Source organism: Rhipicephalus microplus, unplaced genomic scaffold (genome assembly GCF_043290135.1).
Source record: "Rhipicephalus microplus isolate Deutch F79 unplaced genomic scaffold, USDA_Rmic scaffold_48, whole genome shotgun sequence".
NCBI classification, from domain to species: Eukaryota; Metazoa; Arthropoda; class Arachnida; order Ixodida; family Ixodidae; genus Rhipicephalus; species Rhipicephalus microplus.
In genome coordinates, this window is record NW_027464621.1 from 2,241,632 (window position 1) to 2,382,500 (window position 140,869).

The following is a 140,869-nucleotide window of genomic DNA, read 5'->3' on the forward strand; positions in this document are numbered from 1 at the left end:
AACACCTGCCAGCGCGCGGCTGCTGCGGGATGGCTGACATAGCCCGACTAAGAAATGCATTCTAATTTAAAACCACTATTAACAGAGAGTAGCCCTATAAGGCATCAAAGGGACAATGCTGTGTCGTGATGGCGACTCTCTCGTTCTGATATTCTGGTTGTATAAGTTTTGTGTGCAGGCTGACATACTCCCATTGATAAGTCCATGCTGCGACAATACCACGCTGCCCACATCTGTAGTAAAAAAACAAAGTGGTAGCTGCATCAATTTTTTTTTGGCATCGTTTGTACGCCATGCCCGCAGTATGTATGCACTGGAACGTTGATCAAGCTAACCACCGTAACAGCATAGCACGTGTGGTATCCAGCTACTATGCTGTGGGCGCGAGATCGATTCCCGACCACGGCGGCCGCGTTTCGATGGGTGTGAAATACAAAGAGCACCCGTGAACAAAGATATGTGTGCGCATTGGAGAACCCCAAGCGGTCACAATTAATCTTGATACCCACACTACAGCGTGCCTAAAATGATATCTTGTTTGGAACATGATAGCCTAGCCATTATCGATGTTGAAAAGACACGTTTATTTTAAGACAACACAGGCAAGCGGAAAAACAAAGTTCGCATTACGCAAACTAAATGACGAGCAAAAATTGAAAAAATTTGATAATTCTCTAGCAAGGAATAAATTTCAACGTTACTTGGCCACTGCAGCCACTGTAAAAGAAGCTTACCGCATCGGCCGACTCCAGAAAGCCAAGCTTCGAGTAGTCCGCTGCTTTGTTCGTAACAAGAACCCTGTCTTCAGCACAAATTAAGTAAACAGAGGCATCTCAGCATCGGGCATTCACCGTGAGAGTATCTTTTATAACAACTGAAGGGCGTAAGCGAATGTGTCTCCACACAAATCTTGTGGACAACACAGCTGTCCTTTATACGCTCAACTATTTACAAATAATGTAGGCTACCAGCCTTTCGTATATATCCTTCATGAGGTGGCACCAGATGTAGCTCGGTGATGGTGGTCAGATTTGCGTATGTATGAGAAACTGTTGGTCCTAAGGTGCACGACTCAACACTCAGCGGGCCAGATTAAAAATAATTATGCCGTACGCTGCATAAGACGCTCATTTTATTTTCGGCAAAACGCCGTTTTAATTCGACTGTTGGACCTGGTTTCCACTGGTGGCCATCTTCGCTTTTGAATAAATATAGCAGACACACGCCATTCGGTGTAGAAACCAGCCCGACATCAATACAAACAGGAAAGCGAGAGCATACCTTGCCCGCCTGACCACTTGAATGCATCGCCGCGGCGATATCAATCATGATTGATATGATTAAAAAGAAAAAAAATGTAGATGGATATGTGTTCCCCCTTTCTACATGTTGTTGCACTTGAATATGCAGCAGTACTGCCAGTAGTGCCCTTTGGTTTTGTTACAGCGATGCACGCCCACACTGCCTCTACTAGCCGCCACTCTCATCTGCGGGAGCAGCTCAGATGTGGGCACTTTGACCGCCAGGGCTGCCGTGGAAACTCCAGCGCTGGTTACCTATGGGCAAATTCAGGAGATGAATTGAGGCTAGCCCATCGCCATTGCGCGGGCTGTGTCACCTATTTCTGCCATTCTCATGTCCTAACACGACTCTGCCCTTTTCCGCGGTCCGTTGGCTCCGGGGGAGCGGGAGTAACTTCAACCCCTCTCACCCGAATGTCGACTGTAGCGCTGCGCTTGAACCACTCAGGACGTTTTGCGCACATGCGTCGAGTCAGGCACACACCTCTCCAGGACATCAAAAAGTGAGCACACGTGTTCTTTCCGTCCGTCGGCTTCTTTTGTTTGGAGCTCGCTCGGACTTGTCAACAGCGCCTTGCGCCCACTTACCTTTCGTTGCCCCTTCTAAACGCTAGGCCGAATAGCGGTGTGGTGTCTTCGCGCGTGGTCCTACTACGCTGACCCGTACCTCTCGAAGCTAACGCAAGCGGATTTCGCTCTCGCTGGAGCGATCGGGCTCTGTTCTCCCTGATCATGAGAGCAACGCAGCATAGTCGCGGGGGCCCATTTCCCTCAGCGGCGTGTCACCGTGAATCCCTTTTGCCCACGGAGACGTGCTCGCGGCACCGTTTGTGTTGTACTTTCCACCCGTGGCGCGGATAAGCCTCGTTTGCTTTTCCACCGCCCCTTTTGCAACGGGCTCTGTACTGCGTTTTTGGTGTTGCCACAGGCAATAAAGTGTTGCAACTTGTTTGAGAGCAGTACTGTGTACTTGCCACGCTGCGCTAGGCGCCTTGGCTGTCCGAACGCAGCCCTGCGTCTCGCTAAGACCAAACCCACGCTAGTGGCCGTACTTCGAGATACGCTGTACAATACAACATGAAGGGGTTTTATACAACTATGGAAAAACGGCTTGAGATGTGTTTGAAAATGGCTGGGTCAGATAGAAACAATGCCTCGGCGGGAAGGTAATTTTATTCTTTTGATGTCTGGATGAAAAATTAGAAGGCATGACACAGAGATGGGAGACTTTTATTATTGAAAATAACTTAAGACACTTCAGACCTGACACAGTCAATTTGTCCAAAGCGAAAACAGTGCACCTTGCTGAAAATATTAGCAGTGTCCAACTTGCTGTTCAAAAAAATAAAACGAAATTCACACCATGGCAGGCAAGATACCATAGCCACAAAAACAGTCAACTGGTCAGTGCACATGTAAATTCACTGCACATCAAAGTTGAAGTTCATTAAGTCCCTTGAAACATCGAAGTTCGTTAAGTCCTTTGAAACATCGAACTTGAAGCTCCACTTGAGAACTTTAGGCTTTAGCTTGGTGCAGTTCAAAAAATACACTCCTTGACGAGAAAAGCGGTCCCAAACTATTTCATGTCCAGGCACAATAGCTTTTGCAGGACCAAATGTAATGGTGTTTGAGTCGTCCAGTACAAAGTCGGCCCACAGCGCAACTCCGTTGCATTCATCTTCATTGCTGTGAAAGTGATAAAACACTTCATCAAAAATTTTTTTTAAAGTTTAAAAGCTGTCGTAAGAGTAAACTACCACATTCTGCAGGCTTCAAAGTGAGATGGAGGTGTTTTTGAAAAGAAAGAATTTACAGCAGAGCCATTTTAGGCTTGGAGTAAGGCTGTGTAGTGTAAGAACTTGGTTGTGTAAGCACCACAGGAGTTAACCAAGCTTTACTACCGAGTGTAGCAGATGAGAGGAAAAGTGAATAGATCAGAGGGAGAAAGCAATGCGTAATGGAGTAATGGAGAGTGGTGAAAAAGGATGTCGAAGCCTGAGTGGGCATGAGGAGGAGGAGGTGTCTGATGTTGAAAGAAGACTACCAAGGGGGGAGAGGGCTAGCCTCTCCCCCTGGTAGTTTTTTCTCAACATCAGACACCTCCCCCTCATGCTCACTTCTCTTTCAGAATCGGTTGCTGCACTATACTATACAAGACTATGCTCTGATCTGCTAGTGTGCCTGGCTACGGGCCTGCAAGGAAATCTAGCAGTGGTGGTCCAGCAAATCTAAGATTTGGAGCAATTTTCAGAGCAAAAGGATTTTTTGAAGAAATTTAGGAGCAGCTACATAAGCATTTTATAGCAGTTCTGTAGCACAAAAATTTGTGTTTTCGATCAGTTGGAGCAGGCGAAAATCAAAACTCATTACACTTGGTGCAGCTTATTACTACTGCACAATTGTTCGGTACTTAATGGCAAATAGACACACGCAAGGCTAACGCAGCACTGCCATTTAGCTCGTGTACCCACAACAGGAAACCATGGCATGTTGCAAACAGATTTTATTTGCCTATGTAAACAATGCTCTTACACTACTGAGAACAGTTTTATGCAATAAAACATGATACAAAAGTGACTAGAAATAGAGAACAATTTTGTGCTGTCGGCAATTAGAAAATGAGTAGATATACGAAGATGTATCAAAAGTGTGAATAAATTTATTATTCAGACGTGCCCACATGCATCATCTGAGTTTGTCTTGCTTACAATGTAAAATGAGCTTTAAAACTATAAATAATATATATTTTTTGTAATTAACAAAGACAAGCACTTGCCCTCAATGTCTCTCTTAGTCCATTGTGAGTGATGTCGTATTGTATTCGATGATTGCTGAGTGTACACGTCTGTGTGTTGTTCGTTGTGCTTTATCCGAGAATATATTTTTGTTTTGCTATCAACTCCCGGCTCTGCCTCGTTCTTCGGACCACAGCTTGCGTTCGCTGGCACACCAAAAGGACCATCCCTAAATTGTCCGTGCTTTCATGGTGCGTTAGGGGTGGGTGGGGGCAATACTGCTTTAGGAATCAGCCCGCCCGGCGATTGCCTCCCTATCAATGGGACCAGTGACAAGTACCCTCAAACCTCTTAGTAACAAATTTTCATCTTACACGCAAATGAATGCTCGTTATATAAAAAAATTCGTCATAAAGTTATATTTTAACACCGCATTTATTGCAAGGTTTGAATGTATGTAAAATTTAAAATTAAATTTTATGCACTTTTGGTAGCTTTTTCTGGCGTCGGGAGTAATTTTCGCGTTTTTTCTTCCCTCGCTTGTTAGAAGAAGCACCAGGTGGCGCTGCAGGCATCGCGTTTGCCTGCCTGCCTACTGCGGAAAAACGTGAGCACGGCGGCCTGTGCCATTCAGAAGGAACAAGAAAATGTTTAAAACATCTAAACACAACTAGAAAACCGCATGGGCCTTTTCTTCTTTCAGGCTAACTAAACAAAATGTTTAAAGAATGCAGTAATACTTTATATGGCAGTTTATGAGCTGTAAACATAAAGGCTCATGCTGTAACACCGCAAGGGCCTTTTTTTCGTCGGGCTAACTTAACAAAATATTGAAAAAATGCAGTAATACTTTATATGGCAGTTTATGAGTTATAAACTAGTATTTTATCATTTTATTATTAAAACAAACGTAATTCAAGATGCAAAAACTGCATGTGGTTTTAGTTATTGACTTTCACCAGCCCAACCATTGTAATCACGTGCAGTACCCAGTGTTCACAGGCATCTTCACACTAATAGACAATGACAGAATGCAGATTGAAAAATTACTTTTGAAAATGTTTACTCGCTTTCCTGAAAAACCCCTGCAGGGTTGGACACTTCTGATATTATGCTTTCCATGTGAACACAAAACCGAAAAACAATAAGCCATGGTAGGCAGTCCGTTCAATAAAACGCCACAGCTGACACGAATAACTGTCGACTAGATATATACTAATTAATCCTAAATTCATTCTAAGCCCAAGGAGACTATAAAATTCAATTTAGGAAATTTATGCTCCCATCATTGAAGTGCTACAACTAATGAGACCAAGAGAAAAATTAAGATAAGTAGCACAATGCATAGCTAAACCCAACTATGCTTCAGAGACGCTTCTTAAATTTTCACATTGATCAAACAGAACTGTTGCTGACATCTACAAGTAGCACAAGTATACACTCTCAGTGGGTTTTTAATGTCACCATCATTTTCCCCACAAGTCCTAAGTGACCAAATTGCCCCATACATCGTATGTTCTATGCATGAATGGAAGTGCGCAAGTGCTGGGAACAAACACTGCTGAAGCAGAGATAAAAGAAGGCGGCTATCTCTGTAGCATGAACGGTGCATGCAATGACACTGCCTCACCCTGCAAGCGATGCCTGCCGTCAATGGCTCTTCGAGCAGAGAGGAAAAGCCTCGTCAGTCTTTCGTCGGAAAAAGGAGCATGAAGGAAGCCGGAGAAAAGGGAAGCATCGCTCAAGCAGCAGCAGTGAACACTGATAATAAGGGCATGGTTGCAAGCGCTAATGTGCGTGCCATCTTGACACACATCAGCAAACCGTCCACTTACTTCGCATGAAGATGACAGGCACCACGAAAATTGCGCTCCCAGGACCGGCCATATTTGCTTACATCAGCGTTTTAGAGAGTTATGCAAGATCGAACCCAAAAGTTACTGACTTTCCATACTTCATATAATATTATAATAGTTTGATATTGCACTCAATGTTTGTTTCACACTTACAGCTTAAGTCATTTAAAAGTTTTTTGCATTATTATCAATGTTACAGGAGGTGCGCCAGGCAATAAGAGCTCGCATTTGCACACCACGTTGCAGACAACAGCAGTACATGAAAGCTCCCAAGATGGCATGGAAGCAGATTAGCGCAATGTAGCACAAATGGTGCAGCATTTCCACCCTGTAAATACGAACACCCAGAGGTATAAAAACAGTTTTATGATTATGTATGCTGGCATCTTCTAAAACATAACACAAAAGCAGCCCTAATTATATCCTCGCAGTGAATGAATTATCTTTTGTTGAAAAACACAGCCATTTACACACTGAAATAGTAATAACTGTTTTAAGAAAAGCTAGATAAAGAAATGATACATACTTAAAACAGGATTCTGTGTTAGAGCCACAACGAATGTGCACAATTTTCTTAACATGAGGAGGTCAAAGAAAACTGGCCATCTTCACCAGTATTTTACTTTTAATTTCAATTAAAAAGATCCTTACCTTTCAAAAGGCACCTCTCCATCACATGATATAGTGCCCGTTGCTTCAGGGTCATTCCTCATGTCAATCTGGATGATTACAAACTCTTGTGTGACAGCTTTGCATGGATACTCCCACAGTGGCTGCGGCTCCACAGGATCATCGGTTATTGACTGAGCATTCTGAAATGGTTGAACTCGGTACTAAATACTTCAAAGGCTAGTGCTTATGCAGTTCCATGCACTGTAGTTTTGACATATATTTTTTTGTTGCAATCAATCGAATTAATAGAGGTGTCCACGTCAACTTACGAGCAGTACACCTAGACCCACCCCTACTGAATCTACGTGTGAAGTAGAGTTGAGATAGCACTGAAAATTGTTCACACTGTCAGTTTGTTGCAAAGCGAAGGCACGTTCAAAGCTTTTTTTTTTAGATAGCCTTGATTCCCTGGAGGATGTAGACACATGATCAGCTTTGCCATGAGCAGCACATCGGTGATTACTAGTCATGTATGCCAAGTGGCACAAACTGTGGAAGCATATTGGTTGCGAACATCATGGTGTGTCCTATAATGAATGAATAATTTTGGCTCATAAAACCTCAGAATTTTATTTTTTCACATCACACCCAGCTAAGATAGCAACATGGCAATTACTGTTTGGTATTGAGGCATCCAGTCAAGATCCGTGAATATTGTTTAATAAAAGTTTTCTTTTACTGCGACAAAACATGTAACAGGTAGCAAGGACTGTTTGATATTTACCGTATTTACTCGCATAATAGGCACACCCCGAACTTGGCTGTGATCAGTAGCTTTTTAATCGTGTTTGAACACTTGCACTTGGACACCCTCATACGTTAACTGAAGTGAGAAAAAAACTGCGCAGCGCTGTGCCAGCTGCAAGGGCTTGCCAAGTGAGGAAGAAGGGTGGTTGCTTGGTGTCGGAACAACCTATGCACCAGCACCCGCGTGGCTCCAGCTACTAGCCTGGCCGCATGCGTTCCGCATGAAACGTGTGATCACGTCCTTGCCAAATACGCGTTAAGCTTCTTGTCGGGAAAAGCGTCATTGTTATGGTGTTTGCTACTTCATCAGCAAATTTAAAAGCTTTTCGGCTTTCTGACGCGAGCTTTCGCCTTTGCTGCCATTGCGCAGACTTTCACAAGCTCGGCGGACTTTTGTCGCCGTTAATTCCCTGGCTGCAAACATGGAAGTTATATCACACGTGCTGCTCTTGGATCAGCGCTTAAGTGCAATCTTATCAACGCCGAATCTTCATGGTGTCTTGCAGAAACTTCCTGCGACATGCCGAATTGTAGGCTAGGCCTATTCACTGTTGGTGCTTTTTGGTGGTGGTCGCTGTCTATCAAAATTATGGTTTTGTGCGGCTTTACTTGAAGAAAAGGTGGCTTGGGTGGAGCTTGTGACACTCGAATGGTGTTTCGCTATTCAACTGCAATGTCTTGGATACCTGGTGCGAGGCTATGAAATGGAACTATGGGTACCGTTGAGCATACAAAAGTTCGGTTGTGAAAATGCGCATAATCTACGTGGCCTGAAACATAATCGGCGAACTTCCGCGATGGTGCTTTTTTTCCGTAGCTTTTTTTTCGTGTTTGTTTCGTTGGCAACATGGGTTTTTTATGTCAATTTTTAGAAATTTCAATGCATACCGAATCGCTTATGCCTCGATTCTCAAACTTGAGACTGTATGCTCAACTCGTTTTGTGCTAGTGTAGCCTGAACAAAGTTGTTTCGGCTTTAGTGCAGACATTCTTGACTTCTGCAAAGTACCTTGTCAATGGTCTATGCTGTAGTCAGAAATTTTACCTCGATTAATAGGCGCACCCAGAACTAAGAGCCGGGTTTTAAAATGTGGCCTATTATGCGAGTAAATACAGTAATCAGCACTGAAGTTGTTCTTTTGCTTCCAATTTCTTTCATACTGTGAAAGAGTTCAGGTTGCTTTTACATTATGGCATGAAATGTCGTTAAGTATCAGTTTGAAATGTTGTGTCAAAATATATCAGTTCTTGCATTCTAAAAGTGCTTTCAATAACAACTGTGCAAACACTTATAAACCTTACGGTCAGCTACGACAAAACAGAGGAAAGGCCCCACCCAGACAACTGAAGTGCGACCACCAATTGCCTCCGCAACTGAATAGTTTTGCTCATGAGTCCTGCACCTGATGCATATTGATATGTTTCTTTTGCAAAAAGAATTGCATATACATTTCACTTGCCCTTTCAATAGAAACACTTATGCCATTGTTGTTGCTTTTTTTACACGATAAAAAGTGGGCGAGTTTAATTTGGGCACACACTACACCTAGGACTAAATTTTTCATGGTGAACTTACAGCGCAACACCAGAAAAAATAGAGGACAGGGAAGGAGCAAAAGAGAAAGAAAAGACGGCGCTGGCTCACAACTGTTGCTTATTGGAAAAACACGGGGTGAAAAGTATATATATAGGTACTGGCAGCCGTCTTTTCTTCCTTTTTTGCTCCTTCCCTGTCCTGTATTTTTTCTGGTGTTGCGCTGTAAGTTCACGATGCATCCTAACTGGCCCAACTTACCGTCTTACTACTAAATTTTTCAACTTATTCAGTAGAGGGCTTTTAAGTTCTTGCCACTTGCTCGTGCTACAAGCTAGATAACTGAACCAATTACACTGCTGCCACTAGCGCCAAATTATTGAAAATTGATTGAGCAAGCACACTGCTGGCATCAACTTACCTGAATCAGCTTGTCAAATGAGCTCAAATCGAAGCCTTCAACTGCATGCACAGGAGCTTTTATTTTCCAAAGGTCTTTGAAGTTGACACCCACCGCCTTCAAGGAAAAGCCTTGAGGAATGGTTACGAGCTCACTTGGAGTGCACAAGAGGTGTTGCAGGGAATGTTTTCGGAACCAGAATTTCAAGTTGTCCCAAGGTAGAATGGTTGTACAAAAGTGGGGCTCACCAAGAAGCACAGATGCCTACAATAAAGGAAAAAAAATGGAAAATTTCATGCACTGAGATTTTAAACAAGGAATTAAATGCTATTTTTTTATGCTTATACCATATGCCAGATTTATTTATTACATTTTTACTTATACGTTACTCGAACTAATCCTGCTGTAACAATGAATCATTAAGATCTCAGGCTTACACTTACCTTTTTCTTGGGTTCCTTTTCAGAAAGGTACAGAGCATCTTTTTTTATTACAGTAATAGTGTTCACCCTATTTTGCCTAGTGTATTCCTCAAGCAAAACATAAGCATAGTTGTCCTCTATGACAACATAAACCTGCAGGGAAAAAAAATATGTGTGAATATTTATGTCTTGTGCTTAGTCCCGGACACATTACCAGTAAACAGGAACAGTGCTACAGTTACCGAGTTTCCAAAGGTAACTCGTCACAATTACAGTGAAAAAGTAACATAGTTGATTTTACTACACCGTACAAAATAAATAATGCATTACATGCCAAATGATACATTTAAATAAAAACGTACAAAGAGGTACGGAAAGTGCTTAACAAGGGAAGATGACATCCATTGACCATTGACATCGATTGATACCCTATGTTCTGTAGGGTGTACCAGAGCCTACTCAGAAAGCTTTGGGTACGCTGAGCATATAAACTGTTGGGACACGTGTTCGCGAAATTCAAAGACCGCAAACCTGTGGACAATCAGTGCGGGATCATCTACAGGTATGATGCAGGTATTGCGAAGCAACATAAATTACACTGGCGAAACAAGCAGCAAGAGACCAAGAAAGGAAAGTCAAACACGCAACACATTCTCAGATGGAGCTTGTTGAACTCTGCTGACCAAGTCATAGCTTTGACCTAAACAATGTGACGATGCTGCCTCATGAACAGAAGCAAAAGGGGGAGGGGAATTTCTGAAAACGTTTACAAGGACATGTGTGACTAATGGACTAATAGACGTCCTGTGTTTTTTTTTTTTTTTCTTTTTTTTGCCAGTGTGTGCTCAGGATGCCACTTGCACAGGAGGAGAAATGTTTGTAATTTTGTTACTACATGTGCTAAAGAGACACTAAAGAGAAACAATGACTCAGCTTAGATTGATAAGCTGCACACTAAGAACTCTAATGCCATAAGTTTCACTGTTATAAGTCCACTATTGGCGGAGAAAATCAAGGTTGAAGGTTCACTTTAAAATTTTGCACCGAAATATATGACATAAGAAATTTCAAGATGTAGTTTTCGCATTTTCACGACATTGTCTAGACGCGATTTTCTGAAACTTCGTATGCTAGGTCAATGGTACCCACAGATGACAATGTACTTTAATTTTATCGATTAGAAGCTATGTAGGACCCAGTAGACGTTTTCAAAAATTATGACATCAGGTGTTTTGTGCAGGAATCTCAAGGTGGTGTCCCCATTTGCATTTTATTTTCGCGCGTTTTCTCGTTTTCCAAGCATCGTCTCGCGGAAAGAGTGGTGTTTTGGGGTTTCTGAAAGTGTACTTCATTAATACGCGAAAAATGATTTTGCTTTTTAGTGTCCTTTGAACAGGCTATGACACCCAATTTTCGATTGTAATCAGCTGGCAAAATTTCAGCACATTTGGTCAAATATTTAACTTGTACAGTAAACCCTCGTTGACTCGAACTCGCATATGTTGAAATCTCAGTTAAGTTAAAACAATTTTTCGCCATGCATTAACCCATCATAGGTGCCATGTATTTGCCCCTTCTTGAAACGTTTTTCAGAGGGGACAGTGTATATCTCGAAATCTTGACCAGGAGGGAAGAAGGCAAAGTCCACTTCCAACAGGAAACGAGGACATTGTGCAAATGCTTAGCTCTTACTATACGTGGCAAACACGGCCGTGAAGGCTGAATTTGAAATTCCCAGGGTCGCAGCCGCTTGCTATCCACCTTGTCAGGCAGCTATGTGATACGCAATTGGTACTGATAACACCTCGACAGGAGCAACCACGTGTTATTACTACAGCCCACGTTGGCCAGTTCTATTTTTCTTTAAATCGTAGGTCATCACCATCAATGTAGAAACTCGAATCGCAATGCTGGTAATGAATTCGTGTCCACGCAAGCCAACCACCAAATGCACAGAGGCCGATTTTAGTGCAAATAAAGAATAAAAGAAAGAAAACAAAATCACACTGCGGAACAGCCGCCGACTGAAACACCAATCAAACATAAAGCTAAGTCTAAAAGCTCAGGTAGCCCAGAGCCGGCATGCAGCAACGCCTCGCAAAGGCTCGTTGCGAGCTTGGATTACAAAATGGAGCAGTGGCAAATCACCGTTCATGAAAACTGTGCCATGTGGTCACTGATGGGTCATGAGTCGCGGATAAAGCGACGAGGTTCCTGATAATATCGTTTAACATGGTTTGAACGAGCCTCACCGTGGTGGTCTAGTGGCTAAGGTACTCGGCTGCTGACCCGCAGGTCGCGGGATCCAATTCCAGCTACGCCGGCTGCATTTCCGATAGAGACGAAAATGCTGTAGGCCCGTGCGCTCAGATTTTAGTGCACGTTCAAGAACCCCAGGTGGTCGAAATTTCCGGAGCCCTCTACTACAGCATCTCTCATAATCATATAGTTGTTTTGGTACGTTAAATCTCACATATCAATCAATGATTTGAAAGCGCGTTCTGTCATGACGGCTTCACAAATAACCAAGCACGATCGCTGGGTAAAAAACAAAGTGTTTTTATCCGGTGGCCGTGAACCAAGTCTCTCTACCTGCGGACACAGATGTGCGGATTACGTGTGCGATGGCTTTTTTAAATTCAATGAGAACTCGCTAGTCTAAATAAATTAATAGGTAATGGGCATAAACCGGGAATGCATTAGATGCATTTTGTCACCCACAGCACCCATTTTGAAAATGTGCACGCGCCAGAACATCCAGGAGACGCGTCGCCTGCAGAGAAATACGACAGCAAGTTTGTCCCTGTCGCTAAGAAATCGCATGCATGCGATTAGGACTCGCGGCAAACGCGCACGCGTATAGTGACCGCATGGAGCGGTGTCGACATGAAAACTGTAGCGACCGGAGGAACGCGCTACGCACAACAAAGAACCTGAGAGTCAGTTCCGCTATGCTCGCCGCTTGACTCTGTAGTTTTCGCTAGGCAACAGTAGAGGCACCAAACACACAGCCTAGCTATTAGAAGCAGCACGCTTGATGAACGGCAGCACATTTTTGCGGGGTCATGCATATTTACAACACTTTATAAGAGATTATGGCAGCACCATGTATGGGAGCTTTCACACCAGAAAGGTGCAAAGTAAAAAAACACAATTGGGGGCGTCTTATTAGTCAACTCGGCCTCTTTTCCCCACTGAAGCTGAGGTTCGCATCAAAATTCAAGCTTTCGAGGCTGTTTTGGCGCAGTTCAGCACAATTTTCGATATTTTTATGCTTTTGCAGCAGCTTGGCACAAAAAAACGAAAATGTATCAAAAGTGCGCAATATGCGCAGCTGTCTCAGCCCTGGGTGCAGTCAATTTGATGGCCGAAGCCTGGCGCCAAATACGCCCGCTGGCGATTGCCAACTGCTTCGCTCATGCAAGGTTTGCTCGCGCCCCGGCATTGATTGAAGAAGACATTGGCGCGGAATTTAGCTGCTGTGATGAGCTGTGTAGTGAAGTGCGCAAGGCAACCAGCTGCGTGAGCGATATTGAGGACAGCAGACTGCCTTTGAGAAGTACGTGCTTTACGATGCGGACGTCCCTGTTAGCGGTATGCTGTCAGACGTGGATATCGTTGAGATGGCCGTGAACAACGCAGATGACCACGCAGAAGAGAAAGAGCCCCAAGAAGTGCCTACGATGACACAAACGCGTAACATGCCACGCTATCTCCGCAACAAGGTCGAATGCAGCGGTGGTGACCAAAGGCTCATGCGATGTGTTGAGCAACTGGAAAACGCCTTTCTCGGACCGAATGCGAAACAGGCGAGCATCATGCAGTTTTTTGGTCCTCGGTAATAAATTCTTTGTTCCTGCAAATTCTTGTGCCTTTACTACAGTAGCTCTAGTGCAATGGGCCTTTTCTACACAACAATGGCTTTTCTTTCGCAGTGACCTGGGCAAACATCTTCGGCGTATTGCTTTACTCGAAATACCGCTTATCTCAAAATTTTTGCCGGATTCGGTGGCTTTGAGTTAACGAGGAATTAACATGTAATTGAATACTTCTATAAACATGCGAGTGGCCCGAGAGCCTGGCAACACTGGTGCATTCTCAAGCTAGGGTATAACAAGCTGCCAGCCCTGCGAGCTTCTGCATTTCGGCAAACGATATTGTTGATCAGCTGCACGTAAAATTGAGATAATTTAACTTTATTCAATTTGGATCTGAAATTGAATGATTTGCAGCAGCTGAAACATTGGTAGAAAACAGCTCCGCTCCTTGTTGCAAGTGATGGCACATGCGCCATGGACACATGGCGATCGCCGGTGGTGGGTGGGGTTTATAGTCGGCAAATTCTAGGGCTTCTTTTGCACTGAAATGTTATTTCATGGCCCAGTTTTCACATCTGTATAGGCATAGCAGACCATCTACTCCAAGCTTTTGTAAAGGGGCCCTGCAACACTTTTGAGCATGGTTAGAAAACACTGCTGATCAGTAGTGGAGACTCCCAAGAATATGCGAGCCAAATCTTATAGCACAGCATGCGGCCTGGCATTCATAATAAATGATCAAAGTCAGCTAAAATTACTTTCTCTTCTTTCGACAAATCACGAAAGACTTTCAAAAATCACTCGTAGAAGGCCATCTATCAGCCTTTGGATGATTTAAATATGGTGCTCGGTCGTTACAGGGATCGCCGCAAAAGACTGCAACTTGTCCACGTGCGTGCGCGCACTATCACACTGGAAAAGCCACGTATTAGAAGAAAAAAAAAATGAAAAGAAGGAAAAGTGCTCAAGGTCATGAGGCACGCCTGACATATTTTCTTTGCCCTTGCCATCCCTCCCTGCTTAGCTTCCAGCACTTTCATCTGGATGAGAGAAAAGAGAATGAGTTTGCAGAGTGCGACTAATCTTTGAGACTCCACTCGTACTGAACGGACTCTTAAAATTTTTGCAGCGTTGAATTCGTTACGAAATGACGAGCTCTTTTAGCGAATCCATTCCATGGTTACTTCAAAAAGCGTTTCAGTGCTCCTTTAAGTCAAAGTCCAAGAGAATCAGTTAGGAAGAAAAAGTATTACAAAATGCTTCACTAGTTCACAGCCTTTTGTCTTTTAGCCATTACGCACTGCTGTTTTCTAGCCACCAGTGAAATAATACTAGCTAGGAGCACGGGACGAAGGAATGCTTTACCGGCACACCACGAACAGAGCTAGAACCTCAAGAAAAAATAAAACAAAAATGCCTGCTTGCCTGTTCTACTTCTTTATCTATATCCTTCTACTATTCTTTTAATCCCTCCTTCCCCCTCCCCTACAAGGCCCCTCCTCTACAAGGCACTTCGCCGTGTCGCCCAAGAGGTGAACAGAAACTAGGTGCCCTTTTTCTCTTCTCAAGAACCATTCATTCATAAGGCGGGAAGGTGACCTTGAAAACTAAAACATGCGGGAAGAAGGCACGTCGGATAGCTGCTTGCAGGGTCCACGAAACCCGCTACTCGTGCGTAGGAAAACTTGGGACAGCGGTCTCCTTGCGCAGAGGTCAAAGAATTGCATTGTGGCACCAGCGGACTTGCGCGAATCCGCAGACTTCAATAATGGGCATGCTGAGCCGAGTGTGAAGCGAGCGAGAACAGGTCCTAAACACGGAACGAATCGTGAATTATGAAAGTCGGTGGGGTAGTGCAAGTACGTGCACTGCAACGACACAGCAATTAGGTGGCTGACGATGTTAGCAAATGGTCCGGTCACTCCAGGCCGCCGATGCCAATAAAAAAAACTAGCCATCAAAACCCCAGGTTTGCAGACCTGTCTTCAAAATATCAGTGGCTGTGGGAAAAGCATGGGCCTTGTCTGCCGATGCGGGGCATTCAGTGTAGCGGGGGGAGGGGGGGGGGGGGTTAACAATAACAATCTATGGGCAGCTCGCTGGAGGCTTATCGATGGTCGAAAGTTTTTTTTTCCTGCAAGTTACCGGAGCGCAGACTCCGTTCGCTGTAACCGATCGGCAACGATCAGAGAGAATCACTGTAAGTGCGATTCTGTGCCGTTGAAATAACGTATATTTCCACGGTCACGCAGGTATAGTTCATTTTAAGTGGGGTCGTTATCTGAACTCTATATATATGTGTGTGTGTGTGTGTGTGTGTGTGTGTGTGTGTGTGTGTGTGTGTGTGTGTGTGTGTGTGTGTGTGTGTGTGTGTGTGTGTGTGTGTATATATATATATATCTGAACTCAATAGTATATGTGCCTTCCTATCTCCTCCCCCCCCCCCCCCTCGAAAAACGTGAACTTAAGAAGCTGTTTAGTTGCAACGTGATTAATTTACGACAAGCAGTTTACAAGGAAACTTCAAATACACTCTTCTGCATGAAAGCTCTTCCTCTTAAAGGGCCCAACAACTGCCCAGAACATGAAATGAGATGACTGCAAGAATGGAAAGATTGTCCTTCATAGTGACTCAAAGCAACCCTGTTTTTCTCGTGAGAAGTGGAGTTATATCTTTTTTTTTTTTTTTTCATTGAAAATCGCATGTAGGCCCGTGTGCTCAGATTTGGGTGCACGTTAAAGAACCCCAGGTGGACTAAATTTCCGGAGCCCTCCACTACGGCGTCTCTCATAATCATATAGTGGTTTTGGGACGTTAAACCCCACATATCAATCAATCAATCATTGAAAATCGCAAAAATAGCTTGTGGTGCCATCTGGTGGTGGAAACTTTATTATCTGAGCTGCCCCGTCACATGACCGTAAACTAGTGTACGTGGTCAACAATTTTCCTGTTAGTAATAAAATATAGTTTGCTTCTTCATAGTAAAAGGTATTACTTCATTAAAATGTACTTATAGGCCTGCATTAGTAGTGCGCAATAAAGTGATGACGGCTTCGCATGACATAATGATCCCGTGCTCATCAGAGCGTCTTGAGCAACTTCTCTACATGCTCATGAAACCGTGCGCGCAGTTTCCAAGTCGCTAAAATTTTGGAGTGACTTGTTTTACCTACACTTGGTCTCAGAAATGATGAGCAGTGACTTGACTAGGCTCGTGTGTCGAGGGAGTAACGACGACAAGACAAGCCATCCACGACACAGGTGCATCAACCTTGTTGGGTGCAGGCACGCAACGTGGTACAAATACAGGGAGGCTGTATAAAGCCACATCGTCTCATGTGTTCATGCACAAGTCGCTAGAAGGGCTACTGGCATCGCTATCAATTCTCAGTGTTGCCGCACAAAAACACATCGGCGTTCAGAGCCTTTCAAATCGAAAAATACTGCTTATAAAATAACAATGTGCTTTTGGGAGTAACTACTGCAGCTTCAAACACGGCGAAGGGTAAGCTTTTGGTCGCGCCGGAGAACACTGTGTCGAAAAAAATCAATTGTCAGTCCCTTTAATGACATATTCTCCTAAACTGCAAGGGGAGCCCTATAGTTAAAAGCTGAAAGGTGGAAAGGATATTGCAAAGAAAAAGTTCGAATAAGTTGAAAGCACTTAAAATTGGCCCTCTGACAAATATTCCTGTTGGATGGCTTTTTATAAAAACAAAAGAAACGGCACCATTTCTTTTCCGTTACAGTTACTGCATAAAAAAGTAACATTGTTAGAGTTACAAGTTTCTTAGATTTAAAAGTAACTAGTTACCGAAAAAAGTAACTAGTTACCAGTAGCACGCTACTAACTAGTTACTGCCCAATGCTGCTTGTGCTACATAATGATCATACAGAATGACAGAGGAACTATTGAAAGGGTTATTTTTATTCGTTAGACACAGCCTCGATAACCTTCAGCAGACAATGAAGCCATGGAAAGAAAAGCAGATGTTATTGCCCGTTGGCACCGCTCGTCGCCATGATTGTGAATGTGGAACACACCTCTTTTGCCTGCTAGCACCCAGAAGCACGTAATTACTTATAATAATAATTGTTCAGGCTTAACATCCTAGAACCACGATACAATTATGAGACGTGCTGCAGAGCAGGGTTCCAGAAATTTGGACCACCTGGGGCTTTTTAACGTGCACCTAAATATACGTACACGGGCCCCGAGCATTTTGGGCCCCATCGAAAATGCTGCCGCCGTGGCCATGAATCGATTTAGCAACCTGCATGTGATCCCTTTACGAGCTGGCCACTGACCAATAAATAATTCCTCACGTACTACCTGAAAGCGTCAAGTCTACCAGAACAAGACCCATAATTTATATAACCTTTTACATAACCAACATAAAACTTTCGGGCACTGCATGGCAATTGTGTATACCAAAATATGTAGCGCATCAAAAGCACAGAACGTGCTTTAACAACTGCAACAAGTTTAAATAATATCTCTGATGGGCTTCAATTAAATTACTTCAATGACGCTTGGCAATCGTTTACGGTATTAGTGTCTGACTATCATGCAGAAGGTATTTTTGATTTACTTTTTTAGAAGATTTACATCACGCACATTATTCCAGAACTAGCTATATAGGTGCTTTCTAAGCATGCTAAATGTGAAACGTTCTCGTAACAAGTTCTCTTACAACGCTGACACATAGGCAAAAGTAAAGCACTTTGCAATAAACCCCTTTTAAGCAAGAAGTTGCAAGATGACACACGGCACTGCATTAAGTTCCTTAGGTGGCTCATGGCATTCATGATTAGCTTCACTTCCTCAGATGAACACCGGGAAAAAAAGGGCACTGCTTGTTAAATCAGCACGACAGAAAACACTTTTTTCTAAACAATTACCTAAGACAACACCAAAGTGATAGCAAACTTCTTTTTCTACACAGTAGATGTAATGATCCTACCCTACTACCCACCGAAATCTTTTCGCACCTAACATCATTTTGTGCTGCTTCCAGGATAGGAGGTGCTGCAAGCTTTCTGCACCTCCCCAGGTCTTGCATTGCCTCCGTGATATGTGGGCCGATCACAGAGGCTGCGGAAAGCACCGATGTCATGTGATGATGTTATCTGATAATGTAATGTAATCTGATGTCGAAATGGCATCATTGTCACATCACAAATATAGCTAGCTAATCAAAGACATCCTGGTGACATCATCACATGAGCTTTTGCTTCGTTCATGGCATCGATGCCTTGATACACCAGTCAACTCAGAAATATCTGTGGTTTTACATGCCAAAACCATGCTATGATTATGAGGAATATCTGTAGTGGAGGGCTCTGGAAATTACGACTATCTGGTGCTCTTAAATGTGCACTGACATCACACAATATACGGATCTCTACCATTTCACCTCCATTGAAGTGCGATCGCCGTGGCCAGGATCGAACATGCAACCTTCGGGTTGTGTGTTCGATCCTGGCCGCGGCGGTTGCACGGCCAATCTGCCGCTTCTAGATGGGCAGTCACACATTCACACATGTTAATGCACGACTGCTCATTTAGAAGCAGGAAAAAAATCGAACAAAAAAAAAACTCGCGTGCATGCATGCACACACTTTGCCCGCTCTTTTTTTTACTGTTTACGCTAAATAAACATAGAGTGATGAGTGATGATCAAACAATATAGCTTGTGAGTTGTTAACTAAATCAAGTCATTATTCATTGGCCATGTTAGACTAAGGTTCTAGTCAAGCAAAGTAATTTCACTTTACACATGCCCATACCCCATGTCTTTTGATCCAGTTGTAATGGCTTAATGTCATACTAGAATTGTGCAATACACAATAAATCGGCAAAGTTGATCCAAAAATTACATCACTTGTGCAAGAAGCTATGGTTGGCCCTATCACGTGCTAGTGACAAGCAATGCTATGTCGCCAGCTGGTTACCTGTTTATGCTGGGAATGAGAATTTTGCATGCAGAAGAAGCAAGTCTGAACCTAAAGCCACCTTGGCACTTTTACATTTTCAAACAAAGGTTATTTTAGAAGACTGATCAGTTCATACCAGCACGACTGTTTTTTTTTTTTTTTTGTCCATTATAATTTAGTGAGAAAATAAACATAAGTTCAAGTTTGGCTTTTCAAAATGTCTTTGGCATCAGAATTCTCCTCGCACACATGAGCATAATTAAAACAAGAACACAGAAGTATGTTATTTCGGGGCGACTTCCTTTCACAAGTCGCAACCACTAACGATTGAGCTCACTGTTTCTTGCGTGATCTCAGCATGCAGCCTCATTAAAGTAAAACCAGTGGTGTACTATGGCAGCGAGATGTTTCCAACGTGATAGCTCTAGGGTGCACTCGAAGAAAAACTCCCTGTGAGTCAAAATTAGAAAAATAGCACCACTTTTTTTGCTAATTTGTTTCAGAAGAAACTTAAATCAAGCTTGGTGCCAAGTTAGTTTCATTTCAGGATGATAGCAACATTGAACCCTGTGCGTACCTGCAAGGAAACTGAAAGTTCTTCCTTAGATAATAAACATCAGAAAATTTGGTTTCGTTTCAGTTGATTGAGCTTTAACAGTATAAACAATGGGCTCTATTTCGTGAGTATTATTTGTCTCTGATTCCATTCCTTTGTGCCTCCTTCTGCTGAATGACCAGTAGATAGCTTTCTGTTAAGGCTCTACGCACAACAAACATTACACAGAGCACGTACACTGCATGTACATGTAGCAAGCGGAATGCCCGTCACACTTGAATGCAATATAGTAGTCATGACAAAAAAAGAAAAAGAGTCTCACAAACTTTTATTTAATGTTACTGTTTGCTTATATCTGTTCAATACAGTTAAGGTATTATGTGTTAAGAACTGCAGGCTTCAACTGTTTTGAAACCATGAGACAAAGATAGCTGAAGTTGACGGAGATTGCAGGTGAACACCGGAAGCAACAAAAAGAACCAAATTATGAACTTACGAATTGATTACAGAACCCATATAATTAAAGAAAAAAATTCATAGTTTAATAATATCAAGACAAACAATAAAACCTTCCTTTCATGCACAACTAATATGAGTACTGCATGTTTATTGTATGTTACATAAATACTTTTACATACTTGTGCTCCAAGCTTGGAAGCCATGAGCGGAAGCAAACACCGGAAGCAACAAAAATAACCAAATCATCAACTTACGAATTGATTACAGAACCTATATAATTAAAGAAAAAATTCACAGTTTAATGTTATCAAGAAATAAAGGATTAAACCTTCCTTCCATGCAGCCCTAATATGAGTACTGCATGTTTATTGTATGCTACATAAATACTTTTACATACTTGTGCTCCAAGCTTGGAAGCCATGAGTGGAAGCATTATGTCACTTCCAATGCACAAGCATACAGTCTCTTCTTTGATAACCTGAAAAGAAAGCAGATTTTCCAATATTAGGCAAACAAAGATAATTGTTGAGTAAACTAATAAGCACTGCTCATGTACCTTTCCGAGTGCGGCAGCAAACTTCTCATGACGAGATCGATCTGAAAGAGCGCCGATTCTGGAATGGCTGGCATTCATATGTAGACCGCATTTGCAAGCAGGTACTTCAGGTATCTTTGGATTCTTGCTGCAAATATGGTGTTCATGGTATTAAAACAAACTACTAGGTGTGTTCTGATAACAGCAGTCAAAAGAGATGGAGGAGGGGGGTCCAGATTTTTTCAAAGATTTTAAACACTTTTTATGACACTAAAATCCCCCAGCGTAAAAGAACCCAATATCGCTTCTCCAGCATGCCCTTTTCTTTTAGCATGAAAACAAACTAAGACAAGGCGAAAAATGTGGCTTGTGCAGGTGCATATTGCCGCATTGGATATGCAGCACCAAGAGAGAAAGACGAGATTCTCATTCGATCAGTTTACCAGTGTTCTGGCACAATTAAAGTGAGTCGCCCTGTATTCAACTGATGCTGTTTCTGCATTGTGACACTAGTGGAGGTGCTGGGTACATGTTCGGGACACATGACAACAGCCCCGCAGCTAGCATAGAAATACTTCCGCACATCGACACCCCCGTTCACCGCAGCAACCAGCGCCTGTTAGGCCTCAGCCTAGAGTTCGGTACATTGCCGGAAAGCGTGACCTTGCCAGAAAGCATGACGGCGCCTGGAAGCACTGGCCCCAACATGCCAGCCCAAGCACGACACAGGTAACTGTTCTGAACCATCGACTTTCGGCTGACTTCCACGGAAACACATATGAGGACGCACATGACTGGCTCGAGGAATTCGAGCACACAGAGAATGCTAAGGGGTGGAACACCACACAGAAATTGGGCTACGTGTATTTTCCGCTTCAAGACTGAGCCCGAACATGCTTTACGAATCGCGTGTGGGCATCTTGGGATGAGTTCTGGCAGAAGTTCCTCGATACGTTAGCGAGCACCGAAAGACGAGTCACAGATTCAAAAACCAAATGAATCCGTTACGATGTTTGTTGAGAACATGACACGGCTGTTTCGTTGAGCAGATCCCAATATGCCCTAAGCCAAAAAGGTTAGCCACCTCATGCGGGGCGATAAGGAGCAGCTGTTCGCTGGTCCGGTGCGAAACCCGCCTACAAGTGTTGATGAATTCTCCAAGTAGGCGACATCCATCTAACACGCACTGCATCTACGCTACTGGCAGTATGACCGTCCAACCTACAGTTCACCGATCAGCGCGGCAACCATGACCACAGCAACGACACTTGACGAAGGTTCTTTGCGCCAACTGGTACGAGGAATCGTACAGAAGAGGTCAAGAAGCTCGTCGCCAAACCGAATGACTGCGCAATTGCCTCAGTAACAGAAGTTATGCGTCAGGAGACCAGGCAAGCGCTCTTGCTTCCTGAGCCGAACACGAGCACCCCCAAGGCAAGCTATGCACGCATAGTCCACCAACAGCCAGCAAACGTACCGACACCGCATCATTACCACCAGCAAAATCCACCGACAGCGCCTTGGTACTACAGAGTACAGAGAAACTTCGATGCCATGGCGGCCACCACTTTGCCAAGGCGCCATTGGTGGCCTTGGCACCACTTTGCCAAGGCGCCATTTCAACCAAACGCCTGACGTCGACACGAATGTCCTGACCCCGCGTAATGTTCCTCTTGGGTTTCGGTCGCGCCCACCCTCGCCTGGGCGTTATTCTCCATCTTCTAGACGAAGCACCACTGACATGCCGAGAGAGAGATCTCCTAGTCCATGCCAAGGAAACTAAAAGCAGCAATCTCAGGGGGAAGGTTGCGAATCGTCGAAGTGCTGAAAATGCCCCAATACTGCTGAGCAAAGAGACACAAATTTTCAATGATACGACGAAAGATGGGGTTGTTACTGCCCAAATTGTAATTATGATTGACAGACATGACGTCATGGCATTGGTCGACACTGGCGCGAACTTCTCAATAATGAGTGAGAGTCTGGCAGACAAGCTCAGGAAGGTTAATAGAATGGAAGTAACCACAGATTAAAGGAGCTGGAGGGAAGCTACTCACACCTACCGAAAAGTGCACCGCAAGAATGAAGATAGGGGATGAATCCTTCATCGCAACTTTCGTTATTCTTCCGAGTGTTGCAAACACGCAATCTTAGGGATGGATTTCTTGCGTGAATATAGTGCCATCATTAATATACTGGACGGTGTACTGATCTTTTCAGCGGATCAAAGCGCAGTGCTACACCGAAAATCCCTGCGCGTCATTGACGACGTGACCATACCTCCGCTATCATGCCGCCTTGTTTCGGCCACGTGCAGCGCGCAGCATACTGGAGAAGGAATTGCTGAACAAGTATTGACACTTCTACTCTCTTGCGGCGTGGCAATTGCCAGAAGTATCGTCAATGTTGTGTGCGGTGAAGCAGAGGTTCTGTTGACGAATTTTACCAACGAGCGCAACACATTACACAAGGCACTACAGTTGCCTACTTCGACGAGAACACCGAAATCCGTGAGTGCTGTGTGGTACAACAGGACGAGCCGCAAGCCACGTCAGCCCCACCACCTATTGATGTAAGCACGGATTTATCACCAGCACAGAGACAGCGTCTAGTAGATCTTCTTCACCAGTTCAAAAACTGTTTTTCATTGACCTCGAGGGTCAGTCAAATGCCACTGACGAAGCACCGGATAATAACGAAGGAGACGGCAAGGCCAATACGACAGAACTCGTGCTGCGTAGCACCAAAAGAGTGTGAAGCAATCCAGGAACAAGTGAAGAAAATGCTCTATGACGACGTCATCGAGCCGTCAAGAAGCCCTTGAGCATTGCCAGTAGTGCAGGTTAAAAAGAAAGACGAAAGCTTGCGATTTTGTGTCGGCTACCGCAAGTTGAACCATGTGACAAAGAAAGACGTATACCCATTACCGCGCATCGATGATTCACTCGACAGGCTGAGGTATGCACGCTACTTCTCATCAATGGACCTCAAAAGTGGGTATTGGCAAATTGAGGTCAACGAGCGAGATAGAGAAAAAAAACAGCTTTTGTAACGCCTGACGGGCTTTATGAATTTAAAGTCTTGCCCTTCGAATTGTGCTCAGCCCCCGCAACATTTCAGAGACTAATGGATACCGTTCTGTCAGGCCTTAAGTGACAGACATGTCTGGTCTATCTGGACGACATAATTGTTTTTTCAAAAACATTTGAGTAGCACCTGAGCGGGCTGCTATCGGTATTCAGGGCAATAAGGTCTGCCGGCCTGACACTGAAACCTGAGAAGTGTTGTTTCGGTTTCAAGGAGCTCCAATTTTCAGGCCATGTGGTGAGCCATGAAGGTGTTCGAGCTGATCCCCATAAGATTGCGGTCGTCAGAAAATTTCCGGTGCCAAGAGATAAGAAAGCAGTCAGGCGTTTCCTTGGCCTATGCCTATACTACCGAAGGTTTATTACCAATTTCTCACACATAGCCTCACCGTTAACATGACTCACAAGAGAAGACGTTTCGTTCACAGGGGGCGACGATCAACAAGCGGCATTTGACGATCTCCGACAACCCCTGCAGACACCGCTTGTGCTTGCTCACTTTGATGAGGACGCTCCTACCATGGTACACACAGATGCCAGCTGCGTGGGTTTAGGCGCTGTACTCGTCCAGTGGCAAGACTGAGCTGAGCGGGTGATCGCATATGCTAGTAGGACGCTTTCCCGAGCCGAGTCCAGCTACTCCACAACAGAAAAAGAGCGTCTTGTAGTCGTATGGGCAGTTATGAAGTTTCGTCCGTACCTCTACTGTCGTTTAGTCCACATAGTCAGCGACCATCATTCCCTTTACCGTCATTTCATGTAGTCAGCGACCATCATTTATTAATGGTTACCAATATGAAGACATGCTTGTCACTCCTTGTATGCCGCAGGTGAATAAGTGGATGTTTGGTGATGACGTCGGAAAAAAAAATTGAGTTTTCCCTGGTTTGGGACAGAACATAAACGCCTTCATGCACAGTGTTTTAATGTTTGGCTCACACATTCACAGAAAAAGGACTATAGTGGCAATGTTTTTACACTACACTCAAATCCCCTATTATGAAGTTGCATCTTACACAAAAATAAGTTTGTTATATTCAAAAATTTGTTATAAAGGTATATTCTCAAGATACTATTCTTCATTTACTTAATGACAACCGATATTTCACTATATCTGAGTTCATTATATCGCGTTTAGAGTGTATCTTCAAAAACTGTATATTCTCAAGATACTATTCTTCATTTACTTCATGACAACCGATATTTCACTATATCTGAGTTCATTATATCGGGTTTAGAGTGTATCTTCAAAAACAAGAATGACACAGAAGAGGTAGCATATAGGGTGCCATTTCAACTAAGCAATGTTATGTAGGGGTATAGAAGCTCTCACTATGTAAAATCAGCCAAATGAAGAACTTTACAAAAAAAATAGTACTGTATTTACAAGCGTAATAAACGCATTTCTTTTCTTAAAAAATCGGAGCCGAGTTGCTTTTATGATGCGGGGCAAATTTTATGAAAATTTTTTCGGGACAAAAAATGCCGTAACGCAAAACAAGTTGGAAGCTTAGCATTTCACAATTGACATATGCGCACACTGCTTCGAACAAGCTTTTTTTTGTTGCACTTGACTCGTCTTTGGTGGCTGGATGGTGCCATCTTCTGGAAGCTGTTCCTGCGCCGCCCGCACACGCCATAAAAGCATTTTACGGTTATCTTTTCTTTTTGCAATCATTTAACCACAATAGTGGTATCTGCTGTGATCTCGAAAGGCACCCAGAAGCGTGCGCTATGGCGCACTTCGCCAACTTCGTGGCAACATCGCACGCACGATGACAGCGCCGTCGCCGTTTGACGTTGTAGCAAGCAACCACCGAAGCATCAAAACAAACCGTTGATGACAATTTTAAGATTAATGACAAACTACAGCCACTACCTTGCTGTCCACATGAGAAGTGCGCTCCTTGAAGTACATGCGGATAACAAGCATGAAGAACAAATTGCAACCGAAGCGACAATCGGGGGTGCTATCATGTAGTGGAAATAGTCACAATCTATTCTGAGCAACAAGCGATTTTTATCTGGTTTTCCAAAAACCTGCAACACTGTGGCCACAAAGGGCTTTTCGCAAGAGCCATAGCGACAATAAATCGTGTCGTCATCGCTCGAAAATCGCGTGCATGAGGCTGGGCCTTAAAGTTTTGTATTTACGGGAAGCGACTGTTGGTTGGCGCAGGTAATTTCATGACCTTCCCTCGCTGTGTGCTTATCAGCTGCAATGTTTCACATTCGCACTGCTTGCAAACCCCGCTGTGGCGCACAGATAATTAGAAAAGACAGGGGACGTGCTGTGCAGATAAAAAAATAGTACTGCGCGCGGTAGAGGGCAAAGGAGAGAGAGAGAGAGCGAGCAGAGGTGGCTGATTAGGGTCGGCATAATAATAAAAACAGAAGAGATCCAAGAGCCAAAAAGGTGTTAGGTGTCGATTAGGAGGACTGCAGAGGATGAATGTAGGGGGTGTGTTTATTAGGCGGCGGAAAAAGAAATTCAAATTTTGATGACTGAAGTTGAGGGTGCGTTTATTATGTGTGTGTGTTCATTGCACGAGTAAATACGGTACTCAACTTCATAGCGCACACAACCCGCAATTGTTAGTAGCCAAGTAGATATCATACTTACCTTATAGAAACAAGAGCACAAATGTTGTAGCCCTCTCTCCGAACAACAAGAGAAATTTTCTCATCAACAGAAACTTTCAATTCATAGGGTGGAAAGTAGACTGCCTGCATCCAATGGTCCCGCCACTGTATATGAGAAAATGACAAATTAGTCATTACTGACGAAGAGCATTTCATGGCACCACTGTGAGTTCACTTTAAAGTGCTCTTACAAGATACATTCAGCTTCAATGAAATCTAAAGCTTGAAACACATTCCTCTGGTTCATTTATGCTGTAATACTTCAGGATTTCAGCTTGTAAAAAACCAATGCACTGCCAGCTGTGACACTAGGAGTAGGATTAAGGCCCAGCAGTGCTTTAGTAGTATATACAGCAACCGAGGCTCCCATTATTGGCATAGACATTTTGGAGGGCATGATGTGAGGAGATGCAGTGCGTAAGTGCTACGTTTGCTTTGAACAAAAGAGCAGCAGTTGTCATTTCTGGCCTATACTGACTCCGTCTAGCAGTTGAATGTTCAGTTCATACAGGCTCTGAGCTACAAACCAATGGCAACTAGAGAACCTTTCGCTCTTTCTTGGCGAGGTGAATGGCAATGCAGCTCATGTCATTGTAGAACAAATACTCGAAACCATAAATAATCTAACGATAATGAGCTGCATCCACCAAGGTGCAACAATCTCAAGTTTGTGTGCCCATCCCAGTTTAGAACTGATTTTAATTGCTTGCAGTCTTTTTCCCCCTCTCCAAAAAGCTAATGCGACCTTCTTACACAGGCTTTGTGCTAATTATTTTTTTTATTTATATTTGGCAAAACATGGGAAGGTAGGCTACATTAGAGCTGGCTATCCCAACATCATGACAGTAATGTACAAGATAAACACACAAACAAAAAAAAGAATGCAAAAAGAAAAAACTAATCAGAGGCACTATGTACATATTATGTACACTATAGAGCTTATAACGCATGAATAAGCACAGTATGTATGGGCACAATCTAGTTCATATATCGGGATCACATTGTGGATAGAGTTCTCACAAATAGCGGCAAGGTAAATTATGAACTACAGTTATTTAGATTTGTGTCCATTAAAAAAATCACGGAGGGCGCTCAGTCCGCACCTTTGAATATCGAACTGTGGTAATTTATGCAGTGTTGCAAGTTTCTGCAATCACATTACTGTACTGTCACTCTCACTTAGTCAACTTCTGTAGCTAGAGACGGAGAAATGCCCACCAAATACATGCCAAAACCCAAGTCTAGCCAGGCAATGCTACTGGGCCCTACACACCTTTCCACAGGAGGCGGAAAATTCCACCATGATAGGCTGCATGCGGAAGTACATAGGCTAATGGCACACACTCGACAGTGCATTTTTGGGGGGGTCGCACCAATTTGCGCAGCCCAAGAAGGACTATGGAAGCGCCTAGGGAGCCGTTCCTGAAAAGGCCTATAGTCACCAGAAAAAACTTCAAGAGCACCACAAATGTAGGGCATGCCGGCAACATTGGACGGAGGTGGTCATATCCCTTCCTGTCCTCTCGACACATTGCTAGCATGCATTGAGAAAACGCCGAGCTTTCTATCTCAATGTCGCGTTACGCATCATGAAACTGTAATATTTTGGCACGTACCTTTTAGTGGACATCACAAGTGATTCAAAGTCGCAAGCAATTCGGAGTGGTTGGAGAGAGAGGTTTATTATGAAACACGAGCACAGTTACAAGAGACACTCTGTTTTTAAGAACAACTTTCTCAGGTAGCTAGAGTAAGTTCTTTTTAGAAGAGACGTAACCAAAACAAACTTTCTCAATAAAACTGACTGAATACCAACCAGCAAGCAAGGCAATTTTAATTCTCTTGGCTTTCTTTTGATTTTTCCAGCCGCTGAATGTCATACCTCAAAAGGTTGTGACTAGAAATTGCACTGAACCTTGTCATTATACATTATGATGTGGACATTGCAGCGAACAAAGTGTTCACAATAGCGGGTGATGAACATTACAAGCAAAAAGAAGGCCTGCAAGGTAAAGTGCTTTTCATCCACCGGAAGTTGGGAAGGAAGCTAATACATTCTGCCTTCACTAATAATCAAACTACTTCTTCAGGCCATCCTGAGCAATCTATTGCAGATGTCTATAAACACCTCTTCATACTGATGTATAAAATGTGGTCTAGTCAAACACCTCAGTGTTTTTAAAATGTTTGGCTGTGCCTTGTGTGAATACAAGGCACATTTCATTTTCTATTTCTTGTCTCTGTTGACGTTATGAATTTTGCAGAGTACTTGGAGGCAAGTTAGTGTTCCAAAAACTGTCTTAATGGTGACATTGCCAAAGCATAAACATGGCTACAGTTCTTGTACTGCCTTTGATAACTTTTTTTTATTCCGTCTACACTGTTCACTTCCTATAATCATCCGAATGAATGATGCTCTACTATTGTTAGTCCGTGCAAAGAGAAAAAAAAAAAAAGAAAAGCAGTTACAGTTACTTCTAGAAAGTGTTTGATACTGATTGCTACCTGGTGTTTCAAGCCAGAAAACTGTGGTCAGCCAAAGCAGTGAGAAGACAAGGAGGAGGATCCAGTTAGACTGCTCCTTCGTACCCGAAATTAGTGCCTGGCTATTCATTCGCTCTTGTAAAAACACGCGACATTATACTCATGGTCATAATAACGGTGCAGAAAGTTTTAAATCATGTGTTGAAAGGACAGTCAACCAATCAACTAATTGTTATGATAACTCTTTCTTTAGTCTGTAGTGCAACTGAAAGCTTACCGGCCAGAGTGTAATCACAGAATGAAAATTCAAAAAATGCCACAAAATATTTTTAATGCGATTTTTTTTATCTGTCGTGAATGTGAACTCGTACACATAATACATTTTGCAAACGGTGGGCGGTGAACACAGCAGCAGTCTGTACTCGTGCACTGATGTTTGGCAGTACGCATGCACACCATGCGCATGCGCTGCGACACGACATATTTCACTAGTTGCCACAAAAGCAATGACACTTCTCAGTGTCAACTCCTTTCATCTAATAAGCAGCACAGAATAGAGTGGCAAGGAATAGTAGTGCAGATACTGTCATTTCGAGCTCTGAAACTTGCGCGCATAAAAGCATTGGACTACGCACAGCAAACTAAAAGACTGCATACAAGGCTCTTCCAGTAGGCTGTGTGAAATACCTTTCTTTTGTGATTTTTCAAACACCACAATGTTAATCCTACTCAGATGATAAACATGGCACTTGAATCTGTCGCTATAATTTAGGGTCTTTTCATTTCCACCAGAATCTAATGTTCATATGGTTATAGCGCATGACGACAAGGACACAAAAGAGAGATACCTTACAATAATGAATCTCAACCAACTAGCTCGACAACGTGCCTTAGTCGAGTGACCTATAATAAAGGGGGTGTCAAAAGCACCGCGGAAATACATGAGAGGCATGAGGATTTTTTGCGGTGAACTCCCGCACTGTGGCGCTAGACCTGTGGGCTTTCTCCGCGGCGAAAGCCGCATCAAAGCGGCAGGTTTCTGCTACACGCCCGATATTTCGGCTGCTACTCCATTGAAAATCCTGGGTTGGTGGATGCTGGAGTCGTCGGTGGATATGGTGCAAAGAATACTGAATATAGTGGAAACTGTAGTGGCTATAATGGCTGATGACGGTGAGAGTGGAAAAAATGATGGCAGATGGTCGTGATGGTGGTGAGCCAATGGTGGTGGCAGTAGAAAATGCTGGCTTATGATGGTGAGAGTGGAAAAAATAGTGGCAGATGGTGATGATTAGTGGCGGCAAGCCAATGATGGTGGCAGTGGAAAATGCTGGCTGATGATGGTGAGCGTGGAAAAAATGGTGGCAGATGATGGTGATTGGTGGTGGCGGGCCAATGGTGGTGACAGTGGAAAATGCCAGCTGATGGTGGTGATGCAAAATGTGTTTGGTGGAAGGCTAGGTGAACAAGCTGGATGACGGTGGCATGACGGAAGCTTGGTGGATGATGGTGACATAATGAAAAAGTACATGACAGTAAATCGAATCACTCATTTGTAGTGTTTCATTCTTGAATGCGCAGAGATATATGTTTACGGTCAGAAGAAGACAAACGCTGCTCATTACGCTTTCTAGCACATTTTTTCTTTAATCCTGCGGTGTCAACAACGCTTCAGCTTTTGTGGAGCATAGAATGCGGCCGTGAATATGTTTACATTTTGCATACATACTTACATCAGTTTGACATCTGCGATGTGTTTCTTTGTTGTGATGTTTAGAAGACCAGAGGTGTCACTGTGAACAGTGACAAATGTTTTACATCGCCGCGCAGTTGTCGAGAAATAAATGATCCCCAGTTCACAATTGCCCCTTTCAATGTGGAAACAATTTCGTGTAACTTCTCGTAAACATCTTTTATAAAATCTCCGAGCCGGGCCAACACTAAACACCAAACACATTCAAAATATCTCAAGTTAAGAAGTAGTTGCTTGAAACTGTTTTTATTTCTTATGGTGAAGGCTTGAAGGAATGCACGTATGTCGCTGAAACGTTTCATACTGATGTTCAGTCATCCCTGGCATATCAAAACAAATGCATGTACATAGACTTTTTTAAAGTCTAGGTACCTAAGTAATCTTTATATTTGAGCCATTTTCTAAATTGGTTCAAATATGAAACTTTCACATTTGTAAACCTCCTGGATTGTCGTTGATTAAAATCATGATTGATTTGTGGGGTTTAAGGTCCCAAAACCACCATATCATTATGAGAGACGCCGTAGAGGAGGGCTCCGGAAATTTCGACCACCTGGGGTTCTTTAACGTGCACCCAAATCTGAGTACACGGGCCTACAACATTTCCACCTCCATCGGAAATACAGCCGCCGCAGCCGGGATTCGATCCCGCGACCTGCGGGTCAGCAGCCGAGTACCTTAGCCACTAGACCACCACAGTGGGGCGATGGATTTTCGTTCAGGCAGCTATTCAAATTGTACAGCAATAAAGGTATTTAGAACTTTTACGGTATCTGAATATTAATAGAGCATTTTCAATAATACGCGTTTTTGAATAAACTTGCGAAGTAATGTAACATTACCTGGAATTCCTTTTCTTTCAAATATCGAAATTTAACTCAAGTTTTGCGCTTGGTGAGCCTTGCACGCTGCCTCAAAAGCGAAAATAGGTCAACAGCACTGCGGCCATACCGCCGTTCTTACTCCTTCTTTTATTTCTCTTATGTCTTCCCGACGTGCACTGTTCATAATAATTAGGGCTAGTCAAGGCTAACAAATTATCTAATAAAGCGGCGTGCATATGGCTAGATAACCACTGGTAACAATGAGCACTGGTGCATGTATATGAAGGTGAGCAAAGTTGTCACTGCACGGAAGTAGTATTTCAGCTGCCTGCGAGTCATTTACATTTTTTTTTATTTTTTTAGTCTTTATTCTCGCATGCGCAAGCAACTGCTCGATTACACGTTCAAACAAATTTCTTTTTCTTCTTTATGGCTGTTTATTTTGAGCGTTTTTACGTATGCACCAACGTTCTAAAGCTCTATCACTAAAGTTAGGCCCTGATGCAGCCGCTTAACAGATGAGTTTTTGCATTCTGTTGTGACCCCAGGCACAAACACAATGCTTAAAGGACCCAGGCCCCATAACAAATTTTAGTTAGACCGTGGAAGTTGTTGTGCATCCAATGAGGAACATTTTGCCACAAATTTTTTTTTTTTCGATCGGTTTATTACGAGCTGAGAAAACTGTTTTTTTTTTTAAGTGATGCTAAACGAGGATGAGAGAAGGCGAGCGCGAAACCGTTGCCGCTCCACGACATAGCTTTCGCAAGCCAAATCTCTTCCCTACCCTCTCCGGCATACGACCAAGAGGTCACTTGCACAAAATGTACCCGAACAAACCCAACCCCCAAGAACGCGAGCGCCGTTTTTTTTTTTACCAGTGTTATATTGTGCTCTACTGCCTGTTTCTGCGGGATAGTTTGGAAACACTGGCTTAGATGCGGTGGCATGAGAAAAATGAGAGTGGGAACGCGTAAGAGTGTTACATTTTCTTCCACAATAGTCGTCTGCTCGATGCGCTGACCCGGGGACACGAACGCATGCGAAACGCCAGCACATTAGCCCCGCATCTCATTGCAATTCACGGGAAAAAAATGAAAAAAAAGATGTGCACAATTCCTTCTTTGTGTCATTATTTATCTAGTTTTATTTATCTCTTCAAGCTACAAATTACATAAACTACGCATGTCATGTTAAATAATTTTTGCCATGTATGTGCCACTGTTGGCAATGTCAGAGCATAGTCGTCTATGTAGAGGACGAACGTCACTGCACTGCCGTGTACATAGGGCCATTCATGCGTGCACTTCATGCCCTCATTCTCTGGGCGCATGTGTGTGTCATGCGAAACGAAGGTGGAGGAGTGTTCATCTTGAAATTTGACCCATTTTCGCGGCACGTAGCGTTGCAAATTTTGGCAGACGTGATCGCGAACGCCCCATCTACACATTGAGCTCAGCTCAAAAATGTCAAACCTGGTGAGTGGCCCTTTAAAGATGGGTAAGCTCCATTACGCACCACGTTATTAACGCTAAATAGACTTCAGGTGCCCTGTGTGGAAACCCAGCGCAAAAAACTGCAGCACGTAGCAGACGCCCTTCGCTTTTCATGTGCTCCCGAGCCCGGAAAGTCCACGGGTCCGGCGCAGCAGTGGCGCGGCAGTTCACCACTTTAGTGGTGAACGCCGGCTTCTGCGTGGGCCTAAAGGCCCACGCAGGAGCCGGCGCTTTGGACACTTCTCCTATTATAGGTCACTCTAGCTTTAGCAAGAATCTAATAACATGTTCTGGCCAGTTGTTGGCTCCTTTAAAGTGACATAGTACATATATGTGTACCTGGGGCTGTCAACTAAAAAACTATGCATATTTACTCTATATGCCTATCTTATGAGTTGAAGTAGGTGAGACGGCTTGAAGATTTGGGCTAAAAGGAAAAAGATTTGAGCCAGTCAGCAGCCCCCCCCCCCCCTCCCCTAAAAAAAATATATATATATAGTGACAGTAACTGAACATACATAAATAATCTTTCATTCATCTATTGACTGATTGTCACCAACTAATCAGTATTAAAAGGATACACTCCAACCCATACCATCACAGTATCATTTATTGAAAATAAACTTAAAAGCATTGTGCAACATGAAGTATCTCACCAAATAATTATGTGTATTAGTCACATTTCAACTACATGCATAAAAATCTAATTATGCTACAACCACCATTGAGGTCCTCAAGATACCACCGTTGAGGCCCTGCAGACATATCCGTTATAGGCAGCTAGATTGCCTATAAATTGGCTTTTTGAGGTGTGCACAATTTCGTTGCAGTGAGCTGAACTGAACAGCTTACTTAAAGGGTACCTCATACATTTTTTTTAAATATAGTGCCAAGCTGATCGAACCGAACAAGTAAAGCATCCAGTTGCTCAAGAGTCCAGCAAACTGAGTATGTTACTGCCAAAACAAGTGTTCTTCGAGGGTACACATTCTAATGCGATCAAGTCTACTGCACCAACAGAGAACATCGCCTAGTGATGTTTTTCTTGCATAAAATTCAAAACAAACACAAGAAAAAAAAAGCTTCTTCACAGATTATGTTCAATTGCAAAATCCTAAGGTGCTGACAACAAGGCGTGATGCAGAGGTAGTCTGGCATGCGTATTGCCACCTGGTGTTCTGTGCCAGTGAACAGTGGGTCAGTTCTGTGCCGGTGAACGAGGAAGACGAAGACGAGCAACCTGTGCCAGCGGACACGTCCTTCTTTGTCTCTGAAATTTTGGACAGTCGCGTCCCTTTGTACGTTCGTTCGAGCTCTTAGCGCGTGACAACTGGTGGAGGTGCTGGGTACCCTATGCACCGAACCCCTCCCAGTACAAGAAGCTCCAGCCCCATACCGGTGGTTACGCCTGTTCACCGTGCTAGCCGCAGGATCCGTGGACTGGACCCCGAGTTCGGACTTCTCTCAGAAGAGATGACGGCCCCAACTATTCCAGGCAGCGCCGTCCCAAGCGGCTCCAACACAGCCGGTATAAAGACGCAACGCCATTGCAATATACACTGTTCAAACCACGAACGCCAAATCCTTTTCATGGTGTTGTCCATGAGGATGTTGAAGATTGGCTAGTCCACTATGACTTTGTTGCCGCTCATAACATGTGGGATGACACAGACAAGCTCTGACATGTCTACTTCAGTTTGAATGACGGGGGACGTGTTTGGTACGAAAACCGGGCAGGTGTGTTCACGTCATGGGTGGACTTCAAACGCCAGCTTCTCGAAACGTATGTCGAAACGTATGCAAGTCCCGATCGCCGAGAGCGAGCTGAATTTGGCATTTGCATACGTGTGTCGTATGCAAATGCCAAATGAAGGCGTAGCAATGTATGTTGAGGACATGACGCCTCTTTTTCGACGAGCCGACCCTCACATGCCGGAAGAGAAGAAGGTGCGATACCTGATGCGTGGAGTGAAGAAGCAGTTGTTCGGTGGTCTTGTACGCAGCCCCCGCAAGACTACGTCAGAGTTTCTTGCTGAAGCCGTCCTGATTGAAAGCACGCTTCGGCAACGGACCCAGACGTACGAGCGACAAGTGAACTTTGCTTCTGCTACGGACTACATGGGTGGTTTTGGGGCCCACGTCGACTTCTTCCGAGAGCACATACGCTCTGTAATTCGTGAAGAACTGCAGAAGTTATCTGTACCCTCGGCGGCCACTGTCAGTTTTTTGTCCGGCATCGTCCGAGATGAAGTTCAGCAGGCACTACGAGAACCGTCCTGTCAGACAAAGCCGCGGCCCCTAAATGACTTCCCTCGCATGTCGTATGCGCAAACTCTGCTGCAGCCAGCACCACCTTTGCCTCCGCTTCCCACCGCGGCCTCTGCCGTGCTTCCGGCAGATCAAACTCTGCGCCCAGCTGCACCACATTTCAGTCCGCCTTATACCACAGCCCCAGCCATGCTTCAGGCAGTACAAGCGGGCCCATACCTCAGTGACCGCCGACCGATTCCGCGAAAATCTGACGTGTGGCGGGCCCCCAATCGACGTCCCCTTTGCTATCACTGTGGTGAACCTGGGCACATCTACCGACAGTGCACTTATCGACGGCTGGGACTTCTTGGTTTTTCGGCCAACTCCCAACCTCCTAAGTTCGGCCAGCGGCATCCGGAAATCGCTGACTACGTTGCTCAGCAATGCGGTTCGACATCTCGGCACCACTCACGCTCTCCATCACCGCGGCGGTTCTCGCCGAATCATCGCACCTATGCCGGCGTGGCGCAGGGCCAGTCACATAGCCCGCGTCGGGAAAACTAGCCTCAGCGAACTAGGCCGCTCAGACTGGTCATGCTGAAGGCCCCCTATCGACGCAGACTGAAGATACCGACAATACATCGACAACGACACCACCGGCTGATTGCGGAAGAGTTTCCTTAGATATTCCCGTTCTGCTAGATGGTTGCGAAGTCAGTGCTTTAGTGGACACTGGTGCGGACTATTCCATAATTAGTGAAAAGTTGGCCGTTTTTCTCAAGAAAGTAACGACGCCTTGGAACCGAACGCCGATTCGTACAGCTGGCGGGCATATCGTCACGCCACTCGGTATGTGCACGGCAAGACTGCAAGTCCATGGTTGAACATTTGTTGCCAGTTTGAGCGTTCTCCGGCAGTGTTGTCGAGACCTGATCATTGGCATGGATTTTCTCAGAGAGCATGGTTCTATAATTGACATTCGACGACGTCTAGTCACTTTCGTGACCACAAACGCCACAACAGCTTACGCCGACCCCAGCCACTCCCGAGCGTCTCTTCGCGTCGTCGACGACGCTGTCACGTTACCACCCCGTGCAACTGTTGTGGTTCAGGTGGCTTGGGACGGAGTGATGCACGGTGAAGCAGTCGTAGAAAGCAATCACTCGCTTTTGCTGTCTCAGGGTGTCTGCGTAGCGAGAAGCCTTGTCAACCTTCGTGATGATCACTACAACTTTTTTGTCACAAACTTCAGCTACGAGCACCGGCACCTTTTTCCTGGAACTGTCATCGCCTACGCCGACCCAATCGCCGATGTCACAGAGTGTTTTGCTTCCGAGGCCATCGGCACTGCTGAAGCGCCTTTCCGCAGCGTCGACATCAATCCAACGCTTTCTGAAGCGAACAAGCAGCATTTGAGCGAGCTGTTGCTGGAGTTCCACACATGCTTTGCACGTTCTTCAAGGATACGTCAAACACCGATAACGAAACACCGTATTATCACCTACGACGACGCGCATCTCATACGGCAGCAGCCTTACCGTGTTTCACCAACCGAACGGCATGCGATTCAAACGCAGGTTAAGGAAATGCTTCAGGATGGCGTGATACAGCCTTCAAGCAGCCCTTGGTCATCACCAGTCGTTCTTGTGAAAAAGAAAGATGGCACGCTTCGCTTTTGTGTCGACTATAGAAAGTTGAACAATGTCAAAAAGAAAGACATGTACTCGTTGCCCAGAGTCGATGATTCTCTGGACAAGCTGCGACGCGCGAAGTATTTTTCGTCCGTCGACTTGAAGAGCGGTTATTGGCAAATAGAGGTCGATGAACGTGACCGGGAAAAGACTGCTTTTGTAACGCCGGATGGCCTTTATGAATTCAAAGTGCTCCCTTTCGGCCTTTGTTCCGCTCCAGCCACAATCCAGCGAATGATGGACACCGTCCTGGCAGACCTCAAGTGGAAAAGCTGTCTTGTCTACCTCGATGATGTCGTTGTGTTTTCAGAAACGTTTGATGAGCATCTTCGGCGCCTTCAGAATATGCTCGAAGCCATTAGATCGGCCGATCTCACACTCAAGCCTGAGAAATGTCATTTCGGCTACGAAGAATTAAAGTTTCTTGGTCATGTCGTGAGCGCCGTTGGTGTTCGGCCTGATCCTGACAAAACTGCTGCCGTCACCGCTTTTCCACCTCCAACTGACAAGAAAAGTCTTCGACGATTTCTGGGTCTGTGCGCTTATTACCGGCGCTTTATTGAAAATTTCTCTAACATTACGGAGCCACTATTACGCCTCACGCGTGATGACACACCATTTGTCTGGGCTGACGAACAGCAGACTGCCTTTGCGGAACTACAGCACCGGCTCTCTTCCCCTCCCGTGCTCGGCCACTTCGATGAAGATGCTGACACTGAAGTACGCACTGATGCCAGCAATATTGGTCTTGGAGTTATTTTGGTACAAAGACAAGATGGCATTGAACGGGTAATAGCCTACGCAAGTCGCACACTGTCTCGCGCAGAATCTAACTATTCCACATCAGAGAAAGAATGTCTCGCCGTTATTTGGGCAATTACAAAGTTTAGGCCATATCTCTATGGAAGACCATTTAAAGTGGTGACTGACCATCATGCTTTGTGCTGGTTGACCAATCTACGAGACCCTTCAGGAAGATTAGCACGATGGAGTCTGCGCCTTCAGGAATTTGATGTCACCATCGTGTACAAGTCAGGCAAAAAGCACGAAGACGCCGACACGCTATCACGAGCACCTCTTCAATCCGCCAGTACTAGCGCAGAAGAAGACGGCGCCTTCGTGGCAACTGCCAGCGGACCGGATCTGATGTCGCATCAACGAAATGACGCCAATCTAAGAATGATTATAGATCATTTAGAAGGTGGCACTGCGCCCATTCCTCGTTCGATGTTGCGAACGTTGCCATCATTTTGCCTACGAAATGGCGTCTTATACAAAAGGAACGCCGATGCTGGTGACAGATCTCATCTTCTCGTCGTGCCTGAAGCCCTCCGCAATGACGTCTTATTAGCTTGCCACGACAAAGCCCACATCTGGCCATCTGGGCTACTCCAGAACTATGGATCGAGTGCGACAACTCTACTACTGGCCTAAAATGTCTTCCTGTGTCAAACGCTACGTGAAGGGATGCCGTGAATGCCAGCGTCGCAAGACACCACATTTAAAGCCTGCAGGCCATCTACAACCGATCGAGACAAAAGTTGCCACGAGGGACCACATCTGAAGTTGCCAGTTTTTTTATGCATCAAATTGTGCTACGGCATGGCGCCCCGTCACATGTCATCACTGATCGAGGGACATCATTCACAGCGAAACTCTTGGATGATATCTTCAGGTTGAGTTACACAACCCATCGAAAGACCACTGCGTATCACCCTCAGAGTAATGGTTTAACAGAAAGTCTAAACAAAACGCTAGCTGACATGATCTCTATATACGTGGATGTGCAGCACAAAACGTGGGACGACATCCTGCCGTACGTAATATTTGCGTATAACACTGCAACGCAGGAAACTACACGCTTCACACAATTCCGGCTCGTTTATGGTCGAGATGTTAGAACTATGCTGGATGCCATGATTCCATATGAGGACATCGACAAGCTCGACCAATTAGCCCCCGACATCAATGAGTACATTCAGCGCGCTGAGGAAGCACGTCAACTGGCCCGTGTGCACATCCGAACTCAACAGTGCGCAGATGCACGGCGGTACAACACCCACCATCGAGAATTTAATTATGAACCTGGTGACCAAGTTTGGGTTTGGACACCCATTAGGCGGCGAGGTCTCAGTGAGAAACTCTTGAGGAAGTACTTTGGACCTTACAAAGTACTCAGACGTGTGAGCGACATGAACTACTATGTGGTTCAAGACGGAGGCTCGCCATCATCCCAGCGCAGGTTACCACGCCCAGAGACTGTACACGTAGTCCGCCTAAAACCATACTTTATGCGGTGATGTGAATTTTCTTCTTGTGCCAGTGTTCATGTGAACAGTGAATGCCGTTTATTTCCGATTGCCGGGCCCAGGACGCATTTTCTCTCGTGCACTAATTTGTTTAATGTTTCTTTATGTTACCTACTTCGACCGACTGCTGTGCACACTTTTGTTTGAGCATCGGGTCGATGCTCTCTTGGGAGGAGGAGTAATGCCACCTGGTGTTCTGTGCCAGTGAACAGTGGGTCAGTTCTGTGCCGGTGAACGAGGAAGACGAAGACGAGCAACCCTTGCCAGCGGAACGTCCTTCTTTGTCTCTGAGATTTGGGACAGTCGCGTCCCTTTGTACGTTTGTTCGAGCTCTTAGCGCGTGACAGTATAATAGATTTTGGAAAGGGACGTAGTTCTTTTAAATGCCCACCCACGCACTGCATTGAACATGCAGGCACCCAAAGTGCCTGGAAGAGATAAGGCAGTGACAGGTCATGGGATGAAAGTACACCAATTGCCCAAGCTGCAGCAGTGCATGAAAAACTGATGCGATACAGTCGACTCTCGTTAATTCAAACTCGAAGGGACCTCTGAAGTTTGCCTGAATTATTAAGGAGTTTGAATTATTAGAATATCTCAGATTGCTGACTATGGGTGAGATGACACCACACATTATCATTAGGCATTGATTTTGTCACATTTCAAATTTTTCGAATAGTTTTAAACCCTAACTGCACGCAGTGAACAGAAAGCAGAGGTGTAAAGTCCACAAGTTTATTGGCCGTTTACTGCTGATCACACCTTTTAAAGAAATCATGAATGGCCAACTGCTTCATTGCTATAGGTATGTGCCTTCAGCACAAAGTGCTCGATACCACTTGAGACGCATCACGGTTTACCATGCGTGTACTGCGTTTGAAACATTTGTTTACTTGCAAAGCTTTTTTTTCTTGAAGGCCTCAGGTGCTTACTTTTCATTTTTAGACTTAAGATTATATAAGCACGCAAATTTTTAAATAGTAGTGGCGAAGCAGCAAGTGTTTTCTGGTATAGAACTGCAAAAAGTATGAATGAACCAAATGGTGGAGTTTGAATTAAGAGGCTTTTAAATACATTGAAAGAATAGAGGGCCTACCAGAAAATTTCGATTTCTGGGTGTATTTTTTCACCACCTCTTTCTTGGCCAAGCCGCTTTGATCGAGTTCCTGAAGAATTCGCAGCTTTTTTTTTTTTTTTTTTTCAAGTGAGAGTGCGTGGTACCGCCCCTTCCTTGCCATCGGGCTGAAATAACACCGTGATCCAATGCACTTCGCCGCACAAATAGGCCTAATGCACAATCGACTCGCTGACTCGGCTCCCACAGCCATAAGCGAGAATGGCTACTGAATTGGCTTGTCTCGACCTCGAGGTGTTGCCATGGTTGTGAGACTACCTTTAGCATGAGCAAGTCTACGCAGCATTTAGAGTTTGTGCCGTTTACCCTTAGGTAACCAATAAGCACTGTTTCGATTAACCTATGAATTTTACTGCGCAACACATAAAAATCCAGCCACACGAGCCCGTTTAGTTTCGTTAATGAAGCATTTTCGTTTAAGAAAGTTTAATTTGTTGGGAGTTCACTGTAAACCTATTCGCTCATATCGAATACTTTGAAATATTCGATGATGTGAATTCGAATCGAAGCGAATTCGAATATTCTACAATTCGTTTCAATATTCAAAGCATTCGAACATTCGCACAAGCCTACCGAAAAGCATGTTTGCTGTGAGTGAAAAGCAAGAGCCAACACTTGCCTCTAAATCCAAGTTATGATACTTCACTGCTAAGATAAGATGTAAGACAGTTCTGCCGCTGTGCTGCCAAACTTGGTTGTGCTCCTTACTATAAATAAGTGCATGCCTCCATGCATAACACAGTGGACTGTTGATGGTGATGCAACCAACAAGTTCAAATAATGAATCTGAACACAGAAAGAGGCCACAACGTGCTTTTCACCACAAAACATAACTTTGTATGTACAGGAGAGCTATCACTGATTGTAGCAATCAAAGCATGACAACGATGGCAGTCGAGCCTGCAAATTGTAATGTCCTGTTTGTAAATGGGAAAGTGATCACCAGTGTGTGAGCCAGCCACAGCAGCAGGCAGTTCACATTATTTGTGAAGGTTTGATCTGTGTGCAAACTAGTAAGCTTTTCAACCCTTTTTTTTACTTGGGGAAAAAGTGTCAAAATCAGAGAAAAATTCTTTCTGTTTGATTTGTAGCGCTATTATTATTTTTTATGAGTAATGGCACCATTCTTTCAATTCAATGGTATTTCTTCATTTCCCTAATCGCATAGAGAATGAAAATTTGAAGGTCGCTTCACCATATGGCAATACAAAGAAAAAGGCCTGTAAAATGATAGCCAAGACAAAAATGTCCCAACATCTACAACTGTGGCCATCTAGTGTCAAGAAACTCAAATATGAGTATAGTATTCATTGCTTGTGTGTGGAACCAATTTTTATTGATGACGAGTACACTTGTCATCTACCTTTATTTAGAAAAGCTCGTAATGACTATACTCGTCGACAGTCGCAAAAGGCTTAAGAGTTCTATGGAGCTTGGCCAGATCATGCTACTTAGTCCATGTTACAAAAAACTTTGAATTGAGCTTTCACTATACATACTCCCATGTTTGCCAGATGGACAAACTGAACTGTGCACTCAATAGCCACTTTATTTTAAGCCTAACAAAGCCATGCTTTTTACAAAATCATGGGGTAAACAATTGCATTTTTTGAATCGGGTATTGTGCAGGTACTGATCACTTGCACATGCAAAGAGGGCAAAGAACATAATTTGCAGTTTTCAGCGGGTTTCAAAAGACAGCTCTGTCAAAATTATAGACTTACTGGTTGTTCTTTGCCAGAAGGATGAGCCCAGTATGGTGCTGTAGACAAGCGAATGCTATTTTTTCTGTCCATCTCTAGTTCCCACCACATCACCACAGCATGGCAGGTAGCCTTCTTCCTTGAAATTAGACAGTCTCGCGAAATTTCCGACTCTTTCAATGTATCAATTTCAGAAAAAACGTACCTGAAAAACACATACAAAGTGTGAAATGATGTCACTGAAACGTATTATACTGTTACACTGAAGTGAGCATTCCAAAATTAGGACCAGAGGTAAAATGAGAATTTAAAATGCACAAGAATTCACATTAGGTTACTAAATTTAAGAGTTTTATACCACTGCGAGTCATGATCATAGAAGGCCTTCATAACCGCTTGTCATAACCAATAATTATGCAAAGGTTCAACAGCAAGCTGCAACAAATACTGAGCAATGATAACACACACAAAAAGGTGGCTAAATAAACACCCAGGCAGGGAACACATGACAAACTAATGCGCAATGATAATGAACTACAGCTAATAAAACCTGCTAAGTTAGCCATTTTCAGATGCAGCCACTGCTCCCCTTGTATGACCTTGTGTTATGCTGTTTGACCATGCAGCAGCATTTACACGTCTCCAGCTGTACCTCTTTATAAGAGACATGCACCAGGGTGCAGTTCTTGTTCCCTATGCTGGAGAGGCCCCTTATAACCAGGGTACCATATTGTAATTTTTGGTCCAGCCCTGTTTCAATAGAAGCAGAGTGGCATCTTTTATACACATTTACTAATGTAAGGAATCGCAATAGGTCATTCTTTTGATTTTTTTTCTTGCCATTCGTCAATCTGGTTACTAGTCTTAGCGAAGCCTTTTAATCGCTTCCCAGCCAAGAATGCTATCAAATCATCTGGGTAATCGCTTCTTCTTGATCTGCCCACTTGGCTCATCAGGCTTCTATACTTGCATACAACTCAAGAAAAAATAAAAAGGCTTTTTATCGTCAATGGACCGCCTCCTTGTGGCTGTGTTATCATGACCCCGCGACTCACCGCCTTAGTGCCATGCTCATGAGAGGAATAACAAAGCAGCGTGTCAAAGCGTGCCACAAAGCGGCCATGAAACTATTGGCTGGAGGGGGGTTCTTTGACAATGAAAAGCTGCTCCTTTTTCTTGAGTTGTATCTGAGTGTAGCTACAAATGGCTTAGGTCACTATACATTCAAAACATTTTCGTACCACGCCGCGGTGGTCTAGTGGCTAAGGTACTCGGCTGCTGACCCGCAGGTCGCGGGTTCAAATCCCGGCTGCGGTGGCTGCATTTCCGATGAAGGCGGAAATGTTGTAGGCCCGTGTGCTAAGATTTGGGTGCACGTTAAAGAGCCCCAGGCGGTCGAAATTCCCGGAGCCCTCCACTGCGGCATCTCTCATAATCATATGATGGTTTTGGGACGTTAAACCCCACATATCAATCAATCAAAACATTTTTGTTGGACTAAAGGAAATTGTGAACAAGTTCGACATACCCATGGTTTTCCTGGCTCCAAGCAAATTAGCTCGCTATGTCATAAAGTCTACAACCACCAGCAGTGGTCTAGCAATTAGTGCAGTGTCCACCATTTGGACCAAAAAAGAAGTTGTCTATTATGTCCCCATTTCCTGTGGAAATAAGTATATGTATTTGACAAATCGAGAGGTGCATCAAGATACGACTGCTTGAGCATAACTATAACTGCAAGCAGATTACTCATCTTGGAAACATGGCTACTCATTGCAATAGGGTCAATGTGATCCAAAATTGCACCATCACGTCATAATTGTAAAATATCATTGTAAAATATCATTGTAAAATATCATTGTAATTGTAAATGTCAATTGTAAAAATTGCAAAATATCACGTCATAATGACTAAAAAAAAGTAATCATCAAAGCATTCACAATGCACCACGCCAGCATGGATATTTGTGTTGGCGTTCCTTCACTATCATTAACAGAAGCTGAAGTGTCATTCCTTCAAAGCAGGGAAGCTAATAGACCTCGAGACACGTGGGCACTAGATTGAGTATAGCATCTCTTTTGATGTAACGGTTATTACCACCATATTTCGGCGCACTTACGATTTCCTATACAAGCTACTGAAACTACATCCACATATAGCAAAAATTTTACGAAACCTCCTACTTTAAATTTAAACACTTTCAACAAGGTCACGGTAAAAATGTGGCACATACGAAGTGGGAAGAAAAAGAAAAATGGGTTAAAACAAGCATTTTATAGCATGTAAAAGGCACGCACAATGACAATATCATAGAGCGCAGTGAGCACCGCATGCAGATTTTGGATGCTGTGAACGAGGAAGCCAGGAGGCAGCTTAAAGGAGAAATGGGAGGCAGCATGAAGACTTGCGGTCAGCTTTCGCACGACTAATTTTTCAGACACCTTGAACATATTTTAACACAGCGCCAAACTACGCAGACACAAGAGCAGAAGGGTGGACAAACTGCAGCGCTGACTTGCAACAGAATTTTATTGAAAAAAACATAAACCAATAAGGAACACTCCAACCTTCATACCCATGTGACCACACTAAGGCGAGAAAAAGCAGATAAGCTGACATTTTGAAAACAATGAAAAAACCTTGATACATCTCACGTGTACTCTCCAGCAGCATAAAAGTTAAGATATCGTGCTATCTAACAACCTAACCTCGCTATCATGTAGGGCTATAGAAGACACGCTAATGCATTGTCCACCACCCTTTTTTGTGTTACAGTAGACTCTCAGTAAACAAACTTCAAGGGACCAGCAAAATGTTTTAACAGGAGTTCCGTTTACTGAGAGGTGAACATGGGTGCAGAATACAAGCTCGAAACCAAGCATTGCAGAGGCAATAGCCCCGTTTAAGCAGTAGTTTCATTTAACAGATATTTATTTACTGAGGGTCTACTTTATATGCTTAAACTATTTCTCGCATGGTTTGATTGCTGTGTGTTAATAAAACTTCAGCTTCAGACAGACAGGTGGGCAATGGCACTATTGTTGGGACACATGTGAGTATACATTCCCTTGCAAAGAACGTCTTCCAACAACCTAATGTTAATGCATTTACTTGTTTGGCCTATGTATACACTACCACAGGAAAATGGCAAAAGATACACAATACCTTTTCTGCACTGTACAAATGAAGTTACGTATGTGACCCCGCAACGTTCTTTGGATACTCCTGGCACGCACTTCTTAAGTTTCTGTTCAATCACACCACATACCTTATTCAACTTATTAGGCAACAAAAAAACTACACTCTTCATTCACGCTGTTCCAATAAAAATTCAGTAACGAGTCAGTGCTGCAGTTTCCCCCCCCCCCCCCCCTCTCTTGTGTCTGTGCAGTCGTGTGCTGTGTTAAAATATGTTCAAGCACTGTCACCAACTTGCCCAGCTCTCAACTCTTCTACTTTTTCAGACACCGTCCTCTGCATCTACAACAGTCGATGATTAACAAGCAATGCCTTCCAATGAAAAAAAACCCTAAATGGATGAAGCGATAACTTTTTGTCACATAAAAGCTCACTGCGACGCTCAACTCGCCAACACCACAGTGTGCCGCAGATGGTCTTCTGCCTTTTGGTAATGGCACAGACTGGTCAATCAATGATAAACACTTCTGCGACGTTGCGACGGTGCCCTAGTGGATAAGCATCATAAGAGAGTGAAGGCGAGGTGGCGATGAACGTGCCATTTTGACTCATCACCGACAACCCTATCACAGTCATTTGCGGGTACCTGCTCAGCTGAATGTATTTAAACCATGTGCAGTGACGGCTACATAAGCCCGTCCTGCTGCCGTTCGAAAGTTCACCACCGCCACGTTGTGCAAGGCCGATTGTGCATTGCTCAGGGGTGCAACAGCAATGCAGGCTACATGTGTTCTACCCCACAGTATACAAAGATATATGTCCGAGGTGCGGGGCTACACCAACTCGGTTTCACATTACGTGGAAGTGCACACGTCACAATAAAGGCCACCGCAGTATGAACAACACAGAGGAACCATTGGAGGCACTTCTGTCCAGCTTGGCCTATGATGATAAGCTTTGGCTGATCCAACAGGCAGAGAAGATGGCAAGGGCCAGCGGAGCCCTGGAATAGAAGCCCGACCATTCGCAATGCTTCGCGTTATGCGCAAATAATGTTTTTCTCTCTCTTTTTTTTCTGCAATCTGTCTTTGTATTAAAGTGGACTCTCGTTAAACAGAACCCTAATGAACCAGAAAAGTATGCTCTATTTAACACGAGTTCCATTTACTGAGAAGAGATGAACAGTGGCACAAAATACAGTTGAGCCCACATATAACAGCCCCACTTAAAACAAACTTTCGCTTAAAACAAATAATACCAGTGTGACCAAGGGAATACACATTATTTCAATGGTACAAAACCGCACTTACAATGAACGTCTCTCAGCGTCGCCGATCAGTTACAGGGAACAAAGTTGGTGCTCGGGCAACTTTCCGGGACACCACTTTCGACCACCGATAAGCCATCAGGAAAGTGCCTCCCCAGTTTTCCAGTTGTCGCTCCCCAAACCATTATCCCCTCTCCCCCCCCACTATTTTGAGCACCCAATATTGCCAGACGAGGCCAGTGTTTGCACACTGCCACCGATCTTTTGGCTGACCAATCTTCGAATGGCCTCTCCTCAGTTTTTGATCGCTGTTTTTGAACTATCATTAACGTGGCCGACCTTCAGTGACCAGACTATCTGCAACATCGCGGGCCGCCGACTGAACTCGATTATCTGCATTTGTGTCTTATCTGGATCAGTGTCTTATCGTTCCAGTGCACACGCTTGCACTACCCCACTGACTTTGATAATTCGCGATTCATTCCGTGTTTAGGACCTGTTCTCGCTCACTTCGCAACCTGCTCAGCCTGCCCTCCACAGACGTGTAGAAGCGTTAAAAGAGTACAGTGATGCTACTGGCTTAGATTGTTTTGGAGAAGGCAAAGATGGCTTTTGGAGCAAGTGTTACTAGAAGCAATTATAACTGTTGTATTCATGAACTGACCTTAACTTATTGCAGTCAAGCTACTCACGAAAAAACGAGAAAAGTATAAGAAAAGTAGAAGGTGCATATCAGAAACCTCCCTTATTCTGTCCCAAGGGTGCCTTATGAAAGGCGTCCTTAACTCGTCAAGCATGGGCCCTGGGTGCAAGGGTGGGTATACTTTTGCTTCAAAATGATTACCTCAAGCACCAATAAATTAGCTTTACTGCAAGAAACCAACATGCGCAGAAACAGCCAAACATAAACAGTAGCAATGTTTGACTAGGTCGTGGCAGTTTTCGGTGAAATACGAGTTTTTCGTCGGGCCACTTTTCTGCAACTCCCTTCCAAGCAGTGACAGATCAGGTCACTTTTGGTATTTGGGCATCTTCTATGTTTCAACAGCCACAATTTAATCCGCACTTTGCCGGTGTCGCCACTGCTTATCACGACATGCCAAATTGCAAGAAATAGTTGGCACACGGTTAAGGAATTCGCGACAAGTCCCGAATGCATTTTCGTGAGCCTGGACTTGCACAAAACATTTGGGTAAACTTGTATATCAAAGCAACAAATACAGTATTTTTGCGCGTATAACCCGAACCAAAAACCCAAAAATTTCAGTGGCAAAGTGGAGGTGCTGATAATACGTGGGGTTTTTTTCTACAGTGCTGCTTCACAGCAATGCGTGTTGTGCTGTGAAGCCCCTTAACAGTGTAGCGAAGGCTACGGAGGCGGTTTCCGCGAATTCGTGTTGCTCCGCAAGTAGCACGGCAGCTTGCGGCCGATTTTGGTTTCGCTTGCTTGCATCGTTGAAGCATTTAGAAAAACATTTGGGGAGAGACAATTCGATTGTTCAGTGTAAAATCTCGCTGTCACACCACAAGTATATTTTTTGGACATTCGCGAGAGAGATAGAGATGTTATCAGTAAATTTATGTACTACTTTTTGACGCGGTAGCAGGCATGCATTTCGGTTCTGTTGTTTCCAGGGTGCTGTTACAGTGTACTAGAAGGGGTAGTGCTAAGTCCTGGCAGCCTAAGTCGATCTGTTCTGTCCCCATGAGTAGCGTACGGCGGCAGTCCTTCACGGCACAGCAAAAGCTTAAGGTCATCGCTGTCGCCGAGGAATTCGGAAATCGCGAAGCGGGAAAACGGCACGATGTGGACGAGTCCTGCGTGCGACTGTGGAGAAAGAAGAAAGAGAGCCTACAAGCCGCGCACCGCGACCGTAGGTCATTTCGTGGCCCTAAGACCGGTGTTTACCCTGAGCTGGAGGCGGAGCCAGTAAAGTTCATCGAAGATGTGAGAAGCACGGGTCACGCCGTATTGACCGAAATGGCCCAAGTGGAAGCTCGGCGACTTTCGAGGGAGCTAGACCTACCTCACGAGTTCCGTGCAAGCCGCGGATGGCTGCACCGCGTTATGAAGCGGCAAGGGCTCTCAATCAGACGGCGGACTGCAATATGTCAACGTTTGCCGGCTTCTTATGAGGAGAAGCTGCCCAAGTACCAGAGATATATAATTGGCCTGCGAAAGCAGCACAATTACATTTTCTCGCAAATCGGCAATGCGGATGAAACTCCTGTTTATTTTGAAATGCTGTTGGCCACAACGATTGAGAAGACGGGCAGCAGTTCGGTGAGCGCGCTGACCGGCGGGAACACGAAACTGCGCATCACAGTCTTCCTTTGTGCCCTCGCCGATGGCATGCAACTGCGACCGTACGTCATCTAGAAAAGGAAAACTCTACCAAAGATTCATTTGCCTGCCGGTGTGGTGGTGCACGCGCATGAGAACGAGCGGATGAACAGTGACTTGTTCGTGGACTGGATCAAGACGGTATGGGAGAAGAGGCTTGGTGCGATGCTTGCAAAGAGGTCCATGCTCATTTTTGACTCGTTCCGTGGCCACACAACTGAGGAAGTGAAGGACCGCCTAGATGTGTCCCTTAACAAGCCCTTCAAAGCGCATGTCAAGCGCTATTAGGCCGAGTGGATGGCCGAAGGCCTCTACGACTTGACGCCGACAGGACGAGTCCGAAGGCCTGATATTGCCCTATTCTGCAAGTGGATTGTCGAGGCATGGAAGGCTATTCCAGATGAGATGGTGCGAAAAAGTTTCAAGAAATGCTGCATCCCAAACAACATGGATGGAACCGAAGATGACCTTGTGCCTAACAGTGAGGACAGTGGCTCAAGTGATAGCTCTAATATGCGAGAGCAGCAACAGTGAATGAATTGTGACTGGCCTTGCAGACAGCGTATTCTGCTTGCTAAATAAAGCTTTTTCTGTCTACATATGTGCTATGTTGCTTGAGCAGTAGCTTTTGTACAGCCTTTCCTGTATATCAAATGTGCGGGCAACACGCGAGAATTTTTTTTTTCTTTCTCGGTGAGCTGAAAGTGGGGGTGCGGATTATATGCACGGTCGGGTTATACGTGCAAAAATACGGTACCACAAGGCATTGGCAAGAATACAAAATGCCTGATAAGTCTATTGACAGGAACTGAAATGACTTCAGCCGTGGCTGCGTGATCTGACCACTTGAGCGGGATAAAAACAACACGGATTCATCGTTTAGAACGATTTCATGGTCCCTAAGTAGTTCGTTAAATCGGACTTGAACCATATGGCAAAAGCGACCTTTTGCTCAGTTTAACTAAGGCTTGGCTCGTATTGCGTCGTACAGAAGTCCTACCGCGACATTGCTTTTAATAGAGGAACCAGAAGTAGCTAATTTTGTTTCTGAAAGTTGGAAAACACCCTTTGGTGCAGGCTCGCCAAATTTTGAAGAAATGCAGCAGATGTACAAGCCAGGGCACTTTGGCGCAGGGGTAGCATCACTGGGAATACTGATACGATTTCGAGGCACCCGAAAAAGGACATATTTCGTTTTCATGGTGTGGACTATCAACATTCTCCACACACCGGAGCCAGACCACACGTAGAAAATGTTTTTCTTTGATTTCAAAGTTCGACACCCAGTATTATCAAGCCAGCCCCACTACAATGGACATTATCCCAACAAGTGAACACAGCTCACTGGGTTTTAGACATTTTCGTCTTACATGCAGCCTAAATCACAGGAACTGCTGTCAGAGCCTCTGGACTGTTATTCACTCATGATTGTTTACACGAATCACGTGCGACTGACAGCAAACAGGTGTTGCTAGTATGTCGCGAGTTGCAGCCTTTCCGTCACATCGGACCCTTCTTGACAAGTCACTGTGAAGCCACCCTCTCGATACCGAAATCGTCATTTTAAAGTAGTGGTATTACCAATATATTCAGCAACTTCACGAGCACCACTGCCCTCTCCTTAGGGTTCTTGGCAGCCGTGTTTTTATTCTATTTAAGGCAACACCCTGAAAATAAGTTTCAAAATTCGTGTCAGTACTCTTTTAAAATGACTGTTACACAAAACAAATTGAGAATGATGAAGTCGGTGAGGCCACACAAGCCCATCGGCACCACAATACGATTATTTGGCCTTTGTGCGTGCAGGCCACTCTCCCAAGTTTTTCTACGCTTGAGTTGCGCATTTCAAGCAAGCTAGCCAACCTGCCTTGTTCCTGAGTGTTTCGATTTTCAACTTTCTGCCGTAAGCTCCCCTTGTTTAACTCTACCGCAACTCCTTTGCCTGTCTTTTGCAAGTATGCTCTCCTCTCTTTATCACAACTCCTTAGCCCATCTCCACCGCTCTGCAAAGCCAACCACATTGGCTCAAATGAAGAAGTTTCTTCTGTCCAGAAGCTGTCCCAGAGCAGTTCCACTTGTCCTGGCTTGCATGTCGCTTGTGCGCCTCTTGCTCACTGTTAGTGTGTGTTTGCGGTCAGAATGGTGACTGGAAAGCCTTCCGCTTTGCTGCCGCTCAACATAACACCGAAAATGGAACCGCTTGGCTTGGGCGTAATCCGCATATATGAGACTTATAGGTGCTGCTTGATGATTGATTGATATGTGGGGTTTAACGTCCCAAAACCACCATATGATTATGAGACGCCGTATGGAGGGCTCCAGAAATTTCGACCACCTGGGGTTCTTTAACATGCACCCAAATCTGAGCACACGGGCCTACAACATTTCCGCCTCCATCGGAAATGCAGCCGCCGCAGCCGGGATACTTATAGGTGCTGCTTTGTGGAACGCTTGCTCATATCTGTTGATTACCCGGTGCTCAACTTGTCACGTCAGGTGTCCCTGTATTCAGCTGTGGAGATGGTGAAGCCTTCGTGGGCAGAGGTTGATAGATTGATATGTGGGGTTTAAGGTCCTAAAACCACCATATAATTATGAGACGCCGTAGAGGAGGGCTCCAGAAATTTATCCACCTGGGGTTCTTTAACATGCACCCAAATCTGAGCACACGGGCCTACAGCTATGTGGGCGGAGGTAACGGCTATATGTGTGTGAAACTGTTTTCACGAGGCCGAATTCATCCACGTCGGACCCAATGCCATACCTGAAGCTTCCAAACAGTACCACTCCAGCAGCGATTCGTGGCAGTACTTTGTCGACTCCATGGGTGATGGGACATCTTCTGGGATAATTTCATTACATCCAATGCTGATGACGCTTTTTCTAGTTTTGTATTGTAGGCTTATTTTACGAGTTTGTCATGAACGTTGTGTGTTTATTAACAGGCAGTCTCAGAGTCCATTTCTCTTCACACGGCACGCAAAACAAGCATTGACAAACGCAGTCCTTGATAACTTCCACTACAGATCCCATTCATTAGCATGTCTTGAGCAACTTTTCTGCGGCCGTGCACACAGTCTCCAGGTCACTAAGATTTTGAAGCGACGTGGTTTTTCTACCTACGCTCTGTCTCAGAAATGGCGTGTGCTGCTACTTGGCATGGCCGTGCATATGTGCAGTGACGTTTTTGGTAACTTGGCTTAGCTCGTGTGTCGAGAAAGCAATGATGACGGGACAAGCCATCCACAACACAGGCACAACAACCTTGGGCACAGGTGCACGCAACACTGTCCACATACAGGAAAGCTGTATTAAGCCACATTGTCTCATTAAAACCTTGCTATTTCCAAAAATGGTTGTAGAGTGGCTGTACGTGGTTAAGCATAGTTACTGGAACTCCTGCGAAAGTATAACAGCATGCAACGACAGCATGCAGAAGTCGCTAGAAGAGCTATCGGCATCGCTATGAATTCTCAGTGTTGCTAGCACGCAATGACAGCATGCACAAGTAGCAAGAAGGACTACCAGCATCGCTACGCATTCTCGGCGTTGCTGAGCGAAAAGGGACACCCATGTTCAGAGCTTTTCAGATTGAAAAATACTGCTTATAAAATAACTACGCATATTCTTTTGGGATTATCTACTACAGCTACGAACACTAATAAGAGTAAGCTTTTTGTCACGCCGACAAAAAACTGGGCAATAAAATTAGTTGTCAGCCTCTTTAAAGGGACAGGGTAAGCAAAAAATATTGAAAAAATAATTTTTTTCTTTTTGCATACTTGAAATCTCCAGCCTATTTTGAACCAAAATCAGTCATTTGTCTCAGTGCAATTTTCTTTTTCCTCTAAAATGACATACTTCAAAACTTGTGCAGCGGCCTGCCATGCCCCGATTCTTACGAAGCAAGGGAGTCTTTGCGGTTTAAACATCATAGCGGTATGGAGCGGTTACAGTTTGAAAGCTAGAGTGCATTTAGCACATTCAGAAAAGAATGGGCCCAGAACTGCGAAAACGAAAAAAGCAGAGGCATCAAGCTTTCTGTCAGACAGTCAATATATGGTCGGGGACGTCTTAGCATTCAGAAAAGAACGGGCCCAAAACTGTGAAAACCAAAGAAAACAGAGGCACCAAGCTTTCTGTCAGGAAATCTACATCTGGTCGGAAATATCTTAGTGGTGTCATCATTGGCAAGCAGCAAAACTATTATCATTGAGCTATTAAAAAAAATAAAGCCAGCTTGAAGAACATGCGAAAACCTGTCCGGGCCACATATTTTCACATGGCATGAAAAAATACCAGTCCATCCCACGGCCTTTGCTTGAAGGACGCCGAAACATGGTGGTAATTCAACAAAGCCCAAGTGAATGGGTGAACTATTTGTTTATGAAGAACACCTTCCAGCATCTTGTTATTGAGGCTGTTAAACCAAATCATCTGGAGCTAGCTCATCCAGAATTACTTGATAAATGCCTCCATGGGATAACTCAAAACCCTAAAGAGTCATAGAATTGTCGTGCGGGAGCGCACTCCAAAAACACCAAACACTGAAAATATTGCCACCTGGCCATGAACTGTTGCGAGCACAAGCCGGCATCCAGGAGAAACAAACGAAGAAGCCGTCTGGGACAGCGCATGCTCTCGCTGAGGCTTTTCTTGGTTGTGTCGCGTCACTTACCTGCATCTCTGAGACTACGTGGTATTCCTTGCCCGAAGTGCCTTTTTTCACACGTGACAATTGGTTCATATGTGGGGTCTAACGTCCCAAAACCACCATATGATTATGAGAGACGCCGCAGTGGACGGCTCCGGAAATTTCGACCACCTGGGGTTCTTTAACATGCACCCAAATCTGAGCAAACGGGCCTACAACATTTCCGCCTCCATCGGAAATGCAGCCACCGCAGCCGGGATTCGATCCCGCCACCTGCGGGTCAGCAGCCGAGTACCTTAGCCACTAGACCACCGCGGCGGGGCTACACGTAACAATATGCACTCTTGATGCTGTGCTCACTTTTAATGATGGCAATATAATCCATGTGAATGTGCTGAACTATTTTGGAATTTTGCCAAGGCCCTGCACAGTGCAGGGCCTACACACCCTCGAACTGCATCGACAGTACTGTGCTGACACCGCTGCTTAGCAGGCGACAAAAGAAGCTCCACAGGCAAGACGTTTCGACACAAAAAGAAATTGGTGATGAGCATCTGGCTAGTGAATATTGAAGAAGTTTGCCAATTTGCTGTTATCTGGTAATTTTTAAATAATGCAGATTTTAAACTTTAAATGCAATTATCTCAAAACGTGTTTTTTTTTTACTTTTGTTCTTTTATCTCAGCAACCCCTATATCTATAAACAGATTTCGGCCAGTATTGAGGTAACGTAATAGAGAATATGCTGAAGCAGAATTATTGTTTTGTGAGGAAGTGCTTTTCACATCGAATGGCTATTACCGAGTGATAATCAGGTACCTGAAGTAAAAAATTTACAAAAAATGAGCATAACAATTTTCAGTGCTAAATATGTTTCAGTAAGCAGTAGAATGGCTCATGATCACAATAATAGTAAAATAATTACTGTAACATTTATGGTTATAAAAAAGAGGTACATGAACTTAATTTAAAATACATGGCAAGTAAAGGGCTTACCCTGTTCCCTTAACAAAAATTACCCCCTCCCCCCCAAAAATAGAGAGAGCATCTGGAAAGTATGGTAAAAGCAGTGGAAACTGGTACAGTATAAATTTTCAGTGCTTCTTTAAAACAGGCATCAAGTAAACAGCCACATACATTACAATGAGTGGCTTGTCTAACAAATTCACTTGAGACAATGCAGAACCACGCCGCACGATTTATTCATTCATCCAACTCGTACCATATCAGTGCCTCATCGTTGAGGAAAGAATTATCTTTATCAACTCTTGCAATTCGTCGTCTCATTGCCACTCTATCTCTGTTCCACAAGTTCTTTTACAGCTCACGTGACTGTCTAGACTTTATTACTCCGCTAGTCCGCATATCTCATCGCCTTGGTCTTTCTTGCCTTGCAAGTCGCCAGTCTGCGTAGCCACACCAAGACATTTTCTGCCTCCTTCTTCCCACCGTTATCATCTGAATGGAATTACCTTTCCCAGAGCGTTGCCGCAATTACCTTCCCCACTTTATTCTTGCAAAACGTAGTACATTACCTGTCTCACAAATAACATATGTGGTTACCATATTGTATAATTTCTGTACATCCACCCTTTGTCATCCCCCTAAAGGGGTCTTTAAGGTAATAAAATTAAATTAAATGTCACAATAGACATCAATTCACCTCCATACAGGTACCCGGTCTGTGACACACACGAAGTCGCTGCACTGTAGCTGGCTCAGTTGAATGTCCAAAACAGCAGGGCTACCAGGGCATGTTCGCACTAATCCAGGCACCTTGATTTTAATATCAGGTGTCACTTGAATAACATTTGGGATGTGAAAACTTCTCAAAAACGGCGACTCCACAACCTGAGCATACATGGTAGCAGCATGAGGGACGATGATGCAGTCCCACTGCAGGCAGAAGCAGAAGTTAACACATTAGTAAAATGAATTTTCACTTCTTTGCACAGACTTCAACAAAGACATAGCACATGACACAGGATACTGTACTTAATTCTTGGCTGGCAGTTGTTTAAATTTTTTGCACAATAGTATGTAAACACAGCAAAATGCAACAGCTGTACACATTCTGCTTTAGCGATAGCAGTAAGTCATCGGTCAGGAGTTGTAGATTACTAAAACAATACACAATTAAGATGTACAAAGGGGTCCATTTATACCTTGAACACTGCACCATATGGCCAGCGCTCCGCGGAGACTTCTTGTGGGCACTTGCCGAACCGACATGCAAGCGCAACGACAGCTGTAGGCGGGGCCTTCAGCGCATCTGCTAAAGCACTGCGGCTCTGCCGCTCTTGTTATGCCCATGCAAATCACTAGTGCGGCACGCAGCGCACCGACTGCTTCTTGTTCTGCCCAACTTTTACACCTTTGGTTTCCTCTCTTTTCTGCATGTGATGCTACAAGTAATAAACCTTAGCCCATCCATGAATAAAATCTCCAAACTGTGCTGAAGCTCACACAACAAGGCTACTCATTTGCAGAGGCATAAGCAGAGTTTTTTTTTTTTTTTTTTTTTTTTGAAGGGAGAGGGAGTCACCCCACTTGATCTAAAGTGAGGGCCAAGCAGGCAAACGGTGATTTGGAGCTCTGTATGTTGAGCAAAACATTTCAAGGGTGTGTGTGTGTGTGTGTGTGGAGGGGGGGAGAAAGACAAGAGCCTGGTTTGCCACCCTCTGGCTGCGCCCCTGCTTAGTTGCTTTGCACCCAGTCAACAGGATATTCCCGCTGCTCATGCAATTTTTTTTATCAGCCTGAAGATTAGGCACCACAAAATTGGCGATGAATGCATAGTAAGGTCTTACATAATGGCTTTAAATGTGGGAAGTTCCTATACGTTAGCCACTTGAAAACAAAAGGATGAGGGCAGTTTGCCAATTTCAAAGTAGTGCCAACTCATTCAGGTGATACCAGCACCATTGCTTTCATGCACTAGCCTATATAAGTAGCGGACATGCCTCCCCAATTTTTACTCATTTGCAACCGCGCTTCTTTGAACCATTCTAGAAGCAATATTAAAAAGCATTCAAAACATAAAGTTTCCAGCAATCAGAGCAAAGAACTACCACTGTCAAACCTTTACTTGTCAGCAGGCACTGAATTCAACTTCACTCCCTTTATATCGCTACGCGACCCAAGGCCACCGCATCACTTTCTTTCTTGGCTCAACATTGAGCACGGCGTGGATAGTTTTCTTTGTGTCTTCAATTCACAGCGTATCCAAACTTATCTTTATTTTATTATGGACTTTATTGCATAAACTTTCAGCTGATGAAAACAATCGTACCTGTCAAAAAACTTTTCTAGTTAGCCCAAAACAGCTAAGTAGATTAGTTGTGGGAACTCCAGCAGGTGTTCCGAGATTGTGCCCATCCAAGGCTCAAGGTTTATTACTTGTGAAATCGCATGCAGAAAAGAAAGAAAACATGAGGAGCAAAAACTAGATAGTACGAGACGCTGCCACTGCGCTTCTCGAGAAGCGTGGTGCATTAGAGATTTGCATGGGTATAACAAGGGCAAAGTTACCTTCACAGCAAAGCAAGGACGATTCAGCAGAGCCACCACACTTTAGTAGATGATGCGGCGAAGGCCCCACCTACTGTTGTCATTGCACTTGCAAGTCAGTTCGACAAGCGCCCGCGAAAATCGTTCTGTGGAGCGCTAGCCGCGTGGTGCGGTGTTCAAGGTAGAAGTGGACGCCTTTGTATATCAATACCTGTATGCTTAAAGCACACTTTTTTTTTAGATCATTTCTCTTGCTTGACATGTGCTTCTACACTGCGGGAATACATGAAACTTTTGGTGGTGATGTCCCCCCTCTTTTTTTTTTTAATGCTTTACTACAATGTTGCGCTGGTTAGTTTGGTTTTGTTCTTCGGCTGATTTGTTACTTTGTAAAATGTGACAAATATGTTACTTTCTTATTTATTGCTCTTCAGTATGAGATTACGCCTGTTTCCGTGCAGCCTTTGACAGACACAAACAATGCCACTTAGGTTGCATTTCCTGTTTCAGGGACTTACAAAAACCGCTTCAGTTTTGATGGTGATAAGAATTTATTGATTCATATGTGAGGTTAGCGCCTCCATATTTTTTCAGTGCCCGGGCGAAGGAGTGGATTTCAATGGGAAGCGGCCATCGGTGCTAGTGTGGCGTTTCGCCACCAGGCGCTGCAACTGAAGTAGACATGCCACCGCACCGTCTCTCGCACAAACAAATGCCACGGCTGCATTTAAAGCTGCTATACGGCTCGGTTTTCGGCTGTATTCGCATTGTTTAAGGTGCAATGGAAACTAGGATACAAGAATTGTGAAGCATTTGTTGTTCTGGACACCCAGCTCATTTCAAAGGCATGTTTCGTTCGCGACTACTTGATTGAGGAGCTTGCGCGTCGTCTGCTAGGTGGATACCAGATAGCTCATGCCAGTGATCCGCAGAAGATCGTTTTGTGGCCATGGCGTTCGCTTGACTGACAGTTGTTTTTTTGACTAACTGGAAGTCGATTTTTGAGAGAAGCCTTTGCCAGGAACTAATATTAAAAGCTTGGGTGCCTAATGTTCCCTGATGCTACTTTCTAGTGGCGCAGCACATGATGCGCAAGCCTGAAGTTTACGCACTAAGTAGCACAAAGTTCCACTAGACTGCTTCCAGGAATATAGGTCATCATCCCTTCTCTTCGCAAAGCATTACATGTGTTGCCACCGAAAAAAAGCAAGTGTCAGAAAATGAGGAACTATGGCAGGTGATTTCAGCATTTGAGAGCTTAAACAATGAAATCATCGTGAAAAAAACGAAAACAGCTCCATATGCAGCGTGATTTCTGCAATCATGGCCTATGTTTTGAACAGGCACTGTTAAAGTATGAAGTCTATTGTCGAATCTCAACTTGAGACACGGTGACAGGCATGAAAAAAAATCACAGCATATCTACGGAGTGAATGATGATGAGTGGGCCAAAGCGTTGGAGGGTTTCATCGCTAAACTGTAAACCATCCACGAATATTGCCCACACATCATTGAAGACATAAGAAACACTATATATATATATATATATATATATATATATATATATATATATACAAAAAATCGTATTATTCGTAAGTGGTAGCTATACGTCGCTTCCATTCCCCCTTCAATATAACGGCTATGGTCGGTGAAGTGGTGGATCGGTGAAGGGGCGTAGTGGGATGTTTGCAAGGACAAAGTAGTGGGCAGTTGGCAAAGGTGGCACTTTAGGCAGTCAAGTACATACATGCAAGGGATGGACAGAGCCACGCCTTTAGGAGCTTTGCCTCTAAAATGCGGCCTGTAATCAGTTGCTTGAGCTTGTCTGTGTATTCATGGACGAATTGTTGTAGCCTTAATATCCGGCTGCTCAGCTCTGTTTCTTTCTTCTTCCCTCTGGCCTCTTAATTCAGTAGCAAGCAGAGTAGAGGTCAAACAGCTGTGTGGTGCCCATGGACTCCTATTCACTTTCGGAGTGTAACATTAGCGTTGTACGCGGCAGTCATCGCGAGGCAGCGTTGCTACTGATAGACTCATTTGTTGACTGTTCGGGTGCAGCGCCCTCCCGTTTAGTGATACCAATTCCGATGTTGCCAAACGTGGCAGGTACTCAGTCAGCTACCACTACTTATAATCTATAAAATAGTCTGGTTGTAAATGACGGCTACATATTAGAGTGTAGTACGAAAATTCACTAGGAGACCAATTGTTGTGCCCGATTACTGCAAGCATGCTCCCTTGAACACCAGCGAAAGCTACAGCCATACAGTGCATTAAGGCGATAGCGTTAAATGCCTCATCAAAAGTGAAACGTGATCGCCGCCGGCATCTTCTCGTGTCGGTGGCGTGAACACGAGTGATGCAAGATCATCATTACGTGAAAACCTCATCATATGACGTCACATACCATAAATGTTTGGGACGTATCGCACGATCACATAACTTGACGGCATCACATAACATCTTCGCTTGGTTGAAATGGGCCAATCATGAGGGCAGTGCATAACCAACTGAGCGGCAGAAAGCTAGCTTTGTCTCCAATCCTTGAGGCAGTAAGAAAACGATGTTAGATGCAGAAATATCACGAAGGGAAGTACGAAACATTCGGCGCATTGAATCGGAAGAAAATGAGGATAGTTCTTGCCTTTCAGTCTTTTCAGGTGAATCCATAAGAAGACCGGCAAGCTTTTTTTTTTTTTTTTTTTTGTAACTAATGAGAAATGAAAGGCAATTTGATTTCTTTCTGTCAGATGTGCAGAGTGATACACCACAGTATTATATACTGAGGCATGCAAATGATGAGGTTGCAATGAATTTAAAGCGAAAATAAAATGCGAATGCTATAAAACTTGAATGCATATATCGAACCGGTAGCACGGCCTGAAAGAGCCCGGTGAAAACAGCACGCCGCTATGTTCGTGTTACTTTTCACCCCTCTGCAGACGTGAAAGTCGGCGAGAAGCACGAATGCAAATTAACTCGTATGAAAATGCGAATTCGCCAGCTTTATAATACGAGTGGCCGTTCAGCGCCAGCATCTCGTAGTCTACTCGTGCAGCGCCACCATGCGGCAGTGGTGAGTGGAGGCAGAGCGCGCGCACGACGGCCTGAAGAGAATGTTCGCCCGGGCACTGAAAAAAAGATAGGAGGTGCTGATGAGGTTTAACGTCCGAAAACCACTATGTGATTACGAGAGACGCCGTAGTGGAGGACTCCGGAAATTTTGACCACCTGGGAAATTTCAACCACCCAAATCTGAGCACACAGGCCTACAGCATTTTCGCCTCTATCAAAAATGCAGCCGCCACAGCCGGGATTCGATCTTGTGACCTACGGGTCAGCAGCCAAGTACCTTAGCCACTAGACCACCGCGGCGGGGCTGTTGGTGATGAAAAAAACATGGCTGATCCCCCCATATTATAGAAATCGGTATAACACAAAAGTGAAACAAGTTTTTACAGAAGTAGTTGAACGTTTATTGTGCATTTCAGCAACAAATTGCAAAGTCAGGTTAGGAAAGGCAAGCAGCTCGAAACTTGCAGCGCACACCTCAAGCAGAAAGCACGCATGAGATTGGTATACACAATACGTGCGCGGACTAACAACTGTCACGCTCGAAACTTGCAGCGCACACCTCGAGCAGAAAGCACGCATGAAATTGGTATACACAGTACGAGCGCGGACTAACAATTGTCATAGCTCAACACTTAAAGCACGCTGCTCAAACAATAATAAAAGCGCACAAAACGAGTGCACAAGATACACAGGACAAGCGTGAACAACTGTCACAATTCTTTCTGCGCCATTTGTCAGCAGCGTGTTCCTTCTGTAAACGCAACCATGGCAGCGTGTGAAGTGACATTTATCCTCTCCCAAATTACACGTCTGATAACTGCGCGCACAGGAGAGACCACGTTCCATGGAGGCAGCGCTTTGTGGAGACGACAACCTTTAGAACGCCCAATGCGAGCCTGTCTCGCCACTGATAAAAAAAGCTCGCTGAAGTTTCGAAGCTCAGAGGACTGACAAATGACTTACAGTGTATATAAATGGCTTGCCGTTAGCATACCAGACAACGTACGTTCTGTGGCATAGTGGTTAGTGCCACGCGCTGAGAATCGAAAGGGTGCTGGTTCGATTCCGCGACAGATGCTTGGCTTCTGGCTTTTTTTCTTTGCGATCTCTTACTTATAACTATATCTTTTTCAATGTCACTTCCATGACGGAGGTGTACCAGCGGAGCCATGGTAGACTCCAGCATAAAACAATTTTGTGTTAACATTATTACAGCTTTCAGACTAGTTTTCACATCTGGATGAAGTCGCAACTACACAGTTTTCTTCAGTGCCTGCAGGTTGCTTTTGCTGTGAAAGTGAGTGCTGGTTTCTTCGTCGCAAGTGAGTTGAGTGGCAATTTCTCCTCAATTCCTCCAAATTAATGCTTAATTGCAGAATAAGAATCTGATTCAGTAAATGTCAGCCCTTCATACGAGGAGCTACTGACAAGACTCAGGTGCGATCAGTAAGTGATAGTTCAAATGTGTGCGTGGCAAGACAACGCTATCTAAATCAAAAGCGACTTCCTTCCCACCTTGTTTTCACTTGATGCCACTTTGTGCACTTATATTTTAGTATGTCTGAGAACAACACACAAAACACAATTTTTTTAACAGTTTTATAGATTTTCAAAAGAATTTTTGCTGTTACAAGTAAACCATGGTTACATAAAAACACAAATGATTTTTTGTCACTTTACGATGACCCCAAAAATTTTGAAGTTTCTTTATACACCTGAAAAAATTATTTTGCAAAAAAATTTTTGTGGGGGGACACATTTCACTAAAAAATCGACCCTCAAAAGATTATGCACCTTTTGACAAAGCCACATGCAGATGACTAATAATACGCTAACACTGTTGATCACAGGGGACATGCTTCTTTAATTCCCTCATCATTACACCATATGTTCAGGTGGCCTGTAAAACTACAGACTATCAACCTTGACATATTTCTGTCAAGTTTAATAACAGAAAACATATTTCATGAGTCACACATGTTCAACACTCAAAGCAGATGAAAGTAACTTTCAAACATATATGTGATGTAACTATTAAGAAGAAAACTGAAAATGCTTGCCTACCGTTGCAAGTCGTCTAAGTGCATCTCTGAAGATTTCAAGTGCACCTTCTCCAATTAGCTCAGTGTCAAAGACCTCCGCCACAATAATATTGGCGCGTTCAGTCATGTCCTGGTCTGTTGAAGAATGAGGTAAAGAAAAAAAAGGGAGGGGGGGAAATCAAAACTTCATATCTTGCCTATTCTAATGATTCTTGCAGCACTTTACGGTTGCACCACTTTATAAGTAACACTGATGCAACAGACAAATGGGTATGAAGATGACAGTGTGCCTACATTGAAATATTCAGCTGTATAATACTAAAACTTTGTAATCGGTAGTGATATTTATGCGCCATCTTTCTGCTGTATTTCTTCCACAAGTTATCCTTTCTTTTTCACAGGCTCCTCTCCGTACCTGCAGTCACAGCAGTAGCAGTGCTTCAGTGCTCGGCTGCTCACCCCGAAGGCTGTGGGTTCAATCCCGGCCACTGTGGTCGCATTTCGATGCAGGTGAACTGGTAGAATATTAGTTTAGCGTGTGCAACGGCCTTGCGCAGGCACCAGGTGAGAGAGAACAAGATTGTGCTTGTGCTGAATCTAAGAAAGATACGTGAGTTTGCACGGGCTAGAGATGCGCATACTAGATCCCTGCGCTTACGTAACACCCACTACAGGGTTCGTACAGGTTTCCTTCCAAAGGGAAAATTCAAGGATATTCAGGTTCTTTCCAGGACCTGTTTCAAGTTTTTTAAGGACTCAAAGCGGCATGCCAAGTTAGAATTCTTCAATCTAAAATTTTCGAAAATGACCAATTTCATTGCACTTATATGGATATGGTAATTATAAAAAAAAAAGCATAGTCTTAACTTCTCGCAACCTCTCCACAGGGAGAGGGCACAATAGCATGCCGGAAAGTTACGCGCTGATGGGCTTCCATGCGCATGTGTAGTCAGGCCTTAAAGGGATCATGCCACAATATTTGTTGCTTGCGTGTTCTTTGCTGCAAGCTTTAATTATAGCTCCAATAAGTACGATACACACACCAAGATTCATTTATTCTCGCCATATAATTTGTTGCTTTTTTGATATGGACAATTTTAAGTTCCTGTTTCTGGTGACCGAGTTGTGCAGGTACATAGCTGTGTAGCTGACTTAGTCACGTGATCACAAAGCTTTGCACACGTCATGCTGCGTATTGTCAGCTCTCGCATACAAGTGCCACACAAGCACCTGCAAAAACTCGCCGCTACTTGCAGCAGCCGTGATGCTTTGCCGGTATGTACGGGGCAGAAGTTTGTAAGTCAATCAGCTGACTATAGATCTGGTGTGACATCGCTAGAACTTTTGTTGCCCTTCCTGTAGAGTTACGTCATTGTTGGACGCGCTCGCGATGGGCCTCGATTAGGAGAATGAGCATTTAGGCACACTTGGGAAGTGACTTAAAATATATTCTTAAAGAGCCACTCACCAGGTTTGACAATTTTGAGCTGACAAGCGCAATGCGTAGACGAGGCGTTCATGATCATGTCTGCCAAAATTTGCAACGCTACACGCCGCGAAAATGGGTCAAATTTCAAGATGAACGCTGCTCCCCCTCCCCTCTGTCGGCGCACGCGTAGAGAATGAGGGCATGACGTAGGCATAGGAAAGGCCCTACGTACACGGCAATGCAGTGACGTTGGTCCTCTACGTAGACGACTGCTCTGACGGTGTCAACAGTATGCCACGTGACATGGCAAAAATTATTTAACACAACACGCGTAGTTTATGTATTTGTTGGTTAAGAGATGAATCAAACTTGAAATAAATAATGAAATGCAATAAAAAATTGGGCACGTTTTTCTTACATTTTTTTCCATGAAATGCTACGAGATGCGGGGCTAATGTGCCAGCGTTTCGCATGCGTTCAGGTCTCCGCGTTTAGCGCATTGAGCAGAAGACCACCGTGGAACGCTCCTACGCGTTCGCGCACTCATTGTGCTCATCTACTCTATCGCGTCTAAGCCAGCGTTTCCAAACAATCCCGCAGAAACAGGCAGAAGACCACAAAATAACGCTGGTCAACAAAGCAACGCCGCTCACGTGCACGAGGGCTGGGCTTGTTCGGTCACGTCATGCGCACGTCACCTCTTGGTCGGATGCCGGAGAGGGTGAGGAAGAGATTTGGCTTGCGAAGGCTACGCGGTGGAGCGGCAAGGGTTTCGAGCTTGCCTCCTCTCACCCTCGTTTCTTGCCGCTTCAAAAAACCTGTTTTCTCCGCTCGTTATGAACCGATTCGAAAAATTTTTGTGGCAAAATGTTCCTCATGGGACACCCAACAACTTCCACTGCCTAACTAAAATTCGGTATGGGGCCTGGTGAGTGGCCCTTTAAACCCACAAGATGCTTGCTATCGCCTTGAAATTTGATGGCCACCACCCCATCACGAGTGCCGGCTTGTGCACAGTTGACACTCGCAGCACATTGCTCAACAACCAAAAAGTAACAACTGTGACAGTGGTTAATTTACACTCAACCTTTGGATACATGTGTGTTCTTTTCTAGCACCGTTCTTGGTTTGTTTAAGCAGCACACTTTCAGTGTCGAACTATGACAGTCGTTCATCAGCACTCGCCGTGTGCATTTCCTTTTTGCTATCACATTCACTGCTTCCCCCTCACCACAAACTTTTTTTTTCACATGCACTTTTGCAAAATGGGATCATGTGCACCCACGCCGCATTGCTGCTTCAGAAATGGGGAGTTTGACAGGTTCACACACCGATGTACCACATTTAGGAGGTCGCAATGTTGATATGAGAGTGCACTGCTCAGGTAATTAAGAGATTTTCAAGGATGGCAAAAAATTCCAGGACTTTAAAGGGCCTTGAAAGCGCATTTTTCAAATTCAATGACCTGTACGAACCCTGCACTATGACCGATGCGTACATTACCGGCAGCTGTCTCGCAAGATCTCGACAGCAGTGCTGCGGTGAAAAAAGGCCACGTCCATCGGCTACTGCAGTTCATTTCTTCGTCTATAGATGGCACAGAGCAGCACTCAAATTCAAGGCTGTTTATGCTGAAGCGCACTCCACGTTTCGGTTGTTGCATACAGTAAACTAACGCTATACGTGACAGCCTCAGCCGTTCCGCACCCGAAGCCCCATTCGTTGTGTTCCTTAGGTGTTGCACTCGCTAAACTAAAACTGTCTAACACCTTAGTGTTAACTGTAGGTCTAACGAACACAAGAATAATGGCAAAAGGAGTGAACAGAGGAATAAAGTGTGAATAACATACCTGATACCCTTTTGTTGTGCATTCTTTGAATAAATAAAATGCACGCTTTCTACTTAAGCCAATGCAAAATGCATGCCATGTGAATAGACCAAAAGAAGTGATCTCATAAGCCACTGGCACCTCAACTGTATTGCCAATTATGTGTAGTAGAACTGGTAGCATACACTTGTGCATGCCATAAAAAGAAGACAGGTCAGGCTTGAGCTATGATCGGAACATTCTAGGCCACCGGAGTGAAATAACATGAGTGCATCATTGCTGGTCAGTCACTGCTGTTAATCGCATCTAAAGTAAATCTGGTAGACGGCTTAACACTGTGTAACAGTGTCAGGCCATCTGTATAGCATAGCACTGTGTGTGCAATAGCATAACAATGCAATAAAAGGAAAAATACAGTTAAACACAGCAAACAATTTGGCGAAAAGTCAAACAAGAAAACTGACAGGCTTAGGCTCGAATTCAGAAAAGTGAACCTGAAGCAAAATTAGTTTCCCTTTTTTCAAAATGCCAATGTCAGAATGCATTTCAATGTTATATTTAGAGTTTATACTAACTTTCTGCAAACACTATATCCTGTTGGGGATGCCAGATATGTGACGTGTTGCTAGGATCGTCCCCTTGCAGAGTGTGGGGCACTTGGAAGATGAACGAGATGAATGGTGCTTTTAAAAAACAAATTATTCTGGACAGCACACATGCATAAAATGCACAAAACAAACAGAGAATATATAGTAAGCAGATAAGGTCAAGGATTTACATTGGTCTGTGGCTTTTAAAGGGCCCCTCACCAGGTTTCTCAATTTTGAGCAGACAAGCGCAATGCATACATGGTGCGTTCACGTCTGCAAAAATTTGCAACGCTATGCACCGCAGAAATGGATCATAATTCAAAGTGAACGCTGCTTGCCCTTCCTTTCGTGGGCGCGCGCTCAGAGAATGAGGGAATGACGTAGACAACGGAATCGTCCTATGTAGATGGTAGTGCTGTGACATTGGTCCTCTACGAAGATGACTTTGCTCCGACGTCAACAATAGTAGCAAGTGACATGGCGAAATTACTTCATACGATGTGTGTGTAGTTTGTGTAATTTGTTGCTTGAATAAATGAATAAGACTTGAGATAAATAATTAGACACATAAAGAAAATTGGTGCATCTTTTTCATTTTTTTTACCCCATGAATTGCAACAAGATGCAGAGCTAATGTGCCTGTGTTTCGCATGCGTTCGTGTCCCCGTGGTGAGCGCATCAATCAAAAACCAGCCCTGGAAACAAAAGTATTGGTCCTGTGCATTCAATTACTCATTATGCTCATTATTCTACTATGTCTAAGCTAGCTAGTGTTCCTAAACGAGCGCGTACCGAAGGCATCCATTCTACAGAAACAGGCAGCAGACCACAAAATAACGCTAATCAACGAAACAACGCCGCTCAGGTGCTTGGGGGTCGGGCTCGCTCCAGCACGTCATGCGCACGTGACCTCTTGCTCGGATGTTGGAGAAGGCAAATAAGAGCTTTGGCTTGCGAAGGCTACGCGCGGCGAGCAGCAAGGGTGTCAAGCTTGCCTTCTTGCATCATAATTTCGGGCCGATTTAAAATGATGGTTTTGTCAGCTCGTAATTATTTGATTTTAAAAAATTATTGTGGCATAATGCTCTTCTTCGGACACACAACTGCCAGTGCCTAACCAGAATTTGTTATGGGACCTGGTGGGGGACCCCTTAATAAACACACAATTATATCCATGGCACATACAGACGAAATACATCGCCAACTAAATAGGGCATATACAATAAACAGATCATCCCATGGATATACAGTGATCTGAGGCAAATGTCGTAGACCACTGTGTATCTAATGGTGCAATTTAGAACAAGTTCAGTTGATGCAACACATGAGAAAATGTAGATGCGTAGTAGGACTGGCATAAAGTGATGATTCTACCTTAACTTTTACTTTACCTATTCTTTCTTTTCCTCTCAAAATGACAGCACTACAAGCCTCCTAGTTACCCCCGAATGCAGAGATGTTACTTGACTCGTTCTTGACTCAAGACAGTCTTGCCGGTCACCATAAATTGTTCTCAAAGTTACGGGCGACTTGAAGGCGACTTGGAACGGTCGAAGTCAGGACAAGTTTCAAGTCAGCTGCGGGGCTAGCTTGAAAGCGACTTCATGTGTTATTTCAACATGGCCACCTCTCGAATGGACGTCGCACGGAGGGTGGCCGCTTTTGAGTTTGCTTGTCTCGCCATAAGCGTAGCATTTTCTGAGGCGCACTGCCTGCCGAAGATTCTTGGACCCGCTTCACGTGACCAAGAAAATCGGATAAAATTGTACGACGGGCAACAATTCCACGCTCGGTACAGATTAAAGAAGAACGCCGTGCGGCAGCTGCTGGTTATGTTGCTGCTCCGAGAAAGTGGGGACAACCGAAGACAGCCTGTGCCTCCAGTTTTACAGCTACTAATTGCTCTCAGGTTTTACAGCACTGGCACATTCCAAACAGCCACCGCGAATCTCCTCCGCATTCCGTAGCCGACAGTTTGCCGTGCAGTCGGAAAAGTTACGCTATTCATCGCAAAGCACCTGTACGCGATGCTGGTGCGTTTTCCGCAGCCGACGGCGGCACTTTCTATAGTTATGCGGGGCTTATATGAAATGGCCGAGTTCTTTGGCGTTACAGGTTGTGTCGAGTGCACACACGTGCGTATAGTAGCCCCGGTGATGACGACGCTCAGCATTCCCTGGAACCAAAAATGTGACTGGCCACCAAGAAATATGTCCAAATTATCAACCATCCTGTGCTCAAGCAGACAAAAGTTTGAGCCATGATAAGCGCGTCTTAAGCTATATAATTATAACAGAGAAGAATACACAAAATATTTACGTCAGCACTTCAAAATTCAATGTACAGGTTAAAAATGAAGTAAGGCAAACACAAATGTAGGTAAGTCAATCACTATATTAGTAAATTTTTGCACCAAAAGCAATTCGATATAAAACAAAAAGTGAGAGAGAGCAGACTACAGGGTAAAGACAAGTGTATCTTACCAAATCCAACGTGTATCTCTGTGGATCTTTTTGGAATGAGTTGTATACTGTCTTGGAGCTTGTTGTCTTCTATAACCTGCTCCGCACACTTTGCTACCGGCTCGAATGCCTTTTTTCAGCAGAATAGAGAGATAAGAGAGACAAAAAGTCAATGCATACAACATATGCAAACTATACTCTAGGTCCAGTACCAGGTGACAACTATAACTAAGACAAGATCGAACATGAAGGAGTAACACTTTAAAAGGGTAAAGCTATATGTTGTGGCTCATTCATGTTCATCCTTGTAAAAGTACTGGGACAATACGATGGATACATCACAAACTGCCCAGATTTCAAGCATTAATAATAAACATTTTTTTTTAAAGGTGAGATATTAAAGTAATGATGAAATGGTTTTGATTATGCTGTACAGATGCATTGCGCCAGCAGAGCAAGTCCTAAATTAGCAAACTTAGGACTTGCCCAGCAGGCTCAATGCATGTGTGTGTGTGTAAACTGTGTAATTTATTACAAGGCTTTAAACCTATGAATTTCAGTGGCTCAGTTAAACAACTTTTCAACCACCCATTTCCTTAATATATACCAGCGATCAGTACAAATGAATGTTCCATCTTTTGTGACTATTTTTCCAGCCTAAGTGTGAACAAATGTTGTTAGCAATAGCTGAAACACATTCTAATTTACTTTACTTAAAAAATGAAGTAACAGAAAGAAAATACACAGTCACAATTTACTACTATGCTTGGCTGTCTCCAGTGAACGATGAGCTTCGTTTGCCTGTGTTACAACAACGTGCTCCATGTTTACACGAGCTACCCGACAGTGTTCATCTCAAGGGTTCTTTTCTTGGGTGCGATTAAATGCCCTAGCTATGTAGCAGGCTACTAACATAGCGACTGGTGAAATGTCAAGCTGTGACATTGTGCAGCAGAGTCACTTCGGCTCATCGGAGCAGCGAGCGTAGGGGCTCTGGCAATCAACACCAGAATCTATGCATCTGCAGCCACAACAGCACCCCCAAAGCCATAAACACATTTCTAGTGCTTGTGATGATCAACAATTCTTTTTGAATACTTTTAGTTTATCTGCATACTTCTTCGGCATTTCCAAATTATCCACACACTGGGGAAAGAAATGCAAGTAGCCAGCACTGCAACAGTCCCCGGGAGTCCAAAGCTCAACCACATGCTTCTTTCTATGTGGCCTGTGTGATCTACTTCAGTAGCACACTGTCGCACTCCCGAAGTCTTTTAGTGGGAACCATGCCAAGAGATGCACAGTTTAAGGATGAGTAAAAGCAGCAGGAAAAGAGGATAACATCTGACTGTCAGTAAATGCCATGATACAAAGTACATCACTTAATTTACAGTGCAAGTGACTAGATTATGCTGTTGCCAAAATGCTGACAAAATTAGAAGACAAAAACACTTTAGGCACCATTTAATGCATCCGTTATGACAAATTTCAAGTTGTAGTGTCTGCTACTACAGGGGTCCGAGACAGCATGGAGTCGTCTCACAAAATTTTAAGTAACTACCAGAACACGTGACCATGGAAAGAAGGGTACCACGCTGCTCCAAGAACCAATGTGAGCAAGTTGCCCATTCTAAGGATGAGGCCATGCATCTACCACGGGAACGATGTCCCGGCTGTTGATGCGCAGCCCCAAGTGCACTGACAATGCATAAAAAAATGCAGCCAACTGTTGAATCAAAACATGTGAAAAATAAACTATTTGTTTGAACAGTTGCATGGAACTAGGATGTTTTCTAAACTTTTCCCAATTTTAGTTTAGCTAACCTTGAAATAACACCACATACGGCGTGCCTAATAATCATTGAGTGGTTATGACAGGCATAGCCCTCGAAATTATTAAAATCACACATTTGTGCATCAGAAATATAAAACACAGTAACCAAAATAAAAAATTTTAAATTTGCACAAGAAAAATGGAGTCCATTAAAACAACAGTACTACTGACGTACTTGTTGCAAAGTTTTCAGCAGTAACTAAAAATTTTTCACTAAGTGCAAGAACACTGAATTCTAAGCACATATAGCTGTCCATGTGACTCCTGATGGTTTTTTAAACCATAGCCCGCAAATACACGTAACGTAGCAAAATTGAATGGTAGTGTGCAGAGCATCTCTGTTCCTGAGCCAATCGAGCTACAAAAAACGTGTTGATAGCTCAAACTTGCATCTGGTGATAGGCAGCTAGGTCGTTCACTATGCAAAGCAACCCTTGTATTCAATGATCACTATTTATTTGCAGAGATGCCCTAACCCTACTGTGGTTAGGTCACCCAAACTTCACACATTACAGTGTTTTTTTTTTTTTTTTCAATGAAGTTTTCTACTACTAGACTAACAATACCGTGAAATTCAGTGGCCAATGACCACAAGCGCTGTCCTGGAACCCAGCCTCAACTGACGAACGCTACCGGTCCTTCAACGATGGCGCTGGTGTTACATCGTCAGAGCCTCTGGGATCACCGATGACGTCACCATGTAACGATCCTTTAAAAGACAGCGCTTACGGCACAATCGGCAGTGGGCACGGCGGCGTCGTAAAGACGCAGCCTTCAAACCCGTTCCTGTTTATCCCGCAGGTGAGCAGACGCTATGACAAGTCTTTTCGCAGTAACGATGTCTGCCTAATTCTGCTGCCGTGCCCACGGTCGCTTCGTGAAGCCTTTTGTAAACTGATTGTTTCCTTGCGCTGGTTGCTACTGTTGAGCGGAGATGTTGAGTTGAACCCAGGCCCTGCACTAGACGCCATAGCCGAACAGCTAAAGCAAATTGCAGGAGACATTCAAGATATTAAGAAAGAAAAATCCGCAACAAACACCAGACTTGACGCGATTGACAAAAAACTTGAAAAGATAACTGGCCTTGAAAAACAGGTCACTGAGTGCAATAAACGAATATCTAACTTAGAAAAAAACCTAAAGGCTATGCAAATGAAAGTGGATGATCTAGAAAACCGGAGCCGTCGGTCCAACCTTGTCATTTACGGTGCTGAAGAACAACAAAATGAATCGCCAGACATGCTTGTCGAGTTGGTCGAAAAGAAGATTTTAGATGGTGTGCTACAGATAAAAACCAAGGGAATCGAAATAATCCACCGTCTAGGAAAAAAGAAGCCAGTTGGTATATCTAGACCCAGACCCATTATTCTAAGACTACTCGATCATCGAGACAAAGTTTCAATCCTCAGACAGTGTTCAAAGCTGAAGGGCTCAGGTTTCTCTATCAGTGAAGACTTTTCTCGTAATACTCGGGACATTAGAAAGAAACTGTGGGATCGAACGAAAGAACACCGGGACAGGCAAGAAAGGGTGTCACTGGTGCGCGATAAAGTGCGAATCAACGGTCAACTTTTTGCTTGGGATAGTGAACGAGAAGATATATATGCAGTGAAAAAAAACGAAGTTGGCATAGAAAAAAGAGTCACTCGAAGTCGACAGAAGTAACCCTGTTGAATGTGAACGCACGTAGTCTTGTAAATAAAGTAGACCAATTCGAAGCTCTCCTTCTAGAAATTAAACCTGACATAGTTGCTGTCACGGAAACATGGCTGTACTCGGACATCCTAGACCATGAGGTCACGCCGCCAGGTTATGTGATTGTGCGCAAAGATAGAGAGACTAGAGGAGGGGGCGTGGCACTTTTTTTCAAGAAGGAATTGCGCTACTCTGTCTTACCGGGCAACCCTAGCATTGAAGCGGTATGGTGCAAAGTGCAGCTGCAAAGGGGCTGTGTATTTGTTGGAGTTATTTACCGACCACCTAATGCTGAGACAAGTTATCTGGAACTTCTTCTGGATTATATGCACGATCACGTGACGGGTGGTATGATCATCATGGCTGGAGATCTCAATCTGCCTGAAATAGAATGGTCATCAAAAAAAGTGCGAAGTGCTGCAAATGACGTCATATTAGATATGTTGTTCAATTTTAACCTCGAACAACTGGTGCGCGTCCCCACACGTGTACAGGGCGTATCCAGCTCTATTCTAGATGTTGTGCTCGTTAGTGATCATTTTCCAGAAGACCAGGCGCGCATCGAAATCTTAGACGGAATATCTGATCACAACTCAGTCCTATGCACACTGCCTCTATCTGGTCTTTCTAGAATCCATAGCCCCGATAGACACGTTCTTGCCTTTAACAGAGCAGACGACGCAGCAATAATAACATATCTTAATCACGAATTCCTTGCCTTCTATGATCTTTGCATGGACAAAAATTTATCAATGGATCACATATGGTTACAATTCAAGGCACGTGTCATTCATTGCATTGAGAACTTTGTCCCCACACAGCGAAAAACTACAAGAAAGCATAATGCCTGGATCACACGTGACATAATTCATATAAAACGTAAAATCAGTAGGCTGAGGAAAGCTAGGAGGTCTAGCTCACGAGCTGGCTACACCGCTCAGATCGCCACTTTATCAAGAACACTGAAAAGCAAAGTACGCTCTTCAAAAATTCACTATTTTGGTACCACGCTAGCAAAATTCATCAAAACCTCGCCAGGAAAATTTTGGCGCTATGTAAGTGGCAAACACAGTGGCCAAAACGCCTCCCCCTCGATAGACACAAAAGATAAGGCAGACAATTTCAACCGCTACTTTCAGTCCGTCTTTACGATCGATAATGGGCTAGTGCATCATCCCGAGATTAGGCCTCCCACTGACAAGAAGTTATCTAAAACTCCGGAAATAACTGAAAGCGGTATACTAAATCTGCTGTTAAACCTCGATGATAAAAAGAGTTGTGGTCCAGATGGGATACCGAACGCTTTTCTCAAACGGTATGCGGAACCGGTTAGTAAGTACCTGCGCTTACTATTTACAAAATCTATTCAAGATTCGCAGATTCCCTCTGAATGGAAACTTGCAAAAATAATCCCTGTGCATAAATCTGGGGACAAATCGACTCCATCAAACTACAGGCCCATTTCCTTAACTTGCACTAGCTGTAAGCTACTCGAGCACATTATCCTTAAATTCATTACAAAGTTTGTCGAAGAAAATAACCTATTACACCCCAACCAACACGGTTTTCGGAGAGGCCTATCGACCGTAACGCAACTAGCTGAAACAATTCACGATCTGGCCGAAGCCATTAATCAACACTCCCAAATTGATATAATCTTTATGGATTTTTCAAAAGCGTTCGACCGGGTTTCCCATGAAAAGCTAGTTTTCCAGCTGGTTTGCAAACTCGGGGATGGGCCAGTGACCCGTTGGATATCCAACTATTTGTCCGGTCGCCAACAATTTGTACACTGCAGTGATCACGTCTCTGACACATTAAACGTTACGTCCGGTGTTCCTCAGGGATCCGTCTTGGCACCGATATTATTTCTTCTATTCATAAACGATCTAACAGTCAACATTAACGCAAACATAAGGCTTTTTGCAGACGACTGCATATTGTACAAACAGGTTAAAAGCTCCAGAGACCAAACTGAACTGAACGATGCCCTGAACGACGTTGTACGATGGTGTTCTAACTGGCAAATGGTGATTAATTCTGACAAAACAGTCGCCATGCAAGTAACAAAAAAGAAATCACGTCTACCTTTCCATTACGGTTACAACAGCATCGTGCTACGAAATGTAAGCCAGTATAAATATCTTGGTGTGACTATAACTTCCGATCTCAGTTGGACAGTACACCTAGAAGACATAGCCGAGAAAGCCTTAAAAAAATTATTCTTCCTTAAGCGGACGCTGCGCCACGCTGACCGCGACACTAAGCTTCTAGCATACGTCACACTTGTCAGACCAATCTTGGAGTATGCGAGCATAATCTGGTTTCCATTCACGGATAGTGGTATCAGCACGCTTGAAAGAGTGCAGCGCAAAGCGATTAGATTTATTTTTAACCGGTATCGTCGCCTCGACTCCCCAACACAATTACTACGCCACGCAGATTTGCCGACACTCGAAAGTCGAGCAAAAATTCATCGTCTAAAGTTCTTATACCTGTTATTGCACAACTGTCTTAAAATAGACCACGCTAAATACGTGAAAACCAAGACAACAAGGCAAACACGTCACACACATGATCACACACTCCAAGAGTACTCTTGCAACAATAACACATTCTATTATTCTTTTTTTCCTAGATGCATTCGAGAATGGAATGCTCTTGACCGACTTATAGCCGAACAGCGTACAGTTGATGACTTTCTAGCAATGTTGCAAAATACACATAGCACTTAATCATAACGCTGATTACATAGTATGTATTGTATTTTCATTTCCTTGTGTACTTCCTTGAATTGACTTGCTTGCCAACATTTGTATTTGCACCAACTTTTACAGCTATGATTTATTATCCTTCTTTTCTTTTCTACGGGTGTAAAATATGTTTAATGCGCCCACTACCACTTTAACTCGTACATGCAGCCTCCTTAATTTGAACTTGTTGAGAAAGGCTGCTCGGTCCAAAATTGATTGTTACTATTGATGTGAATGTTTTCTGTTTTTCTTTTGTTCCCCTTCGCTCCCACTCCTGTAATAACCCTGCAAAGGGTTAACAGTATGTGAAAATAATAAATAAATAAATATAAGAACACACACTGCGTCGATCGGATGTATTTATGTCGCTTTTCCTAGTGAGCAAGATGGATGGAAAAATCTTTTATTGAGAATTACTGAGCCACATGTCTTCTGTGAGGATAGGGGGTCTTAAGAAATGAACATCACAATGGCGATAAATCGGGCTAGGTGGTTGTTCATGACCGCAAAAAACAGCGCACAAAGCAGCGCTCGTTTGTCTCTGTGTTCATCCACCGTTTTTGCAGTTTTTCTTTTTACAATTTCAAGAAGAGAATTGAAGGCGTTATTGCTTGCAAAAGCATACCTCGCAGGCGTACACAACGTCGGCGCCGTGCTTGGCGGCTATCATGGCCAAAAGCCCCGAGCCTGTGCCGATGTCGAGAACGACTGCGATGTTTCCTGAACTGTGCATTTCGTCAATGGCTTCGCACAAGGCTGCATGGTATTTGTTGTTCTGCAAAACGAAAGTAGGACAGTAAGTTTGGAAAAATCACAAAGTGCACATGCTGGAAAGAATAAAAGTGCGCGTTACCCTTTCGTGATCGTGGAGCATGTCGGCGAACGCAGACCTGAAAGAATAGAAACGCAGCGTCAATCGCGTCTCACAATGCAGCCCTATTGATGGCAATACCTCACAAACATAACACGCGATAATGAGAACAGATGGTAAGTATGCATGACTTGTTCTTTGCACTCGCATCAACGTGTTGCCATGATCACCACAGCAAAACGCTGGTCGGCCAAGATTCTGGCAACTTACCGCGCAATCTCTTGCTGCAGGCCGAAGTCTTCGCCCACATCGGGGTCTCCGTTCATTCTCGTTAGCTCCATTTTTCTGGCTTGACACCAGCGTGCTAACACCAGCGTCTTAAGCTCTCACAAGCTCTCTCCTTACTCGGAACGCTTGACATGCTCAGCAAGCCCACGTGCATCCGAGTAGCGTCTATGACCAGACCAGTGCTGCCAGATGACCCTAAGACAAAATTCGTAGCCGCAGCCGCTAAAAATCAGCAGATTATGCAAAAAGTCCGTAGATTCATTAAAAATAAATTTAATAACATAAGTTTATTTATTTGCGTATGTTAGTAATTATTTTATTATATATATATTTATTACTACTTATTAGGCACTTACAAAAATTTTGCATAAAATAAATATAGCAAACCTTTTTCGCGATTACTAGAGCCACGGATTCCTTCCTCCGTGACTAGAGCACTGCTGGCCAGCCACGGCCAGCCCTTGGGCCAGCCTCCGTGTGGCCAGCACACAGTGTGTTTCTTCCGCGGTTAGGGTGGCTTCTTCCCAGTTAGCATGTAGCAGTGTGGCGGAATGGGCACCTCCATTCCATTCCAATTCCCCTCCGGAGAATTAGAACCACAATTTCATTTTTTTTATTTCCTCGGAATTAAAAACTTAGCCCATTACCACTCCAGAAATGGCTGGGCAGTTCAATTTCATTCCTGTAATTCCTCAGTGTAGGAAATACCCCTAGATAGTGTTTTGTGAACACGTACTTCGAGGCGATTTCGACCGGCGGCGGTGTGGAGGTCGTCCAGAGTCGGCGGCGGCGGCGTTGTCGGCGCACACCGATTATTTCATCGGAGGCGGCGGCGCGTAAACCGAAACTAAAAATTCAAAAGGCTATTCTGCCACAGGTTACTGAATTAGTTGAAATTCAGAGATTTTCATCCAAATAGCGTAAATGACACTTACAGATGTGTCAACAACACGCTGAATGCAAAGCGTTTTGTAAAATAGTTTTTATTTCGCTTTCATAATAAAATACGCGTATTCCAATCTATGTCCATGCTCTACCACGAATGTGCAGCACTTTGCTTGTTTTTTTTTTTTAATTTACGATGTAGCAGTTTGTTTCTGTTGTTGGTTACGTCAAACTTTATGAAACCTTCTTTCATTGAACATTGAGCAAGCACCGACGCACGTCACTCAGTTCGATTTTTTCGAATCGGATCTCACTTTTACATTGTACGCTGCATGAAAAAAGACGCACCTATGCTACGAGTTTTCTTATTGCGATTGCAGGAAACCACTTTTTTGGGTATCTGTCATGCCTTGAATGTTATTTCTTTCAAACGAATCAAAATACCTACTTTTCACAATGTGAGAATGTTTTATGCAGCGTATAAGATGCGGAAGAAAACAAATCTGCGCATTTAGTCAACTAGTCCTCACCGCAGTGTTCAATTAATGAAGTGTAGACATGGGCATGGGCGAGGCGGGTGGTGCAAAAGGGGCACTTGACCCCTTCAAGCCGCACCAGCACTTGCTACCCACTCTAGCGACACCAACACGACCCTCTCCCTCAGCCGTATTGCAAGTTGAAAAAAGGGTTTGCATCCCCCCCCCCCCAAGACAAAAACCTGTCGATGGTCACATGTGCAGATGAGAGCAAATGCAATATTTGCTCAGATACACAGTCCATACAGGTCACGACCTGGACGCCCGTTGACCACGCCTGCAGAGAACTTTGACTCCCCGACCCCTTTGTGCTTGGTCAGGGGAGGGAGACACCCCTTGCAAGTGGGCCCCATTAAAATTTATCTTAAAAACGTCACAAATAAGAATGCTTGATAAGTATGTATAAAACATTCAACTTTTTAATGCTTTTTTTTTTTTTTTTGTAGCGTGTTCACGTGCTCAATACCCATCAGCTGTGTGAGACATTTGAAATCGCAACTGCCACTCTCGACTGGTTCCGGAAAAGACTCAATAGAAGAATGCAATTACGAGTGCTGGGAACCTACGTTCGTTTGTCAATTTGATTTCTAGGCATGATTTTAATTCTTATATATAAAAAAGAACCTGCAACATAAAAAAACAAAATGGCTGCTATTGCAAGATGCGTGTCCCCCTTCGTAATTTTTCTAGACTTGCGCGTCTGCAAGGCACATCTGGTGCCACAAACTTGTAATTGTCCCTCCTCCTCCCCACGACATCTCCGAAGTTAGTCTCAGTCCTAGTGAGTCCAAAGCAAAATATTTTTATATATGCTTATTGAGTTAGTCTGAAGGAGTTCCATTTAGTTTGCCAACCTATGCCGTACGTGCACTCTTTTTTGTATTTCGCAGAGTGTAGTCTGAGTGTTGTTTGCGAAATTCACTATAACCTTGCTCGTTTGAATGGCGAATTCGGTTTTGATATTAAGCAAAATCGTTTGTTCCAGGTGTTAAAAGCTGAACAATATTGCTGTTACTTTTCTGTCATACATGCATCCAGAAACCTTGCCGAAATGTTCTATTTGCATTTCTTTCAGGTAGCGGCGCAAGGGGTCGGCACGGGGGAGCTGGAGCCCCCCCCCCCTCAATTTTTACTCGCCCCCCACTGCCCCGCTCCCCCCACAAGAGAGAACATAGTCACAACACAATGGCTAAGTTCCCTGCCTCCCTGCCCACCCTTCAGGAACTCACTTATAATGAGTGCCCCACCAGTAAAATAATCCTGACGCTGCCCCTGATTTATTTTTTTTTTTGTGTTGTTGCACTATGCATAAATACCTGAGTAAGAAAATGCTTGCTCTAGGGAGAGTATATTATGCATATTATTTCAGAGGATTAAATTTTTTTAATTTTTTGAGAAAAACACGGGCTTAAGAAAATCGTAATTTGGGCCCACATTAAGACGAAATTTACACCACATGGGGCTCCAAGTGAAAATTAACTTTATACCTCAATCTAGAGCAAACAAACAGCTTTATGTGGCAAGTGTTATCACTGGACAAGAGTGGCGATATGGGCTTGTTGGTGAAACATTTGAAAGAAATTTGTGTAGCGCGAGGCGAAAAAACGAACACAGGAAAGAATATAGACTGAGAAGGCAGAGCGCTACTATCAACAACATGTTTATTTTCGACCTCAAAGCTGCTTTTAAGCCATAATCGTCAGGCGACCAAGCAGATAAGCACGTGTAATTCAGATGCATGCACGACAATGCCATCTACCTACAAGAAAAAAACGATAAATAGGACAACAAAAACCTCACAGATAATATCACGTATCACTGCGTACGCAGGAACGCCAGTTCCTTGGGTGACAAGGCAATTGAAGGCTTGCTAATACAAACATCTCCAAGAGCATCAATAAGTTCGGCTTCTATGATCAACCGAGTCATCTCATCCTTATGCCGACCAACAATGATTGTACTCTGGAACAAAGGCCGGCAGCCACACGCGTGAATGTGAAGAGCGAGAAAACCTTCTGGCGGCAGTTTATTCGCCTTGTAATTGGGTTCTCTCAATCGCTCATTCACACACCTACTGGTTTGGCCGACATATTTTTTCCCACATGTGAACAGAATAAGAGAAATGACGAACGAAATGCACTCCACAAGTTTGTGTGTATGCCTTTTTGTGCGCAACACCCTTTCTTCACGTGACGGATTCGTCAGCACACACAATTTCCCAAGTTTATCACGTACTGAAAATAGCACCCTAATATTGTCCCGAAGTGCCACTTTCTTAAGATTATGTGACAGCTGGTGAACATATGGAATTACGGCCGTGCGTCTTGATTTTGCCGGTGAATCGACATGAACATTAGATTGGGTTGACCTTGGACGAATCTTTTTCAATTATTTTTCCGCAACTGAAACTAAAACATGATCCGGATAGCCCGATCCTTGCAAACGTGTGATCTGATTATGGAAACTCTGCTTCATAAGGTGCGCACATGACTTGTTCAATGCATTTTTGAGGCAAGTCGTCGCGATGGCTCTCTTGGTTAGTTTGGAATGACCGGAATGAAATGGGAATAAAGCTTTCTGAGCACGCGGATCATAGCACCAGCATAGCAGGTTGTCAGAACACTGAAATCTAAAAACCTTATTCGTCCGTCGCTAGGCCATTCTACTGTAACTTCAAGGGGCTTAAGACCATCACGAAACACATTCAACACACTAGTACTCTCAATTTGGAAATTTTCCCCCGAGCTGTCAATGAAAAATAAAATCATCTACATATCGGAACACTTTCTTGGCCGTCGTATCTGCGAGACGATATGCCACAATTCTATCAAGTTCTGCCAGAAACAGATTGCTCAAGACAGGCGCGATGCAAGAGCCGATACATATACCCTGCTTTTGCAAGAGAATATCATTGTTCCATTTAATGAACGTCGAAGTAAGATAAAACTCCAAGAAGGTAAGAAAATTATTAGCGAATATACCTGACTCAGACGAAAACTTAACAGCACCAAATTCATCAATGCTACTTCCAACACATTTTAGTATTTGTGGATGGGGGAGGGAATAGTACAGGTCTGTCACGTCAATTGAGAAGGCTCTTAGCCCTTCATTTTCATGAGCTTCCATGAACCTTAATATACTATCAGAACTCTTGACTAAAAACGGATCTCGGACTTCGAGAAGATCGAGTTTGCTCGGGGGAAAATTTCCAAAGTGAGAGTACTAGTGTGTTGAATGTGTTTCGTGATGGTCTTAAGCCCCTTGAAGTGACAGTAGAATGGCCTAGCGACGGACGAATAAGGTTTTTAGATTTAAGTGTTCAGTGTTCTGACAACCTGCTATGCTGGTGCTATGATCCGCGTGCTCAGAAAGCTTTATTCCCATTTCATTCCGGTCATTCCAAACTAACCAAGAGAGCCATCGCGACGACTTGCCTCAAAAATGCATTGAACAAGTCATGTGCGCACCTTATGAAGCAGAGTTTCCATAATCAGATCACACGTTTGCAAGGATCGGGCTATCCGGATCATGTTTTAGTTTCAGTTGCGGAAAAATAATTGAAAAAGATTCGTCCAAGGTCAACCCAATCTAATGTTCATGTCGATTCACCGGCAAAATCAAGACGCACGGCCGTAATTCCATATGTTCACCAGCTGTCACATAATCTTAAGAAAGTGGCACTTCGGGACAATATTAGGGTGCTATTTTCAGTACGTGATAAACTTGGGAAATTGTGTGTGCTGACGAATCCGTCACGTGGGGAAAGGGTGTTGCGCACAAAAAGGCATACACACAAACTTGTAGAGTGCATTTCGTTCGTCATTTATCTTATTCTGTTCACATGTGAGTGAGTGAAACAACTTTATTTGGTCCACAATAGACGCGAGTAAACTCAGCGTCACCTGGCTAGGCCCACTCGGGGACCATTAGGTTAAACCTGACGGCCCTCGCGCGGGCCCTCTGGACGGCCAGGATTTGAGAGGTCTGGTCCTGGGCCTTGATGAGTCGCTTCATTTCCTCTTGGGTGAAAGGGGGACCGGCAGAGGCGCAGCCCCACAGTACATGTTCGAAGTTCGCATAACCACCACACAGGGGGCAGTCCGGGCTTGGAAACCGTTCAGGGTACATTTTGTGCAGTGCCGCAGGACTCGGGGAAGTGTTTGTTTGTAGCAGTCGGAGAGTAACAGCTTGGGCCCTGCATAGCGAGGAGTGTGGTAGAGGCAGCAGTCTTCTTGACAGATAGTGGTGCTTGCATATCTCGTTGTACGAGCAGAGAGGCTCAGGTCGCCCAGGAGATGACGCGTTACCCGGCACACGGTCAGTCAAACCTCGTGCAGCCGAGTGCGCCTCCATGTGGGAAAAAATATGTCGGCCAAACCAGTAGGTGTGTGAATGAGCGATTGAGAGAACACAATTACAAGGCGAATAAACTGCCGCCAGAAGGTTTTCTCGCTCTTCACATTCACGCGTGTGGCTGCCGGCCTTTGTTCCAGAGTACAATCATTGTTGGTCGGCATAAGGATGAGATGACTCGGTTGATCATAGAAGCCGAACTTATTGATGCTCTTGGAGATGTTTGTATTAGCAAGCCTTCAATTGCCTTGTCACCCAAGGAACTGGCGTTCCTGCGTACGCAGTGATACGTGATATTATCTGTGAGGTTTTTGTTGTCCTATTTATCGTTTTTTTTTTGTAGGTAGATGGCATTGTCGTGCATGCTTCTGAATTACACGTGCTTATCTGCTTGGTCGCCTGACGATTATGGCTTAAAAGCAGCTTTGAGGTCGAAAATAAACATGTTGTTGATAGTAGCCCTCTGTCTTCTCAGTCTATTCTTTCCTGTGTTCGTTTTTTCGCCTCGCGCTACACAAATTTCTTTCAAATGTTATCACTGGGATATTCCACGCCATCTCACCAAACCTTGGCGCTCGACCATTAGAGATTAGCTTTAAAAAATTGAGGATCATCTATTTATAGAGCAAGGGATTTTCCCCTGAAATGTTTCTTGACATACATTTTTCAGTACCGTAAGACACATGCGAACTGTTTTCGGAAAGCTTGAAGCTTGACTCGTAAAATGTATGACCAAAAAACTTGTTCTACATTCTCAATAATATTGTTACGGGTAACTTATTTAATAAATTAAATACGATGCACTGTGCTCGGCGAACAAGATGGCGACAGTTCATAAACAACCAGCCACCACCATCGTCTTTCTCTTTCTTCCAGACAGGCTGTGCCGGCTGTTGCGTATCAATATTTTTATTAACTCACTCCTATATTAAAATAAAAAAGAGTTTGTCCAATAGAACAGGGGTGTCCTTTTAACTTGAGATAATTTTTACGAACCCTTTCATGGGTGTTTATTGCTGCCTTAAGGAAGAGAAATATGGCTCATATCGGAGATTTTTTCCATAGACAGATAATAGTGAAATGAAATAGATTGTATTAACGAATGGTCAAGTAGTTTCCCTGTAGGCGAAAAATAATTTTAAACGCACGTAATGCAAAATAGTGTGGACAACTGGCGTCAAAATTTGCCAAAAAAGCTTTTTTTTTTTTTTTGCTCATGAGTGGTCGTAAGTTTAACATTGACGCGTTCCAGGTAAAAAATATACTGAACTGTCGATTTAGTAGTGATTTTCATTGCGTACTGACTGGAAGTTTCTGTTTACTTTTTGTTTTAGGTGAGAAAATTATTCACTAGTTATATTCGACTTATCTAAGTTATCTGTGTGCTTGCACGTGTTCATACCTTGTAACAATGGATCCTAGCATGAAGTACACGCTGCGTGGAAGCGAGGAGCATTTAGAGAACATATTAAGCTTTGTTCAGGCTAATTGAAGTGATTTATTAGAGAGTATTAGCTTCGGTCCCTACCAAATGCCGAAAATCAAGACGCCGATTTATTAAAAGGTCGATTGTCAAAAAGCTGAAAATTTTAAATGCCATAAAATCGAAACACCTAAAACAGCAAATGCTGGAAAATCAAAATGCTGAAAAGACGTATTGAAGAAAATCCCTTGAACAATGCACGCGAATACCCCCGATTCAGAGGGAAATGGACGAAGATGTGGCGGGGTGTGTTCCCAAAAAGGAAAGCCAATACTTTGTTGCAGTTGTGGTTATGTTCATGTGTTTGACAAGAAGGTGTATTCTAGGCACTATTGGAGGTGCGAGAAGTGAGGAGACTGCAACGCCAGAGTGACTACCGACCTTCCTGTAGAAGGTACTCGCATGGCAATCTCGAAGAAAGTGATCAACGACAGCCATGCACTTTCGACTTATTGCTACCATGAAGAGGAAGCAAGCCAGACTCGAAGGCATCGTCAAGGGAGCGACAACCCCGCCGCTTTCAGAGCAAGAAACAAGGGTTACGCAAAATCGATTGATGCTGCTCTGGGCAACCCGTACAATGATGACGTTTCAAGTTTTCGACAATGAATTCCACACAAGCTATTTGCGATAAGCAAGAAATCACTCTGATGTGCGATTGGAGGTGGAAAAGTTTATAGTTTGCTATTTCTATGAAGGCTTGAGATAAATGTAAAGGGACAACTGGAAATGAGGGTGAACGAGTGTGCTGGCGTAACCTCCAATTTAGCTAGGTGCTTCATCTTCCAGTATAGCTAGTTGACGCAGACATTTTAATATTTCGGCGTTTAGATAGTTAGGTGTTTTGATTTTTTGACATCTTACACTTTCGGTATCTTGTGTAATCGGCTTTTTGATTTTTCGGTGTTCTAAATTTCGGCATCACAGAAGTTCGTCATTTTGATTTTCGGCATTTCGAGTGCCACATTATTATAGCTTTAGTCAACAATAAATGCGAACCCTACCCAAATGCAGCTCTCCGCTTACCGGGAAGTGATACCAACCTGTGCGATAAAAGCAAAGAATCCTAAAAAAACGTTGCATGTCAGAAAAGTCACAGTTATGAACTAACTGAATAGTATTTGAGGGACCATGTTTAATTAACCATTAATCATGTGTTGGCTTATAATTGCAACTTATCCACCGCGAAGCATACCTTTTTTTATTTTCGCGGATTCTTTGCATGATCGTTGTGCTGTATCAATTCATAAATCTACGGGTGTAATTAACGAGGAGCTTGACACGTCGGTATCCTTTCAGAGTGTCACAAGATGTCCACGGGGTGCACTCTAAAAGTATTCAAATTCCTCGTTGACTAAAGCTAATACTTGCATGGAAATAATTTGAATAACTACTTAGAGAGCTGGATATGCTGTCTAGATGTTTCTCGCATCTGCTAAGCTTGCACTTAATGCTAGGATGCATTGCTTAAAGTATAAATCAACCACCTTTATATAAACACATGCGAGGACTGGAATCAGTAGAACGCCAATTCAAAATTATTTCACTCACTAAAAACAAACAAAAAAGATTTTTTGAAAAAACTTACAGTGGGTACACAGGGCAGGCTGCTAGCAAATGCGCTGTTAGTATAGTTATGTCTGGACACATCAATGTTAAATTTATAACCCAATGCGGCGCGTCATTGGCTCAACATCTTTCTGCAGAACACCACAGTCTAGATGGTTATGGTCTACAAGTCCTTCAATTAGCAGAAGTGGTCTCTTACAATGTGATTTACTTTTCCAAGTGTGTCAGGCGTATAGTCTTCTATGCAGCCCCCTAGAATAGGGTTAATTGAAGGACTCATTGAAGAAGAGATACAAGCTAGTTTTCTTTTTGTACCAGCACCAAATAGCAGATCGGCGCTATACTGCCGCGTGCTCCACATAGCCCCACTCAGTTAATAAACAAACGCCATGATGAAAAATAGCAATGGGCAAAGTGCATGGTTTAACCCAACACCATCAAGACTAGAGGGTTTCGTTACACTGTACGTACAGACAATAGCATAGAGGCTTTTACTTGCCGTTTTCGCGCTCGCGATGATCAAGAGTTGCAACATGCAACATCTGTGCGCCGGGCCCCAGTGCATAAACCGGGTTTTCAGCAAAAATATGTCGCTTCTTTCAATCAAAATATGCCGGATTGAAAATGCCTGGTGATCGAATGCTTGGCAGTCTGCAGAAATTCCTGTCACTGCGTTGATATGGCTTATTGTACATCATTCTATAGAAGCGGCAGCGGGGCTTAACACTCATGAGCCATGGAAAAGCACGACAGAGAACAAGTACTCCCACGCGCAACTTAGTTTAAAAAATGTTGGAGCGATTTCCTTTTTCTTGGAGTATCATCTCTAGAAGTCATGCGCGGCGAGTAAATATTTGTAGTACTTTAACCCAAATAAATGCGACTAACAACCACCTCATACCTCGGCTATATAATGAAAATATACTAGAATCACAAGACTTTCAAAAAAAGAAGCTATCGCATACACTGCACGCCTTTTTATAGCAGATGCACGTTACGTACGTCATTGCGATTACTACCAATTTCCTCTCGGAGTGAAACTGTGCGTGCTTGTGTCTGTAGATGTTAAGATCGGCCTGCCTGGCTGGGCGCCACTTGGACGCGGGGGATGATTGCAGCTAAGGCTACCCTGATTTGTTCCGGGTCAACGCTCTCGAGGTGCGCCCAAAGTGGGGACAACACGAAAGTCATACTTTGAATTCTTTAGGGCTGCTAGCTCCCCTCGTCACAAACTCTTTGGACACGCCTGACTGACGACGGCCTAGGAAGAGCTGTTTGAAATCGAGGCTGCTTGATTTGTTCGACGTGCCACGAGACGCGCTTGGGATCCGTCGTCAGGTATGTTTCCCACACTCTGTGGTGCTTGCAAGTCTTCTATTCCCTCAAGCCCTAGCCTGCCTAGCACTGCAGACCCTATTCTGCACGTGCGATGCAATGTTATTGCACTGTGACCTATGTTGTGTTTCTCGCCGTGTGGCGAACTGAACGTGCATTCTCTCTCTTTCCTGGGTTGAAAAGAAGGCAGTATTTGACTTTTTCTCGCTTTCTCCCTCTCTCGTTCTTTTATCCTTATTCGCTGCGCCCTGCGCTCCCTGCTGGGCTGCAGAAATTAGGCGCCTCTTCTAACCACTACCCCCCCCCCCCCCCCTCCCCAGTTCGGCGGACGGAGATGAAGACGACAATAGACCTTTACCGGGGTACGTCACCGGTGCACGTTCAAGGCGGTGGTTGGCAAAACATTCCTGCCGGTGCCTGTGTGGGTGCAGTCGCTCGGTGCTTGGGGCAATTTTTTCTTCTTTTTGAAAGCGTAATCTTCATCTCACAGTGGCAACATTAGCTGTGGCATGTGTCAGAGAACATCTAGGTGTGTGATAAAGTGCGTGATGAAATGTTCGCCACGCTTGCCGGCTGGCTGTTTATCTACGAGAAGTGAACACACGTGGCGGTCTGTGCGAGGAACAGCGGCATCTTCTTTGAAAATGTGCAGTGGTGGCGTGTAGTGTGCGTTAAAAGGCATCGACAATATTGGTTCATCTTTACAGACGGTAAAATTGGGAATATTGTGCATGGTGTGTGCAGTGTGAATAATGCGATGCGTCCTGTTTGCGAAAACACAGGTATTCATTGTGGGCTGGTTTCAGTATCAGATTGTCGATATAACTTTACGATCTCACATTTTAGTCAAGGTAAACATGCATTTGACGCGATTATCCGCGAGTGGGTACATCTCAACGTATACGTGGCTTGCAGAAAAATAAAAGTACATGATCTCCTGCTGATATATACGACTACGCATGAGCTATAAGCATGTTGTAGCGTTGTCGAATCTGCATATATGCTTCACCACGGCTATAACTCGTAATATCGGATACCTGATATGTGTTAATGGAAACAGCGAAGATTTTGGTTTCTCATCTACTTTGTACTTTTACGACTCGATCCTTATGAAGTGAAAATGCGCGTTAGTAGTTTGTGTATCAGGCCTAAAGGAGCGATAGGTATGAAAACACGTTATAGGTGTCAAATGCAGCAAAATAACTGTTCCAGATAATATTATATATAATATTAAGATGTCGGGTTTTACTTAACATGAATTTTTACTAGGTTATTGAGAAATGCAGTGGCAGAACTTCACTTTGATTTTCACGAGGATATGTTAACCTCAGCCTAACCAACGGAAAGAAGTGGTGTTTTTTTTTTTTTTCATTCATCTCCGATGAGACGTTTGGGCAATGAGTGAGAATCTTATCTGTGACTTTGCGCATAGCAGCTCAAAACCATGCTGCCGCCAATGCTGTACCTCGTATTGCACATGCCACGATGGAAATTGAGTAAGTTTACAGCCATGCCATGCAAATATTTCTCAAAGTGCCAGTAATCATGTACATTCAAAAGGTTCGCTTTCAAAAAAGATCAGATTTTTTTTATGGCTAACATCTACGTGGGTGAAGCCCACTGCAGTACTCTAAACAGTTTCTCCGTCCATCCAACTGCGATGAGCAAATTTCCACACTATGGGCAGTAACCCTTCAGCGACCCCCTTCTTTCAAAAGCTGTGACTTTAGAACATAGCAATGTAGAAATTTCTGTCGAAAGAATGCAGACAAGCAGCTCTGCTACGCATAAAGATGCCGCCGGAGGAACTTTCTTGCCAACCAGCACCTGTTTCGAGAGAGGGTGTAGGGGGCGGGGTGCCCGCAGTGACGTCACACTGTTTACAAAGAGGGAGAGGTCTATTCCTTCGGACTGCCCTGAACTGAATGGACATGCAGTCTGTCAGTTTACAGTGATCTGCACGGTGGCTTTTCTGTAAGGTTTGTTTTCCAACCAAAAACTCTCGTTCACAGACTGCTTTTCTTTCTCATTTTGAGCCCGCGAGTACAACAAAATGTCACCTCTCCAAATTCCAGCGAAGGCACGCGAGTACAACAAGATCTCAAAAAGGGGAATGGCAAAAATGAAATGAGCGAGAAAAGCAGTCTGTGAACGAGAGTTTTGAAAAACTAACCTTACAGAAAAGCTGCCTTGCAGATTATTGCAAACTGTCCATTGTTTTCTCCTGCAGAGAATTTTAGGAAGACCAGGGCTTAAAACACGAGCACAGAGACGCTCTGATACAGCTCTGAGAAGCTCCCATCAAGCTTCCATGATGCTACCATCAACATATAGTATTACGCTACCTTTAGTGTGTAAATAGTGTATATAAACGTTCCTCTTATCAGCCCCGTCTACGATCGACTTCTACCCGAGACTTGGCTAGCTCCTTCGAATAGATCACGAGCAAGCAAAATGGCACGGAGTTGTACAGGCGAAAATGTGTAACATCACATCGCTTTTATTACGTGAAATATTCGTTCTCCGCTGCATTCGCCTGCTCGTGTCCGCATATAACGTTCCAGTTTTTATAGCGAAGACACACCGTTGATTACGGTCACGTCATTGAATATCAATTAAACAGCGGTTGCATTATTTATTTGCAATTTACTTCACCATAAAGTATGATGAAGTAATTTATTACTTGGCCACCTGAGGAGCTTTCTAACTTTACTTACTGTTTATCAAGACCTGAATATAATGTTAAGATTTATTTGGTTGATTCTGAGCATTACCTTCGCAACAGAAGTACATCACCACTGCCCGCAACAATTATTATTCATCTTTCCCAGTGCCAGTAGGTCCGTTCAAGTTACGTGATGAAAATGTGTTTGCTGGACTACGTCATATATGACATGCCGCTTAAGTGTCTGTCTCTACATTATTGACGAATGCAGCCGTCTCTTGTAAACTTTCTGCTGGCAAGTTTTTTAAATTTTATTTTGTTCTTTTTAAAACTGGTGGCCTCAGACAAGCTTAATACGCCTCTGCTCACCACTGGATAGCGTTGTTACGCGCGGCGCCTGGGCCGACGGGGGAGAGAGGCGTTCTTTGTTCATCAAACAAGCCACCGAAGGGCTGCCAGCCTGCTGTCCGCCGTGTTTTGTCCATCTTAGCCGGGAAGTGAGGTGGCATTCTGACAACATAATACGTTCGACGAGACGATCACAATGGTTTCCTGGTGTCACAGGTGCAGTGTGGTGACCACGCCCCAATCAAAGACGTTGACTTGAGCGAGTGTGAGCGGCACCGTTAGAAATGGTGTGTGTGTCCCGTGATTCAACAGCGCATTCTGGACCCATTCCCTGATTTAGTCAAAACGCACACTTTATAATGAGCCACCCAGCTCATTCGCAAGAGATCTCTCGCCCTGTCTGTACAGAATGTAATAAATCCTCTGTTGAGTTTGCCATCCTACTCCTGAGTGCACATGCGTTTTCTTTTCTGTCTCTCTACACCCCCTTTCTTGCCCCTATTTCTCCACCCCCAGTGCTGGGCAGCAAACCGGATGCCAAGATCTGGTTGATCCCCAGCCTTCCTTTCTCTCTCTTGCCATCTTACTGCCATGGCATCTTCATCCCGGATATATGATGCCTGAAAAGGCCGGTACCAACGCAGGTTAAAGAATAAAACAGATGGTGAATATTTTCAGCGGCGTGTTGAGACGCTGCATATGAGTGGTCATCCTCGAAAATCATCAACTTTAACACCACGGACAGGTGATGAAGGTGATACATGTTCGAACCTACTCAGGGTAACCCTGAGTAGGTTCGAACATGTATTATGCCTCGACGCTTTTAATCTCCATTAAACTTCTCCCTTTCGATTTCATCCTTCGGGGCTTTGTGTAGTTTTTCATCTAACGCACTGCATTCGTGCTGCACTGCTACTACTTCATTTCTTCTGTATATACGCCGTTTTGGGCACGATCATAGGCTGCCATCTTGGACTGATAATGACGCAGTTTTGCATCCATATGAATATTCGAATAGTACTGCGGTGAACTCGCACGCATCAACACGCTGGGCCAGTACATTCAACGTCGTATGACCATAATCATCGCTAATTGCGACATAAAAAACCAGCAAAAATTGCTTTTAAGCCTAAGATCGCAGCGTCTGTGTTTTGCTCTAACTGTTACATTTATTTTTTGTTAATTTGTCCAATATATCATTTCATGCAGCGGCCGCAGAACTTGTGCCGCTGTTCATAGTGGTACTCTCGGTCTCTGAAGCTGGATGAAGATGACTAAGAAGCCTGGTTTTTACTGGCTACATAAAATGTGAAACGAAGCTATAAAGTAAGATGAAAAAGAAAAAGAGAAATCTGTGAAAAGTCCGTATTTGCGCATAAATGGCGCGTCGATTGCGCCGATGAAAATCATCGGCGGCGGCGGCGCGCCAATCAGTTCGCGTCAGCGACGGGGACGCGGTGAAAACTCTTGGCGGCGGCGCGCCGACCAGTCGGCGCACACCTCTACACGTACAGTGACGTACTATCCCCATAAAGCCGCTTAACACGTTCACCCAATAGCCGCCTAAACCGGCTTGACTTGGTTGAAAATGTATGGTTAGGCGGCGACAGAATCGCCGTGTTGGACATTTTATGGGGACGTTTAGGTGGTGGGAACGAAAGGTCTAAAGTTCCTCACTAACTTTGGAGGATCTTTACCGTGCGGTGGTTATTTATCCGTAATCTTTGCTTGAGCGGGAGTTGTGTGCATTCGCGAGAACCGCCTCTGCGCATGGATCCGTGGTCTCGTTCTGTAATACTGTCTATAAGCAATGTGGTAACGACTTGCCCGATCATGAACACCGCGTGTTATGCTATTTGTGGATGTATGCCGTACGTGTATGTCTGGTAAGTGCGTGTGTAGTGTAAGGATCGATGTGTCGCTTGGGTGAAGTGTTTGCTTGCGCCAAAACTTTCATTGAAGCTTCTTCTTGTGTAACTGCGTGAGACAGATATGAAATGCACAAGTTGGAAGCGATGGAATATTACCAGGCGTTCACACGACGTTATTTTCCAAGTGGCTTAACTATGCTGTCGCCGATTACGATAATCGGTTTTCTAAGCTATGTCTGTTCTTGTGGGTGTATACAAAGAAAAAAAAAGAAATTAAATTGAAGATATGCTGGGAGCACTATAAATATTCGGTCAAAATTGCCACCTTAAGCGTCTTCTTAAAATTAAACAGTGCCGCAAAGCAGTCGTGCCTTGCGGTGAAGTGCACGCTGTGTATTGCGGTAAAGCATACATATTGCGCGCGCTCGTGAGTAAATTGGAAATGTAGCACTAACATTGGGCCTCGTGTGTGCACCTAAATTGTACACGCGCTATCCTCTGCCTCATCAGTGACGATGCGGCAGTCAGTATCGTCATCTTCTTCAGCTTGTGTAACAAGCCCAGAACAATTTACCTAGTAAAATACATTTTGTGGCAGGCAATTCGCAAGGCATTCAGATTTTAGTTCATTGCAGGATTAATTCAAGATTGTTAAATGGCACCTTCAAATAAACGAAACATGCATATGAGAGTCTTCAGTTGTACTTCAAAATTTGTGCCATGCCTCAAATTGAAAATGATTTTAAAGGAAATATATACCGTACTAAGGCTGGGTGTAGATTACCATTCACAATTCACTTACCATTCATATTTTAGAAACTTAGAAAATTTGTAGCTCATGTTTTCCTATCGAGTAAGCACGAAAATAACTGTTGAAGAATGGTCTACAATTACTCACTCAGTTTGCAAGAAATAAATCTTTGAAACCTATGTCGTGCCAGAACTAAGTGCAAGGTGGTTAGAGAAAGCTGGTTATGACCCGACGTAATAGCGCATGTTCGAACGTCTTACATGGGCTGCTTGTTGGCAAAATGGGGTGGTAATTAGGTAAGTGCCTGCAGGGATCTGCACCAAGAGACGAAACCTGCTACATCTTTTTCAAAAATGTAATTATTTGTGTCAAGCATGCGTGCACTCCTAGTTGTTGTGTTCTCTCAGGGAGCAAGTATATGGCATACGCTTGAAATCCATACGTTATCCCTGCGATTTGGAGATGTCATCACAGTGGACATGAACTTGCAATGAAGTTGAAAACGTTGCTGGGCACCAACTTTCTTAACAATTTGAACCTGCTTATACTACAAAAGTTACCACGTGACTTCAGCCAAATAGTTTCTAACTGTTGTGGTTACTGTCAGATAAAAGTAATAATGAGCTAATTGTGCTTGGACAACAGTCTTGCTTTACTGCATTAAAATACAGTAATTTAGTACCTGCATATAGAACTGACCACTTAGTTATTTTTTTTATTTGTGGTCCTATTTGTTACAGTTTACTTTCAAAATATTTCATACAAGGTGGTTAAGTTTTAAGTCCATACAGTGGACAAATTTTATCAGCAGTACCGCATGCTGTACAATCACTGTTACTTCTCCTAGAAAGCATGGTGTTCCACTATTCCGGTATGTCTCGGCTAGGCTTCTCGACCTCGACGACTGTACATGTCAAACAGTTTGCCAATTGTAACTACCTACTCCCCCATAACTCTAAATTTTGTCGAGCCATAATAAATAATTGGCAGTAAGGACCAGTTACAAAACCCTTTTTTTTATGAAGCGCTCATTAATCAGGAACCTAACAATTCTGTACATAAACAATGACAGCAACCACTTCTCCACACATTGAACGATTAGGTTGTACTAATAAAAGCATTAATATAATCAGACTCTTTTTTTTTTTGGAAAGTAAATACAATGCATAAATAGTCTTACCAGTCCGTGCTTCAATATTGTAGCTAAACTATCACTGAAAGCCAGAGTCATTTACAAATGCCATGTGAATTCCCGGAAAGCGCTAGGTAGCTTGATATAAATTGGAGATGTCTACAAAAAAGCAAACAGCCTACGTTTATGTTGAGCAGAAGTCCAAGTGAACATGCATGCATATGTTCATGAACTAGTTCCCTGTAACATGTGGTACAACAGCTCTAGCTAAAGCTTCAGGCGGCCTTTATGCTGCTCCAAAAAGATTTTAGTTGCACCACAACCTCCGCATATGCCTTTCATGAGTCACGTCACTGTGCCTGTTGAGTCTTAAAAAAAAAACAGGTTTGAAGAGGATGCTAAAAATTTTTTTTGAAGGGGTGAGTAACAGAGAGCATTAATTTATTAAAGTCTTCAATTTTATTATGTTAGCTCTGAGGCTTGCAGGTATGTTAAAGAGCATGGTCACATGAGTAACACCTCATAGGTCAATAATTTTTGGGTTGACAGCAAGGTATGCATGAGACAGGATTATGCAAATTGCACAAGTAGAAGTAATGAAGTTGTCGACAAGACTTTGTTAACAGTACATTTACAGGCTTCACGCAGAATTTGCTTTCTAGCAGGGTGAATTTACTTTTGCTGATGCTTCCGATGGCATCATTGCACTTCATAAGCACTGGTTTTATGCACTGCACGTAAAGATCTTGTTTATTCAAGGTTCATGTACTAATTAAAAAGTATAGGATCAAGAAACTTACATGCTGTCTTAAGGCATAATCAGGCTCACCATAGAGGTAATTGGTGACATTTTAGTGAGTTGTATGTGGGAGGTCTGTGTACATAACATCATAGTAATCTTGCAATGCTGTAGCTTTATTTGTGTAACAAGTGAAGCTTTTTTTCCTGTTAAAAATTTCTGCCAAGCAAACAAGTTGCAACAGTAGGATTTGCCCTTGGGTAAAGCAGGTGGTAAGAGTGAGCTTATTCAGAAGCCCTTCAAGAGTACCCACTGAAGGAATTAGTACCTATAGGGCAAAAATTCCAGTGCACCAAGAAGGGCAAGGGAGGACGGTGCAGGTTAACATTTCAGTAGGGTATCTTCTGCACATCATCCTTCTTTAGCCACAAGCTTGTATGGCCAATGTTTAGCAGACACCTACTAACATAAACTAGGTATAAATGTTGCTTCTCGATTGCAAGATGACACACCATATACCTTTTGAGAGTCTCCTCACCACAAGCCCTTGCATTAGCCTAAAGATATTTTTTTCTACGGTGCCCTTTTGTTGTCCTAAACAGTTGTCTCAAGCAACAATATGCACATTGTGACAGTCTAGCTGGTGACCACAGAGATGGCTCCCGCCATCACAATGTATACTCCACTCAAAATGTAAGACACTGCAAAATCATAGTCCGGTGTGCGTGCATACGACCTTGAACATGTAAGCAGTGACCACTTCTCTTGTGTTCTCTGCACTGGCGCATGCTTGTTGCACACCTGTTCAAGATTGTGACAGTGAAATCAGTTCTGGCAATGCTGTCTCAGAGGTAAGACTGTGTACATCCTTAGGAACACCATGGTGGAGCGAGCAGAGGTTAATATAAAATGTAGTAATAAACCGGCAACACCATGGTGATATAAGCACACTTGCATCAATTTATTACATTTTTTATTGAGGCAGACATCACACAGCTAAGCCTAGTTGTGATCTCTCTTCATTATTGTCTACATAGTTTTCCCGTTGGTCACAGCACAGGAAGAAAAATTTCTCTGTGGGAGCACCATATTTTAAGCTTGCATGACTCCAATGAAGCGCTGTGTGAACAGATATATTGAAAATGTCAATACTTTGGGTCCTATAAATGGTGAACTGGTTGTCACATTCAGCCGGTGATTTTGCAGGAGCTTTAGCATATACACTAAGGTCATTTTGCATCAACAATGCCACATACAATAGTTCAACAATGGTTGTTAATGGGCAGGATGATGCATAGCTTCAGGGAGGTAATTAAGCTAAGGGGGAAAATTATAGATGCCTAAGCACCACTGGAAAAATGAAAAGGCACAGAAAAAGAGCGTCAGTCGCAGCTGAACTACAGAAAATATTTACACTGCACCACACATTCGCGTCGTCTAGAATTTTCCCTAATAATGTTATACCAACCTGCCCAGCAACAAGTACTTTTAAGGTAATAAAGTGCAGAATGGCACTTGCATAAGACAGGAGACACAGGACGCGAGTTAACTGCCATCTATCTTGGTTTGTGCAGGGTGTCTACCAACCTGGGAAAGTCGGGGAATTGGGGCCTTGCTGGAAAACTGGAGGAATTTGGTAAAACCTGGCTAATTCATGGAAACTGGCGGCAGTCGGTGCCACCATCACAAAAATAAGCATTACCCTTGATCAATACTCTAAAAGTCACTCCTTCGACTGCAACTACAGTGAACAGCTAGAAGAGGCCTAAAAAAAAAAAGCGATGCATAACTGTTTCTTCTTAGTGTACAAACAAAAGGATACACTGACCAAAATAACACAAAGTTTATTGATGTTTGGGCACCTGATATTGTTCTGAATGACAGCCATAAGAAAGGTACATCGTATTTAAGTATGACTAGGTGCGTGATGTAAGCACCAAAAGTATATGGCCAGTGTTCCATAAATCTTATTGAGGATATGTGCAGCTGTGTGAATGTGCAGGGATTCCAGGTGCTGGCATGATGCAAGCTTGTTTTCTTCGACCAGAACACGGTTGCTTGACCAGTCAGTTTGAAAGCCTGTATATTCCACGTGTTCAGCGAGGGCATTCAAGGCCACCCATGATTTGGTGACTTCATTTTGAACTGTTGTGTTGTTTAACTCTTTCATTGAAATCAGAGGTCTCATAGACTGACATGTTTTCACACTTGTGGCAGACTACAGTGTAAAGAAGACTACAGAAATTTTCGCTCGGCAGCTTATTCTTCCCATTGACTAAAGCATTCCTTAGCATCCATGTTGGTACATGCACTATTTTGATGTATGTTCCTTCTACATATCACATATCATATCTGACTTTCCAAGCACAGCATTCATCACATCGGTAAATTTGTGCATATTTGTCGTGGCCACAAATTCGGCTTGGCTTGAAGGCCTTTTAGTTTGGTGCTTATGTTAGAACTGCCATCACAAGAGGTGTCTTGCCTTGTATAATATTACTGCTATTATTATTATTATTGCCGATGCAGCTGCAAACGTCCTCCACTATGCACTTATTGCAGATATTTCAAGAGTAGCACACTCTCTTCTCATTTCATTTCCTTGAGATGGTGTTATTAAATCCATGAGTATTTTTTACCATTATGTTCATAGAAGAATACGTAAATGAAGGTAGCATGAAGGTAACCAAAAAAACGCAACTTAGCTTCACAAAAAAAGCCTACTGGCTTTTTCAGCTTGTCTTTGTTGTACATAGCCTGGTCACTCCTCACAACGGTGTTCATGCTGTCTGAGACGCATCTGGAAGCTAAGTTTCATGTTTTGGTTGCTGACAAGGAAGGCGTCTTTTCAACTCTAGATGGCTCTATGTATAATGATAAGGTAGCTACTGGTATGGCAAAAAAGCTGAATAAATCATTTTCTGAGCAACTGCAGCCAATCAATTTTTGTGAATGGACATGCATCTTCACTTTCACATGCAAAGTCTGGTGTTCCCCAGGGATCAATCATGGGACCAGTTTTGTTTCTCATTTACATCAACGACATTGGACATGGTTTGTCATCTACTATCAAATTATTTACATACAACTACATCATTTATAGAAAATTTGACAGGACCCAAGCTAATGAGTTATAATAGTTGGACCCTAATAAACTCGCATTTTGGTGTCACCATGGCAAATTAACACTTCCAAAACGAAGGCCATGACGTTTACAAGAGCACATAAAACAGAAATGAGTCAATATGAAATTCAAGCTCTCCCCATTGAAAAAGTATCCCTATTTAAATATCTTGGAATTCATTTATCTTCTGACCTGCCTTAGAATAAGTGCATCGATATCATAACTAGTGAGGTGTCAAAAGCACTTGGATTTATTAAAAGAAACCTTTACTTGGTGAACTATACCTCTAAAATGCTAGCATACACTACACTTGTCTGTTCAAAGATAGAATATGCATCCATCACCTAGAACCCACATCAATCATATCTCATCGATTAACTAGAATCAATACAAAATGAAGCAGCAGGATTTATCACCAAGTAGTATTCTCGCAACTGCAGCACTACAGATATTACACTCTCACTTTCATTACCCCTTCTTGAAAAACGCAGACTGTCGTCACTGTTGTTGCATTTTAATACATTTTATCATAGTAAATGTGCCTTCATGAAGTTTGTAGTAACACACCTCATAATATTTTGAAACATATTGATCACCAATTCAAAATACACCCCTTTTTGGCACGCACAATTATGTATCAACACTCATCATTACTTCGAAGCACACATCACTGGAACACACTGCCGGGCGACATCGCTTGATTCATTGATCATGCCGCCTTTGTAAACCAATTCAATATTTTCTTGAACATATGACTTACCTATCTGTGTGAGTTTGTAAGTGCATGTATGTGCTTATTTTTACTCTTCTTTCATTGTAAATATATTTTCTCCTTAAAGATGATAGTCTTGCTTGGGATACTCCAACGCAAAAATTTTGGTCTGTCTGTCAGCAAAAAGGCTCAAGTACGACCACATCCACAGCATCCACCAGTATTGCTCAAGTTTCTGCGTTGATACTTGTACGATTGTCAATAAAAAGCAAATATTGAACATATTTGAGGCACAATATCAACACGTCGATATTGTGCACTGTATTTATTTATACTAGAAAAGGTATAAAGAAGTAATTCTAAGCACTGCAGCTGACAATGCGACGCTTCGCACGAAAAGGTGAGTCTCCTACGCTTTGCTAAGACGATACTGTGCTGCTACCTATCTTGAAACCTACAAAATATGGCCTCCAAGATTGCACGCGTGCTGCGTGCTCGCTATAACGAAGGTCATCCGTTCGTTTTCTGAAATTACTGCCAGATGGCACTCATGTCTCACGCAACGCCTCCAGGATCCCATTCACCAGTTTTCTCGTGCAAAACATCAAATAAATATTTCTGTCTATTCACTCTTTTCAGGCGAAATACAAAAGTCTTTCGACGACATTTTTAGTCTAATATGCAGATAGGGGGCAATTTTTTTCATGGCAATTTTCTGTATATATTGTAACATACTAGAAAAAGGTAGAGAAGAGAAGCAGAGGAAGACGAAGAGTCTTGGAACGACCGCAGTGTGCTGCCGCAAACGACCATCGTTCACCTCCTGTAAATAAAACCATCTTATCACAGCTCCCTGTTACAGTTGTGGTGGACGTGCTGGGTAATCGACACCCGAAGACGGAAGGTGAACCGCAAGTTCTTCGACGGAGCCGTCGCATTGCTGGACTTCCACCGAATTCATCTGGTCTGGACATGTCCCACAACGCAAATGAACACCGACCCCTCTCGACTTCTGCGCCGACCAGTTCGGCTCCACAACTGAGAGATGCTCGTCCCTTTGCCGGCAGACCAGATGAAGACGTCGAGGCTTGGCTCATCCATTACAAACGGGTGAGCGCCGCTAACAAATGAGATGCCGCTTCTCAGCTTTTGTACGTCGTGTTCTTTCTGACGGATACTGCATTAATGTGGTGCGAAAATCGGGAGGAAACGCTAACGACGTGGGACAGATCTGTTTCTGAAATCAAAGAGCGCTTCGGCGACCAAACAATGATAAAGAAAAGAGCAGAACAGATGCTAATGCAACGCGCTCAAGTGCCTGGTGAAACTTGCATGACCTACATTGAGGAAGTCCTAAAGCTATGTAGGACCATTGACTCCGGAATGTCTGAGGAAGACAAAGTCGGGCACATTCTAAAAGGAATCGCCGAGGATGTTTACAGTTTCCTCATCGCGAAAGACACCTTGACATCTGTCACCGATGTCATTCATCATTGCCGCACTTTTGAACAACTAAAGACGAGACGCATCACGCCGAAGTTCGGCAGGCTACCCAATGTGACGACCATCGCGAGCACAGACAGCAACCAGGCGCTTGATCTTGCAACAACAATCCGGCAGATAGTATGTGAAGAACTCGGCCTGTACGCGCAAGTGGCAAACCGCCCAAGCACTCATCCGCCCTATCAGCCACCAGAGTTCGAGCGAAACGTTGCTTCATTCTCCTCGCACTGAGTGGCGGAGGGCTTTGAGGATTCTGATGCCACACCTCAGTATCAGCCACGTCTATACGATAGAGGCCCTGCCTATGACGCACGATCACGACGAGCACAGCTACATTCTTATACTCGGGGCTCTCAGCCAGACTACGTCCCGCTGCGGCAAGGACAGTACCAACCCTACTACCAAGGTGTAACTTACGACGAATACAATGAATTCCGGAGGGTGGCAGAAACCCGTTCTTCGCGTGATGACGAACTTCCTCGCCGACAGCAGCGGCCCAGGATTCGTTCCATTGAATATAGTATAAACCGTGACCCTCCCGTGTGCTACAACTGTGGTTTCACTGGGCATATCGCTCTGTATTGCCGCCAACAACGCCGCCAATCACGAAGGACACCAGCCATGTCTTCGCCACCAAGACCCGGTGCTTCATATGACCTGCGGACAACCGACTTGTTTCCAAGGGACCGTTTTTCGCGCGAGACCAGACGCAGTGATTCGCCAGCATCCGAGCGGAGTTTGACACCACCATCCAACCGTTCTCGTCGCTCGTCGTCTCCTGTGCGCCGTTCTTCTCCGCCGCCGGGAAACTAGCATCCGCGGCCAATGGAGGTGAGGTCGCCGGACGGTCTTTTCAAGATATACCTCTGCCTATTGTTATGATCAAAAACAAAGTGAATGTGTTGATTGATGGAATACCGACGATGGCGTTAGTTGACACTGGGGCGACTGTGTCTGTGATGAGCCTCGCCTTCAGAAACCACTTAGGTCGCAAAGTTATGTTTTCATGGGACGATACAATCACCTTTCGTGGTGTAGGAGGCGAGTGGCTTAATCCTCTTGGTGTATGTGTTGTCAGTGTTTCATTGGCTGGAAAAGTATTTAATTTCTGGTTCTATCTCGTTGTTCGCACGATGTCATTCTTGGTGTCGATTTCCTGGAGCAATGCGGTGCTCCCGTTGACTGTGGTAGTGGGGAAATATCACTAAACAATTTGTTTATACCGTCGCTTTCCGAAGAAGACTACCGTGGCGAAGACAGGAACACACTTAGTGTGATTGATGAAGTGATAGCACCATCTTGGTGCCTGACACCCATTCGAGTCTCTTCTACAGCGGTTGATGATGCTTTTGTTGACCTCGTAGTGGGGCCTCTACGCAAGAACTGTTTTAAGAAGGACATACTTGTGCCTTGTTCTGTTGTGTGCATGACAAAAGGAGTAGCAACATTGTGGGCGCTGAACTGTTCTGCCACGCCGGTTGTGCTTCCTCGCGGGATGAAGATAGCTCTCTTTGATGAAGCCTCATGCAACTCGATAGCAGCAATAGCTACGGACCTCCCCACCTCTTCCTCTGCTTGTGATATTCACCATAATGAAGATCTAATGCTCGCTATGATCAGCAAGACTCTCAGTACGACGGAACGGCAAGCGCTGGTGCAGGTCCTTTCCCGGCATGTTGCTGCTTTCGACTTCAAACATAGAGATGCACCCCTTCAATTACCCTCGTCCCTCGCTCGTCACAGAATAGACACTGGCTCTGCACACCCAATCCGCCAAAAGCCCTACCGAGTGTCATCTTCTGAGCTCAAAGTTATCGCGGAACAAGTAAAGGACATGCTGAACAAAGGGGTCGTGCAAGAGTCGTCCAGCCAGTGGGCAGCCCCGGTCATTCTTGTCAGGAAAAAGGATGGTTCCTGGAGATTCTGCGTAGATTACAGGCATCTAAACATTGTGACGAAGAAAGATGTATATCCCTTACCGCGAATTGATGACATCATAGATTGCTTGCATGCCGCTTCCTATTTTTCAACGCTTGATTTGCGGTCAGGTTATTGGCAAATACCTACGGAACCTGGTGACAAAGAAAAAACTGCTTTCGTAACTCCGGATCGCTTATTTGAATTTAATGTCATGCCTTTTGGCCTTTGTAATGCTCCAGCCACCTTTGAAAGATTTATGGACACAGTATTACGTGGTCTAAAATGGGAGATATGCATGTGCTACCTTGACGATGTTGTGATCTTTGGTCGTACGTTTGAGGAACATAACAACCGTCTCAGTCTTGTTCTCGACTGCATCGAAAAAGCTGGGCTGGTTCTGAATTCTAAAAAATGTCGCTTTGGCGAACGTCAAACTCTCGTGCTGGGGCACTTGGTCGACAAGGATGGCGTCAGACCCGATCCTCGCAAGATAGAAGCAGTGAGCTCTTTTAAATCACCGCAGTCCGCACGAGAACTTCGCTCATTTGTCGGCCTATGCTCATATTTTCGTCGTTTTGTTCCACGATTTGCGGAGATCGTGTATCCGCTGACAAACGTCTTGCGACAGGATGCAACCTTCAACTGGACACCAGAGTGTGACGCCGCATTCTCACAACATAAGTTTGCACTAACGTCAGCACCACTGTTGCGTCACTTCGATCCATCTTGCCCGACTGAGGTCCACACGGACGCTAGTGGTATCGGTGTAGGTGCGGTGCTTGTACAACGTCACCATGGCGCAGAGCATGTCGTGGCATATGCCAGCCGTTGCCTGAGCAAATCGGAACGCAATTACACAGTTACGGAACAGGAATGTCTGGCAGCTGTTTTCGCCGTACAGAAGTTTCGTTGTTATCTTTACGGGAGGCCATTTAGGATAATTACCGATCACCATTCGTTATGCTGGCTGGTCGGTTTGCGTGACCCCTCTGGCCGCCTCGCACGTTGAGCGCTGCGACTTCAGGAATACGACTTTACGGTGTCGTACAAGAGTGGCCGTCGTCACGCTGACGCAGACTGCCTCTCCCGGATTCCTCTTGCGACTACTGACTGCGATGCTGAGAATTTTGACGACTGCCTTGCTGCTGTTACAAGCACGTTCCCCAACGCGGCTGATTTCCAGAGAGAACAACGCAACGATCTCAACTTGGATCCTCTTTTTGCCACCGCACGTGCCTCCCAACACAGCGGTCGCTTTACTATCCGAGACAAGTTGCTCTATAAAACTAACTACTCCAGACCTGGAGCGCGTTTTCTTCTAGTTGTCCCCGAGAGCCTTCGCTCCGATGTTCTACATGCCATGCATGACGATGCGACGTCCGGTCACTTCGGCTTCATACGAACGCTGAACCGCACGCAGGAACGCTTTTACTGGCCCAAGATGTACGAAACAACGAAGCGTTACGTCGCTAGCTGCGAGACGTGCCAACGTCACAAGCGCCCGGCCACCGCTACACCAGGTCCCCTTCAGCCGTTAACACCACCCAGCACACCTTTTGAACAAGTAGGAATTGACATTATGGGTCCATTTCCGTTATCTAACAATAAGAAGCATTGGATAATCGTCTGCATAGATCATCTTATGCGGTATGCCGAAACCGCAGCTATTCCCTCTTCTACCGCTGCATCCGTGGTGGACTTCTTGCTTCACTCCGTGGTCCTTCGCCATGGCCCACCGCGTGGTATTATCAGCGACCGTGGCCGCCAGTTCACTGCCAATGCCGTTGAAGAATTACTACGCATGTGCACAACACAGTTCCGTCATTCCACACCGTATCACCCGCAGACGAATGGCCTCGTTGAACGGACAAACAGAACGCTGATCAACATGCTTGCCATGTACGTTTCTTCCAATCGCAAGAACTGGGATGAAGTGCTGCCTTTTATCACGTACGCGTACAACACGGCAAAACATGAAACAACGAACTTCAGCCCATTTTATCTGTTGTACGCCAGGTTGCCACTAAGCCCTCTAGACACTTTCTTACCCTTCATTCTACACAATGACGACTCTGTATCAAACACCCTGGGCCTCGCGGAAGAAGCCCGTCGAATCGCTCGTCTTCGTACTCTGGCCTCTCAACGTCGTTCGAAGGAACGATATGACGATCGTCACGGACCGGTTTTATTCGAAAAAGGTGACTTGGTGTTACTTTGGACACCGCAACGCAAGCGTGGATTGTGTCAAAAGCATCTGTCACGATATTCAGGCCCATTTGTAGTTTTGGAGCGTCTAAGCCAGCTCACTTACGTAATAGCTCGTCTTTTGACCAATGGTCGACGATCGAGCAGAACGCAGCTCACTCACGTTGCTCGCCTGAAACCTTTCTACCCTCCTTGTGCATCATAACTCGCCCTACGGGCTTCGTCTGCTTGCGGGGGAACGTAACATACTAGAAAAAGGTAGAGAAGAGAAGCAGAGGAAGACGAAGAGTCTTGGCACGACCGCACTGTGCTGCCACAAACGACCATCTTTCACCTCCTGTAAATAAAACCATCTTATCACAGCTCGCTGTTACAATATATTTTTTTGCACTATAGCTGTGTCTCTCTTATTGGGTTTTCATTCCTGCCACAATTTTTGTTTTCCTTTTGCATCTTTGTCTATGGAACTGTATTTTACTTTTGTTTACCACTTTAATTTTATAATGGCAATGTTCTGATTTGCAAATTTGTAGTATAAAACCACCTGTGTAATGCCTGAATGGGCCTTTAGGGTATATATTAATAAAAAAAAGTGTTGATGCAAAAAGCGGGTGACTGAACGAATAAGTTTATGCCCTGTTACTAACGCTTAATCAGGAACGCGTAGCGGCAAGTGTGAAAAGAGCAAAAAGGCAAAAACTATCAGTTTTTATTTCAGTGAAGATTCATGTTGCCACTAAGAGCTGTTGTTTCAGAAAAAGACACTTGGTAAATAAATGTTTCAGAGTATATTCAAAGAATTTGGAGCATTTGAAGACTTGTGATCTGCTAAGAATTTCCAACTCAGAATCTATCATCTTATCACTAAGTGAACAACCTTCTTTGTGCCGTAATGCATTCGGTATAGACGTAAAAGAGTTACATTATTGTTTGCCCCAATGTGAATATTTGAAGTGTATAAAGCAATGCATGAGAGAAGATAATGATGAGTTGTTGTTTCAGTGCCAGTGTGGCATCTCTATTGCGTCGTTTTTAGGGCTCATGCAGGCCACCTAAATTCTACAGTTGTGTCTTGGAAGGGAAATAATTTTGTCTAAAAATCTGGTATCTGCATTGAATCATGAATATACCTGTAATTAGTTATATTTTTCTTGGGTATGTAGACGGGCAGCTGCAAAAGCATTTGAATTGGTTATCATCACACGCTGTTTGATATGTCCATGACTTCTTAGTTCTACTGGACATTAACAATTGCTCTGTACTGGTTTCTAATATAAAGAAAGATGTTAAGGAAAACGAAATGTCAGCGTTTCGCTTTGGAGTTTGAAAAAATTGATGAGCTACAGTTTCTCAATTTAAGACAGGCTTTCGTCAAAGATCACATATATAGCAATACCAACCTACATTCATAAAGCCAATTTTGAATTTTAATTCTGGCCACTCATAACCATACAGGGAGCCATTGCGTCAACTGTGCTGGGTGCCGCTCTTCAGAAGTTACGCGAGCGCCTTATGGCGCATGCATTTGATACACAAGTTGCTCGCCTTGCAAATTCTGGCTTTCCGGGTGACGTGATTTGTTCCTTGTCGGAAAAACTTATTTCAAAGATTGAGAAGTTTTATCATTGTGATTCTAGTGCACCAGAAATTAGCAAGAAAAAGAGGCAGGCAGTTATCCCATACATACACAGGATAGCACACGGTTTGAAAAATGTTGGTGCTTGTTATTGCATAAACATGTCATTCTCAGCACGTAATAAAGTGCATAATGTGTGTACTTTGGTGAATAGAGTATTGTGGCAGCAGCCAGGGAAAGGGAACAAATGTGTCTCCAGTCATGTCCACAGATATGCACCTTGCACTACTGGCGTGGTTTATGGGATTCCACTGTCTTGCAGCTACGAATATTTAGGTGAAATGGGGCGTTGCATAAACGTGCGCTTAAGAGAGCATGAGCTAATGCTATCAGATGCTGAAATCACGTCTAATTTGGCAGCTCGTTGTAGGCCATGTGGATGTGTGCTAAGGGCTGCGCAGAGATGCCCGAAAAAGTATTCTGGAATACAGATATCGAAATGGGTGGTTTGGAATCATAAAATACAGATACTAAGATAAATTTGTAACTCATGTGACAGGATATTTCAGAGATACGTTTGCAAAAACACAAAAAGTATTCCAGAATACATATACTAAAATACTTTTCTCTATGTCGGGGATAGTTATACTCGATACAAACATTTGTTATGTGCAGCATAATATTTAAAATGTGCAGCACATTGAAACTTGCAAATGAAATTGATCTATTATATTTTCGCCATTCTCCGAGTGTCATTAAGGCATTACAAAGGATGCTTACACTGCACATAATTGTTAATAACCACATATTTACAGATATCAGTTGCAATAAAAAACTATGCCATATGAGAGCATCAGTCACACGCATTGTACACTGAAATCCGGAACTCAACAGCAACAGTATTAGTTATGCTAGAAGGAGCATAGTTCAAGCGAAGTGCTGGAACCAATGTCGACGTCAGAACGATCATCCTCCGAGGTGTTCCGCCCTCGTGTTTGCTTTTTTTTGTGTGTGCGAAGACTGAGGCACTATGCGATGAATTCCCAATTGCGCCGCTACTCCCGGGACTACGGTCACCGATGTTTAGAAAAATAAAAATGCTCCGGTTCTATACGCAAGCGGGCAAAAGAGGGAGTGAGAACTGGTTGTCACGACAGGTGCACACAGCGTTGATCACAAGTGGCAAAGCCGCCTCGCTTAACAGTCGCGTTCTATTGCAGCACTCGATTGAACAGATAGTTCTCTCTCTCTCTCAAGCGGCCCGGCAGAGTCGAATGCGGGCAGCGGCAAGCGACGTAGCCTACTTTAACGGACGTGCAACGATCATCGCGACCTCGCTCTGTATGAGCTACGCCGCTTCTGAACTAGGCAAGAATCGATGTTGCCCTTACCTAAACTTGTTCCGCAATTTCTAGACGACTGAAAGCAGCAGCCTAGTCCAGTCGACTAAATAACCGTGCGATCCACACCCGTACAAGAACCACGTACAGATCGCGAATTCGACAGATATTGTGTTTTCGTTTAGAACCGAAACACCCCGTCAGATGACTCAAGACCGTTCGGGCAGAACGAAGTGCGGCAACGACGTGCTATGGCGAACGTGAGACTATCACGCGCGCTCCTTGGTGAAGCATCACACAGATCGGTGAAGCCTTGTTCTATCGGATTAAAAGCCGGTATTTCGAATGGTTATCAAAACCCAACCCAGGAGAAAAAAACAAACAAACGTGCCAAATTTACCACATCTTTTCCGCGACCTTGCCAACTCTACAAAGTGACGTCACGACTACTTTGCGCATGCGCGACGCGTGCTAGTGTAAAATATAGACAGATCACGTATGGGAGGTAATGTAGGCATGAAGTAAAATAACGTGCAGCGTGTTTTTGTGCGGATGTTTTTTTAACTTTCTACAAAAAACAATAAGCGAGTGTGGCAGCTTGGGCAAGTTGGTATGACATGACGATGGTTATAGAGCGAGAACAGAACGACGACACAGAGTCCTTCGTGTCCTCCTTGTCTCTGTGTCGTCGTTCTATTTTCGCAACGGAGGAAGAAAAGGTGGTTCTCGAGCTGTAACTATCATAAAAAACGAGTTATTTTTATTGCCACTTGGCCGTTCTCAAAAGTCGTTGTCATCATCACCATAAGCTTCAGTTGTTATCCGTATCAAACTTCTTCAATTTACACTGACTTTATGATTTTCACACTTCGGTCTGGCTCTACGACAACTTCTTTCAAGCGAATCAGAAACAGTTATGCTTTTCAGTATGTTCTGCGCTTTCTTCGGCAACAAATGTACGGTTCATTAGTATGTTTTGTCATCTAATACCAACAAACTTGCGAAAAATGCAGAGATGGCGGACAGAGGATATCGACAGGAGTTAACTCTATCAAGACTTATCGGCTCAAATACGAAGGGGTAGACACGGTATGCACCAACGTTTATCTATAAACGTTGGTATGCACTGCGTGTGGAGAAGAGGAGAAAACTGCCGAATACTTGATAATGTTCTGTAAAGGGCTTCACCCTATAGTTCAGGATGATGGCACAGAGTTTTTCAAAGCACTGGGGTTTGGGGACAGGAATAGCTAGAAGGATAAATAATTAGAAGAAGGTTATCCGATTAGTGGCTACAATCAAAGCACGAGTGAAAATTAAATTCTTCACTGTAAAGCGCCAGGTCTTAACTTCATCATTTAAAGAGAATAAAAAAAGGGTAAATCTATTTTTTGTTCACTAAGTATTACGGCTAGGTGGCGCTAGCCGCCACCCAATATAAAGGGTACAGCCAGTGGTACAGCCACAGGCGGGTTGTTTGTATCGTAGCATTAGCATGTAACGTTCGCACTGCTTGAACGCAAATAGTTGATAGCTGTTCAAGATGAGTGACATCTGTGCGGAACAGATGGCCAGCAGTTCAGAACCAGTTGGTAAGCCCACACCAGAGGAGCGAAAGAAACAGGTTCTTCCGATTTATTCAACATAGTTAGCGAATGTAAATCCGCGGTCATGTCTCAACTGAACACCAAGGATTTGTTTCTAGGTGACAGCCTGGCTTCAAGAAATACTCGAACAAGACCCGGAAGAAATACTCGAAGAAAACCTGGAACATGATATCGATGTCTCGTTCAAGTTGATGAAACACCAAGTCGCTGCAGAAAAACAGGCGCAGGAACAAGTCAAAGTTCTGAAAGAACGAGCCAAGTTCTTCAAGGAAAATGGTAGGTGCATTGGTGATGTTCTACTTCACGGAAACTGCTGACAGCTAAACGTTTTTTTTTTCTTTCTTTATTTGTCTAACGCGGTAGTCTGGACCGACGCCTCAGTGAAACGATGACGTGCAAATACTTTGGCCACGAGTAAACAGTAAAGAATACGGCGTTTATGAATTTGCTGCACCGTCTATTTAAACGCCAGATTTGTTATAAAATAAAATCTACGGCTCTTTTTATTTTTTGTCCTAGCTTAGGTAGTCTAATCAACTAAAGGTGGGATTAGCTTCAGGGTCACTCATAGAAGTGTGTGCTTCCCCGAGTCTGGCTATTGGAAAGCGCCAAAATATTAACCGTGTTAGCATGTTTCCTTATCGTCCGGAGTCCGCCTCGGTGGAAGCTGCTACGGTGCTCGGCTGCCGACCCTAAGGTCGCGGGTTTGAACCCCGCAGCGGCGGTCGCATTTCGTTGTTAGCGATATGGTAAAGGCCTATATGTACTGTGCGATTCCGAAATTTCCGAGATGGTCGAAATTTCCGGAGCCCTTCACTACAGCGTCTCTCATAATCGTATCCTGGTTTTAGGACATAAAACCACAGATATTATTATTATCATTGTCCCGTATTCATTTAGTTGAAACTGACGATTTCAGATAGCTGCTAAGACTGTGTGGTTGACGGTAATATCAGCTTTAACGTAAAATGTCAGCATCTGCTGAGAATCGTACTGGCTGAAAGTGAACGTCCCTAAGTGCCATGCATGAGTGCCAATGTTTGTCCTGCGCAAGTGTTTGGGTGTTCAGCTGGCACTTGGTTACATGTGCCGTAAATATTCAAAATTGTGGTTAAATATAGCTCCTCTTTTGAATGAGATAGATGCATTGCTTTTAATAAAAAAATGTAAAAGAGCATTATACAATAAGCTTTCTTGATATGAAAAATTTTTTAGGCTATTCAGTTTCTTACAATGATTACTGCGTACTCCAAAACCAAAAAGAAAGGGAGTCGCAGTAAAAAAAAAAAAGCAATTTTGCGAGCATGATTACATTCATAGAAGATGCAATTTATAATTTACACCCTGCTTTGGAATATGCCACTCATCTGCCAACATAGCTGTTGCCAAATTATTGTAAAAACTATATAATCATGTTGACAAGCCTCTACATTAATTACCTACATTAATTTTGTTATATTTGTCCAGTCAGCCTGTTGTAACAGGTGCACATTGCAGATATATAAATTTTGGGCACTAAGTTGTTAAAAGCTTGCCAATGTTCATAAACATTCCAGGACTTGAATAAAAAAAAAAAACTTTATTTTTACAGTAACTTGCCTATAGGTAAGTGTCATTTTGTTATTGTAAAGTTGTGAATAATAAATATAATGTTAATCTGCAAATAAAGCAAATATTTGTTGTAGTGAGGCCTTATGGAGCGAGCACCCATGGGCTTGACTCATTTGTGGTATAGTGTGAAACCACACTTTGGTTTAATGGATGATGCTTTCACAACAGCTGAAAAACTCGAAGCAGGTCTTCGAGTTGGGAAAATTGCGCCAGGACAACTACCTCAAAAAGCACGTGAGCTTCTTAAGTCACACGCACGTGCAGCAGTTCTTCTGGGAGTTGAAGACTCGCGACCGGAAAGGTGGGGACATTATGCTGCTCTGATAATTTGGCTTAAATACATTACTGGTGTTCGTGTTTCTTCCTGGTGAAATTTCACCACCAATAATTTGACAAACTTAGACAGCTAGCCAGCGACAACTGGCACTCGGCTGTTTCAAAGTGTGTTCAATTCGCCTGCATCACTTTAAATTGGTTCATGGCAGTGCACAAAATCACTGGTGCTGGTAGAGTGTCAGCAATATGTTTTGTAGGAATAAAACAAACTCTCTAGCCACTTTTAGTCTACAGTTCCTAATAGTAAAATTAAAAACCGGCATTATGTTTCGAGACACATTTGGCCCCACCCTCGTGGGGGGCGATTGTCCAGCTGGCTCTGAAGCTAGCAACTTTTTTCGGTGTTGTCCCACTGTTCACCATCATTTTTCCCGCCGTTTTTGTTGTCGTATTGTTTTCTCCACTGGTTCCACAGAATGTGTACATATACACTCGGTAGGGACCCAGTGTACGTTTCCAAGTCTTTGTATATGTGCATATGCAAACAAGACCAAGAAACTGGGCCCTTTCTCAATCACCACCTGAAGAAGGGACCAAATGGGTCTCAAAATGTGGGGTCATTTTGAATTTTAATATTAAAAAACTATGAACTAAGTGGGGCTAGAGAACTTGCTTTATTCGTATAATTTTTGCCCAGCCTGACAGTTATTCCTCAAACATGTTTACCTTTAAATATGTTTTGTGCACTTCTGTAGGCCATATGTTTTATAGGTTGTTTTGTATGAATAACGTTTATAGGTCACAAGCCACACATAGGCCAGTTTGCTATGTGTAAATGCACCATGTGTTATGCAGACACAGCAGCTAGTATGGCCGGGTTCAAAAGATGTCTGTCAAGCTACGCTGCTGCATAGCACGACAGTTAGACACCTCAAGCAAGCTGGCACCTTCATTGGATAAGTTGCTGATTAATCGTGAACCAGACTTGCACATACTTAGACAAATGTGGCGATACCACACTGGTGCCGAATTGGTTTTACGGCACGCTCCTGTCAAAACTGATGTAAGCTGTGCCTAACTGCACCAGAATCTGGAGTTAAGAAGCATCTCTTTGGCACGTCGGGAACATGTGCATATTCATCTTGACCGCCACGACCAAGGGATATTCCGCAGAACAAACAGCACTCACGCGTGTGTCCCTATCAAGCCCCGGCGCCACGAACTTGTTGATGTAGCTTCCGTTGCACAGATTTGATTCTCTGCAGACTTTTATGCCAGAGTCAGTGGCGATCAAGTGAGAAAAAAAAGAACCCGATTTTCGCCTATCAGTCACTTTGAGGGAGTGCAAGGGACGATGCGAATTATTAGCATTGGTGGACTGTTGTGTGTTGTAGCTTTGTCTGCCATTTCTGCTGATTGAGTGTAGCATTTTAATAACCTCATGGCCATAAATTTGTGGCTGAGGACCTGCCCTTAGGTTTATTTCATAGCTTATAGTTTTATTGATCCAGCATTCTGTTATTTGGCATGTGTCAGAAAAAAAAAGAGAGAATAGCTGAAGAGGTTATTTAGCTGCATCTAACTGCATGACACCCTTATTTTTGCATAAGCAAGTGAAATAATGACTGCTATAGTTTCTCTGAGATTTGCTACAAATCGAGAAATCTAGCTGTCCATAGGAGCTCTATAATATTGTTGCGAGTATATTTTGGTGGAAGTGCTGGGTACCTCACAGACGGAACTCCGCAGTGGACATGTCCTGGTCAGCCCCACGATGTCTACAGAAGGTAATCTTGCTGCTCCTGCTTCGACCGCGGCTCCGGTACAGCCGGTCGTGTTGACTCAGCCATGCAATCCCGGTAACTTCTGCGGCACGGACGATGTTTATTTAGATGATTGGATCGCAAAATACGAGCGCTTTGCAGCTGTTTTATGGGACCCAACAAAATTTACCCAGAAACTAGGACGTCAAACACATGCGCGCTTTGACCGGACTTTGCTAGCTAAAATTATATGCTCTGGGGGTGCCCTGCGTTACAGGGTGAAAACGTTACGCCATCCAAGCGGGATGGTGCGCTACGCAGTACGGATTTAAGGACGCAGCTATGGGCAGTCCTACGAGCCCACGACGTGGCTAACAGGTTATGCCTATCTGCCCCGAGGTGGGAGCGGCCCGCTACATGCTAGTTCACGCCCCGAAGGGCCTGAATGAAGTTTTTCCATGCCATACCCAACAATGACGCTGAACAATGGTGGCTTCTACCTCTGCGACATTGCAACATTATTATTAAAATGTGTGATTGTGAAATTGACTGCCCCAGTACTCCGAAAAGGAAATTTTGGAGCTTCAAAAATTTGTTCTAAGCGGAAGCCATCGTTGTCATTACTGCAAATAGTTTTTCAGTGAAAATCCCATCACTTCGGTAGTATCCTGAAAAATGCTTCAGGCTTGTGTGCTCAGATTTGGGTGCACGTTAAAGAACCCCAGGTCGAAATTTCCGAAGCTCTTCACTACGGCGTCTCACATAATCATATCGTGGTTTTGGGTCGTTAAAACCCCACAAATCAATCGGTATTCTGAAAAGAATGGCGAAGTGATAGCGTGTGAAGGTAGTTTGCATTTAGGCGCCAATGTAGTACTTCTCTTAGTTGTCCCATCGACACTATAGTTACGGTCTCTATGGCAGGCGAATTAAACTGCATCATGAGGGTTGCCAAAACTGCCCAAAAAGCTGCTTCTGTTTCTTCCCCTTGCTACGCTTCGCGAGGTACCCTTCGTGGCCTGCCTTCTACCTTCTCGTTCACACGTGCTTAAAAGGAGGGGTGTGCACCGGCATGCTAATTAAGGAACTGTATTTCACGTACAAGTACTAGAATGTACCGGCACGCCAATTAAAATGCTGTATTTCACATACCAGCGTCGTGTTATAACCGAATGCAGAACCATGCATCGCCACAATCTCGCGCTGCCCCAGCCGCCTCGGCAAGGCATCGGTAGCCATTTTGTAAGCTCGCACGCTGCCTTGTACTACATGCGGAAAGCTCGCAACAGAGGATGAAGATTTTACCGCGTGAAGCTTGTTCTTCTTCTTCTCCTCAGAGCCATGAGATTAGAAGAAGAAGCTTGCGTACCTGCATGGGCATGGCGCCTTACAAGAATGCCGTTCCAGACCGGTGGCCTGACTACAGCGACCATGGCGATGTGGTTCCCGGCACACGGTTCGTAGCCTTCAAGGCTCCGCTTCGCGTCGCCATATGCTCGGTGCTTCCAGACAAGCGGTTCACGCCAGAACGCCTGCTCGAGAAGGTACAGAGCCTGGGCCTGGTCATCAACCTGACAAACACCGATCGCTACTACGACCCTCAGAGCATCGTCTCGCACGGCGTCGCCCACGCCAAAATCATGTGCCCCGGCGCTCGCGTTCCCAACACAAAAATCGTGAAGTCCTTCTCCGACATCGTCGGCACATTCGTCGGGCGACCAGAGAACGACGGCAAGCTCATGAGGGATCACTGCACGCACGGAGTTAACAGGACCGGATACGTGGTGTGCAGGTATATGGTCGACAAGCTTGGCATAGCGCCGGCAAAGGCAATCGAAGACTTCCAGAAAGCCCGGCGCCACAATTTCGATAGGCAGGAGTACGTCGGTGACCTGCGAGGGAGAGGTCAGCAGTCGGCTACGTAGTGGAGATAGTTCTGCGAATGGACTGCAATACTCGGCAACTATGAGTGTCTTTTTGCTGAGAAACTAGCATTTTAAAAATTGATCCCTGTTACGGAACGTATAAAACTCTCCTCCCCCCCCCCTAAATCATTGTAGGATTGCATGTTTCCTTAATGCTGACATTTGAATAAGAACCCCGAATATAATGGTGCTAAATAAAAATAAACAAATCAAAAGTTGTCTTTAGTATCCACCTATTAATTCACATCAATGGGCTGCAATGTTTCTGCTGTCAAGCGACCTGATCTCCCAATAATGTACAGCTGTTGTTTGATTTTTAAGGTCGTTGTGCTATCGGCAGGTACAAGAAATGTAGCCGTTGTAACAGTAAATTTTTCACTTTTAAGCACAAGCGTTTGGTTTGTTTTTATTAATTTAGCTACTAAGTACTGACTATTTTTTAACATTCAGTTCTTGCAGCATAGTAGTCTGGGCACTCAAGTGTTATGCTAATTGCAGAAACTATAACTAATCAGTATTTTGATTGCTTTGCTAAATTTGCTTTCAACCTACAGAAATATATTAGCTCTGCCTACAGCTAGTGCTAGAGACAGTGCTTGCTCATTTTCGTGATGTCAAGCGCTACAAGAGTGTCTAAAGTAGTTGACTTTCCCCATACCCAAGTTTGTGTCGCTGGTTTTACGTACGAAACGTGACCATCCAGGTAAATTTTGTTAGGTTTTGGTGGTAACTACTTGCATTACTTGGGCAAAAGTACTTACAGTTCAAGGGAAAACCATGTAGCACGGCTGTCTTTCACAGGGAAAGGGCGGGCAGATCTCGATTCTGTGGGTGGAGCTGCATTTTTTCTCGGGCTAAAAATCCAGTTCAGCCATAAATTTCAGTGTCATTGTCATTAAAGAAACCTTTGTGCTTTCTCATGCCGACAATACTGGCTTCAAGTTCAGAAACGTGGGAAGCAACACAAAGTAGAAGCACAGTCTGGAAGTTTGTCCTCGTCGTTGCTGACGAGGCACAGCCGCCACCTTGCAATTCTTAATAGATTAAAATAGGAAAAGCTTTTCAAATTTACTTGCAACTTCTGGTGCACCGACACTATAGAGTGCGAGTGCCGAGGGTTCATTCTTGTTGGTTACCCTATTTTACACATGCAAGAGAGTTATAAATTTTGTTGAAACGCTACTTTAACACGAGGCACACGTATGTTCTGCAACTGTTACAGCTGTAACTGTGCAATTGTGAACAAAATTATTGTTATGCTACATTTCATAAGTTCAACACATTCTGATTATGTGTAATGAACTTAATAGGGCACTTTGTGATTACAAGTTTCCCAGTGCCAAGAACAAGCGACATTAGACACATGTAATGATCTTCTCTAAGGCAGCATTGGTTGGCAGCATCGGCACTAGACTGGAAGAGCTTGGCCTCGGCATCGGAGCCTGCACACACTGTCACGGGTAGGAACTTGTTGAGAGGTTTTAAACAAAGCTTGTTCCGATTTGCTAGTTCGGTGCATCATGATCAATAGTGTCAACAGCGTGCACGACATCTGCATAAATACCCGAGCATAAATGCATCAAGCAAACAAAGTGATGCATTCACTTTGGAGTATGCCATGATCATCACAGTACACACAATGCACACATTGCACAGAATTCATAGTGGAGCCCAATGAACTCGAGTATCGGAGCGTCGATTCCACTGAGCAGTGCCGTGCGACAACATGGCAGTTCCTGATGCTTGTATTATTTGCTGTTTAATAGAGAAAAAAAAAGAGTTGGTAATGCACTGGCGACATGATGGTAAAGTGTGCCTAATGTGACAGCCATGGTGGTAACAGCTTTGTATACACTAGCATAGCCTCTTTTCAGCACTGATTCCCCATTTTAAAAACAAACTGCAGCTTTAAAAAAAAGTTTGAAGACCTTTTCCGACAACGTGAAGAACTGGAGGCCAGGCTGTCACAGGAGCAAGTCCTCTTCAGAGACCTGGAACAGCTTCGGAAGAGAGTGGACCAGCACTTGTAAGCACTAGGGGGCTTGTTCTTATTTAGGGAGTGGCTGAAACATCAACTTAATAAAAGCGTGTTTCATTTTTATCCATGCTGCAAAGGATGGATGCAACCATCACGGACAAGCATATGACAGCTGCTGCAGAAGAATACAGGTTCAAGAAGTGGCAAAGATTTGTGAGCAAGTACAATCTTGCAATACGGAAGGCGGAGGTAAGTCACACTTTCGTGTCACTGCAAATGACCTAGCCCCGATTTCTGGTGCGCTGGTCCTGGCTTTCTTTATGAGAGTCTGGCATGGCGTGCAAGCTCGTTATTTCTTGGGAATTATCCATTGTTGAATTTTTTAGGAAAACCGAAGCAAGAGACAGAAATTGGAGGAGTTAGCTGAAACTCTTTCACTTGTCAAGGTATGCACTGTTCCATGTTTTACAATCGAATCTGTTGCCGAGCACAACTTGTCTACCTTGCCAGTCACACTTTAATAAGCGATCTATTCAGTTAAAAGTAAAATCAAGCTTAAATTGATAAATTGAAGACTCTAAGGTGTCAAAGGGTAACTTTTACCAAGAACATAATTCTCCCAAGCCCGAAGGTGACAAACATTAAGCTCTGGGAACATGAACCAAGTATTTATTTTCTGTACGTTTCACTGATCTACAGTTCCTCATTAACAGAACCTTTGGGGAAAGAACTTTTGTTCTTTCTGGTGAGAGTTTCGCCACGAATATAAAAAAATGTAGACATCAACTGAAAGTTTATTTAAAGAAGTCGATGATCTTGCTCTGTTGCTCTGCCCCGCAGCTTAACAAGCTTTGTACAGCTTTGTTGTCGTTGGCATGGGCGCCAAAAAAATTGTGAATGATATCAAAAGCATCCAAAACTTCACGCAAACTTATTTGCCGGGAGGCTTCAGCGCAATCGTGGAGAGATGTGCAGTAGTGAACAGGCAGCCAATGAAATGTCCATTGGAATGTGGCATGGCATCACTTTCATGAATGTTGTCACTTCAAATGTCATGCGTCGTCGCAGTTGCCAGCATGGGCATTAGCTAAAATTTCTCGGCAAGGGGAAGAGAGGGGAAGGGCCTTGTTGTTATCACCATCATCTCCCCGATGCTTGTTGGCAGAAACGTATGATCCAAACTTGTCGAATGAGCAGTGGTGCAATTTTCGAATTTCTGGGATCCCAGCTAGCTGATTGGTTTAGAAAAAAAAATGCCTGAAACTTTCATTAGTGCAGGAGTGATATTTAAAATTTCTTTGCTGCCGAGAGGGGGAAAATGCATTGAGTTCTATGGATGTTTGCCAGAAGTGCCATATTTCTTCACTGCTACGAGAATTCAGTTTTTGAGAAATTCTATCATTGAGAGGTTCAATTGTATTTACATTTTAAACCTTCATTGATAAATGTTAGCAGGACCAAATAGTCTGTTAGACCTAGAGGTTCTGAGTACCCCCAAAATACTAGTGAAAAAATTTGTTGGAGGAAAAAGGGATGTGTTGCGATCGATTTTTGCCTACGGAAGTTTTTTAAGTGTCCTGTGCAGCTCCGTGGCAGCAGCATGCATCTTTATTAGGTTAGTGGCATCTCTCGCTTGAACTATTACCTGGCACATTGTTTTACCAATATTTATTCCCACAACCCCATTAAATCTTGTGAAACATCCATAAAACTTTGTCGTTTCAATGCTATCAACCCACTAAGCACTGTGAATGTGTGTCAAGTGGTTATAATTACTTTGTTTGCTTAAAAATACCAGTCAAGTTTTATTAAGCCCGATTTCATCTGGTATCCAGATAGAATAACTGTGATTCATAAACATGAATCTTTTTCGAAAAAGTTATGGCTATTTGGAAATATCAAGGGCATCACAATTAACACAAAATCTGTGCAATGGTGGGATAAGCTTTATGAGTATATTGTAGGCACAAATCACAAGAGATTACGCAGTACAGCGGCTTACTAATGTCCCTTTGTGCTTTTAATGCTGATGCTGGATGCACACTTGCCATTGATTGTAAAAAAGGGTGTTTCAAAGTTCAATTCACTTACTTCTCTCACTGTTCAACTCCTGTTTGATTCAGCCATGAAGATCACAATTCACACGCCCATATTTAAAGGTTCTTTACACTAAAATATCCACACTATGCGAAATGCTTAGATTGGCCTGTTAATGGTCTGAAGGAACTAGCTCAGTTTAATTTGTAAGAAGTTGGAGCCTTTTCGGGGTCCTTTCAAAGGATTACTGACACGACTATGAGACGTTGTAAAAGAGACGTTTTTCGTTTTATTGGCATGCAGTGTCAGCGCTATCCACCTACCGGAGTTGGACAACGCGCATAAAGTATTTAAATTCTAAAATTTTTGCCGCTGAGGATTAAAAAGCCAGCTCCAAGACATTATCTCAATGAGACAACACAGTTTCACTGAGACTTCTGCTTCCTGTGTGCAACCTAAATAGCAGAAAGCACTGTTGGGGCCATGAAACGACAATTCACTCGCTGTTGCTCACATGTATCATGAGCAGATGACTGATCTGCCTCAAGTTAAGCGGCGAGTTATTGTCTCCCTGTGATGTTGCACTGCGATGACATGTCAGTTAGAAGGCAGCCTCTTGATATCAAAACCATTAGTTTTTATTTAAGGTAACGGTATTACAAACATACTTGGCCCATTTCAAGGCACCATATTACTATCTTTAAAGTTCTCAGTACCAGTGTTGCAATTTAGAGCGACAATCCGAAAATATTTAGAATTTGTCTCGGCACACCTTCAACTGGGGCATCAGTAATATTCTGCTGGGTATCATCAAGATTGCAGTGAATGCTTGAAACAACACATTTTGACACACAAACTTGCGACAGACTGAGCTGAATGCAAAATTTATGCCACTATACAAACCTGCATGTATGGGCATAAAGCCAAGGAAGACTTCAAATAAGGTGGCAGTTGGCAGTGGCACCATTGCAACACCTGTTGCCTGCCTTTTCTTTCCCTTGGAATTTTGACTGCACTACTGTTTAAAAGGAGATGGGCGCACAAAAGAAGGGCGGTGCCTGCATCTTATTCTTTCGGAAATAATTTTCATCAGCCATGCAAAACCAGCTAGTGCGACTGTTCTTTATATACCCTGTTTTCTCGCACATATCGTGTCTGTGCACATAATTTGCACCACCACCATTAAAGTTACAGAGAGAAAGAAAAAGACATGCATATAACCTATACACCCACTTTTTGAGCACATCTCTCCGTTTTCTTGATGCGGATTATATGCGAGAAAGCATGCCGTGCTACTCACCGCATTGTTGCGATTTTTCCACAGAAACTCCACCGCCTTGAGCTACGGGAGAAAGAACTGGACAGCAAGCTGCCCGCCGCTGACCTGCCACTTGTTAGTCCAAGAACCTTTGTCATTTTTTCGTTGATTTTAGATGAAAAATTGTGTGCCAGGTTTGGGCACAATAATTATTTTCATATCTTAACCATTTGTTCAACTCTTAGGTTTTTGTTTTACCGGGACCAAGACGACGCACCTACAAGCAACCTTTGGCCAAATTTCAACGAACAGGTGGCCTGGGACTTCGCGAAATCAGTTCTTCCAGCGAGCTGCAATATTACAAAGCTCAAGCTTTCAGCTCAGCTATTTTGGTGTGGCAGCTGTGTAACGAGAATGTTGCCAGAGATTATTGAAAATTAAACTAAGCTACAGCTAACACAATCTTATTCACTAGTATTGTATATGCTCTTGAGACCATGGGTAGTCATAGTAAATGTAACCCTCCCCCCTCTTTTGTTTGTTTTTGCAGGATAAGAATGCCCTCGGGAAGCTTGTCGAGCAAAAGAGAGCAGAGGTTCAAAAGTCTGAGGCGGCCCTGACGGACGAATTGATCAGACGAAGAAATGTAAGTAGAAGCTGATTAAACGCAACGCTAGTGCACCGCATTGATTCATGTCATATTACTGCCCGAGAGAAACTAGCAGTGTTACAAGACGCAAGCACAGTGGAGAGGGAAAAAACAACTTCGGTTCATGTGAATTTCATTCTGGAGGAGTAAAATGTGAACAAAAAAGGTTTTGTTTGCAGGAGCTATTTGCCATTGCCTGGTGCCTGCTCTTACAAAACACATTTAAAATATAAAATTTTCGTGTGGGATGGCCAAGATGTCTACTGCACTATTATCATATTGAACATTGTTTAAGTGAGCTACGTTGTAAACGCTGGAGATCTGCAATGGTATTTTCAATGTTACAGTGAAGTTTATTTCTAAAATCGATAAAATGTAGACACACTGGGACAAGAATACAGATGGAGATGGGGTGGCATGAGTACTTTACATGTGATGCATGAAAAATGAGATAAAATAAATTTAAGAATTTAAAACTATTCTTAAAAGAACATTGTGACCTTAAAAGAAAGAAAAATATATTTACATTGTATCACTCAATCCAACACTCATCTGTAGTAAGCCCCTGTCGTATTCTGAGTAGACTGTGTGCCAATGCACCTCAGGAAAATGTCTATTGACGATGAACACTGAAGGATGAGTTTATCGCTCCACTCTCCGAGTTCGGCAACGCCCGAACTCTGCTGCCGACTCCTGGTCGAGGACCAGCCCTTTTCGAGGAGTTTGCAGGACAGGTAGCGGAGCCAGAGCGCATTCGTGTATGGCTTGAAGCTTTTCCAGTCATTCCTGCGAGTCAAAAAGTCGAAGTAATGCATGTAATACAAACGTACAGTTTTCCACGTTTAGCTCCCGTGCTAGTACACTGCACTTACCCTCTGTTGTTGATACATTTGGCTACTAAACTTAAGGTATTGGGTTCGAGCTAGTTGGTACTGATCCAAAACTTGTGTAAGCGCTAAAGGCACGTACGTAAGACGAGTGAAGAACACAGGCCTAGTACTGCTTTCAACTGAAATTTTACTGGAAGGGAACATTTTATTGGAAGGAAACATTGGCGTTCCCTTCTAATAAAATTTCAGTTGGAAGCAGTGCTTGTCCTGTGTTCTTCACTCGTCTTACTTACGTGCCTTTAGCGCTTACATCAGCTATACACTTAAAGTGGTGACAAATACACAGTGAGGTGAAGTAAACATCAGAAATGTATTGAAACAAAAAACTTTCTCCTGCATGCTTTTTTATGCCCATGAGGTCGCTACTCTAGTAGTAGCATTAGGCAGTAAGCGTAAATCAGTACACTGCGATGCTATGAAGGTATCCTAATGTGAAGTAAATTGTTTCTTAACTGGAGACGCATGTCTAACTGGCTCGAGTGCCGCACCAGAATGCACAGCGGTTTACAATAACTAGATAGAGTAGCCCCGCTACGGTGGTCTAGTGGCTAAGGTCGTGGGATCGAATCCAGGCTGTAGCGGCTGCATTTCCGATGAAGGCGAAAATGCTGTAGGCCCGTGTGCTCAGATTTGGGTACACATAAAACAACCCCAGGTGGTCAAAATTTTTTTAGTCCTCCACTACGGCTCCTCTCATAATCATACGGTGGTTTTGGGACGTTAAGCCCCACATATCTATCAAATCAACTAGATACAGTAGTACCGAGTTTTGTCGTACCACTGAGGGCTGGGCTTGCATTGCTTTATCGTAATTTATGAACATTTATAATGTGCGTGACACAGTCAATAATAGTAACTAGCGTGCTCGTTAGCCGTGCAGAGCGATGGACTCGCTGATTGTGCTCCTTCATGCGCCTGTAGATGTCAAACTGGTAGTCGCCAACACCGCTGAAAAGCTCATCTTCGTGGGACACATCAGTAAAGATGACTGCTCCTCCTGGGATCAGTGAAAAGAAAAGTACCATGATGACACCATATCGCTGCAAAGCATTAATTTCATTAAAGGGGAACAATGGCAAACAACACTTTGCATCCATGTAAGCGCTTGAGAATGTCTAGAATGTCAGCACTATGTACAGAAGCACCTCAGTAATAGACCAATCATGGTAAATGTTGAACAGTATTTGTGGCACCTGCGAGACATTTCGGAACCCAAGCCCAACGATGCAGTGGGGCCTCAGCACAATTAATCACATGTGCTCACAATTACATATCATAGCGAGACTGAATAAAATGAAAATGTTCGCATTTCAGTCCGATTTATGCAAAAAAAAAGGAACTTATTGGTACCCTTAAGAAAGATGCACACTCCATTTTCCCAGGGCAGTGCTCCGCAGCGCTTGTTGTCAGGCAATGTGGGCATGGCGAAGGCTATGTCAGAAAGTTGTTCTAGGAAGCTGGCGGCTTGAGTTGCACTAATGGCATGTAAATCTCTGTAAGCCCGATTTTCCTTCGCACGAAACAAGCACTACAACGGTTCTGGTATGCTATTTGATAATCCACATGACCTCTTTAGCATTTATTTGTCTTTAGTGTCTCTTTATAGAAAGAACAGACAAGGGGGGAAAAAAGACGGGCATGGGTCTCGTCACCTTGGCTTGAAGCAGAATGCCCAATGTCATGCTTACATAGCCTTGATGCAATGAAGGGCAACTTAAAGAACTGGCTCCATTGTGTCAGTGTTTAAGATTATTGAGCGAGATCGCATTTGTTTGCTGGTGCATGTGTAAAACCGTGTACACCGAATACATATTCAAAGGGCTGATAAAGCTATGAACCTTGCTTTGTGTACATGTCTTGTAGTGCTACATTGCTGCTACTATATCAGTGCTCTGCCCCTCAGGCGAAATTGACTTCATTTGGGTGTTTGCAGTGCTTGCTCATTATTTTGTAGAACAATACTGTTTGGTTTTTCTAACTCTTTAAGGCTTTAGTGATAGCGAATGAGTGACTTAATATTAAACACTTTCTTGCTATTTTTCCACTACAGCTACCAGAAGATTAGTACAAAGACCTGTATATTACAAGATCGCGAGCAGTGCATTGCAGTTGTCCAGGAGCATCGGGTTCGGGACAAATGCCCGTTTTGTAAAACTATCACAAATGCTTGATTAAAATTTCATTTTTGTGTTGCAGTGAGATACTCAATGTGTCTTTCTTCAGCTTAGTGCATCCGGCTAATTAGTGTACCTTTTCATCTTTTTTTGTTTTTGCATGTATAGTACAATCCACTGTTAATGAGAACACTTGAATGAGCATCTCTTTATATTGATAGCCCCTAACTTCAAGGGGATGTAGAAACTTCAGGTGAATGTAGAAAATAATGAGTTCATTCACAGACCTAGTCTGTTACAAAAGGATTAAAGCTGTCAACCACCAGCAGCCTTGCAGAAATCTGTGCAACTATGCTCTTGCAAGAGAACAAAAACCACACACGCCCTCCACACAAGTGTTCCCTTTAAAAGGGTACTGACAAAAGCTTTCACCTAGCGTTTTTCTGCTGCAATGTGATGCTGGGGGCCTGTTAGTCTTAATTCTTTATTTCTTCATTCAACAGTTACCCCGCATTGCAGCAGGGGGTTTTACAACACAGATACAAATACATCTTCATTTACACAACATACTTGTTCTTCAGAGAGCTTGTTCCATTCGGCTACACACTTTGGAAAAAAAGAATTCGCAAACATGCACGTCCTGGGCCGGTTTACACAGACTTTGTGTTTGTGATCATTACGCATAGAAACGTAAAAAGGTGTATTTAAATAATTATCTCTGTTTATGCCTACCTTGTTGCTATATATTTGAAAAAACAGTTTTAGCCTTAACTTCCGTCATCCTGAAGACAACATTTCATCATTGTGACACTGTCCATTCTATGGTACCTGCTCAGTACGTACCTGGCTGCTCTGCCTGTTTTGAATACCTTCTATTTGAGAAATGAGAGTGGCTTCCGATGGATCCCATAGTTGGCAGGCGTACTGCAATATTGGTCTAACACATGTAGTAAACACATTCCGTTTTAATTCAATTTCGCGACATCTTGGGTTTCGTTTAACAAAGTTCAGCGCCCGTCAAGCCTTACCCCAACTGTTTCACTATGTGTGCTTTCCATGAGCAGTCAGTAGAAAACACGACGCCTAGGTAATTAGAGACATTAACTGTGGTAAGGAACTCCTTATTTATAGAATAGTTATTTATCAGTGGGTTTTTTTCTTTCTAGTATAACACACATGGACGCACGTTTTTGCCTTTAAACACATGTTCACATGTTTAAACACTGTTTACACCAATCATATATTCTGTTCCAAGTCTCTCTGTAATGCTGCCGCATCTTAATCGCAAGATATACCTCAGTACATCACGCAGTCATCTGCGAACAGTCGCAAGGAGAACATAATACCCAAATTTTATATCATTTATGTATATAAAAAATAATGTAGGTCCCAATACAGAGCCCTGAGGGACTCCTGAGGTGACGTTGACGTAACTCGATTTTTCGCCAATAATAACAACACACTGGCTGTGCTCGGATAAGAAATTTTGAATCCCTTTGATAACATCTCTATGTATACCTATTTGCCGTAGTTTGTAAATAAGAAGTGACTGCGTAACCGTGTGAAAGCTTTTCGAAAATCTAAAAACAAACAATCTATCTGGCCCTCAGCATCAATTTCACTCCCTAAATCGTAATAGAATTCTACAAGTTGTGTAGTGCAGGACAAGCCCTTGCAGAAACCATGCTGTACTTTAATTAGGATATTGTTCTCGGTGTACTTTAATTAGGATATTGTTACGTGAAGGTACACGCAAAACTAGGCGTTTGAAGATATATTTACACAGCGCCAACACGCAAGTCAAGATGGAAAACAAGTGCTGTGCCCTACATCAAGATCACGTCGTCTTTCTCCGTGCCCATCTAACCGCTTTTGTGGGACATTGTCTCATAACATGACCACCGGGCGCTGAAGCACCATCTCGGTGCTTTCTATGATGTTGCCGAATGGTAAAGCTTAAGGTGAGATACATGAGCAATGTCTGTAGGCAGTGAAGGGGAGGAGGGGGAATACTCAAGCGGGGCTATCTCGTAGGTCACATCTGTCACCTGGCGCAATACGCGGTATGGTCCCGAGTAGCGGGAAAGCAGTTTTTCGGAAAATCTAACGCGGCTAGTCAGAGTCCACAATAGCACAAGAGAACCCGGAGTAAAGGAAACTTGGCAATGATGGGAGTTGTAGCACTGCCGGTGCTGATCTTGTGATGCTAAGAGGCGCTGGCGGGCAACTTCTTGTGCTTTTCGAGCTCTGGTGATTTCTCCGCGCCTATCTAACCGCTTTTGTGGAACATTGTCTTATAACAATATGTTCCATTGATTTGCATACAATACATGTCAGGGAGACGGGCCTATAATTCTGGACATCTTTTTTCGAACCCCCTTTATGAATTGGCATAACGTGGGCTACCTTCCAGTCGTAAGGCAATTGTCAAGCACGAAGCGACTGCGTAAAGATAACGAAAAGGTAAAGGGAGGCGGTCGCAGCGCAGTGCTTTAACACGCGAGGTGAAATACCATCAGGGCTAACTGCCTTGGTTTCGTCCAATTGCTCCAATAACTTTTTGACACCGGACACGCCGAGTTCCACCTGCGTCATAGGCGGCACATTGCTAGCAGCTGTTATAGTGTCTGGTTTCGCTGGAAGAAATACTGAATGAAAAAAGTCATTTAGATATGTTGCCTGTTTTTTGTCATTCGTGATGATTTGGTTATTGCAAATGATTTCTGGAATGCCCAGATCACTTGATCTGCACCCATTTAAATATTTCCAAAAAACCTCAGGATTGGTTTTCAACTTTTCAATAAGTCCCTTGAAATAATTTTCATTTGTGATCTTAGTAGTGAGCTTGTAATCAAGCGTTATTTGTGCCAATCTCTCATAATGAGCCTTGCTCTTTGTTTTCTTAAACTTCACAAAAATCACTTTTCTTGTATAATTTGATAATGGATGATGTTACCCAAGGTTTTTTTCGTTTTTTAAGCTTTGAAAAATGTACGTGCGGTACATGTTCGTTCACAAGCTCACCCAATTTCACTTTAAATGTATTTCACAGTTCATGAATGTTACAATCATCCGCTAAGCATTCAAACGTTGGTAGGTATTGAAGCAGTTTTTGGTCACAACATGACACTATGTTTGCTGTAGCCCACGAGAGATAATTAGAGGCCCTTCATTATCGATCAGTTTCGGTTCCAAAATGATGATAGGTGGCAGTTTCCTTTGAATCGGGTGGTCACAGATAGTGTGATCTAGCCGGCAAAAAAAGAGGAAAAAAGAAAAAAAAACGAGATATAGGAAGTCTCAGAACAGACTGCGGGGCGCACACTTGTCACATAAGTCTTTTTGCACTCTAGAAGTGCCGTGTCTGTCCAGTCATTCCTTATTGCACCGCAGCCCTCCACCACATTTGTAGACGAGCTTTTGTTGTCGACACGGCAGTGGCGTTGTGATCTTCTGCTGCAAATCCGAGCGCTTGTGGAAGAGTGGTGCCCTCTGCTGGCTGTCGAGAAAGACAGGCACAATCCAGAATCAAGTGTTCAGCCGTCTCGCTCATTTCAGCGCAGCAGCAACAGATGGCAGCTTGGACCTGCGGGTCGTGATCGAAGCGACGGCGGTAGGTGAGCGCACGCAACGCTCCTGCACGCACTTCAAACTGCCTCACTATTGTCGTAGAGCTTTTTCCTGCCTGGTTAAGCATGCTATGGTTCAGCCTTGTGTTGACCATACATCCACAGGGTGGACTTAAGCGCACTCCTGATCGCAACTGGCCGCTTTCCACCTCTCGAACTTGAGTGCGCACCGAACGTGGTGTGAGGCACTTGGGCGAGCCACTGTCCGTTTCGCCGCAGAAGCCGAATTTTCCGCGCAGCCGGTGAACTCTATTCGACCACTGGGTCTAAATACCTTTGAGTGCGAGGTACCGAAAGATGCGCCTCGCCCACCGCGAGTCGCTCAGACGCCGGAGGGGGGCGTCAAACGCTATTTTGCTGCACGCCTCCCTGACTTCGAACAATGACCAGCCGATATCTCCCTGGACTGCCTCCGTGACCACTCTTCCATGACAGCCGAGGGCCATCCGGCCCACCTCTTTCTGTCCATGCTTTAGCCATTCGCGGGTGCTCGTCGATAAACACAGGACAGCGTTCGCAAACGTCAGGCAAGGCACATGTACTGCCTTCCATAGCTCGTGTACCATCGCATACCGATTGAAACCCCATAGGCAGCACTTCCCTAGGGTGCCGATCACTTTTTGTGACGACTGCCTCATCTTGGCCTCGTGGATGGCATAGCACTCTCCATTGCAAAGTGTCACTCCGAGGTATCGGTACTCGGTGCTGCAAGGGATCAGCTTGCCATTCGGTAGCACCAGCTCGCGTACGTTCGCTGGCCCAGAAAAACGCAGCACCACCGATTTTTTTCGCCTTGAACGTCAGTTTCAATGACGCCAGGTGGTTGGCGGATATGTCTATGAGGTTCTGTAGCTGACCGATGTTTTCCGCTAAGAGCACCAGGCCATCCCGGTAGTGTCCAGACCTGTGGCGACCCGGCATGCTAGAACCGTAGTGCAAAGCCAAGGCCCGATTCAATGAGGCCCTGTTCTAGCCCCGCAGTACAGTAGCGGGGAGATCAGACACCCTTGTTTCAGACCTCGGCGAACCGACACTGGATCCGTACTGGTCTGACCAAAAGTCGCAATCACTATGCTGTTGTTGTAGAGACGCTGGAGGAGGTCGACCCACGTTGACGGCATGTCGATATTCTGTATGTGGCTGAGCAGTAGATCGTGTGGAATGCTATCGTACGCTTTCGCCACATCCAAAAAGCAGGCCACCAGACTCCGAGACTCCTTTCTTGCAATCTCAATGAACTGTGTGAGGACAAACAGGTTGTCGCCCAGGCGGCGTCGTTCCCTGAAGCCGTTTTGTAGCTCAGGGAGGAGCCCATTCGCCTCTACCCATCCCTTCATCCAGCGTTTCAGCACCTAGGCAAATACCCTGTACATAATGCTGGTTAATGTGATGGGTCTGTGGTCGCTGAGGAAGCTGGCATCTCCTCCTGGTTTCGGCACCAGACACACACGACTTTGTAGCCAGTCTGCCGGTATCGGGTCCGCTTGAATGATGCCTGTGTAGATCGTCGCTAGGTGTTCCCAGACTCGTTCGCCAAGGCACTTCACGAGCCCTACCGTAATGCCATCCAAGCCCTTTGCTGTCTTGGAGCTAATTTTGGAAACAGCGCGATTGATGGCCAGTCGTGTCACTTTCCATAGGCTGTCTTTGGGATTGGCGGTCCTGCGTGCTGTGGGAGAAGTGGGCGAGTCATGGGGTCGAGTGCTATCGTATACCCCTCGAACGTGGACGGTGAGATGACGCGCAATATCCTCCATTTTTTCTCTTGTGTTCTCGCCCCAAAGTTCATGCATGGGCACTTTGCGGTCGAGCGATGCCATGCATCACCAGAACTTGCCCATGCGATTTCTCCCGACTGTCATCAGCGACTGCAGAATTCGTTGATTGCTCACCGTGATTTTTTGCTGAACAATCTGTTGCATCTCCCTTTTGCAGTTGATGTAATAGACCCAGCTCTGTTAAGTTTCTGTGGGACCAAAGAATTTGACAGCTCGCCGGTGAGTTCTGTTTGCAGCCCTTCGTGCTTCAAGAGCCCTCTTCACTTCATTGTCCCACCAGGTCTTGTGCCGTCGCCCTTTCCCACTTTAGGGAGGACCTCATGCTTTTGCTTGATGGGACAGAGGTTCGAGATATATTCGTCATACGTGACCAGAGGTGAATGAACTGCTTTTTTCAAATTGTTGCACAACAGCCTTGTACGCAGTCGCCGGCAGGTATTTTCGGGTGTTCTCGACTGGCGCTGTATGGCTACATTGTCGTAATGCGGACATTGAGAACGATATCTTTAGGCGATTATGGTTGCTCCTAAGCCTGTGGTCGCCAGCCTCGTCGACATGTGTCTGAGATGTATGCATGGATAGTTTACATGACATCAGGACATAGTTGATGGTAGACTTGCTGTTCCTCGTGCACCATGTAAAAACATCACATTCACTGCGCAAGTTGGCCACCTTGAGGGATAAACCTTCGTTCAATTGTAGCATGAGTGACCCCTTTGCGCCCTGGTGTCCATTGAGAGGCTATATGTGACCATTGAAGTCCCCCAACAGGAGCACCTCTCTCCCTGTTCCCCAGCGTGCCACATCGTCTCTGATGCACTCTAATATTTGACAATTGGCGTCATCCAGTCTTTGAGTCACACCTAAGTAGACAACCCCGACAATAACGGGGATGTTCAGGATTTCACCGGCGATCCACTTGTGTTCTTGGCAGTTCCCTGGTAGCCGTGTCCATGTCGAACTGCTTCACCATAGCACACCCACACTTCCCCTTTTCGATCTCCGACAGATCGGTTATTGCCAGCCCATTGCCAGTCAAGGTGTGTAGGCGGCTCTTCCAGGTCCCGGAGATGGGTTTCTGCAACTGCAAACAGGCTAATGTCCTCGGCTGTTATAGTCCTGTACAGCTCTTCCCATTTTCGGTGCTTCCTTGCCCTATGGAGATTGGGGAACCCCACGTTGGCTCCAGGTACCCGCGGGCGACAGTGAGGGTGGTGTTTGCGCCTCAATGGGGCATCTGCATGGCAAGCATCAGGTGGTGCTCGACCAGCTCCCCGACTGAGTGGTACATGGTGGGTGGGACAAGTTGGGTGCTCTACGGGAGTACCACTGAAGGGTGTATCCAGGGTGGCGGGGCTGTCATCCCTTGTTGTGGCGGTAATAGTGGTAGTGCAACTGTCGCCACCTAGCGTGCGCTGGGTGCAACTGTTGCCACTTAGCGTGTGCAGATCTTGACAACGTCAGCACGCAGAACTGTGACACACTTCCGCACGGTCCGCATCAAGAATTATTTTCTAATAAGAAACGGGACTGCAATGTCACCAAACAAAACTTTCTAAGCGTGCGCCATGGCCACGCACTTGCAACCAGCCGCCGAGAAATATAAACTGCGGGAAGAAACGCGGCAAAAGAAAAATGGCGGCTATGACCTCATCAGAACTTTTGTTGACTGCAGCGTGGTGACAGGAGGGAAGTAGGGATTCCCTAAAGGGTCCTCTTCGAGGGTGTCAATGGCACAATTGAGTCGAGGGCTCACAAACTTAATAATTCTTTTAAAATACCTTCCCAGCTACATTCGCTGTTGATATTTTACAGACGATACACGAATGTTCCTGGGAACCGACCCCACAGGTTATCTCGACCGCTAATTTTTGTGACAGTGCCCCTTTGATAGTGCACCTATCTGTACATTCTAACTTTCTTGGAGCCAAAAACAAAAACTCGCCCTTTCACTAAACGTCTTCACATTGTAAAACGCGTCATGTGTAGTACATGGTCAAATGCAATACCCTCATGCGCATGGGAAACATCACTTAGTTTTGTCATTAGTGAGCACTGGGAGGGCCAAATGTGGTCGTTGTGAATGACAAAATGTTTTTAACCAATGTTACGAGCTTTGGTAGCTTTCTAGGAAATTCTGGGTTTTGTATGTGACATAACCCTATGTTAACGTGATAGCGTTTACAAGCTCGTTTCGCAGAAATTCAGGCGTCAGTGTTGGCCCGGGCATCGTCGGGTGTGAGCAGAAGTACATTTTGTGTGTGACCAAAAATCAAGAAAGGTGCAAATAAAATTAGTAAAAATTTTTGGGTCCGAGCGAGGATCGAACTCAGGCCATTTGCGAAGCAAGCCGGTGTTTTATCACACAGTCACATGCCTGCTTGGAAATAGTTAAAATAACTTCATGTAAAAAATTTAATAGTCAAAATTACTTCCTCTTCTTGGAAATGCGGTAACCTTCATCCTTTACAAACACATGTGTCCTGTATACAGGCTTCACACTACATGTAAAATTGCAGTAATATCGTGTGCTACAAGCATTTGAGCCGGCCACACATGGTTTAAAGCATGCTATCCATTACAAAGAATGCAGCAACCATGTGCAAAAGCTTCACTGGAACCAGCTACTATCTCCTTTACCGATTACATTGTAGTAATCCACAATTTAAACATCTTGAGTAAGATCATATAAAAAGTATACACTAAGTGGTCAAAGTACGCACAAGGGACAGGCGTTCAACTCCTAATGGCAAAGCTTAAGGTTCCCCCAATTTATTTGCATCTTTAATAAATATGCTTTTTGTTAGCAATCCTTGTGTCTTTCACTGGCTTCTCCAGTGTTGCTCCAGCCAGTTTATGATTTCGAGCAGGTTTGGAGCAGGAAAAACTGAATTCAGGATCACTTGGAGCACAACATGTCAAAAATTTCAGTGATTATTCCTATTAGTGTGCATACTGAAAATCCTGCTGCAATGTAAATAAGGAGACAAGGCTAACGACCAGAGCGCAGCCATTAATCACGAAAAAGTGTCATATTTTGGCTTCACTGCACAGCACAAGATGTGCGTTGAATTGAAGCGCTGGTTACGAGGTAAGCGTGGCACTTACGGTGTTTACGAATGACAGGTGTCGTAAGGTCACTTCAAAAAGAAAAAAAAAATCCTAACCAGAAAATCAGCAGTCATACAATCAAAGAAAGACGACAGAGAAAACTTGTTACTGATTAGAACATGCTGTTTCAAATTGCATGCATAGATAGTGCTTGCAATATTCACCACAACTCGCTGAAGGTGTTGCTCTATTGTACTTAATAATTTTCGGAGGCCTGAGCACCAGGTAAAATTCTCTTTTCACTTTTAACAATGTTTGGTTGAGCACTTCTGGTTTTCCAAATATTTAGAAAAGGTCTCCTAAAATTAATACTGGTACAACATGAACTCATACAAAGAAAGCGAGATCAGCGATCAAATGAAGTCCCCATGCTTCTCACACGGTAGCGGAGTAACTCATAGAGGACAACTCATAGAGGTCCTCTGACCACACCCAAATTCGTGTGGCGGCTGTACGAAATTTACTGTGTTTTCCAGCAATGCAGCGATATTTTCGCATTTTCATTGTAATTTGACCTTGTTTCAAGAACTGCAACAAACATCTTCACACGAACGCGTATACGTATGTTTGTGCACATGTGTGTGCGCGCGTGTGTCCACAACTGCTAAAGAGCATACGTTTATAAAAAAAGTGTTTATTCGTCTACACTTAAAACGTCGACAAATAAACAGGTCTGCGAGGTATGCTGCATTCGGTTTTGTACAGAGCACGAGTTTGTATCTGCAGTTGTAAGGGTGCTTTTACTTGCTTGCATTTTACGCACAACATGCATTGTTATGTATATATATATATATATGTATATATATATATATATATATATATATATATATATATATATATATATATATATATATATATATATATATATATATATATATATATATATATATATATTTAGTGTGAGCGCGACAAGCGAATGACTCTTTATTCTCTTTGTAATCATCATCACCTGTACCTCTTCATCTAGAAATGTCATCACCGGCGTGATTGAGCTCGAGCCTGGCCGAATAAACCGGTTCCTCACAATATATATATATATATATATTGAAATACAACGGTGCAGCTGACGCTTTATTCAAGCAACAGCAAGATGGCGCCGATGATGAAGAGGAACGGGGTGAAGACTGATGATGGTTATTGATAGATGAGGAAGATGACGTACAATGAATTCTCACAATATATATATATATATATATATATATATATATATATATATATATATAGTGATTTTACCACATTAAACCTTACAATTTATTTCTAGGTATACGTTTTTATGGATTGTACACCACTCTGTATATCCAAGTGTTTGCACAGTATTTCATCCACATTGTAATTTGTGTAGGACACGAACCTCGTAACACGGCCAACGCGCAGCTTTCAGTTCTTGTCCAAGCGTCCATTTCAACCACCCAGCCGACAAGTTCACCCTTCGTTTTAGTAAATGAATTAATGCTAAACATTTATTCATAGATTCATCAATTGATTGATTGATTGACGACTTATAAACTTGGACGTCTGTTGAGATAGTTGCCACATTACCAGCATTTATTACGTCGAAGTGCTCAGTACGTCCCACTTTTAATGCTTTTGTTCGCGTATGTATTCTAGAATGGTGTGCATTTTTCTACAGTGGTGATATCATTTTTCTTCATTACGGCCATGGCCTCCTCCATGTACTTGGGATCCAGCACAGGCGTTCTAGAACCGATGCCGTACACAGGTACTAGAAGGGGTAGGGGAGATGGAGAAAGAGAGAGCAACAGTTTAATTAACTTGCACTACTATATATAGTGAGGCTGGAAATCATGAGGCAGAAAAAATCCCTAATATTAATCGTTTGTTTTCAGCCAGAAAATAATGTTATTCAATAAATAGTGGCAGTGACTTTTCTAAAGGTAGAACAAAATTGTGGAAAATCTGCCATTCGCGATGCCATTGCCCGATGCTATTTTGGTTAGTGCATATCGCACCTCACTTGTTTAACGAGGTATACAATTGGGCCACATGCAGTTAAGTTCTACGAGAAAGCTTGTTCTTGGCGTTCATTGACATCGAATGTTTCTCTCAAGTTATTCTAAGCTGCCTCCGGGTATATCTTGTATAGCACTAAAAGCATAGGCTTGAGCACGGGGGGATGCCCTGCCGCGGTGGTCTGGTGCCTAAGGAACTCGGCTGCTGACCTGCAGATCGCGAGATTGAATCCCATCTGCGGCAGCTGCACTTTCAATGGAGGCGAAAATTCTGTAGGCCCATGTGCTCAGATTTGAGTGCACGTTAAAGAAATCCAGGTGGTTGAAGTTTCTGAGCCCTCCACAACGGCGTCTCTGATGATAATATGGTGGTTTTGGGACGTTATACCTCACATATGATATCGAGCACGGGGTGGGGGGGGGGGGGGGCGTGTATTCGTTTTATATCAGGAGCGTAACCAAAGGGTGGCACACCGGGCAAGTGCCCGAAATTTTTCCGCCATGGCACAGAGAGCAAAAAATGGCCACTTCAAGCCCTCCCCCCCCCTCCCCCCCCAAAAATTCTGTCTACGCGCCTGATTTAGATGACTCAAAGACACACCCATCCCCCCACCCACCCCCTCGCCCCCGCTACCCAAGCGCACGCCTATGAGTTCTTATGAACTTCAGTGCCTTTCTCAGCTTTTGTGACTGATATCCTAACTGTACAATTCAGAATAGAAATCTTCTCCCGCCGTCACTAAGTAATCGAAATAGCTCTTAGCATTGCTTAATGTGTTTCCCACTGCGAGACTGAGTTTCATTCGCAGCCTTCTTTTCTTTATCGCGACATCAATGATATGGACACTCCAAACATATTTTCGATGTCGCCGTAATGTTCCATGCATATATGTCAATTATTGCTTTATCTATAATGAGCTAGCTTCAGCGCCTCACTGTTTCCGAAGACGTAGCCGAAGCAGACATTCCAGTTCTTGTAGTCGGACCCCAAAAACCGCACTGCAACTTTCTGGCCGTCTGAAACAAATGTAAATGCATTTTTCAGTTATTCGGCACTGAGGATAGTGTCTCACATACGGCGGCATTTCGAACAGTGGTCCTCAAGCGGAGTCCACGGACCTCAGGGGTCCGTAAAGCCATTTTCGGGGTGTTCCACAAAACCCAGCCTGAACAACAACAACAACAACAACAACAACAACAACAACAACAGAACTCGTGTTTTGGAGGCACGTTATGTCGCACACTATACGTCCCCTGACAGTTCTGATAAGCTTCCCTGCATAACAGTGTGCAATGCGGCAGAGCCAAACTAAGTTTACCTCTTTCAAAAGATTGTTATTTTGTTGGCCCCTATTTTGCAATGCAAGTTCTAGAGCAAAATTTCAGACTTGAGTTATTGAAGAGCAAACATAGCTAGAAATATTTTGAATGTGATTGTGTATGCACAATGAACAAATGGGAGAGACGCTGCTGAGACCGAACTGGCGTAGCAACATTCTGTGCCAGGAAGAAATTGAGGGCACCTATTTTACGGTGCGTGTCGTGTCCCTCATGACACTTTTTCTTACTGCGCGGGGTTCCTCGACACTTCCACTGGTCCACGTGGTGTGCCCGAAACATCCACAACTGAAAACCACCAACAACCGCAGGCTCACCTTTATCCGCGAAAAAGAACTGGGCCGGGTGGTCGGAATCTTCCACCACGCGAAATGCATTCTTTACTACCGCATTCCTGCAAACAACACCAACGTATTAAGGTTGACACGTAGTTAATTTGTTTCGAACAGTCTATAGTCACATATCGGCTTAGTGACGAACTATGATAAATAGAAAAGAATATTGGCCCGAATCTACATGTTACACTATAAATGTCGTCGAAATCTTGCGTCTGGAGAGAGTGAACAAAACGTTTATCTGATGTTCTGCGCAAAAAAAAAAAAAAAATCGGTGAATGGTATTTTGGAGGCGCTGCATTAGAGTGCCTCGGGCGTGTAACGGAACCGAACAAGCGCATCTAGATGATGATGATGATGATGATTAAAGGCCTCCCTTTTGAATCGGGGTGACGGCATGCGCCATCTAGCCTACCTTAATAGTTCGAGTTTAAATTCTGTCCCTCAACTCGGATGTCTTTTTAATTTAGCCCAGCCGCTACTCTTGGCTGGGATGTTATTTTATCGACTTCTCTGCTTTTCCTCCACCAATACTCCAGCCGCTGCTTAGTAATACCTACTGCTGACCAGTTAATGCTTCCATCAACCGCGAAGCCCAGCGCCTCAGGAAGTGTGACCTTCCCCCCATTTCTATCCGGCTGAATCTTTTGACATTCCATGACTATGTGGTCGATTGTTTCTTTATTTATGCCACATCCAACACATGTCTCATCCTGTGACGAATATTTGCTCCTGTAAGTTAGAGTTCTCAAGCAGCCAGCCCGCGCCTCAAAGAGCAACGCACTACCTTTATTGTTGTCATAAAAGTTCTCTTTCCGGATCTCTTGTTTGCTTGCCTTGTAGATTCCCAGCGATCCCTTCTTTTCCATCCTCTCTTTCCACATGAGCGTCTCTGTTTCCCTCACTTGCTTTTTAACTGGCCCCCTTTGCTTATTTGCCGCGGTCAAGTTATATTTAGTCGCCAGCTTTCGCGTCCTCTTCCGCCATTTGGTGTCCACACTTTTCAGGTACAGGTATCTGTGCACTCTGGCTGCCCAGTTCTTCTCATCTAAATGTCTAAGTCGCTCCTCAAACCGTATTTTACTTTGTGCTTCCCTCGCCTCAAATGAAGCCCAACCCATATCGCCTTGTACAGCCTCGTTTGTAGTCTTACTGTGAGCTCCCAGAGCTAACCTGCCGACTGCCTTTTGGTTAATCTCCAGCCCCGACAGGATATCTGACTTTAAGCATAATACGGCATTAGAGAACGTGAGCGCCGGCACCATTACCCCTTTCCAGATGCCTCGTACTACCTCGTACTTATTGTGTCCCCAAAGTGCTCTATGTTTCATTACTGCTGCATTCCGTCTCCCTTTCAGTCTGAGGTGTTCTTCATGAGCATTCAGGTAGTCTTTTCCTTCATTAAGCCAGATCCCCAAGTATTTGTACTTATTTACTAATGGTATGGCTTCCTGTTGTATCCTTATTGGTGCTACATGAGCTTCCTCGTTGAACACCATGACTCCAGATTTCTGTGGGTTAAAATGTAGGCCTAGGTACGTTGCCTCATCACCACAAATGTCAGCCAGTTTTTGAAGTTCTTCCGCATTATCCGCCAGCAGCACTATATCGTCTGCGTACATCAATCCCGGAATCCGTTGCTCCACTAACACTCCATTGCTTCGGTGTGACAAATCAAAGCCCAATCCACTCTCCTCTAGTCGTCTTTCCATTCCTCTAATGTACAGTGTGAACAACAATGGCGAAAGAGGGCACCCCTGTTTTAAACCTCTTCGAATGTACACGGGCTCTGTGTATGTACGCCCTTCCCATGTAATGTGTGCCTTGTTACCCTCATATATTTCCCTTAGCAGCCCTACAAATTCCGACCCAATCCCCTCCTCTTCCAGTATATGCCACAGCAATCCCCTGTCCACGTTGTCATAGGCACCCTTTATGTCCAGAAACAGTAGCCATGTTGGTCTGCCCTGTGCTGCCGAAATTTCGATGGTCTGGGTTATGACGAAAAGATTGTCTTCCAAGCGTCGACCCGGCCTAAATCCATTTTGCAGTTCCCCTAAAATACCGTTACTTTCAACCCACTTCAACAACTCGGCTTTGATGGCTTGTATAGCTAATCTATAGAGCACTGACGTGACTGTAATCGGCCTGTAAGAGCTCGCCTTGTCCCTTTCTCCCTTGCCTTTGTAGATCAAACTCATTCTACTTTCGCGCCAGTGCGTAGGAATCCTCTTGGATTTTATAGCGCGCTCGATGGCTCCATACAAGTGCGCCTGTCCCGCTGGTCCCAAATGGTTGATAATCTCTATCGGGATTCCATCCGGTCCTGTTGCCGTACTTTTGGGAACACTGTGTTCTGCCTTCTTCCAGTCCAAAAATTCGATGTTAAATTTTTCATCTGCCACTCTTTTATTTTCCACCTGGGTCCAGTTAGCCGACCTCTCGCGTGCTTGGCCGAAAGTCTTTCCGATGACTCCATGTAGGTATTCTAATGCGCTGTCCCCCAGGAGAACGTTGCCGTCCCCGTCCTGCATCTGAGTCTGCATCTCTTTAGTCGTCGTTCCCAATGCTTTTAAATGGTTCCAGAGTTTTCTGGGGGCGCTCTTATCCTTCTTACGTATGTCTGATACCCATTTCTCACTCGCAGCTTTAATCTTCGCTTGTACTAGTTTCTGCACCTCAAATTTCTTTTCCCGGTACCGGCTCCACCGTAACTGCACCTCATCATCCTGATATCCCATTTGCTTTGCTTTTCTGTGCAGTCTAGAGGCCCGTCGTCGCTCTTCAATAGCCAGTTTAATTTCCTTGTCCCACCAGCTTCGTGGTTTCCGTTTACCCCTCCAGCGGTTTTTTTTCCTTACTTTGTTTATTTCCTTTTGTATACAACTAACAACCTCGTCATATTCCCACACCTTTGTTGGCTGTGCTTCTAATTCTCTTTCGATGCTATTGACGATGTCTGCTATCTGCTTTTCGCTTACTTTCGGGAGCCCAACCTCCTGTGTTTTCTTCCTAGCCCCCCCACTGTCAAATTTCAGGATTATACGCCTGTGGTCGCTGCCCAGACTGTTTTCTCCTTCTTCATCTATCGTCATTTGGTTCAAACAGGCACGTTAGGCACAAGCGCCATCTAGCAGTCATCTTCGAAAACGAAGGCGTGCGCGACCACGGAGAAAAACAGTCACGGAGGTGATAAGTTGTAGAATGCAAAGCGACGGGCAGGTGCCACCACCGTGCCGTCGTAGCAAAGCGTTGGAAACACCTTCTTGAGCATCGCGTTGCACTGTCAGTGCAGCGCGTTAAACGCTACAGTCCTTAGGATTACTTGTGTGTGCCTCTTCAAGTATGAAGGCATACATGCAAAACATAGACGTGTTCTTATGGCACCTCAGATATGCGCAATATTTGCTTTTTTTTTTTAATTGACAATCGCACAAGTATGAACGCTAAACCTTGAGCAATATTGGTGGGCGCTGCGGATGGGGTTGTCCGTTTGGTGCCGTTTGAAATATCGTTAGGGCAGACAAACAGACAAATGTACAGACAGACAGACCAAAATTTTTTTGTCGAAGGTCCCCAAGAAAGACTATCGTCTTAAAAAAAAGTTGAGAGAGCGCGCACTCGCCGTGGCAAGACTCAAGGAAGAGTTGAGTTGGTCGGCCACTCAAATCTTGCTTTTACTTATACTTTTTCCTCTTTTTTTTTCAATTTCTCTCTGTTTTCGCTATTGATTTTTATCACGCTCTTTCTGCTTCTTTCTGTTTCTCACTGCCTGTTTTCCCCCTCCTTCCCTCTCTGTGTTTCTCGTCTCCCCCTCCCCCCCCTCTCTTTATTTCTTGCTTCCTCTATCTAGTTTTCTTTCGCTCTCTCTATTTCTATCACTCTCATTCTTCTCCTCCCTTACAAATTTCTGTTTCTCTGTGGTTTTCCACCCTTTGTCTGTCTGATTTTTCCTATTTCATAATCTCTGTCTATTTCTTTCTGTCTTTCTACATTTGTATGTATTTATTTCCCCCATTGCAGTCTACTTTCTTTCTCTATGTATTTCTCTCTCCTTCTCTTCCCCTCTCTTCGAACTCGTTCTCTGGCCCATTCAAGTTATCGCATGCCACGCCGGGCAAATTGTCCCACTCTTTCTGAGAGCCAAGCAGCAGCGCAAGAAGAGGGCGAAGAGAGCGTGTTCCGGCCGAGTTTTGCGCTCACGATGACGATTTTCTAGAAGACCGATGGAAGTTCCTCCCCGCGGATAAATTTGATTTCGTTTTTATTCGGTATAGTGAAGCTTCCCGATTCCCGTGGCGCATACCCGACAGAGTTTTTTTTTTCTTGTCTTTTTTTGTTGTTGTTCGTCAGACCTAGAACGATTCGCAACACAGATCAGCTGTTAAAAAAAAAAGCACGCGAGCCCGACCAGAGCTTTAACCTCAATACGCTTAGCAGAGCCACAAACAATCTTGTCATTTTCTTTCATTATTTTTTGTTGCGTCATTTATTAGGGCTTGTTATACGTTCGCGCTTAAGTGGACGGCAGTATCAAATAGCACCGGATCGACTATTCGCAAGATTTCTTTCATTTCTAGACGTTGCCTCTAATCGGATAGATAGATAGATAGATAGATAGATAGATAAGATAGATAGATAGATGGATGGATAGATAAGATAGATAGATAGATAGATAGATAGATGGATGGATAGATAGATAGATAGATAGATAGATAGATAGATAGATAGATAGATAGATAGATAGATAGATAGATAGATAGATAGACTTTATCATGTAAGATAGTTGAAGCTGTTCATGTGCTTTGACTTTTGAAAGTGTGCTTGCTTTCGTGCTAACAGCGTCTAACCATGTGACTGTCTCGCGATGCAAGACTTGTGTGTACTGCTACAAAACTATAAATGCCCGGATATTTTTGTACCCTTGTCATAAATAACATTTCGAGAACGGTAGGTGTATACTCACGACTTGTCCCTGTAGTTGAGCACCACCTCATAAATCCTGCCGTTCTCGTGTTTTACTTCGTACTTGGTGCAGGACGCCGAGTCGTTGTAGAGAGCGCCGGTCCTTCCGACAGTGTACCAAACGCCCTCCACCTTTGCAAGCGGAAACACAACATAGAGTCAACCACAGCTAATGGTGCTTATTTACGCGACTGCCATTGGTGAATAGCGCACAGAAGCGACTTCTCCCCTAAATTTTTTGACGCTTTGAAAACCATTTCAAAAATTGACTCACGTCATTTCCGTCACGGAGGTGACGTCATGAAAGCGCACGTGGATATGCGTCAGAATTAAACGTAGCGGAATAGAACGGGAAACCAAACAGGGCTGCCAAAAACGTCATGAACACGGACCAAGATGCTCGTTGGAAGTGTGACAGTGTGTCAATCAACGGGGGTCAATCCACGTCGAAGGCTGTCTTATGTTGGCGCAATACCTGTACACACTGTACTGCATACAAAAGCCAGTATTTTTTTTGGGGGGGGGGGGGGGGAAAGACGCCTAGTTGTTCGAAAGCAAGTCTTTCCGTGGTAAAAAGGGGGAAAAAAGTTGCCCGGTAATATGACCGCCTGGACAAATTTCAGAGGGGGGGGGGGGGGGGGGGGGCTCTTGGCTCCTTTTTGCCAATACGTGCCTGTTGTATGGTGTGGTACAGAAACACCTTATTTGGGTCCGTAGGGGCGTGAACTAGCACGTAGTGGGCCGCTCCCACGTCGGGACAGATGGGGCCAACCTGTCCGCCAGGTCGTGATCCCGTTGAGCTGCCCATGGCTGCGTCCTTAAATCCGTACTGCGTAGCGCAGCATCACACCTGCTGCGCTACTGCCTGCTCTACTAACACTATTTATGTAAGTTACATAAAGTACACTTTTATGGAGACAGCACTCTCGTGTTATGAGCTATTCTCGTAAAGAAGGAATCAACCAACATTTTGCAAATTTAGTACGTACGGGGGAGGTGGGGTAAAAAGTTACTACGCCATGCTCCCATACCAGAATACATTGGAATATGGCCTGGCAACTTTTTACGAGCTCTGTACGTACTTTTTATACACAGAGTGACCCAAGTACAGATTTTAAACATGCGTCGATCACCTTGAAAAAAATAGCGATTGTGCGTCGACGCACTGTACGAAGACGCGACCAAATGCATGTTGCCGACTAATGCATGTAGCAAGTCACACTATTTCTGGTATTAGGCTTAACTGCCTAATTAGGTATTTAAATGGGAAACAACGCCGTGGAGAACAGGCGCCGTTGTTGCCCATATAATTCTAGTACGCTGCAGCACGATAATTCTAGTACACAATAATTCTAGTACGCTACAGCACGATGGGCAGTACAGCCGTCAGCACTGTTAACACGGACAGTCCGACAAGTGGCCTCTTCTCGCTTCGACTGACTTCAGCGCCGCGTTGGACGCGGTATGTTCGTTGCAACTCACAATAGATGGAGCGCACGTCGCTTTGGAAAGTA

At 44.0% G+C, this 140,869-nt stretch overlaps 5 protein-coding genes and 2 long non-coding RNA genes across 13 annotated transcripts in view; 2 read left to right on the top strand and 5 right to left on the bottom strand.

The window, feature by feature from the left end:
• Positions 1–2,515: 2,515 nt before the first annotated feature.
• Positions 2,516–76,269, bottom strand: LOC119177260 (protein arginine N-methyltransferase 7-like). 2 transcript variants are annotated; one of them, XM_037428701.2, is made up of 14 exons: positions 76,057–76,269; positions 75,829–75,865; positions 75,601–75,750; positions 68,715–68,823; positions 62,406–62,518; positions 55,420–55,652; positions 42,375–42,558; positions 26,689–26,813; positions 21,001–21,127; positions 20,842–20,922; positions 9,692–9,823; positions 9,270–9,512; positions 6,547–6,707; positions 2,516–2,990 (listed from the first exon to the last, which is right to left on the bottom strand). In XM_037428701.2, the coding sequence occupies exons 1-14, from the start codon at positions 76,125–76,127 to the stop codon at positions 2,723–2,725; spliced, it is 2,034 nt and encodes a 677-aa protein (XP_037284598.2). In that variant the 5' UTR covers positions 76,128–76,269; the 3' UTR covers positions 2,516–2,722. The 2 variants fall into 2 exon arrangements, with proteins under 2 accessions (XP_037284598.2, XP_075740911.1); XM_075884796.1 differs by lacking the exon at positions 9,692–9,823.
• A 14,552-nt stretch (positions 76,270–90,821) lies between these two features.
• Positions 90,822–96,675, top strand: LOC142788223 (uncharacterized). Its single transcript, XR_012889292.1, has 2 exons — positions 90,822–91,134; positions 95,316–96,675. It is a non-coding gene; the product is annotated as an uncharacterized LOC142788223 (long non-coding RNA).
• Positions 94,698–97,758, bottom strand: LOC142788222 (uncharacterized). The gene is made up of 2 exons (XR_012889291.1): positions 97,626–97,758; positions 94,698–94,860 (listed from the first exon to the last, which is right to left on the bottom strand). It is a non-coding gene; the product is annotated as an uncharacterized LOC142788222 (long non-coding RNA).
• Positions 97,759–107,576: 9,818 nt separating this feature from the next.
• On the top strand, positions 107,577–122,318 carry LOC119177259 (uncharacterized). Its single transcript, XM_037428700.2, has 9 exons — positions 107,577–107,745; positions 107,827–108,004; positions 109,508–109,640; positions 115,210–115,329; positions 115,419–115,530; positions 115,668–115,727; positions 118,643–118,711; positions 119,127–119,222; positions 122,166–122,318. The coding sequence occupies exons 1-9, from the start codon at positions 107,665–107,667 to the stop codon at positions 122,178–122,180; spliced, it is 864 nt and encodes a 287-aa protein (XP_037284597.1). The 5' UTR covers positions 107,577–107,664; the 3' UTR covers positions 122,181–122,318.
• Positions 122,319–126,811: 4,493 nt separating this feature from the next.
• Positions 126,812–127,195, bottom strand: LOC142788214 (uncharacterized). Its single transcript, XM_075884790.1, has one exon. The coding sequence runs from the start codon at positions 127,193–127,195 to the stop codon at positions 126,812–126,814; it is 384 nt and encodes a 127-aa protein (XP_075740905.1).
• Positions 127,196–127,210: 15 nt separating this feature from the next.
• LOC142788215 (uncharacterized) lies at positions 127,211–127,678 on the bottom strand. The gene has a single exon (XM_075884791.1). The coding sequence runs from the start codon at positions 127,676–127,678 to the stop codon at positions 127,211–127,213; it is 468 nt and encodes a 155-aa protein (XP_075740906.1).
• A 4,587-nt stretch (positions 127,679–132,265) lies between these two features.
• LOC119159362 (uncharacterized) overlaps positions 132,266–140,869 on the bottom strand; it is a 12,854-nt gene continuing 4,250 nt past the window's right edge. Inside the window, exons 2-6 of one of the 6 annotated variants that reach the window (XM_037412097.2) lie at positions 139,357–139,487; positions 134,373–134,449; positions 133,795–133,883; positions 133,654–133,734; positions 132,266–132,470 (exon numbers count right to left, since the gene is read on the bottom strand). In XM_037412097.2, the coding sequence (XP_037267994.2) occupies positions 132,399–132,470; positions 133,654–133,734; positions 133,795–133,883; positions 134,373–134,449; positions 139,357–139,487 (450 nt within the window). In that variant the 3' untranslated portion in view covers positions 132,266–132,398. Of the gene's footprint in view, positions 132,471–133,653; positions 133,735–133,790; positions 133,884–134,372; positions 134,450–134,571; positions 137,485–139,356; positions 139,488–140,869 lie in introns of those variants that run through there. The other 5 variants (XM_037412096.2, XM_037412098.2, XR_012889283.1 and 2 more) reach the window with 5 other exon arrangements.

What these genes read in the sequence shown, in the direction of transcription:
- LOC142788214 (XM_075884790.1), bottom strand. Translation starts at nt 127,195, where the DNA reads ATGAAGGGATGGGTAGAGGCGAATGGGCTCCTCCCTGAGCTACAAAAC.
- LOC119177260 (XM_037428701.2), bottom strand. Translation starts at nt 76,127, where the DNA reads ATGGAGCTAACGAGAATGAACGGAGACCCCGATGTGGGCGAAGACTTC. An exon ending in CTGCAGCAAGAGATTGCGCG is followed by an intron (nt 75,866 to 76,056) that starts GTAAGTTGCCAG and finishes CTATTCTTTCAG; the next exon opens with GTCTGCGTTCGCCGACATGC. An exon ending in TGCTCCACGATCACGAAAGG is followed by an intron (nt 75,751 to 75,828) that starts GTAACGCGCACT and finishes TTCGTTTTGCAG; the next exon opens with AACAACAAATACCATGCAGC.
- LOC119177259 (XM_037428700.2), top strand. Translation starts at nt 107,665, where the DNA reads ATGAGTGACATCTGTGCGGAACAGATGGCCAGCAGTTCAGAACCAGTT. An exon ending in GAAGACTCGCGACCGGAAAG is followed by an intron (nt 109,641 to 115,209) that starts GTGGGGACATTA and finishes AACAAACTGCAG; the next exon opens with CTTTAAAAAAAAGTTTGAAG. An exon ending in AAGAGAGTGGACCAGCACTT is followed by an intron (nt 115,330 to 115,418) that starts GTAAGCACTAGG and finishes CATGCTGCAAAG; the next exon opens with GATGGATGCAACCATCACGG.
- LOC142788215 (XM_075884791.1), bottom strand. Translation starts at nt 127,678, where the DNA reads ATGGCATCGCTCGACCGCAAAGTGCCCATGCATGAACTTTGGGGCGAG.